Source organism: Dama dama, chromosome 13 (assembly GCF_033118175.1).
Source record: "Dama dama isolate Ldn47 chromosome 13, ASM3311817v1, whole genome shotgun sequence".
In the NCBI taxonomy this organism is placed as follows: domain Eukaryota; kingdom Metazoa; phylum Chordata; class Mammalia; order Artiodactyla; family Cervidae; genus Dama; species Dama dama.
In genome coordinates, this window is record NC_083693.1 from 76,174,165 (window position 1) to 76,311,888 (window position 137,724).

Consider the following 137,724-nt stretch of genomic DNA (forward strand, 5'->3'; position numbering starts at 1 on the left):
GGTGGAGGGAGAGAAGGCTCTGGAAAGAGGGCAGGGCGAGAGGAGCCTGAACCTGCCCCTGAGGGAGGAGCTGCCACTCCTGTTGGGGGTTGCTACCCTCCCCCCGCCCGTGCCCCTCCCTGCAGTGGAAGGCCCCTCCTTCCTTGGGTGTGGACCTCCCAAGACCCGCTTCAGATGCAGCCACTGCCTTCCCAGAAGTTCACTCGTGTCCGACTCTTTGTGACCCCATGGACTGCAGCACGCCAGGTCTCCCTGTCCATCGCCAACTTCCGGAGTTCACTCAAACTCATGTCCATTGAATCAGTGATGCCATCCAACCATCTCATCTTCTGTCGTCCCCTTCTCCTCGCGCCTTCAATCCTTCCCAGCATCAGGGTCTCTTCAAATGAGTCAGTTCTTCGCATCAGGTGGCCAAAGTATTGAAGTTTCAGCTTCAGCATCCGTCCTTCCAATGAATATTCAGGACTGATTTCCTTTAGGATGGACTGGTTGGATCTCCTTGCAGTCTAACGGACTCTCAAGAGTCTTCTCCAACACTACAGTTCAAAAGCATCTTTGGCGCTCAGCTTACTTTATAGTCCCAACTCTTACACCCAGGCGTGACTACTGGAAAAAACCATAGCTTTGACAAGACAGACGTTTGTTGGCAAAGTAATGTCTCTGCTTTTTATTATACTGTCTAGGTTGGTCATAACTTTTTTTCCAAAAAGCAAGTATCTTAATTTCATGACTGCAGTCGCCATCTGCAGTGATTTTGGAGCCCCCAAAAATAAAGTCTCTCACTGTTTCCCCATCTATTTGCCATGAAGTTATGGGACCAGATGACATGATCTTGAAAGTGAAGTTGCCCAGTTGTGTCTGACTCTTTGCGACCCCATGGACTATAGCCCACCAGGCTCCTCCATCCATGGAATTTTCTAGGCAAGAATACTGGAGTGGGTTGCCATTTCCTTCTCCAGGGTATCTTCCCAATCCAGCGATCGAACCCGGTCTCCCGCATTTCGGGCAGATGCTTTACTATCTGAGCCACCAGGGAATCCCTGGTGGGGATGATCTTAGTTTTCTGAATGCTGAGCTTTAAGCCAATTTTTTCATTCTCTTTTCACTTTCATCAAGAGGCTCTTTAGTTCTTCTTCACTTTCTGCCATAAGGGTGGTATCATCTGCATATCTGAGGTTATTGATATTTCTTCCAGCAATCTTGATTTCAGTTTGTGCTTCATCCAGCCCAGCATTTCTCATGATGTGCTCTGCATGTAAGTTAAATAAGCAGGGTGACAATATACAGCCTTGACTGGCTCCTTTCCCAATTTGGAACCAGTCTGTTGTTCCATGTCCAGTTGTAACTATTGCTTCCTGATCTGCATACAGATTTCTCAAGAGGCAGGTCAGGTGGTCTGGTAGTCCCATCTCTTTAAGAATTTTCCAGAGTTTGTTGTGGTCCACACAGTCAAAGGCTTTGCATAGTCAATAAAGCAGAAGTAGATATTCTTCTGGAACTCTCTTGCTTTTTCAATGATCCAACGGATGTTGGCAATTTGATCTCTGGTTCCTCTGTCTTTTCTAAATCCAGCTTGAACATATGGAAGTTCATGGTCCACGTACTGTTGAAGCCTGGGTTGGAGAATTTTTAGCATTACTTGGCTAGCGTGTGAGATGAGTGCAATTGTGCAGTAGTTTGAGCATTCTTTGGCATTGCCTTTTGTTGGGATTGGAATGAAAACTGACCTTTACCACTCCTGTGGCCACTGCTGAGTTTTCCAAATTTGCTGGCGTATTGAATGCAGCACTTTCACAGAATCATCTTTTAGGATTTGAAATAGCTCAACTGTAATTCCATCACCTCCTCTAGCTTTGTTTGTAGTGATGCTTCCTAAGGCCCACTTGACTTCGCATTCCAGGATGTCTGGCTCTAGGTGAGTGACCACACCATCGTGATTATCTGGGTCGTGAAGATCTTTTATCTATAGTCCTTCTGTGTAATCTTACCACCTCTTCTTAGTATCTTCTGCTTCTGTTAGGTTTCTACCATTTCTGTCCTTTATTGATCCCATCTTTGCATGAAATGTTCCCTTGGTATCTCTAATTTTCTGGAAGAGATCGCTAGTCTTTCCCATTCTATTGTTTTCCTCTGTTTCTTTACATTGATCACTGAGGAAGGCTTTCTTATCTCTCCTTGCTATTCTTTGGAACTCTGCATTCAAATGGGTATATCTTTCCTTTTCTCCTTTGCCTTTTGCTTCTCTTCTATTCATAGCTATTTGTAAGGCCTCCTCAGACAACCATTTTGCCTTTTTGCATTTCCTTTCCTTGGGTATGGTCTTGATTGCTGCCTCCTGTACAATGTCACGAATCTCCGTCCATAGTTCTTCAGGCTCTCTGTCAGATTTAATCCCTTGAATCTATTTCTCACTTCCACTATATAATCGTAAGGGATTTGATTTAGGTCATACCTGATGGTCTAGTGGTTTTCCCTACTTTCTTCAATTTAAGTCTGAATTTGGTGATAAGGAGTTCATGGTCTGAGCCACAGTCAGCTCCCAGTCTTGTTTTTGCTGACTGTATAGAGCTTCTCCATCTTTGGCTGTGAAGAATATAATTATCTGATTTTGGTATTGACCATCTGGCGATGTCCATGTATAGAGTCTTCTCTTGTGTTGTTGGAAGAGGGTGTTTGCTATGACCAGTGCGTTCTCTTGGCAAAACTCTATTAGCCTTTGCCCTGCTTCATTTTGTACTCCAAGGCCAAATTTGCCTGTTACTCCAGGTGTTTCTTGATGGACTATTACTCAGCCATAAAAAAGAACAAAATATTGTCAATTGCAGCAATGTAGGCCTAGTGATCATCATACTAAGTGAAGTAAGCCAGACAGAGAAAGACAAATACCATATAATATCACTTATATGTGGGCTCTGAAATTTGGTACAAATACAGTTATCTACAAATGTAGAAAACAGACATGGTTATCAGGCGAGGAAGGGGGGAGGGATAACTTGGGAGACTGGGACTGACACACACACTGTTATATGTGAAATAGATAACTGGTAAGAACCTAATATATAGGACGGAGGACTCTACTCAATACTGTACCATGGTCTCTATGGGAAAAGAATCTAAAAAAGAGTGGATGTATGTACACATAGAACTGAGTCACTTTTCCGTACACCTGAAATTAGCACAACATTGTAAATCAGCTATATGCCAATAAAAATTTTAAAAAAGGAATGAAATTCTGGCACGTGCTATCACATGGAACAGCCTTGAAGACGTTCTGCTGAGTGAAAAGGCAGACAGAAGGTCCCGTGTGATATGAAATGTCCAGAATAGGTAAACGCATGGAGACAGAAAGTAGATTGGGGTTGCCGGGACTGGGGGAGCAGAGAACAGGGACAGTGTCCTTTCTGGGTGACAGAATGTTCTGGAACTAGGGAGACAACATTGCCAATGTGCTAAATGCCAGTGAAGTGCAGAGGAGAGACAGTTAATGTGGTGTGACTTTCAGTTCCGTTTTCTTAAAAAAGGAAAAATACATCAGGGGCTTCCCTGGTGGTCTAGTGGTTAAGGGTCTGCCTTCCAGCTCAGCGGGTGCGGGTTCGATCCCTGGTCTGGGAACTAAGACCCCACGTGCACGACTAGGGAGCCCGCATGCCACACTAAGAGCCCACGCAGCTACAATAATTTATTAAAAAAAAAAGAAAAACACATCAGTGAGACTGTTCAGGGGCATTCCACGCTGGCTGGAACTCCCTGGCCTCTGGTGGTGGGTCCGGACCAGGTCCCCGCAGGCTACTGGGGCCCTGGGGGCAGGAGAGGGGTCTGGAGTGAGACTGGAGACGTGTTTCTGGGGGCCTGCTGGGCGCAGGCAGCTGGGAACTAGGGCTCGGGGTACACTGGGACGTGAACACCAAGGGCAGCAGGGGGCTGGACTGAGGGGCCCAGGTGACGAGGCGCCGTCCACAGGGACCCGGAGGAGCAGGAGGAGGGGGTGCCGTGGCTCCCAGGGGAGCCTGCTGGGCCGGGCTGGGCCCCTCAGCAGCACCAGGAGCCTGGGAGGGGTTTAGGCAGGGGCGTCGGGGGATTGCCATAGCCGCCTGCTGGGGAGGGCGGGAGACCAGTGCGAGGGGCCTCGGCCGCTGTCCAGAGCGGAGTGGCCTTGGGCCCCGTGGGAGCGAGTGCCGGAGGAGGAGGGAGTGGAGGACGGAGCAGGGTGAAGGCCAGGGGATGCGGGCCACACCCTGGGAGCCCGCCCGAAAGCCCCCTGTGGGTCTGGGGGCCTCAGAGACCTGGCCTAGCCGTGCTAAGAGTGGACGTGGAGACCCACACACACGCACGCACACACACACACACGTGCACGCACACACACACTGCCGTGAGTGTGGACTGAGTGGACGTGGAGACCCCCCCACAAGCGCACGCACACACATGCACACACACACATACACGCGCGCACACACACTCTGCCGTGTCCATGCCCCAGGGCCGCTGGGACAGACCGCCGCAACCTTGGCGGCCTAAGACGGCAGGGACTGGTTATGCCGAGCCGTGAAGGCAGGCCTACCTGCGCTGAGGCGAGGGGAGGGCAGGCTGCCTCCTGGGCTCCAGGGAGAGCGGACGCTGGCCTCAGCGAGCTTCTAGAAGCCGCTGCTCTCTTGGCTCCTGGCTGGCACCTCCACCTTCTTCACAGCCAGTGACACAGCAGGCCTGTTCCCATCTGGACTCGGACCCGCCGGCTTCCCCTCAAGACGACCCTGGCTCCCTCTACACAACCCCGGCCCCCTGGTGATGACCCCGGCCGCCTCTGTAGCCCAGGACACCCCCCAGGGCCCTCCACTTAACCATGTCTTTGCCATGTGAGGTTCCACACTGGCAGGTTCTGGGAATACCGTGTGGACATGGGAGCCAGGGCAGGATCCCAGGTAGAGTGCAGCCTGCTGGGCCCCTGGCAGGACTCGGGGGGCTCCTGCTGGCCACTGCCTCGTCTTTCCCTCCAAGAGGTGGGGGCAGGGTTGTCTGCCACGACTGGGGTGGGAGGAGAGGGTGGCTGCGCACGGTCCCACGGGACCGGGGGCCCGGAGTCCCCGTGGGCTGGTGAAGGGCTTCCTGGTGGCCCCAGCCTGGGGGATGCCCCGGGCGGCGTCCAGCAGTCTGGGCAGGTGGATGGGTGGACGTCGGCTTCCTCCAGGGCTCAGCCTTTCCCAGAGCAGGTGATGGGCAGCCCAGGGGTCCAGAGGTCAGGCTGCTGGTCAGGGGGTTCCTGATGAGGGGGTTCCTCCGGCAGGGGCAGTGGGGGCTGGCGGGCCGCGGGAAGCCCGGGAGTCAGGCTGCGGGTTTCAAAGCAGGGGTGGACCTCAGGCCTGGACATGGGCAGAGCCAGAGGGGTCAGGGAGGGTCAGGGTTGGGGGCGTGGGGCTCCAGGGGCACCCACCTCCATCTCGTTCTCCTCCTAGGCAGCGCGCCCCCACCCACCAGTATCTCCCCATCAGAGGACGGGAGGACCGGCGGCCTCCCCAGAGGCCTCTGCACTCTCGCCCTGACCCTGCTCCTGCTCAGGCTCGGAGCCCCTTCCCTCCCTCTGGTCTTGTCCCTCCTGCCCTGCCTGGCCTGGGTGCCCAGGCTCCACCGTGGACTCGTGGAGCTGGGGTAGACGTGCTCAGGCACTGGCACCTTGGCCTGCAGCCCAGCCCTCCTGCTCGCCCCGACCCACCCTAAGCCCCCAGTCCCCTCTCCACGCCGTCCAGCCCCGGCCCTGCCTGCGGCCCACCGGTCCAGGTCGGATCTGGGGTCTGTGTCTCCTGCTACAGCAGCCCCACCCCTGCACCTCCAGGTGCCCAGCCCCTCCCTGGAGCCTCCCAGGGTGTGAGGAGGGGGTGCCTGCTGTCCTCCGCCCTTTCTGGGGTCGCTCAGAGCGCCCGCGGCAGCTCACGGGCAGCTGTCGTCCTCAAGGACGGCTGAGCTGGGGGCGGGTGACACAGCGCCCCTTACCACTCAGGCTCCTTTCTCTCAGGGGGACGCCGTGGGCCTGGGGAGGAGGTGGACTGCCTGGCCGGGCGGGGGTCCCTGAGGGTGGCCTGCCCCCTCTCCCTGGCATGGCCGAGGTGGCTTCCTGGCCCCCAACCCCTGTGGGATCTCCCAGGACAGAGTGGCCTGCAAGGGCAGAGTCAGACGGAGCGGAGGCAGCGGGACAGCACCTGGCCCACGGGCCAGAGTCCCTGGGAGGATCTGGAGGGCTGCAGGGGCGAGGGGAGGGCTGGGGCCTCTTGGGGGGTGGGGGGCATGTGTGCGGGCCCCCGGCTCTGACCTCACTCTGACCCCCCTCAGCGCCAGCTCCTGGATGTGCACAGGCTTGGACTTGCAGGATTCGCCCTGGGCCAGGGGCGGGACGAGGCCCAGTGTTCCCAACCCCCAGGCGCCCCGGGGTCTCGAAGGGAAACAGCGCAGCCAGGAGCCCCAGGAACGCACGCGCCCCACTGCAGCCGGGTCTGCCCGGAAGGCACGAGCCCGGGAACAATGCCCTTCGTGTGACAGACTTTCCCTCCGTGGGAGAAAATAGAGCTTGATAGAATGGCGATTTCCTGCATTTGTGCTATGCCAGAGAGTGGTTCACACAGGGACCTCCCACAAAGAGGAGCTCCTCGCCAAGTCGGCTGGGGCCCCAGCGCCCGGCAAGGGTCCACCCCCTGTCCTCCAGGCCCCTGCCCTCCTCCCAAGCCTCAGCTCCAACCCTAGCAGCTTGCTTACATGCAGAGGGGCTGGCAGCAGCAGGGCTGGGAGGGGCATGGGGGCCTTCCTGGAGGAGGGCACCTTGGACAGAGTGGGCCATGAAGACAGCTTCTCAGGGGACAGAGAGTCCAGGGCAGAGCAGATGGGTTGCCACGGTGAGGGCAGGCCGTGGGCACTGCCGTGGGTGGAGGGTAGAGGTTACAGGGAGGCGCAGCAGCAGCAGAGACTGGGCCTCCTTCCACGTTCTGAGTGAGGAGGGGGGCGGCTTGGAGGCACCCCTGGATATGGTGATGCTGAGTGCTTATGGCCCATGAGGGCCGCCACGGGCTGAAGGCCCCGGTACCTCTGTCCTGGTCAGACCCAGAGCCCAGGGGACCACTGACCTGCTGAGGCGGGCAGGCAGGATCCTGAGGGCACCCCTGGGGTCTTTCCCTTCCCTTTCCCAGAGTAGGTTTGTGGACAGGGCCTGGGAAGAGGGGGTTTGATCCGGAGCAGGGCGCCTGTGGCCAGGACGGAGTGCCAGGCCCAGGCTCACACCGCGGGGTTCTTGGACCATGTGCTGAGGACGCCATCTCCACCCACCTCTTCCCTGAGGACAAGCCACCAGCCGGCCCTCATGCCCAGTAATTCCAGTGCTGACGCACCCTCCAGGGCACACAGCCTGGTAGGCTGTCCCGACCTCCGTGTTTCAATCTTTCTCTGTCCCTGGACATAGGGACTCAAGTGAGCTACGAGCCGCCCACCACACCTCAGCCAAGGGGGGCCACCCTGTGGTCACTGGCCTCTTGGTCTCTCCTGGGGGAAGCCCTGGCTGACCACCCTCCTGCCTTCTGCGGCTTCGGCCACTCCCACACCCAAAGCCCACCACGGCCACACCTCTCCTTGGAGCTTACACCTCACCCCCCATTCAGGGCCCAGAGCACAGAGGTGGTGGGATCCACTGCCTTGCCCTGGGGACACAGGGCCCTTCTCTGCAGGTGCTTCAGACAGCATTGCAGGGCAGGGCCTCAGGGCTGAGATGAGGCTTCCCTAGGATACCCTGCCTTTTCATACTGCTCATGATGTTCTCAAGGAGAGAATACTTAAATTGCAAAAAAACTAAGACCATGGCATCCAGTCCCATCACTTCATGGCAAATAGACGGGGAAACAATGGAAACAGTGACAGACTTTATTTTCTCGGCCTGCGAAATCACTGCAGATGGTGACTACAGCCATGAAATTAAAGGATGCTTGCTCCTAGGAAGAAAGGCTATGACAAACCTAGACAGTGTGTTAAAAAGCAGAGGCATCACTTTGCCAACAAAGGTCCATACAGTCAAAGCTATGGTTTTTCCAGTAGTCCTGTGTGGGTGTGCGAGTTGGACCATAACGAAGTGCTGAAGAATTGATGCTTTCAAACTGTGCTGTTGGAGAAGACTCTTGGACTTGCAAGGAGATCAAACCAGTCCATCCTAAAGGAAGTCAACCCTGAATACTCATTGGAAGGACTGATGGTGAGGCTTCAATTCTTTTGCACCCGATTCGAAGAAGTGACTCATTGGAAAAGACCCTGATGCCGGGAAAGACTGAAGGCAGGAGGAGAAGGGGACGACAGAGGATGAGATGGTTGGATGGCATCACTGACTCAATGGACATGAGTTTGAGCCAACTCTGGGAGATGGTGAAGGACAGGGAAGCCCGGCGTGCTGCCGTCCAGGGGCCACACAGAGTCAGACACAACTGAGCGACTGGACAACAGGACATCCAGCCTCAAGGCTGGTGGGCAAGCAGCCCCACTGCTCCCCCACCCCCCAGCGCTCCTGCTGGCCTCTGAGGGGGCAGTGGCGCACCACGAGGGTGGGAAGGCCCCCCCTGCCCACTGCCCTGCTGCCCCTGCCTTCCCTGGGGCAGGCACCCTGCACGGGGTCTGGCCCCCACTCCTCGCCCCCCCAATTCTTCACAGGTGTTCCCCCCAAATCTCTTCCACATCAGCGCCCCACTTGGTCTTTCAGATGGGATCAAGTTCAGGTCGTCACCCCCTCTCCTGGACCTTGTGATGTCCAGGTGGCACGGTCCCCCTCTTGCTCTGACGGGTGCCCCAGCCGTTTGCACAAGCTCACTGCCCCTTGTGAAGCACTGGTGCCGTCCTGGTGCGTTACAGCTGAACTCAGAGCGGGTTGAGGCTGCAGAGGCCCAGCACCACGGAGATGCACCCATGGTGGAGTCTGGGTGAAAACTCTCCCCGGGGCTCCTCGGGCCTCAGGCAGTGGCGTCCAGCACTCCTAAGACTTCTGGGACCAACTGCTCATGTTAAATCCCACGATTGGAAATAACCACAGTGAGAGCCATGATGATTTTTTCTGGTTGAGTTGGACTGAGTCGGGGAGGGCTTTGCAGGGTGGAACACAGTGTGTGTGGGGTGAGGGGAATACTCAGAGGAAGGCACTGCAATTCCAGGGCTCTAGGGAGGGGAGGCAGGCCAGGGCCAGCCCAGAGAGGTCCGTCCTGTGTGGTGGGAAGGGGGCAGAGGTTGGGTAAGGACAGGGGAGCTGTGTCTACCATCACCTCCTGCAGACCTCACTCTCAGCTGTGGGTGAGCACGTGACTGAGGCCGGGGCCTGGTGAGCGGGGACGGATGAGGAGGCCTGCCGTGGCCCCAAGTGGACCGCCTGTCCAGGATGGGCAGGACTGCTTGGCGGAACCCAGTGCAGGAGCAACAGGTCTGGCCCAGGTGGGGAAGTACCGGGAGCCCCGTCTCCCTCTTCCTCCTCCAGGCCACAGTCCTGCCCAGCCTGGAGCCCCAGTGGACTGCTCCTCCTGCTGAGGCAGTGGAAGCTGAGTTCCACCCTCTGGGACTTGAGCTCTGCCTGCTGCTGTTCTTAACCTCGTGGAGCCTGTCACCCCTGACAAGGATCAGAGGAGGAGCACAGGCCTGCGAGGGGCACCCCTCTGCCCAAGGGTCGTCCTCCTCCTTCCCCGCCCTTCCCGCAGCTCTATGGGATCTGATCTCATGAGCCCAGCCCCCATCAGCCTTTCCCGGGAGTGACTGTTCTGGCTCGTCCGTTCACCCTGCAGACGGGCACACGGAGACCCAGAGGAAAGGGCTGAGCCGAGACCAGCCTTGCCCCTGGTCTGGCTCGGAGCCCCCGGCCCAGGGCCCAGGGCGGCCTCGGCGTCTGGGCCTCAGCTCGGAGCGTTTCCTGCCTCCCGCCCCAGCCCAGCCCCGCAGGAAGTGGCCGCCTCCTGAACAAAGGGGCCGGCGGACAATGGCCATTGAATTGGGCCGGGGCGCTCGCGCACGGACAGGCCACCAGCTGCCCGCGCTGATAAGACCACTCCGCGGACTCCACGGGCTCCTGGACCCCAGGTGGGGTCTCGCGGCCGGCGCGGCCCCGGCCCGCAGACGGGCGGCCAATGGGGAGCCAACCGGCGCCCCGCCCCCAGCAGGCTCCTCCCCCACTTGGCCCCGCCCCGCGAACGGACGACCAACGGGAGTCAACCCTAGGCGGCCCCGCCCCCGCAGGCTCCTCCCCCACATGGCCCCGCCCCGCGGACGGGAGGCCAATGATGAGCCAACCCGGGGCAGGCACGCCCCCAGCAAGCTCCTCCCCCGCCTGTCCCCGCCCCAGCACGCACGCCGGCTGGACCTGTCGAGGGCTGCAGAAGCCGCGCTTGGGGAAGTGTTCCCTCGGAAAGCGGAGGAAGTTAGCGCCTCCTGCGTTTCCTGCGCCTACTGGAAAAGTCGGGGAGGGCGGCCCTAGCTCTCTGCGAGGGTCACGCGCGGCTCGCTGTGCTCCGAGAGTGGAGCGGGCAGCCTGATCCTCATGCCTGCCTGGGGCAGTCCTCTCGAGGCGCCCGGACACGTGGTGAACACGGTCAGCTCTGTGTACAGAGGCTCAGCGCCGAGAGCCAGCTCCAAGAGAGAGCAGTGGGGCTGAGGTCAGGAGTCAGCCCTGAGCTGGTTCTGCAGGGCCCAGGTGACCCAGGTCATCACCCCTGGTCTGGGAGGCTCTGAATGTGGCAGGGGGTGTCCGCGTCCAGGAAGGCATCGCCTGGAACCTGCAGGGAGGACAGGACTGAGAGGGGCAAGACCTAGAGGTCTGGGAGAACCAAGACCGGCTCTTTCTTCCCGGTGGGATGACACAGCCCACTTCCGGGCCTCACATGCCCCAGGCAGGGCAGGGGTCTGGGGAGCTCAGGCCTACAGCAGCCCTGTTCTGTCTGTCCAGCCATGATGGTGGCAGTGGCTGTGGATAAGGTGACCGTTGGAGCGTTTGCATGGTGACTGCCAAGGTTCTAGGGGTGGGGCTGGGTGGGGAGAGATGGTGATGGGGGTGGTGGTGCGCCAGCAGCTTGTGGGCAGAGTCGCATGGCAGAGTGCTGGGGCTGCAGTCACTGGGGGTGGTGCTATAAGTCAGCCCACGTAGCTCCAGGTGCTTCAGTGAGGCTGCCCAGACTGCCACTCAGTGGCCTGGGGTCATGCCCTCCAAGGAGCCAGATGACCCCTGCCAACTCCTCTAGCCCTTCTTGCTCACGTGCTGTGAGCACCCCATCTCCTGACTAACCGAGGTAACTGTGGTCACTGGGCAGGTAGACACACCTGACCTTCAGGTGGACACAGCTGGACCCTCTCGTGGACTCATGCCAACCCTGGGCTACCTGCTGTGTTGTCCTCCACCCTGTGCTGGCCCTGGCTGTGTCCTGACCTGCCCACCTTCTCCACTCCACCCTTTGATCCGAAGCCTCAGAACTGTGGCCGCCCTCCGGCCAGAGGCCACGTGGGACCCGGTGCCCACCTCGATGCCCCACCGCGGTCTCCACAAGCATGGCCAGGTTCTCACGGGTCACATGGTGTTCCGGGAGCCATCCAGGCTGGGCCACAGACCCCCGGCCTGCGTGAGCAGCCGCCCGCCCAGCCTCCGCCCAGCACCAAGCCTGCTGCTCCAAATGCAGGAAGTGGGAGGCCCGGCGGCTTCTGACTCCCGCCCTTTATCAGCCCACGCCGCTTCCTGCGGCCCGCGCAGCCTGCACCCGCGGCGCCGGGACACCAGCTCATCAGTGACTCATCGAGAGCCTGCCCTGGGGACACCCGGGCCCACGCCCCCCTACTCCTGCCCTCAGCCCAGCCCACATCTGGCTGGCAGGGCCACCCACCGGCTTCTCCCCATCTTTTAGTCCGTCCCTCCCTCCCCCACCCACAACCAGAAGGGCTGAGGTGCCCCCACCTCTTTGTGCCCCCCCGTTCCCAGTGCCCGTAGCCAGTAAGGTGGGCAGCCAGGGCTGCAGGGCCACGGGGCTGAGCACAAGCTCCTGCTGTGAGCACAAGACGCTTTGTGGCTTGCCCCCTCCCACGGGCCCTGCTGTCCCCCAGCCCCCAGGAGCACCGACACCACCACCTCTGGGGGCCCCGAGCTCTCACCACCTCTGCCGGTGCAGTCACCCAGCCCCAGGCTGGCGGCCCACCTTCCTGGTCTGGGCCCCATCATGGCCTGTCCAGCTCCTCCCTCTTCTGGTCTCAGTGTGGACCCCTCCTCCTCTTCTGGACCGACCCCTACACCTCTCCCGTCCTGGGGCCTCTCAGGGGATGCCTCCACTCCACAGAACTTGTCTCTGACCTTTCCTGAGCCCCCAGACTGCACCAGCGGGAACCCAGACTCTGCCGCTCACGGGGAGACCCCTCCTCCCTCACCCCAGTGCACCCCTTGCCCAGTGCGCCTGGGGACACCCGTGTGGGTCAGGACGGGAACTGAAGTTGGGGGTGGGATGGGGCAGAGAGGGCACTGGGAGGCCCATCTTGGTCTGAACTCGCAGGCACCCACTGGGCCAGATGTAAATGCTAAAGGAACCACCAGCTGTTGGGGTGGGCCCTTCCCAAACAAGTGCAGACCCCTCCCTGGAGCCAGGTCCTTGTGGCACCGACCCCCACGTGTGCACGTGTGCACACACACACACACACCCTACAAGAGGGTCCTCGTGGCACACACCAGCCGTCCCACTCAGGCCCACCCTGTAGGGCCGCCTGCAGGCTGGCCAAGCAGACCCCCCTGCCACTTGCCACGCCTGTGGGGCTAGAAGTGGGCTCTGCTCAGGGTGTGCCCACGTGTGCACAATGCTCCTTTGCACCCTGTGGCCTGGCCCATGACCACCACGCCACCCCCCACCCCCAAGATTTACATTTCCAGGCTGGGTCAGTGACCATCGCTGGGAAAGTCTGTCTCTGCCCAGGGCCCACCTGGGGTCCACCAACTGGGGGGAGGGGTGGAGTGCCATCACAGGCTGGTGAGCTCGGCGCCCAGCCCTCAAGCCGCCTCTCCATCACTGCAGGCCCTTCTGCCTGCTCCCCAGTGAAAACCACAGGGCCCTCCCGCTCAGCCCTGCCTGGCGCCCCGTCCCCCCGCGGCCCCCTCGCCTCTGTCCCACATAGTGGCTCTGCTCATGCCCACCCCTGCTGCCACATTTGCCCGCAGCATGGGGGCCGTTCCCCCAGGAGTTGTCCCTGTCCTCACGGCCGACCACAGACCCTCAGAGCTTCGGCAAGGTCTGCTGAGTAAGTAAACCCATGAACTGATGAACGGGGACTGTTTTCCAGAGCCCTGCATGTGGCTGGAAGGAACACCTGGCAGGGGCTTGTGGGGAGGGAAAGCCAGAGGTGCAAGACCCCTGGGAGATCTGTCCGGGGTCCCTGCCCCCTGCCTTCAGGTCCTGCTGGTGTGGCCCCAACTGACCCAAGACCTCCCACCCTGGGAGCGTCCCCCCAGCTGCCGGCTCAGCTCCACAGCTGCTGAGGCTGGTGGCAGGGCCCACAGCAGTCAGGCCCCTGCCGAGCCCTGCATGGGCACTTTCCCAGGCCCCACCAAGGCGGGCACCTGGCAGACAATGTCTTTATTCACTATGACCTCCGGGTGGGGGAAGCGATTACTCAGTCTGCATGGGGTGAAGGGCCTTCCTCGCCAAGGAAAGGACGGTCCCCACGCTGTCTGGCAGGGCGGCGCTGCCTCCAGCCAGCCAGGCCTCTGGGGCTGAGCTGAGTCTGCGCGGCCTCTGCAGGTGCCCCTGTGAGGTGTGGCAGCCTGCCTGGCACCGGCCCCACTGCGGCCTTCCACTGGCCTCGCCGGGCCCACCACTCTGGCCGCTGCCCCCCCGGGACCCACGTGGGCCATGGTGTGATGGCTTCCTGAGCAGCGCTCTTCTTGCAGCGGGAGGCCAGAGCGCCTTGCCTCTGCCGCCGCCCACAGCCCCTGGGAAGGGCCTGGGCGGTCAGGGCCTGAGGCCCGCAGCCTTGGAACCCATCCCTTGGACCCCACCCCTTGCCAGCCTGGCTGGGGCCCAGGCCTCCCCAGGGACCGGTCGGCCCTCCAGGCACGTAGGCCAGGACGACGCGGGGAAGCACCAACCAGCCAGGGCAGCTGCTGCTTGCCCGCGAGCGACCCCGACTTGGAAGCCCCCACCCCCAGGAGGTAATGGCCCGTCGGGGCCCCCAGCGGGCCAGTGTGCACATGCAGAGGGCCAGCTGTCCTGTGGATGTGGCCACGGGAAACCAGGAGATTGTGGGGAGGACCCCTGGGCAGGGGCCCAGAACCCAAGGCAGTGAGGCGGGCAGCCATCCACCATGGGACGGATGGGCAGCAGCCACCCAGGAGCCCAGCGTCCCCGCCGGCCCGGCTGGTCCTGGGGCGCCCCCTGCTGCCCGGGGCTGGCCCTGCAGTGCGGCAGCGGCGGGGGCTCCCTGGAGGCGCAGGCAGCTGGGCTGAGGGTCTGGACTCAGGGGGTCCACTGGGCCCTGAGGCTGAGACGAGGGGTGGCCGGAGCCCCGGCGGTGGAGCCTGGGGTGACACGCGGGCCCACGGCCGGGCAGGTGCTGCTTTCTGTCCACACTGATCCCCACGGTCTTGCCGGGCAAGGGGGTCCTCAGCCCAGAACAGGGTGGGCGTGTGGGTGAGCCTGGGGCACCCACGCCGGTGGGGGTGCCACAGAGCGGGGATCCCGGGGGCAGAGCCGTCCTGGCCTACCAGCGACTGGATGGTGCATCAGAGAACAAAGACCCTGAACGGGGCTCGCGGCTTCAAAGGCAGCCTTTATTGTGCCGGGAGCAGCGTCCCCAGGGTCTGTGCTGGACCCCACCTGGGGCCTGGGAGGCAGAAGCTAGGCACTTGCCTGGCAGCCTGAGGGTGGCCGGGCAGAGATGGCCGTGGGGCTGGGCCCCTTGAGGCAGCGTGGGCGAATCCACCCCCTGGTGACCCCAGGCCTGAACGTCCTCGCCCTCCCGGGGCCCCCTCAGCCCAGGGGGGACAGGAGCCCCCTCCCGGTCCCAGACTTGCAGCCTCACTTGGCCAGCGCTCCAGCCTGCTGAGAAACGGATGGAGGACCGGGGTGTGGAGACAGCAAAGGGGCTTGGGGAGGGCAAGAGCTGGATGGGAGGAGGGCATCGGTCCGGGGCAGCAAGACGGGGGGCTGGCCTGCACCTCGCCCAGCGCTGGGCCGTGGAAGCAGCATTTGTGCGGCTGCCAGTTGGCAGGGCACAGTGGGCGCTCAGGCTGGGCTCTAGCAGAGGGGTATCAGGGACCCTGGTTCTCAGGGGCCCCCCTGAAGCCGCCCCTCCCTCAGAGTGACCCCCCAGCGCCTGCAGAGGCCGTGGTGGCAACAGGTAGCCACCAACTCTGCTGCCCATCTGGAAGCCTGACCCACCTGGACACAACCATGGGAGCCAGGAGGGCGTGGGGAGCCGCTGGGAGGGGGCAGGTGTGCAGGCCGGGGCCTGGGCAGGCCGGCTCGGGAGGGGGCTCCCTGCCACCTGCGCGCACCGGGGGTGTCTCGGGCCTGCCCCCCTTCTTGGGGGGCCTGAGGCAGCAAGTGGCACGACGCCGTGGCCCACACAGTCCCGCCGGGAATGGCACCCGTGGCCCAGACTCTGTGGCCCAGAGGGGCGGGAAGGGCGCGAGGTCACGGAGCGCGGCGTGGACCAGGTGCCAGCAGGCGCTGTGTCCTCTGTGGGCGGCGGGCGGCCCTGTCACGGGGGCCCTGTGAGGGTGCCCGAGGCACCATCAGGCCTTGGACCCCAGAGCTCAGCCCCGCTGGGGGTGGGCCTGGGTCTCGTCAGAGCCCAGGACCCGGCACCCTGACGGTGGCCCCAGGGCCACGGGTGGAGCGGCGTGAATGGCACCGGCGTGTCCGTGCACGCGTGTGCACCTATGGGTGTGCAGGCCGTGCAGTCCTCTCCTGGCCAGCCCTCCTCCGCCCCCCCAGGCTGCTGGGGGATGAGCTGGGAAAGCAAGACTGACAGGGAGAGCAGGACACCCTCAGGAGGGGCAGGCAGGGGGCCTGGGGAGCCCTGGCCTCCTGCTGGAGGAGGCAGCCGCTCCCGAGGCCGTGCGGGCCCTGGTGGCCAGTCGCACGCCCTGCTCGAGCGAGGCCCCATGGAGGACCCTGCTGACCTCAACCTGAGTGGGCGCAGCTGGGGACGGGGCCTCCGCACCCTGTGCCTCGCCCGGCAGCTGCCCCGCGCTTTCTCCTCCCCGGACGTGCTCAGCCCGCTCCCCCGCCCCTGGCTCAGCAGCCTCACCTCTGCAGGCCGGTCATCAGCCCCTCCTTTGTGAAGGAAGCCCTGCAGGACGGCCCCGTCTACCTCCCGGGGAAGCATCCAGCCAGACCTCTGTGTCTAGAACACGGCAGGCGCGGCCCGGCCACCCCCGCGGCCGCCAGCCCCCCGCCCCCGGAGGCTCCCAGGCTCCGGTCCAGCACAGCACCTGCTCCCCGTGCGGGGCCCAGGGCCTTCGTGTGAGGGTGGGCAGTCACCGGTTCCCCAGCTGACAACCGGGCACCTGTGGAGCCTGGAGACCCCGCACTGCCCCCAACCTCGCTCCTCCAGGGAGCCGGACAGGGCTGCAGACCACACACTCAGCAGGTTTCAGCTCAAGCAACCATCTTCCTGTTTCACCAGCCAACCTTCCACTCCAGCCTGCCTGGTGCCCTGGGGTCCCGGCCGAGGGGCACAGCGAGGGCCTTGAAATCCCCCCGTGAGCCGTGATGCCCTCTGGGGTGGACACCACGGGGCCTGCCCACCCCAGATGGGGGCTGAGCCCCCGGGGGCAGGTTGCTGTGGCTCTGCCACCGTGAGAGGTGGGTGGCCGAGGCTGGCCTGGAGGAGCGGAAGCCTCTGTGGACCCCTCGTGGGCGTCCCCCGCACAGCCATGCCCAAGGCCAGGGCAAGTGCTCTGGGCCTTCCAGTAGTGAGGCTGGCCCAGGAGGTTCCGAGTGCCGCCAAGCAGAGAGCCTCTGCCGGTCACGCCTCTGAGGACAGGGACCCAGGTGCAGCTCAGGCAGGAGGTGCCCAGACGGCTGCGCCCGCATCTGCTGAGTGGTGCTGGCCACCCCGCGGGGCCGGACGGGCTGTGGGCTCCTTGGTGCACGTCTGCGGGGCGCCCAGGCCCGGGCACAGCGGGGAGGGCCTGGCTGGGCGTCAGCTGGACACAAAGTGCTTCTCAGACGCAGTGAGGTGGCGAGGGGCGCAGGCTCCCGGCCCCCGGGGCAGAGCAGGGTCTGGACCCCGACAGGCCTCCACAAGCCTGGACACGTGGCTGGGACTCCCTGGGCCGCAGTTTCTCTCCACAGGACGCAGCAGAGCCACCGGCAAGGGTTCCTGGGGCAAGAGACCCAGCTCTGCCGAGAGACAGATACACTCCTCACGTTGCTCGCATCAGGGTCCCAACAGCGAGGCCACGAGATCGCGGGCAGCTGTGCGCAAGGGCCGCCGGGCAGCGGGGCGCCCATCTTGTCACCAAGTCTCGGTGCTCACCAGGGGCTCACCTGAGGCCGTGGGACCCTCAGGAGCCGGTGGCGGGGCCACCAGCGGACGTGCCGGACGTGAGGTCGCCTCAGTAGCCATCGTCATCGTCCCCGTCACAGCCGTAATCTGCAGAGCGCAAGGCAGTAACCACGAGGGGTGAGGCCCGCCGCCCCCCGCCGCCCTGCCGGCCCCGCCCCCACCGACGTGGCGCTGCCGAGCGCCCGCCCGCACACACCGTTGCTGCCCATCATCTGCAGGGCGCTGACGCAGGGCTCTCCGTCCTCCTCCTCCACGTCCTCCTCCTCCGCGTCCTCCTCCGCGTGGTACGACACAGGCCCGCTCTCAACCACGACGGCCGCGGGCCTGACGCGCTCGGCCTCCAGGGAGCGGGCGCTCGGGACAGAGGCCTGCAGGCGAGGCTAGGGCTAGGCAGGCACGGGCATGCTCCGGGCCACCGGGGCAGGACCACCCTGCTGCCGGACCCTGGCTCCTGGAGCCCGGCCCTGCTGCCTGGGAGGGCGCGCCCTCCGCACACCGTTCGCGCACCCTCTCTTCCCCGAGGACCCCGCGCCTGGCCCAGCCCCGCCCCCCGCCAACGCACCTCTCCAAGCGCCACCTTCTTTGCCGGCTGCGTCGACACCATCGGCCTCAACCTGGAAGAGCACACAGCGAGGTGGCCTCAGCGCGGGCCACGCCCCCGCCCAGGAGGACAAGCCCGGAGAGGCCTGCCTCTGACCGCACCCGGCCGGGTGTGGAGGCCAGGAACGCTGGTCCTGTCCCCGGGGGCCTCAAGTGCTGGCCCCTCAACCCCAGAGCATCCCACAGTTGCCTCCTGCACCCAGGCCTGGCCGCCCTCCACCCACCCTGACCCGGCGGGCTGGGCATGTCGCTGACAGGTGGGCCACCCTCTTGGCCTGCTCGCGTCCATGCAGGGCACAGTGGGGGGGGGGACTGGGACCCTCAGGCTGCAGCCGCCGTCGTCCTGCCTGCACTGCGCTGGACACACCCACAACGGACCCCGCAAGAGCCTCCAGCGGTGGACACCCAACAGCAGGGGTCTCTGGCTGGACCACGGGCAGCCTGCCCCGTCAGCAGCAGGGGCTGAGGGCTCTCACGGGGGCCCTGGCTCCCTGTGGCCCTGGCCGGCAGCCTGGAGGGGGAGGCGGCAGGTGAAGGCACAGCTGTGCGCAGGCTGAATCAGTCCCTGCTGCAGGACGGTTCTCCTGGGAAACGGGTGTGCGGGGCTGCGGCATCAGTGACCCCAGGGCAGGCAGAGCAGCCGGAGTCACGGAACCCAAGAGGTGGGAGCCAGAATCATGCTCCTTAGCACCCAAGGGCCGCCCCACGAGCAGGGCGCGTCAGCGGTGCAGAAGGAAGGCCAGAGGGACAGGTCTGTGTCTCAGGCCCTCCTCTCGACGTGCCCCACAGCCATTCACACACTGCCCCGCGGGCGGCCAGGCCTCTGAGCAGGGCCTGCGAGCACCAGGGACACTGACGGAGGAGGGGGAGGGCAGGGGTCCAGCCCCACAGAGCCCAGCACCGCCTGCCCCCCGGGAGCGCCCCTCGAGCACACCTGGGGCCAGGCGGAGCGCACGCTGACCAGTCTTGGGCCTAAAGGGAGCCCGAGGGGCGGGTGCGCAGAGCTGCCTGGACCTGTCCATGCAGGGCGGCCCACCGGCCCCAATGAGGAGGGCTCTGCGGCCGCGCTCCCGGCTTCTCCCAGCCCTGCCGGCCCCACTGTGGTCTCCTCTCCCAGGGTGGGGCAGTGCGGGGGCTTCCAGAGCCCCTGGGTGGGCAACAGGCCTGGCCCCCCGTGCCCCGTTTCTTCAGTCAGGACCGTCTCTGATGCCGCGGGCCCCGTCCAAGCCTGGAGCCCCACTCAGCTCCCCACCAGGGCGGCGGGGGCTCCAGACACCGACACTGGTTTCTGGCATGCAGGTGGTGAGTGACCCCAGCCTGTGCCCCAGGCCCACCCAGCACAGTACCTCTTGCCCACGCTGGTCGAGGGGTCTGGCCGGCTTCTCCTGGAGGGCGTCTTCCGCCGGGACAGCCTCCGGGCACTGGTCCGCTCTGTGGGCCGGGCGGCCTCCCCCTGGGAGGCTGTGTCCTCCCCGGGCGGGGGGCCATGCTCCCGGGGCGGGGGGCCATCCTCCCCGGGCGGGCCGCCCCCGCTGTCCAGGCCCCGCAGCACGCTGTAGTTGATCTTGCTGGAGATTTTCTTCTGCTCCAGCATCTTCTCGATGGCCTCCCCGGCCGTGCTGGCCTGGATCGGCTCCCGGCGCTTGCAGGACTTCTTGGGCTTGAGGGAAACACAAAAATTACGCTTCCTGTGGGCCTTGGTGCCACGAACCAGCGAGGTGCCAGTCAGGGCGTAGGGGGCACCAGCCAAACTCCTGGGAAGGAGACTCACGCCGTCAGGGCTGGCTGGGGCCTCTCACCCTCCCTGGGGACACGGGCCCCTGGGTGGCCAGCGCTGCCCTCTGCCCACGGCCCACCGAGCAGCCCCCAGCCGTCCTGCGCCTCAAGCGGGACCACCCAGGGCCGGGGCCGGCCGTCTGCGGGCGAGAGGCTGCCAGCACAGCCCGGAGGTGTGCGCTCAGGCCCCTGGGCGGGGGGGGCGCCCACCTTGTGCTCCTTGTAGATGCCCAGCTCCCTCTCCTTCGCGATTCTCGCTTCTTTCTCTGAAAGACGGAGGAGCGGGGTCAGCGAGGCCCGCGTCCCAGGCACCTGGGCGGGCACTGGGCGGGCACTCACCCTTCTGCTCCCGCAGGTACTCAGCGTTCTCCCGCATCCAGAGCTCGGCCTTCACGCGGGCTTCCGCCTCATTCAGGATGTACTAGGGCAGAACACAGGGTCACTCAGAGGGCATGCCCGGAGCTCAGCCACAGGGCTGTCCGCTTCGCGCATACCAGTCGGGAAGCGGGTCCCTGACCTGAGAGGGAACGTGTGTGGAGCCCGGGTTCACGGCCCGCCGTCCCCTGCCCTCCCCGGGCCAGCCCCGGGGCTGCACCCCCCCAAGCAGCTCGCAGGCCCCAGGCCATGGGAGCCAGGCCTGCCAGAGTGCAGGCTCAAGGGTCCCGGAGAAGGAGCTGCGCTGATGGCCACAACAGCAGCTGAAGAACTGGCAGTGGCCACAGGCCTGAGGCAACTGCTGACAAATCAGGGGAAGGGCTTCCCGCTGCCTGCGGACTGGCATTGCCAGGCAGTCTGCTCAGAGCCCACCACCACCACAGGCCTGGGACCCCCCAGGGGGAGCAGCCCCGGCCCCCGCCCCGGGAGGCCCCGCGTGCAGGCAGCGCCTACCCGGTCGATCTCGAGGTCATCGATGCCACTCAGGTCCAGCTCCCCGTCCCCACAGGCATCCTCTGGGGGGAAGCACAGGCTGGACTCAGGCTCGGCCTCCCGTGGAAAGGTGCACAGCTCACCAGGGGCTGGCTCGGGGCTCGGGGCCCCAGGCGGTGCCAGGGCGGCTCCAAGCCTCTCCCCCCACGCTGCTCCCAGGGCCTCGTGGGGGAAGCAACTCTGACCCAGAGGAGACCCTGTCCTCACGCTCCTTGCGGAGGAGCTTCTCAACAACATTCCGGGGAGGGGGTCCCAGGGAGCCTCCATGACCACGCTGAGGACCCCCCAGACGTCTGGGCTGCCACCCTCCCGCCCCCTCGGCCTGCGGGTCCCAGCCCACAGGGGGGCAGTCAGGGCGCCCTGCCCCCTCACTGCCCACAGCGGGGGCCCTGCTCTCGGCTGCAGCCAGGACGGCCTCTTGCTGCCCCCGGGCCCCGTGACAGCCCTCTGCTCAGTGCCCTGACCCAGGCGCCTTGCTCTCGGCTGCAGCCAGGACGGCCTCTTGCTGCCCCCGGGCCCCGTGACAGCCCTCTGCTCAGCGCCCTGACCCAGGCGCCCTGGCGCAGCAGCCCCGGGGGTGAAGCCTGCTCGTGCCCAGCAGGGGAGCCTGGTCTGCATCAGGGCCCCCATCCGCCTGCAGGGAACAGCGTGGGCATCGAATAGCATCCTGCTCACAGGGGCTCCTCACACAGAGGCCGAGCCCCCGGTGTCGGGGTGGAGACGAGGCCACGCTCGCGTGAGACGCGAGGGAACCGGCCCTGCCTTCCTCGTGGGGAGGGCCCCGCGGGCACCGGAGCCCAGCAAGCAGTGCCCGTCCGTCCAGTGGAGAGGCGGCTGATGCAGGGGACAGGCGGGGGTGCCAGTCTGCCCCTGTGGCCCCCTGTGATGCGTAGCTTTGGCTTCCTGCGCTGAGGGGCAGGAAGGAGATGGTGGCCACAGCCAACCACGCTGTGGGCTCGGGCCACTGCCAAGGGCCGCGAAGACACTGCCAAGTGCTGCGGGCACCCGGCTGCCAGCACAGCCCCTCCCAAACCTGCCCTCACACAAGGCTGCCCCTCAGCAGCTCCCATGGCCCAGCCGGGAAACCCCCGCCGCCCCAGCCCCTGGCACTCACTGGGCTCGCGGTTCGGGGAGGAGATGCATTCCCGGATGGAGTCCGAGATGCCCAGGCTGGCCGCCGTGGGCAGAGGCCCGAGCAGGGACTCCAGCGCAGGGGGCCTGCCGCCCTCCGCGGGGCCCCCCGCCGCCTCCGCGCCGCCAGAGACGCCGCCTCCTAACAGCTCCTGGTAGAAGTCTTTGTTCAGGTGGCTGGCCGCGGCCTCCAGCTCCTCGTCCTCGGTGTCCTCCTCTCCGAACAAGCTGGACGTGCTGTCCTCAACGGAGCCTAGGACACAGTTTCACATGCCCCCTGTTGAGCATGCAGGAGGCCGCAGCGCCCACCCGGGGAACAGCGTTTCCACACAGCTGCACACATTCCCAACAGCGGGCCTGTCCCCAGCACGCCCACACCACACACGCGCGATGCAACAGCCAACTCAGAACAGATCAGACACAAGCCTAACAGCTCCAAGTACAAACAAACGTTTCTGAGAAAAGATGGGAGATGGGAAGAAATGTTGACTCCAGCGTTGATAAGTCAGATTTCATCAAAAATGAGAACTCTACTTTGAAAGACCCTGTTTAGGAAGACAAAAAGACAAGCTGCAGACTCATCTGCAAATCACATGTTTGACAAGGACCTGCCCCTGGACTGTGTGAGCAACTCTGAAAACACAACCCCATCACAGCTGCACGAAAGTTTGGAGCAGAGACCAGCAGGGGCGTCGCGGGCGGGCACAAGCGCGTCACCCTGTCACGACAGGTGCCTGCAGCCACAGCGAGCCCGCGGGTGCATCCCCCTCCACAGCCACAGTGCAAGGGCGGACACCACACGCCCGTGGCTGCCGCGTTGGGAAGTAGCTTCTGAACCACCCGACCACGTCTCCCCGACCCAGCAATGCCACTCCCCCACATTTACCCTCGAGAAAAGGAAGCAAAGACGGACACAAATGTTCACAGTGGTTTACATGCAACAGTCCCAGACTGCACATAACCCAGGTCCTGTGACTGTGGATCACAACAAACTGTGGAAAATTCTTAAAGAGGTGGGAACATCAGACCACCTGACCTGCCTCCTGAGAAATCTGTGTGCAGGTCAGGAGGCAACAGTTAGAACTGAACATGGAACAACAGACTGGTTCAAAATAGGTGAAGGAGTACATCAAGGCTGTATATTGTCACCCTGCTTGTTCAGCTTATACGAACAGTACATCATGAGAAACGCTGGGCTGGATGAAGCACAAACTGGAATCAAGATTGCTGGGAGAAATATCAATAACCTCAGATATGCAAATGACACCACCTTTATGGCAGAAAGTGAAGAGGAACTAAAGAGCCTCTTGATGAAAGTGGAAGAGGAGAGTGAAAAAGTTGGCTTAAAACTCAACATTCGGAAAACTAAGATGGCTTCTGGTCCCATCACTCACGGCAAATAGATGGAGAAACAATGGAAACAGTGGCTGATTTTATTTTTGGGGCTCCAAAATCACTGCAGATGGTGACTGCAGCCATGAAATTCAAAGACGTTTGCTCCTTGGAAGAAAAGCTATGACCAACCTAGACAGCACATTAAAATGCAAAGACATTACTTTGCCCATAGAGGTCCGTCTAGTCAAGGCTATGGTTTTTCCAGGAGTCACGTATAGATGTGAGAGTTGGACCATAAAGAAAGCTGAGAGCCGAAGAATTGATGCTTTTGAACTGTGGTGTTGGACAAGACTCTTAAGAGTCCTTTGGACTGCAAGGAGATCCAACTTGTCCATCCTAAAGGAAATCAGTCCTGAATATTCATTGGAAGGACTGATACTGAAGCTGAAACTCCAATTTGTTGGCTACCTGTTGCAAAGAACTGACTCATTTGAAAAGACCCTGATGCTGGGAAAGATTGAGGGCAGGAGGAGAAGGGGACGACAGAGGATGAGATGGTTGGATGGCATCACCGACTCAACAGACATGAGTTTGGGTGAACTCCAGGAGTAGTTGGTGATGGACAGGGAGGCCTGGCGTGCTGCGGTCCATGGGGTCGCAAAGAGTCAGACACAACTGAGCGACTGAACTGACTGACTGATGGGCTTCCACCTGGGACCGGACACTCGGGACCCCTGCCCCAGAGGACTGACAGGGGATGGGCCTCTCAGAGCGACAGCACGGAGCGAAAAAGCCGGAGAAGAGATGACCCCTCTCACAGAGAACTCTAGACACAACCGACTTCCAGCCGCAGGAGGCAGCTACAGGCTGGCCTGGTCACCCGCCGGCCCCTGGCCTGTGACACACGCCGCTGATCCCATGCACGGCCCCCTCACGCCCTCGCGGCCCCTCGCCTGGAAGCCCGCGCTATCAGCGCTCGTGTCACCAACAGCCTGCAGGAGGGCCCGCAGAGCGAGGACACTGGCCCGCCGAGCAGTCCCAGAGCTCGGCGCCCTGCACACACGCAGCGCGGCCTCCCGCGGGATGGCCCTTCCTCACCCCGCCCCCCAGCACCAGCCTCCTCCTCCTCACCGTGGAGCGGCGGCTTCCCCAGGCGGGCCATCCCGCAGCAGTGCGGGGCCGCTCGGGGGCCGGGGGTCAGAGGAAGGAGTCCACACCAAGGAGGGCGGACCAGGAGCGAGGGTGGGGTGGGACGTGGAGACGGTCCCGTAAGCAGCGGTGGGTGTGGAGGACGCATCCCTGATGCTCCGGTCAGGAGGAGCCGTGAGAAGCTGGACCTGGAGCAGACCAGTGGTCCCTCCAGAGCACCCAGTGAGCATGCGGGCAGGGACAGCGAGCCCAGCCCCGTGGCTGGGCGGCTGCAAGCAGGTGCTGGCCCAGAAACAGAGACCTCAAGAGACCACATGAAGAAAACCCGGGGACAGCACACATGCTTCCCGAGGCCCAGGGAGCGCCTCGCAAAAGGCACGCGAGCAGACACAGGGGAGCCGGGTCCTTGTGGCGAGAGAGGTCCAGGCTGGGCCGGAGAGCAGAGCCCTGCTGTGTCCAGAGGGGGACACGGGCAGGGTGGGCGGGGAGGCAGGCGGGCAGGGCAGAGACCGCCAGGCATGCACGCAGGCTCATAGGGGACACCCGGCACCAAAAACAAGCCAGCCTCAGCCGAGACCACCTCTGCCTGTGGGAGCATCACACAGCTGACAGCGTGGACGGGGGTCACCCTGGCAGGCACGGAGCCCAGCCCTGGTGGATGGAGCCCGGGGGGCCTGTTCCCCAAGCACCACAGGCATCTCCAACCAGCGGACCTGTGGGCACAACACAGCGGCACAGAGGAGGGACAGTGCCATCAAAGCACCCCCTCAGCACGCGGGACAAGTGTGGGCCCCCCGGCACCGCGGGAGGGATGTGGCAGGCCAGAACTGAGGGCGGAAGTCGCTGGCGGAGTGCCGAGAGGTCGCAGGGCCCATGAGTCAGCGCAAGAGCTGCCTCAGTGGGAGACCGGTAACGCAGCCAGGAAAACAAGGGCGAACCACCCAAGACACGAACGGATAACACAGGAAACTGCCAGAGACAGCACCGTCGGAAGTGCCACGAGGCGCGCCGTGTTCACGTCGGGGACAGGGTGGCTTGGGGCGTCCTGAGGGCACGGAGGCCCAGGGTGGCCCCGGGCGGGCAGGAGGCTGGCAGCGGGAGGGGCTGGGCACAGGCGGACTGCGGGGTGGCTCCGGACACGGCTGGACTCACCGTCCTTCGTCAGGCTGGCGAGCGCCCCCTTGGCCTTGGGCCGGCTGTTTTCTAGCTCAATTTCAATGGCGTCCTGGTAGGTGGTTATCTCACCTGAAGCAATAAGTTAAAAGCAAAAAGTGATCATGAACTCTGTCCCTGTAAGGCCCTGCAGCCTCTGTCCAAGGAGATGGGCGTTTACCTTCCACGTCCTCCAGCTGTTTCGACAGGACTTGTTCAAGCTGCAAAGGAAGGGCACGAGCCTTTAGTGGCGGTGGGACCAGGCCGCGGGCCCGCAGGCCTCTCGGCCCCGGGCAGGGCCCCACCCCGACAGGTGGGACGCGGCTTCAGGCCAGACAGACGCTGGGCCCTGCCGGAAGGAAGCTCCCCTGAGAACCTGTGCTGGAGCACTCGGGCAGCCTAGGGAGACCCCACGAGCGGATGAGCAGACCTGGGGCCCAGGAGCGACGGTGCCCGGTGCAGTCCACCCCGGCCACCCCCACCCCGGGTTCAGCACCCCACCCGCCTCTCCCGGGGCTGTGCATGGATGCACGCCCTCGTCAGTCTTCGTAACGAAGTCACTGTCTGGGAGGAAGGATGGGGCACAGCGACGGCGGAGGCCGCGTGCAGGGCCCACCTGCTTCAGCCGCAGCTTCCTCTGGCCAGCCGTGTAGGATGGGGGGTCGCACTCCTCCTCCAAGTCAATCTTCATAAACTCGTCCACGGTCAGCTGACTGGTGGGCGTGTCCTCGAACTCCGTGAGCCTGAAGCACACGGAGGAAAGGGAATCTGGTGCCCCCGAGCAGCACAGTAACCAGCACCCAGTTAGTGAAACATCCCTCGGGGGTCGTGGGCCTGGGCCCAGCGCCCGCGCACACAGCTGTGCACACGGGGCCCAGGCCTGCCCAGCAGCCTCTCGGTCCTGCTGGACTTTGAAGGCTGGCTTCCCCGGGAGCCAAGGGCAGGCCCCTCAGGGAGATCCCGGGAAGGAGGCCCCCAGTCCCAGGCTGTCACTGCATGCAGGGCTCCTGCGTGGCAGTGAGTGAAACCATGATTAATTCTTGCCCATTTGCCACACAATCTTCAAAGTGCTTAACAGAAGACTCCATAAAGAGAACTAGAGATCAAATAAGCAAACCAAACTCCCTCTACTTTGAAAGCCGCTGTAGAATATGATCTCAGCTCAAACACAGCCATCAGGGGCTCCCGACTCGGGGTAAGCGGGCTGCACTGACCAGCATGCCCACGACTCGCTCACGCCAGGGTGAGTGGAGCTCTGGCCGGAGCTGCCACGATGACCCTGGGAACTCGCTGCCCAAGAAGCAGCTCCCCGGCCGCCCCGGGAAGGGACAGCTGCCGCCTCCGTGGATCACGCTGGCTGTGCCGGCCAGGGGATGGGCACAGCCGGTCTCAGCACCCATTCCTGACCTGCGAGTCAGGGTGACCTCACAAGCCACTGTCCCTCTCAACCCCGGGTGGAAGAAAGGGGCCGCCACACAGACAGAGGCACTGCAGAGGGGGGCTGGCGGGGACCCAGGCAGGACCAGAGCCACCCACCTCTTGCGCAGAGTGGACTCGCACACCTTGACCACGCTAATGACCTCCTTGACAGTTCTCCGGAAATCATGCATCCTGGCTGCAACCAGAAGTGCTGGGAAGAAACACAGGGAATTCAGAAAAGGGACAGTCCAGCGACACCAGGAGCATCCCTGGGCGCAGAGGGCTGCGACCCGCTGCAGGGCTCCGGGAGCCGCGGCGACGCTGACTTGCTCTCCTCCTACGGGCAGTGCTGCAGGCCCGGGACTGAGAGAACCCTAGGAGCACTGGCTGCGCTGCCAGCGATTACACGATCGTTTTAAAAACAAAGAAGGTGCTGCGTCACAGGCTCCTTTCTTAAATGCAAAAATTAAAGAGAATTTTGTGTAACCTCTCAAAGCAAGCGTTGACGCGTATGGGAACGTTGAGGAGACACGGGATGGACCCCACTGCGCTGCACACGGTGACCACGACTGGCTGGCCCTCGGAAAGGCCCAGCTCTGGGCTGGAAACTGGGGACGCAGGCTCGGCGCTGGACACGCCCCTGCGCAGCCCTGACCCTGTGGGACAGGAGGGAGAGAGAGGGCCGGCGAGGCTCCAGGTCCAAACGGGGGGGGCGGGGCTGCACCTCCAGTCAGGCCTCGGGTCAAGGCTGGGAAGCCTGGAGTCCCCTTGGCTTGAGGGTCCTGCCCGCTCCCCAAGGCCGAGGAGGCCAACAGGGAGCAGGCAGAGTCCCTGAGGGCTGGGTCAGGATCGGGCAGGGGGAGCTGGGAGGCAGCTCTGGGAGGAACCCACCCACAGCGGCCCGCCCCACTGAAGGGTGGGCACAGACTGCACTCACTCACGGCCGTGGGGCCCAGCCAGCTCAACCCCGCGCCCCCGTACCCGCCCCGCATGCCCGTACCTGCCCCGCAGAGTCCCGAGGGGCGGCGGCCCGTGTGCATCCAGTCCCTCTTCATCCTCTGCAGCAGCCTCATGGCCGTCATGGACACCTCGTGGTTCTTTTCGCCGAACTCCAGCAGGTGGGCAAAGCGTGGGATGTACAGGCAGGGGTCTGCAGAAGACACGCACCTCAGCGCGGCCCTGGGGAGACGTGCCCCTCTGCTCCCCAGCTCGGGCCTCCCTCGCCCACCCGTCTGCTGCACAAGCTCCCGGGGGCCCCTTTTCCCTGACGGGAGCCCCCCCGGACAAGCAGCCTCAGGAGCAGCTGAGGACACTGCAGCTAGCGGGCAGGACATGTGTGCCCTGCTGTGTGAGGCGGGCCAGGCGTGCGTGTGCACCGCTCAGGCTCTGGCAGCAGCACCCACGCCTGCGGGCTGCTTCGTGGGCATCTTGCGGATTACCAGTGAGGCTGAGCAAATTTTTACGCATTCGTTTTCTGCATTTACGCTTGTGGAACAGCAGCTTAGACCTCCTGCCTCCTTGTCTGGAAGTGCGTGTGCACCTCTTAAGTGAACATTTCTCTCTGGCTAAGGGAGCCAGCCTGGCTGGGCGGGACAGGAGCCACCCGCACGCGCACCGACTCCGTGCGCATCGGCACTTTCCCCGCGCAGCTCTGGGTGAGAAGCGTCAGAGTGGACGAAACCAACTGAGCAATCAACCCGGTAAGCTGTCAGGCCTGCCACAGATAATGAGGAAACCATCCGGCGTCCTGTGAGAGTCCTGGGCCGAGACCTCCTTCGGACACAACCATCAAGCAAGGCTGTGTTCCTCGGGGCGGTGCCGGAGGGCTGAGGAGTAGGCTCCAGGAGGGGCCGGGCTCCGGGAGGGAGGCCCAGCAGAGAAGAGGCTGGTCGGCTCCCCTCGCGAGACCCTGGCCCTGGCCAGCACCCAGCACCGTCCTCCTGGGCTCAGCCTGACCGCCACTCCTGGCCTCGCCGCGTCTGTGAGGGCCCTGGGGATGGCTCTGGCCCCTGGCGGCCCGCGAGATCCCACAAGGAGTTCTTCCATCCTGTCAGCCTTGGCTCGCGGAAAGGACTGGGGAAGGCTTCTGAGGCTGCAGGCTGGCCGCCCTGAAGCAGCCTGGGTCCCCCGCAGCCCACAGGATTCAGGCAGACCTGCTCTGCACCTCGAGCAGATCCCAACAGCCAACCGCACAGCCAAGCATGCAGGTGAGCAGGGGAGCCGTGGGGGAATAAGTCGGAGCCGCGCACTGCGCCTCCCGCACGCGCGCTCTCCCGCACGCTCACTTTACACCCCGGGCAGGATGGCACTGGCCCCGTGGCCCCGCAAGGAGAAAGGGAGCCAGGCCAAGGGGAAGCAGCCGTCACACGACCGTCGCTGTCCTCAACAGATCCTCAAAGCGCCCAACTTCCTCCTCCTGTCTGTCCGGTGAGGACCCTCTCCCCTGCCTGCAGGACCCTCCCACGGCCGGCTGGCCACAGCGTGGGTCCTCTGCCACTCCCGAGTACACTTGCTTCGCTGGTGAGAGAGCTGGCCGGTGTAGGCTGACAACAGGCAGCTAGGACCACTTAACAGACACCGCGGGTCCAGCACGGCAGAGTCATGGGGCCTGGGCAGTCTGGAGCTTCACCTACTTCCACTGTGGGTATGTTAGTTTGGCGTTTTGGGGGATGATTTCATTATGGGGAAAAAACACATATTTTAAAAGTATAATTGCTAACATTTGTAACTATTTTTCAATAAAACAAAACATATCAGAACTAAGGATTAAATTACATGCATATTAAAAGATCTTATCTTGATTTGAGTGCGAATTTGACACTGATTAATTCCTAAAATAGAAAACCGTAAGCCTAAAAGTACTGGTAAGAATTTCAAGACAAATATGCCAGCAGTCTGGGGTAGGTTTGAAGTGGACTGGGGCATTTAACGTCGGGAGAAGAACTAGAAGAAAACGACAAACCTCAAGTACAGATCACGTGACGGGAGTTAAGTTCCCCAGTGCTCAGTTGTGTCCGGCTCTTTGCGGCCCCATGGACTGTAGTCCACCAGGCTCCTCTGTCCATGGAATTTTCCAGGCAATAATACTGGGGTGGGTTGCCATTTCCTACTCCAGAAATTCCCTAGTGCGCTTGGACAAGAACACTAAATCCAGGATACAGTGTTCATAAGAGGCAGTTACAAGTAACACAAAAGGTTGAGATCAAAAGGCCGTTCTGGGCCCCTGAAGCAGGGTCACCAGGAGGAGAAGGGCAGCTGTGAAGGGCACAGCAACAGAGAAGCCAAGGCAAGGGAGGTGTGGGGGCCAGGGCGAACGTGTTTTGGTGGAAAGGACATGGGACAGTCACACACCTGTAACACACTCGGACTCGGGAAGCACTAAATAAAGCAAAAACTGCTAGAAACAGAAATTTCCACACTTGATGCGAGATTTTAACATAACTACAATGATGTGGGATTTTCAACACAACTCTCTCAAACTGGACAGCCTGGCTAGTGGGGGAAATACCAAATGGGAAACTGGATGCCACCACAGGTTCAATTTAACAACTGACTTTTAAAGTCAATACCCTATAAAGAGTAATCATCCTTTTCCAAAGTCTGCAGAACAGTTATAAAAACTGACCGTGTATTAAATAAACTCCCTACATCTGAGAGAACAGAAACGTCACAGGACATGTCCTTTGATCTGAAGTGGAAGAATACTAAACGCTAGCAAGAGAAAGACACACAGCTCCCTCACCTCTAAACAAATCATTAGTGAGCTGGAGAACAGCTTACTAACTGTTCCTTAGAGAATGACAGACTAGAGATCTCTTCAAGAAAATCAGAGACACCAAGGGAACATGTCACACAAAGATGGGAACAATAAAGGACAGAAATGGCAGGGACCTAATGGAAGCAGAAGATATTAAGAGGTGGCGAGAATACACAGAAGAACTATACAAAAAAGATCTTCACGACCCAGATAATCACGATGGTGTGATCACTCAGAGCCAGACATCCTGGAATGTGAAGTCAAGTGGGCCTTAGGAAGCATCACTATGAACAAAGCTAGTGAAGGTGATGTAATTCCAACTGAGTTATTTCAAATCTTAAAAGATGATGCTGTTAAAGTGCTGCACTCAATATGTCAGCAAATTTGGAAAACTCAGCAGTGGCCACAGGACTGGAAAAAGTCAGTTTTCATTCCAATCCCAAAAAAGGGCACCACTAAAGAAAGTTCAAACTACCGCACATGGTAGCGAAGTAATGCTCAAAATTCTCCAAGCTAGGCTTCAACAGCACATGAACAGAGAACTTTCAGATTTCAAGCTGGATGTAGAAAAGGCACAGGAACCAGATATCAAATTTCCGACATTCACTGGACCATAGAAAAAGCAAGAGAATTCTAGAAAAACATCTACTTCTACTTCACTAACTATACTAAAATCTTTGTGTGGATCACAAAAAACTGGAAAATTCTTAAAGAGATAGATACACCAGACCACCTTACTTGCCTCCTGCGAAACTTGTATGCAGGTCAAGAAGCAACAGTTAGAACAGGGCATGAAACAATGGACCAGTTGAAAATTGGGAAAGGAGTACATCAAGGCTATATATATTGTCACCCTGCTTATTTAACTTACATGCAGAGTACATCATAAGAAATGCCAGGCTTGATGAAGCACAAGCTGGAATTAAGATTGCTGGGAAAAATATCAATAACCTCAGATATACAGATGACACCACCCTTATGGCGGAAAGTGAAGAGGAACTAAAGAGCCTCTTGATGAAGGTGAAAGAGGAGAGTGAAAAAGCTTGCTTACAACTCAAACATATACATACGTCAAATCATTACACTGTACACCTTGAACTTATACAATGTCATATGTCAATAACATCCCAGTAAAGAAAAGAGTAAAAAAACTAGCTTAAAACTCTACATTCAAAAAACAAAGATCAGGGCATCCGGTCCCATCACATCAAGGCAAACAGATGGGGAAACAATGGAAAAACAGTGACAGACTTTACTTAGGTTCCAAAATCTCCGCAGATGGTGACTGCAGCTGTGAAATTAAAAGACGCTTACTCCTTGGAAGAAAAAAAGCTATGACAAACCTAGACAATGTATTAAAAAGCAACGACATTACTTTGCTGACAAAGGTCCAAATAGTCAAAGCTATGGTTTTTCCAGTAGTCATATAGAGATATTAGAGCTGGACAATAAAAAAGGCTGAGTGTGGAAGAACTGACACCTTCTAACTGTGATGCTGGAGAAGACTCTTGAGAGTCCCTTGGACAGCAAGGAGATCAAACCAGTCAATCCTAAAGGAAATCAATCCTGAATATTCCTTGGAAGGACTGATGCTGAAGCTCCAATACTTTGGCTACCTGATGCGAAGAGTAAGCTCATTGGAAAAGATCCTGATGCTGGGAAAGACTGAAGGCAGGAGGAGAAGGGGATACAGAGGACGAGATGTTTGGATGACATCACCGACTCAATGGCCATGAGTTTGAGCAAGCTCCGGGAGATGGTTAAAGACAGGGAAGCCTGGTGTGCTGTAGTCCATGGGGTCGCAAAGAGTCAGACACGACTGAGCAACTGAACAACAAAAAGAACCATCTTCTAGGTAACTTAATAGACTTAAGTGCTCCCGTAAAGACAAAATAATGAACTACACGTAGTTAAGTAAAAAACTAAAAATAAAGTGCCTATTATATTTAAAATAGGCAAAAAATGAATATCTAAATAGATGTTTCTCCAAAGAAGACATGAAGATGGCCAATGGGCACATGTAAAAATGCTCAACATCTCTAATTATTACAGAAATGCAAGTCAAAACTACAGGGAGATAACACCTCACACCAGTCAGAACAGCCATCATTAAGAAGTCTACAAATAAACTCTGGAGAAGATGTGGAGAGAAGAGAACCCTAATACACTGCTGCTAGAAAAGAAAGTGGATACAGCCACTATGGAGGACAGTATGGAGGCTCCTTAAAAAACTGAAAAGAGAGTTTGATCCATATGATCCTACAATCCCACTTCTGGGCACATATCCAGAAAATGTACCTCAGTGTTCATAGCAGAACTATTCACAATAGCCAAGACATGGAAGCAGCCTAGATGTCCATCGACAGATGAACAGATAAAGATGTGGTACCTATGTACAATACTACTCCTCCATAAAAAATGAGATAATACGTTTTCCACAACATGGATGGATCTGGAGATGATCATACCAAGTGAAGTAATGGCCTTGCTTATATGTGGAATATTTTTCTTACAAAAAGATACAAATGAACTTATTTACAAAAGAGAAAGAGACTCACAGACTTAGAAAACTTAAGGTTACCAAAGGGGAAGGGGTGGCAGGGAAGGGATAAATTAGAAAATTGAAATTAATACATTCATACTACCATACATATAAAAGCCAAAACCAGTGAGAACTACCACGCAGAGCACAGGGACCTGCACTCAGCACTCGTGCGTGCGTGTGTGTGTGTGCATGCTCAGTCGCCTCTGACTCTTTGCAACCCCATGGATGCAGTCCATCAGGCTCCTCTGACAATGGGATTTCCCAGGCAAGAATGCCGGAATGGGGTGCCATTTCCTGCTCTACAGGGCTTGTACCTGTAAGGGAAAAGAATCTGAAAAAGCACACAGATGCACACACGCACAAAACTGAGTCACGGGGCTGCACACCCGAGCCACACAGCGCTGCAGACGGATGATACTTTGCTCGTTAACAGTATTGAATTTAAAAGAAAGTTAATTCAAAAAACCCGAGACTTCCTTGGCGGTCTAGTTGTTAACACTACGTACTTCCAATGCAGGAGGATGCAGGGTTCAATCCCTGGTTGGGACATTAAGCTCCGTTCTGCCAACCGGTGTGGAAAAACAACGACAACAACAGACTATAGAAGTGCTGTAAAGAGGGCTAAAAAATGGGAAATAGAAACATTTCTTCTAAATAAAAAATACAGGTTTTTACCTGTATAGCAATAATAAAGTAATGAAAAAATAAATGTTACCTTCACCAGGAAAGAATTTCAGAAGATAAAATGGAAAACAGTCTGGTGCTGGTACAAAGACAGATGTACACATACTGGGTCACACAGTCTCTGATGAGGATGCCAAGGCTGCACAATGGGGACAGGGTAATGTCTTCAACAAATGGTGCTGGGAAAACCGGATACCCATGAACAACAGAAAAAAGATGGACCTCCACCTCACACATTACATACAAATCTCAGCTCCAAATAGATTAAAGACCTAACCGTAGGACATGAAACCGTCAATCTTCTAGAAGACAACAGAGGAAGAACATGATGTTGGAATGCAGATGATTTCTTGAATATGACAGCAAAAGAGAAAACAGACAATAACAGGACTGTAAAAAACTTAAGACCCTCCGTGAAGCAAAGGAAACCGTTGAGAGTGAAAAACGCAACGTACAAAATGAGAGAAAGTATCTGCAAATCATGGACTTCTCTTGTGGCTCAGAGGTCAAAGAGTCGGCCTGCAATGCAGGAGATGCGGGTTCGATCCCTGGGTCGGGAAGATCCCCTTGGGGAGGGAATGTCAGTCCGCTCCAGGGCTCTTGCCTGGAGAATCCCATGACAGAGGAGCCTGGGGCGCTGCAGTCCGTTGGGTCGCAACGAGTCGGACACGACTAAGAGAGTAAAAAGCAACAACAACAAGCCCGCAAATCTCCAGAACAGGCAGGGAACGGGCAAGTCTCAGCAATGACAAAACCACCCGATTCAGAAACTGACAAAGCAGCCAGAGAGACTTTTCTGCAGAGGCCCAGAGAGGACCCAGCACAGCTGACGGGCTGCGCAACATCACCGACCATCAGGGGCTGGAGGCCCCCGCGAGGCAGCGCCTCACAGCACGGTCAGGACGGCCGCCCGTGGGGTCGCTGCGGGGCCTCTCCCGACCCTCCCGCACCTGCCCCCGCCCAGGACCGCCCAGCGGACTGCGGGCGGCACAGGCGCCGAGGCTGACCTGGTAGGGGCACGCCCCGACTCCTGGGTCTTGCGCAGGAGCGGCCGCGCTGAGACCTGCAGGGCCGGGGCCGCACCCTCGCCCCCAACCCCGACCGCAAGGTCCAGGTGCAGCGAGCGCCCGCGCGGGGCGGAGCCGGGGAGGGGCGGGGACATGGGCACGTCGGCCGCGCGGGGCGGGGATGAAGCCTGGAAGAGGCAGGGCCACGAGCACGTCGGCCGCGCGGGGCGGGGGCCGGGGGCGGGGCCAAGGGCACGTCGGCCGCGCGGGGCGGGGGTCGGGGGCGGGGCCAAGGGCACGTCGGCCGCGCGGGGCGGGGGTCGGGGGCGGGGCCAAGGGCACGTCGGCCGCGCGGGGCGGGGGCCGGGGGCGGGGCCAAGGGCACGTCGGCCGCGCGGGGCGGGGGTCGGGGGCGGGGCCAAGGGCACGTCGGCCGCGCGGGGCGGGGGCCGGGGGCGGGGCCAAGGGCACGTCGGCCGCGCGGGGCGGGGCCGTGGCGCGACGTGACGCGCGGTGGCCGCGGCGGTGCGGGCTGGAGGCTCCGGCCGGCGGGCGGGGCGGCCCGAGGGAGCAGGGCCCGCCGCCCCGGGCAGGCCGGCACTCCGCGCGCGCGGCCGCCGCGGCCCCATGCTGCTGCCCCTGGCCTGTCTGCACGGCCGAGTGGCGCAGTGCCTCACCGCGCTCCTGGTGCTCGCAGAGCCGCCCCCGAGGCCCCGGCGCGGCGCAAGGGCGCACGGCGCGCCGCCCCCGCGCGCGGAGGCCGCCCTGCCCGCGAAGATGGCCGCGGAGCTCTACGCGCCCGCCAGCGCCGCGGCCGCGGCCGCCGCCACCGCCACGGACATCGCCAACAGCAACGCCGCCGCCGCCGCCGCCGCCGCGGGCAGGAAGGGTCGACCCAGCGCCCCGCTGCCCGCGCCGCCGCCGCCCGCGCCCGCGCCGCCGCCGCCCGACAACAACAACCCGGAGAGCCCCAACTGGCAGTCCTTCCACCCGACCCTGCGCGAGAGGTGAGCCCGGGCCCGCCCGCCCCGCCCCGCCCGCGCGGCCCGAGCCCGAGTGTCCTGTGCCTCTGCCCTTTGCAGGAACGCGCTGATGTTCAACAACGAGCTCATGGCCGACGTGCACTTCGTCGTGGGGCCCCCGGGCGCGGCCCGGAGGGTGCCTGCCCACAAGGTTGGTAGAGGCTCGGCCCTGTGCGCTCCCAAAGGCGACGGGCCGCCTCCCGAGGATGGACGGTCCTCTTCTGGGTGTGGCAGCCGCTGGGGGCAGGGAGGCCCAGGACTCAGGGCCGCGCTCTCTCTCGTTCACAGTATGTCTTGGCCGTGGGCAGCTCTGTCTTCTATGCCATGTTTTACGGGGACCTGGCGGAAGTCAAGTCAGAAATTCACATTCCCGATGTGGAACCTGCAGCTTTTCTGATCTTGTTGAAGTAAGTCTGCCTCCTGAGGGTGGGAGGATGGGGCGGTTCATTGCTGTCTGGTTCTTCCAGTCTGCCGCCTGGAGCGTCCTCAAAGTGCACAGGGACGGATGGGCCCCTCTGTCGGGCGCTGGGTGCCCGGGGTGCCCCCTGCTGCCCATGACTTGGTCCCCACCCTGCCTAGGTACATGTACAGTGACGAGATTGACCTGGAAGCCGACACGGTGCTGGCTACCCTCTACGCTGCCAAGAAGTACATTGTCCCTGCCTTAGCAAAAGCCTGTGTCAACTTTCTGGAGACAAGTCTGGAAGCCAAAAATGCCTGTGTCCTGCTGTCGCAGAGCCGACTGTTTGAGGAGCCTGAGCTGACCCAGCGCTGCTGGGAGGTCATCGACGCGCAGGCTGAGATGGCCCTGAGGTCCGAAGGCTTCTGTGAGATTGACTGGCAGACGCTAGAGATCATCGTCACGCGGGAGGCCCTCAACACCAAGGAGGCTGTGGTTTTTGAGGCAGTCCTGAGCTGGGCGGAGGCCGAGTGCAAGAGGCAGGGCCTGCCCGTCACCCCTCGCAACAAGAGGCACGTGCTGGGGCCAGCCCTCTACCTGGTCCGGATTCCAACCATGACCCTGGAGGAGTTTGCCAACGGCGCCGCGCAGTCAGACATCCTGACGCTGGAGGAGACCCACAACATCTTCCTGTGGTACACAGCAGCCAACAAGCCCCTCCTCGAGTTCCCCCTGACCAAGAGGAAGGGCCTGGCGCCCCAGAGGTGCCACCGCTTCCAGTCCTCCGCCTACCGCAGCAACCAGTGGCGCTACCGCGGGCGCTGCGACAGCATCCAGTTCGCCGTGGACAGGAGGGTCTTCGTTGCCGGGCTGGGCCTGTACGGCTCGAGCTCTGGGAAAGCAGAGTACAGTGTGAAGATCGAACTCAAGCGGCTGGGCGTGGTCCTGGCGCAGAACTTGACCAAATTTGTCTCTGACGGCTCCAGCAACACCTTCTCGGTCTGGTTTGAACACCCCGTGCAGGTGGAGCAGGACACCTTCTACACGGCCAGTGCCGTCCTGGACGGCAGCGAGCTCAGCTACTTTGGGCAGGAGGGCATGACGGAGGTGCAGTGCGGCAAGGTGACCTTCCAGTTCCAGTGCTCCTCTGACAGCACCAACGGGACCGGGGTCCAGGGCGGGCAGATCCCTGAGCTCATCTTCTACGCCTGAGGTGCCTGGGGGCCGGCCATGCTGAGGGGTGGGCCCTGTGTGTGCAGCCAGCCAGGGACTGGGAGTGCTTGGAGGCGGGGAGCGCTCTGCTCCAGTCGGGTCGCACTTGCGGCCTGTCTCCTGTGTACGGTCAGCCCGGGCCCAGGGTGTGACGTGGACGCTCCCCTCCCCAGCCAGAGCCCTGGTCTCTGAGCCGTGGCTGCTGGGCCAGCCTCACAGGCATCTCCTGTACAGTGGGGTGTGCATCTCAGGTGGAGGGCGGGTTTGGGGGTGCAAGGCAGGCCCCAGGTTCCCCCCCAGTGTCGCCTCCCACCTGCTTTGAGGGCTCTGCCCTCTCCCTTGTCCTCTTGGATTCTATTCTAAGTGGTTCTAAGCTTAAGACCGCTTCAAATCCAAAATGGGAAAAGTCACTTCAAGTAGTTCACCTATTTAAGTGGATTTTCATAATAAAGTTTTAACAAAATGAGAGCCACACACAGGTGAATGACTGCGAGTCTCACGGGCCTGACAGCCCTAACAGGTCAGCGGGCAGTCCCATGGGCCCACCTGCCCAGGGTGTGCCCTCTGCCAGCAGCCGGGCCTCCACCCAGGAGGGCTTGCTTTCTGGACTGCAGCCAGACTGCCATGAAGAGAGGCGTCGGGTCGTGTCTACCTTCCAAACTGTCACTCTCCACTCAGAGTCGTCCCATCTGGCTCCAATGTGGAGGGGGTTCTCTGCAGGGCTTGGGGCTCCAGCCCCCGAGAGCAGACCTACCACCTCAGGCTCACAGGCAGCCTGCACGGGCACGCTGTGGCCTCGGGCAGGCCCCTCGGGCCTCTGCTCCCATGCTACAAACTCCCAACCAGTTGCTTTGTCCCTGGAAAACCTCAGCTTGACCCCAGAGGGATGCGCCATGTCCCTCAGCACAAGGATATAGCCCCATCAGAGGAGGACGCCCTGACCTAGTGCATCTCTGCCCCCACCACCCTCACCCCTGGCCCCAGGGGACCATCCTGTGGCGGAGGGGGGCGGGGCAGGACTACAGCCCCTGCCCACCCTCCCTGGCTCCACATGCTGCCTCCTTAGTACAAGAAAATGTGCTTCTAGACACCCACGGGCGACGGAGCAGTCTCTCCGGCGGACGGTGAAAGCGGTTCCCATGGTGAAGCTCCCATAGAGGCCCACCCTGACGGAAAGGCCGGCTCTGTCTGCGGGGGGCCTTGCTGTCCCCAAGGCCCTTGTCACCGGGGTCCTGCTCGCACCTGCCGGGGCCTGACCGCAGCATTCTTTCACGGGAGGCGGTTTCCAGGCGCCAGTGCCCCGCTGCGGGTCCTCGTCCCGCACGCTGCCTCCCGCCCCACGGGCCCCACAGTACCTATGGCCGGTGCGTTGATGCAGAGCTCTCTTGCCAGGAGGAGGAACGTCTTGCCCAGCACGTAAACGTTCACCTGTCGTGAAGAAACACAACTCAGGACAGCCCTTGGCAGCAGGAGAGTGTGTGCTCCTCGGTCACCTTTCGGAGCGGCCCTACTGCCCCCCACAGCAGCCCGGGGCGCCCCCACCCCTCTTCCAGGTGGCTTTTTAAGACTCACTGTCTCAGTGGCAGCTGACTTTGCTGAGAAGGAAAGCTGCCTGCAGGACAGCTGGCTCAGCCGTATCCTCCAGAGCCCGAGGTGCCTGGACAGCAGGGCCCAGGCCGCCCCTCCACCCCGCTCCCCGGGGCGTCCTTGTCGCGTCCCTGCAGGCCAGCGCAGGTGTGGCGGTAGGTCTGCAGACCTGAGTGCCCTGCCTGCTCGCCCCTCGAGGGCCAAGCCCTGCCCAGGCCCACGCTGGGCGTCTCACCGTCCCAGCCTGAGGGGACAAAACCCTGTCTCTACCTGTCCACCCCAGCCCCCCACAGGATCCGGGTCTCGCGAAACGCTGGCTCTGACCCTCTGCTCTGACTCCCCAGAGGGTCCCCTGCCCCGATCAAGCCTGGCCTGTGGGCCCCTTGGCCAGCCCCCAGGAGGATGCCAGGCACAGTGACGAGGTGGCCGAGTGAGGGCCTGGCGGACCTCCCATCACAGGGCCTGCGGACAGCACTCGGGGGCGCACGGAATGGGGCACTGAGCCCCCCTTAGGAGAGGCAATGGGGGTCCCTGTGGGCACCAGTTGGGGCCAGACCCCCCTGCTCACCCCACTGGCAGCTACTCTCTGCCCTCGTCTGACCCCACCCTAAGGGCTGTAGCTCCCAGAGGGGCCTCTGGGGGGTACCCCGCCCAGGCCAGCCTCCAGCCTGCCGGTCGACCCTCTGCCAGGCCCCCCAGCACATCCCTGACGCTGCCCGCCGGTCACAGCCCCGCACCCGGTCCCGCGGCCCGGGCGGATGACACCTGAGTGCTGCAGGAGAGGGTGCCCTGGACAACTTCAAATGAAAGATCAAATTTTTTAAAAGGACATGTGTAAAACATGTGGTTACTGTCAGAGATGCTCACTGCCATTAGTATTCTTTAGAAATCATGACACTGACACTTTGAGGGTCACTTCCGAGTCTGCAGCTGGCTGTGGGTGCCCCCGGGTCCGTCTCACTATGGGGGGGAGGGACAAGGGACCTCCTCCCAGGATCCTCGGCATAACAGCTGCCCCCGGCTCCTGCCAGCAGCCGTCAGCTGTGAGCTCAGCGCGGGAGGTGCTCACCTGGGCACGTGTGAGAGTGAGGATGGACTGAGTCCTGAGCCTTCCCGCACTTCCGCTAGGCGGATGGCCCTGGGCAGTGGGAGCCCTCTGGGCAGGACCTCCCTCGACATGTGTGCACGACACCCACAGTCAAGTAGACATCTGTCCTGTGCGTGCTGAGCCTGTCCCGGCCTCACGCCCTGGAAGGGCCGGGCTCATGACTGCCAGGTCACCGCCCACCCTCCTGGTGCCCAGGCTGGGTTCTGCCTAGGACAAAGGGCCCGAGGCCCGCCCACCCCCTGAGCTGTGTGAACTGTCTGTGTGGGTGCAGCCTGCACACACGGGGTCCTGCTGACCCTGACCTAGCCCCAGGGGAGGGGAGGTCTGCTCCGTCACCTCTCCACCCCAGCCCTGACTGTGTCCCGCTCCCCGAGGTGTGAAGCAGGAAGCACCAGAACACCTCCCTCCACCTTCCAAGCGGCGCCCAAGTACTTCTGGAATGCTGTTCTGAGGAATCGCCAGGAAGGAAACCCGCACGTGGACTTGCCCTGACCAAACACAGTATGTGGAGAACTGGATTTTCATGATCCCAGGGATTCTTTCCAGGGTGACCCCAGAAGGTTTCAGCAGGGCTGCTGAGAGATGCTGTTTATACAAGGCAGTCTCTGAGGTCAGTGCAGGTCTGTCTACCCACCGTGGGGTTGCTGAAGGCCCAGCCCTGGGCCAGCTTCCTTTGGGAGGGGGGATTCCTAGGCACTTTGCTTGCACCCTCACAATGGTCACATCTGCTTTCCCTGACATGGCGTGACGTTAGTTTTCTTTCCAAATCCTCAGTAGAGAGCCCACCAGCACCGAGCCCAAGCTCACCCAGAGCCATAACCAGGGCATGTGCAGACCACAGTGGCCCCGCCCTGGAGATGGCCCCTCCCCATGAGCGTCCCATCCACACTGGTGTCCCTCTTGGTGGTCTTACTATTACCATCAGTCATTTGGAAATGAGAGGAACCCAGAAAGCAAGTTTCTCTAAATAGGCTGCAAGTATTAATATAAGCTGTTACACTGTTTAAATGTATGCACATGGGTCCATTTTGGTCTTTGAAGAACCTCCCTTGCCTTGGACGAAGGTCAGCTGGGCCTCCTGTGGCTCTACAGCCAGCCCCTGGGACACGGCCAGCACCCTGTGTCCAGTGTCACCCTACCCCTTCTGTCCACCAGTTTCCAAACCGAGACCCAGGCCCTCCCTATCCTTCGCCTGTGGACCCTCCCAGCCGGGGTGGGCGGGGTCTGAGCAGGGCAGGGGGGGGGGGGGAGGGGTGCGTCTACCTGGAGCAGGTCGCTGAGGTCGAGGAGCATGTCTGCACGGGAGTCAAGGAGCAACGACCAGGCCCACAGGCGCCGGCCACCGGACGGTCTCCGGGAGGCAGACCCTGGCTGTAGATCTAAGCTCCGGGATCGCGATCCAGAGGCGGCCACGTCGCGGGGAGGGGGAATGGGGGGAGCAGTGAGTCTCCACCACGCAGGGGGCGGGGCTGGGGGCGGGGCTACAACATGGACCTCGAGCACAGCCGCCTGTGCGGGCCAGCCCCTGCATCTGCAAGGGCCCTGCCCAGCCTGGCCCACGAGCACAGGCACCCACTGCGCGCCCGCTGGGCACCAGGCAGGGGGGAAGACACACACACACACACATGGGACCCCTGGGTGGCTGGCAGGCACTGCCACAGTCCTGGTCTCCAGGGGACAGCTGGGGGTACTCTGGCATAGGCCCTGTCCTCATTCTCAGTAGATGAGTAAGGAGTAATCAGAATACGTCCTGAGTGAGTCAAAACCTAGCCAGCCACACACAGAGAACTATATATAAAACATGGGCCTCTGAGAAAAGCAGCTTGTCAAATGAAGTGAAGTTAGTATTACTCATGCTGAGGCTTTGAGAAGTAACTGAGAAAGGATCCGGTGACACTGAACCAGAGCCTGGACCGGGCATCCAGAGGGAAAGAGGGAAGGAAGCCCCGAAGCCACAGCCTCATTCCAGCAGGCGGCGCGCTCTGACATGACCGCCAAGGTCCTTGAATAAAAGGCACCTTGTTTCCCAGCCTCTGAAGACGGGCCCTTCATCAGGGAGTGCAGTGAGACAGAGGAGACTGCAGAGCAGACCAACACTAGTGAGAACTTAGAAAACAAGTGAAATCACAAGTGAAAGGAAGGCCACAGTGAATACATGAGCAGGAATCAGTGACCACAGAAAAAGCTAACACAGCCAAGAGACCAGGTGCTGTCAGGCTCCAACAACATCACACCGAGGGACGGACAGCGGGGGCCTGAAGTCGCCAACGGCTGGGGCACTGGGCGGGTGGGGGGGTCTTCAGGGGAGGGGAGGCTACATGCCTCCACCACGGGGGGCAAATGGCCTCTCTCACTGGTCACGCCCAGGAGTGTGGCCACCAAGAGTCAGCCCTCAGGGCGGCTGTGGACTTCGGCTAACAGAAACGACCAACGTGTGTCTGCCGAACAGAGCTCTCTGTGCAAACCGGTGACAGAGAAGCTCTGCGTGGGGTGGAGAACGTGGCGGTCAGCACAACTTCGTAGACCCAACGCTGCTCTTAAAATGAAGTCTATTTTTGAAATGATACGGATAAAGTGAATGTCCCAAAAATGGGCAAAAAAGGTTTGAACAGGTGTGTCACAAAGAGAAGCAAAGAGCCCCCACAAGACTCAGAGTGGCCCCCACACCGACGGCGGGGACAGCGGCTCTGCAGGAGGGCCTTCCGGCTCTCAGGACAGCCAGCGGTTGAGCCCACGCCGACCACGCCCACACCCCAAGGAGGGTGAAGTCACAGAACTTCGAGTACAAGAGCAAAGACGGGAAGCAGCAGGGACCACCACACACTCCAGAGATGGGCCTAGAGGAGACACACACACCTGCTTCCCAGGCAGGGCATTCCGGAACAAGTGAAATGAACCCGTGGGGGCCCTGGGGAGCATGGGTGCCTCGGGGTGGGCTGCTGGCGCTGCCCTGCTCCCTGGAGGAGGAGCTGGTCACACAGACCTGTGCGCTCATCAGAACTCGTCCGAGGGCACGATTGAGACTGTGCATTTCATTTCATGCCGGTTTTGCCTTAAAAGGAAAGAAGAACCACAAACAAATGCTGGGATCTAGTCAGGTAATAATCCACCTGCTGAGGGCTTGGGGGCAGCAGGCAGATGTCTGCACCGTCCTTTGAAAAATGCCAGGAGGACAGGCTGAGGGACCAGCGGGCGGGAGCAGGGGAGTGCAGACAAGGTGTGTGTGCAAGGAGTGTTCAGGGCTTACCACTGTATCATCAACCCTCTCACCTTTCCGATGTGTTTGAGAGTTTTCATGATAAAATGATAGGGGTGGGGGGAATGTGTGTATTTTAAAAAGGAAACTGGGATTCAACTTTTAACCAAGTTAAAATGAAACGGCATTTGCGGTCCTTGAACAGCATCGCCATCAGCACTAAAGGGCAGAAAAGGATGACTGCCCAGCACCCACCCAGCCCCCAGGGCCCCGCCCCGGCCACCACGGGGGCTCTGCTCAGCGAGCCCGACCCCCGGCAGCCGGCCGGCGGGCAGTTACTCACAAGCCAGCGCTCAGCTCTGCTGAGAGCGGCAGCTCACGGCCACGCCCCGCCAAGGACAGAGGCCGCCGGACCCCGCACCCTGGCGTCCTGCCGCATCAGTTCTACCTGGCGGTGACGCCCGGCCCTGCGGGAAGTCCAGAAGTCGCTCGGGAGAGTGCAGCAGGGGCCAGCGGCGCCCAGACAGCAGCTGGCAGTGGGGAAGCGGGAAGCAGCAGTCTGCTTTGGCAACTTCACCTCCAGCCACAATGAGAAGGAGAGCAACTGTGCTGTGGAGAGCAGGTCTGAGAGCCAGATGAAGTGCAAGCCGCTCTTGGAAGTCACAGGGTAACCACCAGGAGCTGCACCCGAGGGCAGGAGCCTAGAAATCTGGGAAGGCCAGGGGCCTGCCGGCGGCTCCAGCTCCAGCTCCAGCTCAGGGCACCAGCCGCCCCGAGGGCAGGAGGCCAAGGCCCAGGCCGCATCCTGGAGCTCACACAGCCTCACAGGACTTCCAAGACAGCCAGCCTCGAGGGACCCGACTGTCAAGAAGTGGGCCCAATGCCACGCACACAGCCCCCACCCCCAGCCTGGTCAGCTCCTGCTCCGCATGGGCACGAGGGCGCACAGGCTCCACGCCGCGGCCAGCAGCAGTCAGCTCCCAGGGGCGAGAGCGGGCGGAGACCCCCGTGATGGCCCCAGCAGGTCCTGCCCAGGTCCTGCACCAAGCACCCCGAGACGCACAGCAAGGCCCAGACAGGCGGCCCTGGCTCTCTGCCCGCCAGAGCAGACGACAGCCCTTCTGGGTGAGAAATACCCACAGCTGCCACAAGTTTTCAAATCCTTCCAGCAACTCTATAAAAACTTATTTTCCTGGTGACTCTCATGGTACAGAATCCACCTGCAATGCAAGAGACCTGCATTTGATCCCTGGGTTGGGAAGATCCCCTGGACAAGGGAATGGCTACCCACTCCAGTATTCTTGCCTGGAAAATGCCGTGGACAGAGGAGCCTGGTGGGCTACAGTCCACGGGGTCACAAAGAGTCAGACACGACTTAGCAACTAACACACACAAAAGCATAACAGACAGAAGCAGACCTCCAAAACCAAAAGAAAACTCAGACAACGAAATCAGATTCCTCAATGATCCCACTGTTAGAGTTACATTAAAGACTTTCATATAACTCCAGAGATGGAAGATCTTACCAAAGAATTGGAATCTAATAAAAAACAATCAATGAAGTTAGGAAGTTAGTAGATTGGTTTAACATCCAGTGACATGCAGCAAATGAAAGGATGAAAGAACTCAAGATATATCATGTGACAATATTCAGAGAGAGGAAAAGAAAAAGAAAAACATGGAAAATACAAAACACAACCTGAGATGTGAGGAAAGGGTTTAATGTGCAAGTAACTGGAGTCCTTGCTCCTTGGAAGAAAAGCTATGACAAACCTAGACAGCATATTAAAAAGCAGAGACATCACTTTGCCAACAAGGTCTGTATGGTCAAAGCTATGGTTTTTCCAGTAGTCATGTATGGATGTGAGAGTTGGACTGTAAAGAAGGCTGAGCACTGTACAATTGATGCTTTCAAACTGTGCAACTGTGGAGAAGATTCTTGAGAGTCTCTTGGACTGCAAGGAGATCAAACCAGTCAATCCTAGAGGAAATCAGTCCTGAATATTCATTGGAAGCATATCAGATACTGAAGCTGAAGCTCCAATACGTTGGCCACATGATGCAAAGACAACTCATTGGAAAAGACCCTGATCCTGGGAAAGACTGAAGGCGGGAGGAGAAAAGGACAACAGAGGATGAGATGGTTGGATGGCATCACTGACTCAATGGATATGAGTTTGAGCAAGCTCCGGGAGATGGTGATGGACAGGGAGGCCTGGCCTGCCGTAACCCACGGGGTCACAAAGAGTCGGACACGACTGAGTGACTGAACAACCACTGGAGTCCTAGAAAGGGAACAGGGTGAGAATGGGGGAGAATCTGTGCTGAAAAAGATACCTCCCAAGATTCTCACCAAACAGACAAAAGTCACAAATTCCTAAGGCTGGACAAGTACCAAAAAAAACTATATCTAAGTACACCAGAGTCAAACCCTGAAGCAAAGACAAAAGTGGCAGTGATACGAGATGATACCCATCAGACACCGACAGGAGGCTGCGGAGCCCACCCACTGCCCTTTCTACTAATGGTGAATCTACTAATGGTAAAGCCATTGCCCCTGGCTTTACCGCGCATGGGCAAGGGGACCTGAGTCCGCTTCTGTAACAGACAATTACATGCTGCTTGTAACCGACATACCTTAAAGATAGCAAGGAATGAATTTTAAAATATGGGAAAAGACAGACTATGCACATCCTCAGCAAAAGAAAGCGGGTTTAGTTATACCAACACCCAATACAGCAGAGCTTAAGGGGAGAAGTGGTGATAAAGATGGACATTTCATAATGCGCAGCGTCATTCCCACCAGGAAGATACAGGCTCCTGAATCTGTATCCTCTAAACACAGCATCAGAATACAATGGGGAACCAACGGGATAAAAGGAAGTCAGTCAGTCCTCATCTGTAGTAGGAGTTTCAAACTCTTCCTTTAGAACAAGGGGACAGAAAAACCAGCAAGGCTGATTTGAACACGACTAACCAACTTGACCCAATGGACATTTATAGACCGCTCCACCCAACAGGTGCAGAAGCCCATTCCTTTGAAGTGCCCGTGGCACGGCCACCAAAATAGACGGAGCGCTGAGCAGGAAGTCAGGTCTCAGACCCGGGGAGAGGGGACTCATCAGTGTCCGTCGTGTGACCGCACGGGGACCACACGAACCTGATGATACAGAGAGCACCAGGAAACTCGCAGCTGTTTCCAAAGCAAGTGGTGCACTTGTAAGTATGGCTTAATGTCTAACTAAAGAAGTGAAAGTGGAAATTAGAAAATATTTTGCACTGATCACAAAACACATCAAAACAGTGCGATGCTACTAAAACCTGCCTAGAGAGAATTCACAATCTTAAATGCTTATAGCAGGAAAAACAGAAAAATGAAAATCAAGGACCTAAGGAAGCTGGAAAACAGCAAATTAAATCCAAAGAAATTGCAAGGAAAGAAATAATAAGCAGAAATCAATGAAATATAAAGTAAACGTACACTACAGATAAACAAAGCCCAAGGGTGGTTCTTCAGAGAAGACTGAGGGAGCGCTGGTGAGGCTGCAGAGAGACCGGAGCCGTCCTGCACGGCTGGTTCGGACGCAACACGGTCCCGCGCCGGAAAACAGGCGGCAGCGCCTCACAAGCTAAGCACAGCTCCTGCGGTGGCTGACAGGGCCCGTCTGCGGGAAAAGTCAGCAGGCAAAGGAGAGCGACGGGACGCGGGACGCTGCTTGCCAAGGCCGAGTGCTTTCTGAGGCAACCACGACGCTCTAACACTGACCGTGACGGCTGCGTGAGTGTGGCCGTACACAACCTCCCGCGTGAATTTCACCTCAACAAAGCCACTACCGAGAGGAAGACTAATAAAACTGGCGAGCCCCTAGCAACACGGACCACAGAGGAAAATGGCAAAATCACAAATGCAAGGTGTGACACAGGGGCTGTTGCTACAAGCGCCGCAGACAGAGGGAAATGGGGTGTCAAGGGCGGCCTGATTCCTGTACATCTCAAAGCACAACCAAGCAAAGCCGGAAGGGAACCAAGATCCCAAACGCCGCAAGGTACGGCCGAAAAGTAAAAAACCACTGTAATTCACCTCAGTGCAGATCAAGGGAAAAAACCACAGCACTTGATGCCCATACCGATAAATACGTTGACGAGCCGACACCCTTCACAATAAGAACGCTCGGTGACCAGGAAAAAGGAGATGCCCCAACCTGTTATCTGATAAAGGCTCACAGAGGCATCGGCAGAAAGCCCAGAGCAGGCGTCTGAGGCAAAGCGCTGGAAGCGTCTCCAGAGGCGGGGATGCCCCCTCACACCTTACACCACCACGGGGCACGGAGGCGGGCCTCAGATGGCAGAGGGCCACGCAGATCACGTCAGAAGGGACCAGCGAAGACGCGCAGACACGGCTGCATACACGGAGAAACCAAGGGCCCCACTTCAGCGAGCGAGACTCGCCACTGACTCCTGTGTTGTCAACATGCCTCTGTCCTTCTGTACTCCGGGAGGGCAAGACACCGTCCACCTCAGCTCAACACACAAATGCGAGGAATAAATCTAACCAGCGAAGTGAGGACCTCCTCATCAAGAACGACAGAGATCAGAGAGCGCCCGCAGGAAACAAGGGACACTCATCGCCTGGAAGAGTCGGCGTTGTCAGCGAGTGCCAGCACTACCCCAAGTGATTCACAAACCCCAACTGGAATCCAGAAGTTGTTTTCTTTTCCTTCTTCCCCACAGAAATGTACGATCTGATTCAAAAACGTATACAGAGAAACAGCACGGCCAGACACCTCCAAGGTCTCGCGCTGCAGGCTCTGAGACGGGCTGTAAACCTGCCATGGAAAGCAGTCTGGTCTTGGCACCGACGGACCCACACAAGGGGTCCGAGATGGCAGTGAGAGACCCCACCTGAGCTGGAAATGCTGCCACTGTGTGCGCGGAGGGCCGGCCTGCGGCAGACGGTGCTGTCACTGGACCCCCAGGGAGAACAGCCAACGCTGACCCTCTCCTCACAGCAGACAGGCGGACCACAGGTCCTCAACTCCAGCAGGAAACGTTAAACCAAGAGCTTCCAGAAGGGAGCACTTCCAAGACTGCGGCAAAGCTCTCTTCAACGGAACACAAACCATTAATCAATAAGAAGAGGATGGATGGATGGGACGTCATTGGAATCAAGAAGTCTGTCCATAAAAGATGAAGCCCAGGGAGCTCCCTGTGAGCTCAGCGGTCAGGACTCCACGCACTCACTGCCACGGCCCGGGGTCAGCCCCTGCTCAGAGAACTGAATAGACGCTGCCAAGAGGCAGAAAGCAGCCAGGAAGGGAGGCTCTTTTCCAGCAGACACCCAGCCCAGGGCGTGCCTGCTGGACCCCAGGGAGCGGCCCCACTCGGCATCATCAGACATGGGCAGGCAGGACATGCTGAGTGGCAGGTCTGAGTCCCGAGGTCCCTGGGCGGCGAGCACTGGGCCGTGCCCTCCTCTAAGCCTGCTCAACTTGCAGCTCCGCATGCAGCGTGCCTCCTGACAAAACGCTCACCAGCCACTCAGGCCCTGTCTTGACCACCGTCTCCCCGTGTGACGCCATGATGACAGACACGTGTCACTGTGTGTCTGCCCGAATCCACAGGGCGTGTGGCAGCAAGCGTGAGCCTGGTGGAGAGCGCGCGGTGGGGGGAGGCAGTGAGCTGTCAGTGGGCTCAGCACGGGGGACGAGCAGCCACTTTGCTGGGACCGTCCACACCAGGCGGGCCGTGTGCGTGTGTGGACGGGGGGTTGGCAAGTGTACGCACTCTCCTCTCAGTTTTGCTGCTGCCCTAAAAATCCAGTTATTTAAAATCTTTTAAATTCTTTGGTTGTCCTTGGGGAGGCAAGTGGTTGAGGGGCAGGGGGCAGGCAGAAGGAAGCAGGCAGTGGTGGGCTGGGGAGAACCGGGTCTTCACGGGACTGTCCTCCGAGACAGAGGATCCCGGGGAGCCTGGGGAGGGGCAGAGGCTCAGCATGGAAGCACCCCACCCCAGGTCTACAGATTGGAAGCCCCCTGAGCAAGACCTGGGGTCGGAAGCCTGGGGGAGAAGGTCTAAAGGCCGAGAGGGCACATGCCACACAGCAGGGGGTGCGGGGTCAGCAGCCTCGGGACTGGGGGCACTGGGCTCCCCTGCTCACACACAGGCCTGCTGGCCACTCAGCTGGAGCCCAGTAAACACCAAGGACCACACGTCTCCCGAGGATGCGCGTCACCAAAGATGTGCTAGCGTAGGACACAGCTGCGGAGGACACTGGCCGGGTTACCTGGGCCGGGGACAGGGTGTCTGCTTACAGCCTGGGCAGGAAAGTGAGTAAAGTCGCTCAGTCACATCTGACTCTTTGCGACCCCACGGACTATACTACATGACCTTCTCTAGGCCAGAATACTAGAGTGGGTAGCCTATCCCTTCTCCAGGGCATCTTCCCGACCCAGGACTCGAACTGAAGTCTCCTGCATTGCAGGCGGATTCTTTACCAGCTGAGCCACCAGGAAAGCCCCTTAGAGCCTGGAAGTTTCTGCCAAACACGCCCACCCAAGGACACACAGTCTAGAAAGCAGGTCAGAGACAGGGAGTGGGGGGACGTGTGGAGGGCAGTCTGGGGCGAGGAGAGGAAAGGAAAGGAAAGCCCTCAAATACGCTCTAGAGGCTTGAAATTCACCAGGAAGACGAGGAAGCAGTACCACGCAGATGCAGAGTGAGCCGGCGGTGGGGGGGGAGGCCGCAGGGACGTCTGGGCGTCTGGACACTGGCCAGAGGACAGGGCTGGGAGCGCCAGCCACACCTGTGCCCTCCGGCCACCCCCAAAACGGCCCTCCAAGGGGACCGGGGGCAGGCAGAGGGGCTGAAGCGCTGCCCCCATACTGACGCCCACCCCCCCCAGTCTCACCACACACTGCAGCCTGGCGCGTGTGTAGCGCTGAGGTTAACAGCTCAAGGCCAAGGGTGGGGCCAAAAATGCACGTGTGCAAGGTTCTCGGTCTGTTTGCAGAGCTGCCAACCATCACCACGATCAAAGATATCTTCATCGTCTCAAAAAGAGCCCCTCCCCACCCTCCGTCAGCACCCCTGGGCCCCCTCCCCAGCCTCGGTCAGCACCCCCAGGCTCTGGCAGCTGCGCTCAGCTCTTTGTTAAGAGCTGGTTGGCCTGTCTGCAAGTTTTGGGTTCAGGGCCCCCCATGGCGTGGGCTCTGGTGGGGCTCCTCCGCTGGGCAGCGCTCCCAGGTGCCCGGGCCTCTGGTCCATCCTCTGCGGGCCTGCCAGTCTCCGCTCCTGGCCAGGGCGGTGGGCAGTGGTGGGCAGGAGGTGGGCGGCCGGGGTGCTCGCGCTCCCCCGCTCCCACGACCCCGGGGACCGGGATCCCCCTCCTCCCTCAGCAGCGCCTGCTCCGCCCCCCACCCCCTACTCCGCCCCCCGACCCGGGAGGAGGGCTGGGTGCGCTCAGCAGGCGGGCCGCGGGGCTGGCGGCGTGCTGGTGACCTTGGCCGGAGCTCCGCTGCGCCACCTCGTGGGCCGCCAGCTGCTGAGCGTCATCCTTTCAAGCAACAAGGGCTCTTTCATGCCGAAGTGATAAATCCCCAAGATTCAAAGACATTGTAAGGAGAAGCTCTGATACTGAGGGTCGCCGCCCACGCACAGTCTCCAGGGCCCCTCGAGCACCCCCGGCCTAGGGCAGAGGCCACAGTCCGGCCACCTGCCGGTGGGAAAGGCCTGTGGTGACCACAGGAAAGGAAAGAGCGTGTGAGGAGGGGCAGAGAGGCCTCCGCTCCTACAGACACGTGGGGGACACGCGGGGGACACACGGGGGATGCTGTGCCCCAGGAAGGGTGCAGGGGACACACCGCTGCCCCAACTCCCACCAGGAAAGCAGAGACGCAGGCCTGGCTGGAGATGGACTCTCCCAAAGCAAAAGGTAAGTGAATGGACAACAGGAAAGAAGAGACTGGAAGACAGGTCAGCGGGCCAGCAGAGTGAGCAGAGAGGACACAGGGAGAGGCCCGCGGGGCTCCAGAGCCCAGAGGCCCAGGCGGGTGGAAGGGCCGCCGGGCAGCGCACGCGGGCCTCTGAGCCTGGAGACGCGGGGGTGCCACAGCCCGAGCATTCGCAGCTGTCCACACACGGGGCCGAGAAGCAAGGCCCAGACTCAGGGCGCGCCCCTGCTCCACAGGATGCACTCGTGTCCAAATCCCGGGGAGACCGGCGTGCCCCCGGAATCCTGCCAGGCTGTCCCCAACGTGCAGAAGAAAGACCACGGGCGGTCGGATGCTCACGGCACCCGCTCTCAGAAGCCGTGGGAGGACATGGGGCCAGCAGTACGCTCTGCATGGGGGGTGAGGGGCCCGGCGGGAGGGAAAGGAGACAGGAGACTGGGGGAGTGCGTGGGCACAGAGCCCCAGAGGCCGTCCTCATGGAGGCGTGCTGGGCAGGCCCGCGCCCACGCCGAGCCCACCGTCCAGGCTCAGGGAGGCCGCACACCATCCCCTCCGAGAAGCCACGGGGCTGGGCGGGGTGAGCCCAGCAGGCCCGCGCAGCCGCCCGCCGGGCCCGGCACTGGCCTGGCCACAGCGGCCCAGCGCCGGGGACACCGCAGAGCCCTAGGGCGGCGGGCCGACGGCACCCAGCGGCCCCACCCGCAGCCTGTGCGCCTCACCCCCCTCCAGACGGTTAATGCACAGGCGTCCCAGCAAACACAGGCGCTGGGGACGGGGAAGCCGCGCGCAGAGGGCAGCCCAGCAAAGGATACGCGGGGTCCCCTCCGTGCGGCACACGAGGTACAGGCAGGCGGCGACCACGTGCGCCATCCTCCGGCCCCGAGTCAGGTGCTTGCTCACGGCCATCTTGAAGAAGTTGAACGCGGTGTCCAGGCAGTGCTGGTTCAGCTGCAGCTGGTTCCCCAGGTGGTGGATCTGACGCCTCCCTAGGGCACAACACAACACGTTACCGCGGTCCCAGCGGGCGAGCCGGCCACTCGCTAACACTGTCAGCGTTGCGCGACTGCCTCGGCAGCTTAAGGTGGAGAGTCAAGGTTTACTCTTTCTTTTCATTTTTGCAAAATGTTCAGTTTTCTCAGGGGTTCCAGTAAAATCGTATGCGTGAACATGGGGTGCGAGTTCCCCCCAGTGTTACATGCCCCGAGGGGTCCTCCGCCAGGGTGGAGTGGGTCAGGGCAGCCCGGGGCGCAGAGGCCTTCCCAAGGCCCCACGCTCAGTGAGTTTGGGAAGGGCTCTGGGTAAGCCGGCTGTCTGGCGTTTGCTGAATGCTAAACACAGGCCCCAAGTCCACACACTCCACTGCAAGGGCCCCTCCCGTGGCTGAGCACCCAGGCCCGGCTGCCCGCACCCACCCAGCCTTCCCCACAGGCACACCCAGGCTTCCGCCCGTGCCCACCCAGCCTTCCCCACAGGCACACCCAGGCTTCCGCCCGTGCCCACCCAGCCTTCCCCACAGGCCCACCCAGCCTTCCCCACAGGCACACCCAGCCTTCCGCCCGCGCCCACCCAGCCTTCCGCATGGGCCCCAAGCCAGCCTCTGGCCAGTCTGGTGTGCACAGGGCGGCCACAACCAAGTCTGCAGGCACACCTCTGCCCGGAGCACGGCCGTCCCGGGAGCCACAGGAGCAGGCCGCAGGGGCACTGGGGGGAGGCGGACATGCCCTGAGCGACCGGCGAGCCTCACAGGAGCCAGGAGCCGGGGTGCCCGCGGCCTGCAGAGCTGGACCGCCCCGGCGCCCCACGCCTCTGCCCGCGGCCCAGCGCTGCCACCACCCCTGCTGCCTCGGCACGAAGGGCAAACAGGTCCCAGCACAGACTCCAGTTCTGCCCAGCGAACTCCCGCCCCTGGGCCTGCTCTCCTCTGGCGAAGACCACTCTACACTGGGCCAGGGGCCTGCACTTCCCCCACAAAGAGCTAGGAGCCGATTCCGCTGCCCCTGTGCCAAGGGCCGTGGGCTCAGACTGACCCCTGGCCAAAGGGGGGCACCCAGGGAGCTAGCGCCCAGGGGAACAGGCGTGCAGGCTGGCACCTGGCAGCCAGCCTGCCCTGTGAGTGCCCTGCCCCCTCAACCTCCAGGGGAGCCTGCCTGGAGCCACGCGGCTCCGAGGCCTCTGCTCAGGCTGAACTGATGCAGGATCACGGTCACGGCCCCAGAGCCCAGGCCAGGGCACAGCCAACATCCTGACCGTCTGCAGAGTCAGGAGGGCAGGTCGCGGCTCCCCGTCATACGGCGTGCACCCAGGATGTCAGGTGGATAAGCACGGTCCACCCTGCCGCGCAGCCAGCCTCGGGCAGACATAGCGGCTGATGAGACCGCTCGGGCTGCAGTCTCGCTCCCCACCAACTCCTGGGTGTGCGCGGGGGCACCAGTAACTCGGGGAGAGGAAGGTCCTTTCCAGAGGGCACTCACAGAGCCCGGGACCCAGCTCAGCCCCACACACCATGGGCCAGGGTCCCCCAGCAGTTGGGGGGGCAGCACTTAAAATTATTGCAGCAAGTTATCTTATCACATCTTCATTGCTCTGTAATTCACATACTGTAAAGTTTGCCCACTTAAATTGTCCCATGGAGTGGTTAGTATATTCACAAGAGTTGTGCGACCATTGCCACTTTGGTTCATTCCATCACCCCAGAAAGAAGCCCTATAGCCATGAGAAGTTGCTCCCAGCCCCCCAAGTGAGTTTCTAATTCACGCACATTGGGCAAGCACAATTGGCACTCTGAACAAATCATATGACACAGGTGTGTTTACAATCTTTAAAAGCAGTTATTAATAAATGCAAACTTATGCAAAACAGACTCCCAATTAACCAAGCACAGATTACTCTCCTAAGAATAATAAATGAATGCAAGAAGTCAACTCACTAGCACATAGATGTCTTCAAATTTTTTACATTTTGTGAAACTAAGGCCTGCCTCTCCCTTCAAGACGGTACCTGAACAGCATCCTCCCAGAACCACGGAGACAGCGGAAAGCACAAAGATGAACACGAGGACAGGCAGGCAGCCGGGAGCATGTGGAAGGAGGGTCTAACCCGGCGGCTTAAGAAGCGAAGCCGTGATGCCACAGGGCTCAGCCCAGAAGCCTCCTCTCGCCCAGAGGACCCTCACAGTGCCAGCCAGGCCTGTGCAGCGCCCACATCAGGGTGCACAAACATGTCACACCCGTCCCATGTGGCAACACACGAGAAACCACGCCTGTGATCAGATCCAGGGGCACAATGGGTGCCCTGGGTGGGCTACAGGTGTAAACAGGTCAGTTTAAGACCCACATGCGTATAAACATGAACCAACAACTGAGAATCACCCAGCCTGTGTAGAAAACACCAGCGTGGAGAGAGGAAGCAGCACCAGGCTCCACCGGCAGGTGGCCAAGAGAAGGCGCGTCCCACGCTCCATTGTCACCGCAAAGTGCTGGGAAGACGTCAACAGAGAAAAGTATGAATAGGCTGCAATCAAAAGGACACAGTCCTCGAAAAATTAAAAATGTGATCACTGAGCATTTCATAAAAACTCAGAAATAACCAAACCACAGAGTGGGCACAAGTGAAGATTTAAAAAGAGAGCTAGGAGCTGGGGGAAGGGCCGCCCCCAGAGGGAGGCCTGTGGCTGGCCAGACAGGCAGACGTTCGGGCACGAAGGATCACCCAGATGAGAGGGCCTGTGATTAGGACAGACGACACCACAGAAAGAGCTAACAGTCCCACCAAGCATGCAAATGGGCTGGGGAGCCTCGGAGAGCGGGCTGGAGCCCAGCAGGGGCGCCTCCCGCACGCACCACCCGCACGCGCCCCCCACACGTGCCACCTGCACGCGCCCCCCGCACGCTCGCTTTACACTCCGGGCAGGAAGGCGCTGGCCCCGCGATGAGGAAGGGAGCCTGGCCAAGGGGAAGAAGCCGCCACCCGACCCTCGCTGTCCTCAACGGACCCTCAAAGTGCCCAACTTCCTCCTCCTGGCTTTCCCGTGAGGCCCCTCTCCCCTGCCCGCAGGACCCGCCCACGGCCGGCCGGCCACAGCGTGAGTGTCCTCTGCCACTCCCGAGTACTCTTGCTTTGCTGATGAGACAGCTGGCTGGTTTAATTGAAGAGTGACAACAGCATGGACTTAATGCCATAGATTCAAATCATACCAAATAAAACTTGACGGAACCGACAGGAAAGGGACAGTACTGCCTGACGGAATTCCAGAGAGGAGAGTCATGCTGATACACAAGTTGGGTTTAGAAAAGGCAGAAGAACCAGAGATCAAACTGCCAACATCTGCTGGTTCATAGAAAAAGCAAGGGAGCTCCAGAAAAACATCTGCTTCTGCTTCACTGACTATGCTAAAGCCTTTGTGTGGATCACAACACACTGTGGAAAATTCTTAAAGAGATGGGAATACCAGACCACCTTACCTGCCTCCTGAGAAACCTGTAGGCAAGTCAAGAAGCAAAGTTAGAGCCAGACACTGAACAATGGACTGGTTCAAAATTGAGAAAGGAGTCTGTCAAGGCTGCATATTGTCACCTGCTTATTTAACTTATATACAGAGCACATCATGGGAAATGCCAGGCTGGATGACTCACAGGCTGGAATCAAGATTGCCAGGAGAAATATTAACAACCTCAGATATGCAGATGATACCACTCTAAATGTCAAAAAGTGAAGCAGAACTAAAGAGCCTCTTCATGAAAGTGAAAGAAGAAAGTGAAAAAGCTGGCTTATAACTCAATATTTTAAAAACTAAGATCATGGCATCCAGTCCCATCACTTCATGGCAAATATAAGGTGAAATAGTGGAACAGCGGCAGATTTTATTTTCTTGAGCTCCAAAATCACTGTGGACGGTGACTGCACCCATGAAATTACAACACCTGCTCCTTGGAAGGAAAGCTACGACAAACCTAGACAACGTATTAAAAGGCAGAGATATATCACTTTGCTGACAAAGATCTGTATAGTCAAAGCTATGGTTTTTCCAGTAGTCACGTACAGAAATAACAATTGGACCGTAAAGAAGACTAAGCACCAAAGAATTGATGCTTTCAAATTGTGGTTCTAGAGAAGATTCTTGAGAGTCCCTTGGACTGCAAGGAGATCAAACCAGTCAATCCTAAAGGAAATCAGTCCAGAATATTCATTAGAAGGACTGATGCTGAAGCTGAAGCTCCAATACTGTGGCCACTTGATGCAAAGAACCGACTCACTGGAAAAGACCCTGATTCTGGGAAAGACTGAGGGCAGGAGAAGGGGATGGCAGAGGATGAGAAGGGATGGCTAGACAGAATCACTGACTCAATGGACATGAGTTTGAGTGAGCTCCGGGAGTTGGTGATGGACAGGGAGGCCTGGCGTGCTGCAATTCATGGGGTTGCAAAGAGTCGGACACGACTGAGCGACTGAACTGAACAAACTTGAAAACAGGGCAAGCACAGATCAAACACATACAGTAGATTCACAAAAACCAAACAGAGAACACAAGCATAAAGCAAAAGGAAATCATCAAACCACAAAAAGAAGAAGGAAGAGAAGGAAAAGAGAATTCATTGGAAAACAAGGTTTAAAATGGCAATGATTACGTGAAGCTAAATTGCATCAGTCGTGTCTGACTCTTTGCAACCCTATGTACTGTAGCCCGCCAGGCTCCTCTGTCCATGGGATTCTCCAGGCAAGAACACTAGAGTGGGATGCCATGTCCTTCTCCAGGGGATCTTGCCGACCCAGGGATTGAACTTGTGTGTTTTATGTCTCCTGTATTAATTAGTAAATGGGTTCTTTACCACCAGCACCACCTGGGAAGCCCTAATGTACCAATAATCACCCTAAATGTCAATGGTCTGAATGCTGCAATGAGAAGACGCAGAGTGGCAGACTGGATCAAAACACAAGAGCGGACAGTGTGCTGCCTACAAGAGACCCACCTCTGGGCAAAGGACATGTGTGGATTCAAAGTGAGGGGGTGGAAAAAGCCATTTCATGCAAAAAGAAGTGACCAGCAAGCGGGAATAACAATATTCATATCAGACAAACAGACTTTAAAACATAGGCCATAAAGAAAGATAAAGGACACAACATAATGAAAAAAATTCCCTGGTAGCTCAATCAGGAAAGAGTCTGCCTGCAGTGCAGGAGACCCAGGTTCAATCCCTGGGTCAGGAAGATCCCCTGGAGGAGGAAATGGCAACCCACTCCAGTATTCTTGCTTGGAAAATCCCATGGACAAAGGAGCCTGGCGGGCTACAGTCCATGGGGTCAAGAGTCAGACACGACTGAGCAACTAAACCACCACCACATAATGATAAAAGGATCACTGCAAGAGGATTTTACATTCATCAAAATACAGGAGCACCCAGATACATAAAACAAATACTAACAGATGTGACGGAGCAATTGATGGGAGCACAACAATAGGAGGCTTTAGCACTCCACTGACACCTGTGGGCCCACCTTCCAGAGAGTCAGTGAGGTAACAGAGATGCTAAACAATGCCACAGAGCAGTGAGACTTAATCGGTATGTTCATGGCGTTATATCCAAAAAAAAACCCAGAATACACATTCTTTTCAAGCACACGAGGAACATTCTCTCAGACTAACCACACACTAGGGCACAAAACCAGCCTCAGCAAATGTAAGAATACAGGGGTTATTTCAGGCGTCTCCTCTGACTGCAGGGGCATGGAACTAGAGATCAACCACAAGAAAGGAAACGGGAAAACACAACTACATGGAGACTAAACAACATGCCACAAACACGCTGAGACAAGTGACAGCTCTGAGCACAAACATGCAAAGCCCACTTGTGTGGTCACCAGGTCATGCCCGACTCTTTGTGACCTCACGGCCAGTGGCCTGCCAAGCTCCTATGTCCGTGGGATTTCCTCGGTAAGAATACTGGAGTGAGTTGCCATTTCATTCTCCAGGGGACCTTCCTGATCCAGGGATCAAACACAAAATCTATGGGAAGCAGCAAAAGCAACTCTTAGAGGGAAGTTCATAGGGATGTAGGCCTTCATTAAAAAACAAGAAAAATCCCGAGTAAACAACCTAACTTACTACCTAAAACAGAAAAAGAACTAATAAAACCTGAAGGAAGAAGGAAGGAAATAAATAAGATAGACATTTTTTAAAAACAGAAAAAAAAAATCAATAAAACCAGGAGATGATTCTTGGTTTGAAAGAGTAAACAAAATTGGCAAACTCTTGGCTAGGCTCACCAAGAAGAAAAGAGAACCCAAATAAATGAAATAAGAAATGAAAAAGGAGAACTCTCACCTGATACTGCAGAAATACAAAAAAAAGAAGAGAATACTATGTACAATTATATGCCAACCAATCTGACAACCTAGAATAAATGAACAACTTTCTAGAAACACATAGCCCAACAAAACTGAATCAAGAAGAAATAGATGATTTGAACAGACTCGATCAAGTGAAGTGAAACAAAATCTGTAAAAAACAAACAAACAAAAAAACCTCCCTACAAACAGAAGTCCAGGACCAGATGGCTTCACAGGCGAATCTACCAAACATACAAAAAAGAACTTACTATACTGATTTGTCTCAAACTCATCCAAAAGATTGCAGAGCAGGGAACACTCCCAAAGACATTCTATGAAGCCAGCATCACCCTAATACCAAAATCAGACAAAGACATCACCAAAAAAGAAAATCACAGGCCAATATCTTTGATGACTATAGATGCAAAAATTCTCAACAAAATATTAGCAAACCAAATTCAACAACACAGATAAAAAGATCATACAACACAACCAAGTGGGATTCATCCCAGTTTCACAAGGATGGCTCAACATTTGCAAATCCATCGATGTAATAAACCACATTAACAAAAGAAAAAGTCAAAAACCACATGATCATCTCAGTAGAGGCAGAAAAAACATTTGACAAAATTCAATATTCATTCATGATAAAAAATTGTTACCAAAGGGGGAATAGTGGGAACATATCACAACATAATAAAGGCCATTTATTAAAACCCACAGCCTATATAATACTCAATGGTGAAAAGCTAAGAGCCTTCCTACTAAAATCTAGAACAAGACAAGGATGCCTACTCTCACCACGTCTATTCATCATAGTATTGGAAGTTTTATCCACAACAATCAGACAAGAAAAAGAAGTATAAGGTATTCAAATTGGAAGGTAAAAGGTAAAACTGTCACTATATGCAGATGACATGATACCATATATGTCAATAGAAAACCCTAAGGACTCCACACAAAAACTACTAGATCTAATAAATGAATTTAGTAAAGTAGCAGGATACAATATTAACATTCAAATTATCAGTTGCATTTCTTTACACTAACAATGAAATATCAGAAAGGGAATGTAAAAAAAAACCAATATCTTTTAAAATAGCACCAAATATATATACCTAGGAATAAACCTGGCCAACGAGGTGAAAGACTTATATGTTGAGAATTATAAAACATTAATAAAGTAAATTAAAGATGATTCAAAGAAATGGGAAGATAGCGCATGCTTTTGAATTGGAAGAATATTGTTAAAATGGCAACATCCAAAGCAATCTGCAGATTCAATGCAATCCCTATGAAAATACCCATGACATTTTTCACAGAACTAGAACAAAGAATACAAAATTTTATAAGGAATCATGAAAGACCCAGAGTTGCCAAAGCGATCCTGAGGGGGGTGAACAATGCAGGAGGCATAGCTCTCTCACCAGACTTCAGACAATAAGACGGAGCTGCAGTGATTGAAACGGCGTGTGCTGCTACCAAAACAGACACGCGGAGCAGTGAGACAGAGTAGAGGGCCCAGAAGCAAACCCACACACCTACGGGCAATTAGTCTTCATCTAAGGAGGCAGGGATATAAAACGGGGAAAAGACAGTCTCTTCTGCAAGTGGTGCTGGGAAAGCTGGACAGTCTCATGTAAATCAGTGACATTAGAACACACCCTCACATCATGCGAAAAAACAAAATCTTACCTATGTTCTCTTAGGTCAGTCTCCTAAGGCAATAGGAATAAAAATACACAAATGGGACCTAATCAAATTCAAAAGCTTTTGCACAGCAAAGGAAACCATTAAAAAAAAAAAAAAAAGACAACCTACAGAATGGGAGAATACATTGAGTCACACGGCCATCCAGCAGAGATTAGCACAACATACTTCAACAAAGAAAGAATAAAACTGAAAAATGCAAACCTCAACCTCTACTTCATACCATACATAAAAAATTGACTTGAGGCAGATCACAAACTTAAATGCAAAATATACAACAGTAAAGCTCCTAAATGAAAACAAGAAGAGTATCTTCAGACCTTAGGATAGACTAGAATTAAGATCTTTTTAAATTTTATAATTATGTATTTGGCTGCGTCCAATCTTAGTTGCAGCATGTGGGATCTTAGTTCTGTGACGAAGGATCGGAACCCAGGTCCCCGGCATTGGGAGCCCGGAGACTTAGCCACTGGACCATTGGAGGAGTCTCAAGAATTAAGGTCTTAGGTCACAAAAACCCCTAACTATAAAAACGGATATATTGCAACTCTGTTAAAATTAAGAAATTTCTGTTCATCAGAAGACATTAAGAAAGTGAAAAGACAAGCCATCTACTGGGAGAAAGATTCAAAATATGTATATGCATCAGAAGACTTGAACTCCAAATTTATAAGGAAGTTTACAAATCAGTAAGAAAAAGATGACTCAGTTAAAAGAAACAAAACAAACAAACTTGTACAAAAGATGCAATAAACAGGCGGCTCAGAGAGGACCCAGCAAAAGCAGCCGCTCTACCTGCTCAGCAGGCGGCAGACCAAGGTCCTGGGCGCGGTGCACCCCGGAAGGCCCATGAGAGCACGGGACCTGCCCCGTGCAGATGGTCACTGCGGACCAACACGCACGCCAGAAGCCCGGACCCCGCCTGCCGTGCGGTCCCAGCGACGAGCGCGTCGCAGCGCCATCCACACGGCCGCACGCGGAGGCAGACACAGGCACGTGCCCAGGGGAGATCCTGCAAGCAGCAGACACACCGCGGATACACACACAGAGGACGTTTCCTGTGTGATTCCAATTGTCTGAAGCAGAAAAACAAGCCAAATTAATCGACAGGAGGGCGCTTTCTGGGGCACAAGAAACACACTGGACCATGCTCTGTGCTGAGACCTCAAGTCACACACACTAATCCAGGAGCTCACTTAAGGCTGGCACAGGGATGCATTTTACATGCATCACGCCAAGAAAAACAGACAAACAGAACACAATAAAACTTCCCCTGAGAAATGTCTCCCTGTGAAAGGGCTCATCGGGTCAGTAACAAAAGCTCCAGCCTAGAGGCATTTCAGAATCCACAGAGAGACAGACAACCCAAAGGTCCAAATTAAGCAACCAAGAGTGAGACGGTGACTCAGATGGGACCGCATCCCCACGCTGGCCACCCAGCACACCTTGGCCCACCCTCCATGGGCACCCACCCCAGCCCTCCCAGGCTCCCAGGAGGGAAGACGGGGGTGCAAGGCTTCTCTCCTGCTGAGCTGCACTCAACCGGGACCTCAGCATGTTTCCTGCAAAACCAGAGGCAAGCCCACGAGATGGACCGCAGGCACCAGCCTCCAGGGGTGGGGGCAGGAGGCGGAGACCCCGAGTGAGCGGGACCAGGAGAGGGATCTGGGGCACCAGCCTCCGGGGTGGAGGGGAGCCGCCAGACGGAGAGGGGGGACCAACCCCCAGGAGGACGGTGGAGGGGAGCCGCCAGACGGAGAGGGGGGACCAACCCCCAGGAGGACGGTGGAGGGGAGCCGCCAGACGGAGAGAGGGGACCAACCCCCAGGAGGACGGTGGAGGGGAGCTGCCAGAAGGAGAGGGGGGACCAACACCCAGGAGGACGGTGGAGGGGAGCCGCCAGACGGAGAGGGGGGACCAACCCCCAGGAGGACGGTGGAGGGGAGCCGCCAGACGGAGAGGGGGGACCAACCCCCAGGAAGACGGTGGAGGGGAGCCGCCAGAAGGAGAGGGGGGGACCAACCCCCAGGAGGGCCGTTGGGGGAGCTGCCAGAAGGAGAGAGGGGGAACCAACCCCCAGGAGGACGGTGGAGGGGAGCCGACAGACGGAGAGGGGGGGACCAACCCCCAGGAGGGCCGTTGGGGGAGCTGCCAGAAGGAGAGAGGGGGAACCAACCCCCAGGAGGACGGTGGAGGGGAGCTTCCAGACGGAGAGAGGGGGGGACCAACCCCCAGGAGGACGGTGGAGGGGAGCCGCCAGACGGAGAGAGGGGGGACCAACCCCCAGGAGGACGGTGGAGGGGAGCCGCCAGACGGAGAGGGGGGGACCAACCCCCAGGAGGAGGGTGGAGGGGAGCCGCCAGACGGAGAGAGGGGGGACCAACACCCAGGAGGGCCGTGGGGGGGACCAACCCCCAGGAGGACGGTGGAGGGGAGCCGCCAGAAGGAGAGGGGGGAACCAACCCCCAGGAGGACGGTGGAGGGGAGCCGCCAGACGGAGAGAGGGGGAACCAACCCCCAGGAGGACGGTGGAGGGGAGCCGCCAGACGGAGGGGGGGGGGACCAACCCCCAGGAGGATGGTGGAGGGGAGCCGCCAGAAGGAGAGGGGGACCAACCCCCAGGAGGGCCGTGGGGGGGAGCCGCCAGAAGGAGAGGGGGGGACCAACCCCCAGGAGGACGGTGGAGGGGAGCCGCCAGGAGGAGAGGGGGCGACCAACCCCCAGGAGGAGGGTGGAGGGGAGCCGCCAGAAGGAGAGGGGGGACCAACCCCCAGGAGGGCCGTGGGGGGGAGCCGCCAGAAGGAGAGGGGGGGACCAACCCCCAGGAGGGCCGTGGGGGGGAGCCGCCAGAAGGAGAGGGGAGGACCAACCCCCAGGAGGACGGTGGAGGGGAGCTGCCAGAAGGAGAGGGGGGGACCAACCCCCAGGAGGGCCGTGGGGGGGAGCTGCCAGAAGGAGAGGGGAGGACCAACCCCCAGGAGGACGGTGGAGGGGAGCTGCCAGAAGGAGAGGGGGGGACCAACCCCCAGGAGGGCCGTGGGGGGGAGCTGCCAGAAGGAGAGGGGGGGACCAACCCCCAGGAGGACGGTGGCGGGGAGCCACCAGAAGGAGAGGGGGGAAACAACACCCAGGAGGGCCGTGGAGGGGAGCTGCCTGACCCTGGGCCCAGAGGAGGTGCCCGACAGATGGAGAAGGAGACACACGATTAAGTCGGCAGAGAGCCGTAATCGCTGGTCGCAAAGATGAACACAGAACATGAAATAAGAGAAAAGCTACCGGATGGCAGGGGGCTTCCTGCGGCACAAGTAGCACGCTCCACCCCGTCGGCCTGCAGGCCTGCGGTCACACACGCGGCCCCGGCTCATCAGAAACACGCCAACGGATCTCTGGGAAACACAGAATCCACCTTTATCTCTCCTCCAAAAGCGACAGAAAATGACAGTAAGGACATACAATCCGCATAAACTCACCAGGACAAAGAAAGAAGCACAGACAATCTCCGGGGACAGGCAAGGCCGGCACACAGCGGGCGCATGGAGGGTAAGGGCAGCGTGGGGCCGCCAGGAAGAAGCCGGTTTGGACAAGAGCAGCAGAGTCAGAGCTGGAGCTCACGGCCACCCTCGGCCCCCACAGCCCCGTCCAGCAGGGACAGGATGCGGGCGCCGGAGGGGAGGCGGGCCCCTCCCCGGGCGCCGGGTGCGGACCAGGGCTGACGACCCGGGGAAGGGGTGAGGGCGACCACCGAGCCGGCTCGCCCGGCCTCAGACCACGCTGACCCCGTTCCTAGACGCCCGCAAGCTCCACTTTGCCTTCTTAAACTAAGCCGTGTTTAAAATTAGACGGGGTATTTCTCTGCACCGCTGGTTTACCGTTTTACTTCCATGAATACGTCTGCATGAACTACCTTTAGTACTACTAGTACGAAACTAGCATTTTAGTAGTACTAAAAAGGCTACTCTTTACAACTGATTTGGGTCCCATGGACAACCTGTTTTGGGCTTTTGGAAACAGACCCATTCTCTACTGGGAATAAAGTTCTTCACATGCAGACCATCTTAAAGGTGGGCGCAGAGAAAAAGAAAGATTACAGCACCACCTAGAGGACAGCAGGCGGGCCCGGGCCGGGGGTGGGGCCCGAGCGCTGCTCCTGGTGGGGGTGAGGACGGAGCACGGCTGCCAGCAGGAAGCATTCTGCTCTGTGAGCACTAGGGAGCTCCCTAAAGACATAGCGGTCAAGACTCCAGGCTTCCAACACCGTGCGTGCTAACTCAGGCCAACTCTTTGTGACCCCACAGACTGTAGCCCGCCAGGCTCCTCTGTCCATGGGATCCTCCAGGCAAGGATACTAGAGTGGGTTGCCATGCCCTCCTCCAGGGGATCTTCCCAACCCAGAGCTCAAACCCATATCTCATGTCTCCTGAATCGGCAGGCAGGTTCTTTACCACTAGCACCACCTGGGAAGTCCTCCAACACCATGGTTCGGGTTCAATTCCTGGTCAGAGGACTAAGATCCTTCAAGCCACGTGATGTAGCCTAAACAAATAAATAAATTTGTGTGCCCTAAATCTGTATACACATAGTCTATACAGTCAAAACAAAAGACCAACAAAACTATGGGTAGAAAGGGACAAATCCACAGCCATCATGGAGACTTTAACACACTCCTGCAGCGACAGGCAGACGAGCAGAGCCAGGATCACTGAGCCCTGGGAGGAAGTCTGACCCCAGTGACGTGCACACAACACCCCACCTCTTGCAGAAACATGTTCTTTTCATGTGTCCAAACTGATTGTAACTGACCAGACAGATGTTGGGCCGTGAAGTCAAATCATTCAGAAGACTGAAATCCTGCAGAATATTGTCTCTAAACACAGAAGAATCAAGCTGGATATAAGAAAAGAGCCAACAACACTAACAATCCACAGGGTCAAAGGGAAAAGCTCACTGGGACACCTAACACATTCTGATGCGGGTCATAAGTAGAAGCCCACCACCTGCCCTCTCAGTAGTCAACAACACCGTCGTCAAGCCCGGCTGGACTGGGGAGCGGCTGGCCGCCCCCATCCACAGCGGCGGTGGGCAGCCAGGCGGGTCCTCGAGAGCCACGGAGGAGACCAGGCTGCAGGGAAGGATGCACCACCTCACCCAGCGTGCAGGTGAGGGCTGCGAAGCCTGGCAACTCATCCCATTGGGAGGCACTCGGGTGCCAGCATGTCCCTGAGAGGGTGCTCAGAGAGGCCTGAGGCGCCCCGCAGGCGTGCCCTGCCTCCGTGACCGCAGCCAACATCGTGCCCCGCCGTGAAAGCACAGTGCGCCCCCCGAAATCAGCAACGAGACGCCTGGACACGGTGCGGTGCTGGAGCTTCCAGCAGTGCTGTCAGGGAAGGAAGTTAAAAGGTGCCTATGCTAGTCAAGCAAGGCTATATCTATTTTCAGATGTCATGATCTCATATATAGAAGATTCTCAGGAATCCATTAAAAAACTATTAAATGGGATTTTCAAGGGTTGTAGGATACAAGATTAGTATACAAATATCTATCATATTTCTATACACTGGCAACAAACAATCAAAAAATGAAATAAAGCAATTTCATTTACAATAGCATCAAAAAGATGAAATGTTTAAAATAAATTAGCAAAGATGTAAAACTTATACTCTGAAAACCACAAAAATTGTTTGAACAAGTTAAGGAAGACCTAAACCAATGGAAAGGCACTCTGAACCAGGGGTGAGGAGACTCCGCCTGGTTAACAGAGCAACACTCCCAGACTCATCTCCAGAGGCCGCTGGTCCCTGTCCCCAGACTCATCTTCAGACCCCGCTGGTCCCCATCCCCAGACTCATCTCCAGAGGCCACTGGTCCCTGTCCCTGGACTCATCAACTTGTCTGTAAATTCAAGGGACTCAGAATAGGCAACAAAACAGTGTTAAAAATGAAGAACAAATTGGGAGGAGTCAAACTTCCTGATTTCAAAACATGCTACTAAGATGCAACAAGCAAAACAGTGTGATACCAGCAAAAGGACAGACATAAGCCTGTGGGAGGAGGTGAGAACCCAAACCCCTCACAGTCGCCGCCTCTGGACAAGGGCGCCATGAATGAGTAGCCTCTGCAGCCGTGGCGCTGGGAAAATGGGTACTCACGTGCAAAAGCGTGCAGGTGGGCACTCACCTGAACACCAGATGCAAACACTAACTCAAAGTGACCAAAGCCTCAGTCTTAGAGCTAAAATCATAAAACTCAGACGGAAACACCAGCTTTATAAACCTCTGCTATTTGGACTGACTCAGGCAATCTTTTACTAACGACACAGACGCACAGGCAACACAGGTAAATAGGCCATACCTCTTCAAAACTAGAACCCTTTGTGCTTCACAGTTCACCGTCAACCCACAGAACGGGTGAACATTTTTTGCAAATCATAGAACCGATGACAGACTTACGCATAAAATACATAAAGAACTTTCACCACTTAAGAAGAAGACAACCCAACTAAAACCAGGCCAGGGTCAGGACAGACATCTCTCCCATCTGTTGCAGGCTGGCTCTGTCAGAAAACGCAATGGAAGGAGTCACTCTGCGGGTCACACTGCTGTCTCCACGTCACTTCTGTGCTCGCTGAGACTGACCGGTGTCAGAAGGCGCGGGCCCACTGGGTCCCGAGGGTGCATGGAGCAGCCCTGCAGCGACTGCAGCAAGCCCAGGGTGCCCAGCAGGGGCCGGACGGCTGGGACGGGGCCCCCGCGGACAGTTCCTCCCGGCAGACGTGCAGGTCACTGCAGGCCGCCCACGCTCGCCCTTCACCCCGCACCCCATCCTGCCCGGGAACCCACGCGCCCCTGCAGCCCCCTGGAGGGAAATACCGTTCTGCAGGGTCTGTGCTCGTGACTCCTTTCCCAGGTTCACATGGAAGCCGCCGCCCAGGGTTGGGGTTTTGCCAGCACCTAGAAACACAGATCAGACGGATAAGCCGAAGTTGGCAGAGATCCGTGTCAACAGCGCGTTTCGTCGCACCTGGTGTTTCTGGAGCAAGAACTCAGAGGGGTCAGCACGCAGACCAGGAGTCTGCAGTGAGTGACCCCCACCCCACCGCCTCCTCTGCCCTGCCCTGGAGCCCAGAGGAGACCGTCACACAGCACCCGCCTCCCCAGGCTGCAGCGCAGGCCCGGCCCCTCACTCGGCTCTGCAGCCCTGGGCCAGCCCCTCCCGCGGTTACCACGGCCGTCTCCAGGGGAGGGGGCTGCGGGCTCCTGGAGCGGGGGGCCTGGTCCATGGGGCCTCTCAGCCGGCGGTCTGCAGGAGGCACCCGCGCGTGTACCCCGGTGTGCACTGCGCTCTCTCCCCGGCCCCCCACCCGCAGCGGTGATCTAAGGACCCTGCTCCAGAGCGTGGCCGCGGCTGCACCCACGAGCACTCTGGCTTGAATCTCCCACCCACTCCAAGCCACCCCAGGAGGTCTCACATACTCTGCTCCGCAGGGCTTCAGTGTTGGACTTCTGCCCTGACAGCCTCCTCTGGAGACAGCCAGGTGGACATCCGATGGTTCACCAGACCTAACAAACCCCAGCCCTGAAGCGTGATCCTCAAATGAGCCCCAGTCCAGGCGCCGGAGCACAGCGGTGGGGCGGGAGGAGCTGCCCGGCCAGAGGCCAGCCTGTCTGTCACAAAGCACAGACCACAGGCCAGACGCTTCTCAAGTCGGGGGGGCCACGACCGCACACCAGGCCACAGGGCCTGCGGGAGGACCAAGGGGAGGCTCAGGTGACAGGGAGCGGAGAAGCCACATCTCTGAAATCTGAGCGCAGGCCCCCGAGGAAAACACATGGCCCGGGTCCTGGGCCGGCAGGCTCCTCTCGGTCATCCATGGGCGGCCACAAACGCAGACAGGAGGGGAGCAAGCTGGCCTTCGGCGGATCTGTGACTGCACCCAAACCCCAAACCAAGACTAATAAGATGCTTTAAAGAGCATCTGTGATCTTCTAGACATAGGAACCACTAAAGAAGTCACCTGCCTGGGACCGCCACATTGTGACCTGTGTGCAGCGTCCCAGTGCTGCCCAACTTTCATTTCAGAAGAAGGAAAAAAAAAATCACCATATTAACTGAAATGAGCCTGTGTCTTAAAGAAACTATTACAAGAATTCTGCATTAGAAGATGGGCAGCAAAGCAGTCTAAACCCACTGAAGCCCCGGATTCCAGGAGCACAGACTCTGCAGGCCTCCCTCCCAGCCACCTCCCCCTTGCCTGCCTGGACAGATGGGGGCGACCAGGAGGGACTGCACAGAGGTGCTGCCAGGTCAGCGTGGAGGCGGTTTGGGTGAGTGTTCAATGCCCCACAAGGCCTGAAGACCGCCCCGCCCCGCCCCTCCCCTCCCCGCCCCGCCCCTCCGGCTCTCCCCCCGACTCCCTCTCCAGCAGGCTGTCCCCCCGTCTCTCCAATGCCCCCAGCACCCGCCCTGGCACTGCCCAGCCGCGTCTGCTCAGGGAGCTGGCTCCTGACTCACTCGCCCCAGGCGCACTCACACCCCCTCGCACACACTCACACCCTCGCACACGCATACACTCGCACACACACCACTGGTGCTCTCCAAGGTGCCTGTGAATAGCCTCAGTCCCCGACGTGCTGAGCAGACACAGGGACTGAGTTCTGGCAAGGAAGGAGCCTCCCTGGGCCCGGCCAGCAGGGGAGGGGAGGGGCGGGGCGCATAACCTGCTTGCCAAGTGGATGCAGGTTCTTTCATCCGACAGACACCAGCCCCCGGGGACGTGGTTACAGTAGACACACAAGGAGAGCAGTGGTGGAAGGGACGAAAAGTGCTTATTCAGCAAATCTCAGACCACTCACACCGTGGGCTGGGCTCTCCTAAAGCATGGAGGAAAGTTTGAGCTTCACCTCTGGCCAAAACCAGCGGGGCATGCTGTGCTACTCCTTCAGAGGCCCATCACACTGTTTCCTCTGCTTCTAAAAACATCTGATATTTTCTATAACAAGATCCTGTAATAAACAAGATACAACCAGCTAAAACTATCAAGTAGAAGGTGCAGTTTCCATCACCCCAGGTGGGCCAAGACCCCCCCCCCCCCCCCCCCCCCCGCTCCGCCGTGTAGACAGCATGGGTGTGGCCAGAAACTGCACCCAGGGCTCCTGGCCCCTGGGGTTGGGGTCTGCAAAAGCAAGAAGGTCCAAGACCGACCCTTGCGACTCCACAGAGGCGGAGGGGAGACTGGGGGCCCTGCTCAGCCACTCTGAACATGGAGGACAAGTGGAAACACCAACGCCCCAAGAGCACACAGAAAAGCGGCAGGCTGCACCGTCCTCCAGTTCACTTACAGACCCGTCCAACACAGATAGGCCAAGCGCTTCCGAGGCCTGTCCTCACTATTCAAAGGGAGTGGTCCCTGTCGCTGCTGTGAAACTCCTCTTAATGGGGGACGACCGCACGAGGTCCAGCTGGGCAATTCCAGGACAGAAGGGAAATCCAGTGGCCCTTCAGCCTGAGCTCGGACGTGGGGATAACTCTTCTAAAGCACCCGAAAGGTCCTGGGAAGTCCGCACTGAGCCAGGGCGTGGGCTTGTGGATGGACACAGACCTCGGACATTGGTGAAGAAACAGCTAACCGGGGCAGCTGCCTAAACGTCTTTCAACCAGACTCAGAACTACCGAAGAGCTTCTCGTCACAGTTGCAGTCTGATTGTAGAAGCCACCCAGCACGGAGCACGCCAGGTGACCCAGCAGCATGGGACATTTTAGGAACAAGGTCCTCTCACCCAGGTGCCTCCAGGACAGAACTCAGCCACCTCCTGGGAGCAGGTCCCTTCCGGATAGAAAGGATAGAAACAGGGAAGCAGAACCTTCAAAACTCCAGGACCAGTGCTTGACTGGGACATGGGGCGGCTGTGCCTGAGAGAGCCCCCAGGGGCCACACGCCAGGCAGGGGGCGGGAGGGCCGTCTGCCCCTCAGGGCCCAGGGAGCCCCACCCACGCCAGGGCCTCCTCCCGGCATCGCCACGGCCAGCACCTCACTCCTCCAAAGTGCGAGAACACGGGCACCCACAGGCACCATGGCTTCGGGGACAAACTGCAGCGGTTAAGAGCTGTGGTTATGGAACCCCCGGGAGGCACGCCCCAGAAGAGTGCAGGACCGAGGAAGCTGGAGGCAGGGTTGCATGGTGGCGGTGTCTGCGTCCAGGCCGCATCCTTAGGGAGCAGCGGCCTGGCTCCCAGGGGGCCCACGGGGGCTCTGGGCACCGTCAGGCAGGGAGCCCGGGGGAGAGGCCTTCAGCACCGAGGGCGGCACAGTATGCTGATGGGCCTGTGCCGGAAGCCCTCCCCTGCCCTGAGCCCCACAGCACACAGGCGCCCTCCCCAGGACCCAGAGACCTGGCTGCCCAGCTCCAGCCATCGCCTTGGCATCCTGCTCCTCACATCCATCCCTCCCTTGGCCACGCCCACCCCTCCCCAGCTGCCCATCACCTAGAAGACAGCCCGAAGTCCCCAGCACTGCCCTTGCAGCCATCACTCCGGACACTGCACACACACGTCGCTGCTCCTCAACATCTCCGGCCATGTGCCGTGCAGAAAACAAGAGGAAAAAGCAACAAAACCCAAAACTGCTTCTTTGAAAAGATCAGTAAAATTGACAAAACTCCCAGCAAGAGAAACAAAGTGAAAAAGAGAGAAGACACAAAACACCAATATCTGAAAGGAGGAGACACCACTACAGACCCTGCGGACATCAAAAGAATAAGGGAACAGCACCAACAACACTACGGTCATAAAGGCAGCAACAGAGATCAAATGGACCAAGTCCTGGAAACCACAAACTCACCCAAGATGAAAAAGATAATCTAAAAGTAAGTAAAACCTGTAACTGTTAAAGAAAGTCAACCTGTAATTAAAAACTTCTGAAAAAGAAGCCTCCAGGCCCAGAGACCTACACTGATGGATTCCACCAAACGGTCAACGGAGAAGTAATGCTAATTCTACACAGTCACTTCCAGAAAACAGAAGAGAAGGGAACATTTCCCAACTCATTCCATGAGGCACATTACCTTGGTATCAAAACCAGACAAAGACATTACAAGAAAACTGCACACTAATTTTTCACATGAACATAAACATAAATATCCCCAACAAAATATTAAGAAATCTAATCCAGCAACACCTACAAAGCATACGACCCCATGCTCAGGTGGGTCTACCCCAGGAAGGCACAGCACGTTCAATGTTCAAAAACCAGCCACATTGAAACACCAAAGGAGGAAAACTAAACTTGTCATCCAGGGACTTCACTCATGGCCCAGTGGCCAAGACTCTCAATGGAGGGGACCCAGGTTCAGTGTCCGGTCAGGAAACGAGATCCTGCATGCTACGACTAAAGACCCCGCGTGCCGCAGTGAAGACTGAAGACCCTGTGGGCCACAGCTGGAACCTGGTGCAGCCAAACAGACGAATAAAGAAAAAACATTAAAAAAAAAAAAAACACTTCACCATCCACTTATGATAAAAACTTAACAGCAAACAAGGATTAGAAAGAGAACGCCCTCAATGTTATTGATAGAGAACAGGTATCACAAACCTACAGCCAACATCACGCTGGGTGGGAGAAGACTTAATGCTCCCCACTGAGACTGGGAAGAGGCAGGCATGTCTGCTCAAAAGCAAGAAGAAGAATCATGTCTATTTACAAACAACAGGATTATCTGCATCAAGAATCCCGAGGAACCTATTTTTGTAAAAACCCCTAGAACTAGTAAGTTTAGCGAGGTCACAGGACACAGGGCAATGAAAGAAATCAACCGTATTTCTATGTTCTAGCACTGAACAATTGAAAACCGAATTTTTGAAAAATACTATATACAGAAGCTCTATTTGGATTTTAGGAAAACATCTAAAACATGTACAGGAGCTATATGCTGAAAACTATGACAAATGACGAAAGAACAAAGAAAACCAAATGAATGGAGAGACCTATCTTCGCTCAGAGATTGGAAGACACAATGTAGTAAAAAGGTGAAAGTGAAAGTCACTCAGTTGTGTCCAACTCTTTGCAAGCCCGTGGACTATACAGGCCACGGAGTTCTCTAGGCCAGAATACTGGAGTGGGTAGCCTTTCCCTTCTCCAGGGGATCTTCCCAACCCACGGATTGAATCCCACTTTGCAGGCGGATTCTTTACCAGTTTAGCCACAAGGGAAGCCCAAAAATGTCAAAGCTCCCCAAATTTATTGAGAGATTTAATACAATTCCAATCAAAATCCCAGTTGGATTTTTTTTTTTGTAAATATGCACAAACATTCTAAAATAGAATGAAAAGGGAAAGGAACTACATACTATAACTAAAGCAATTCTGAAAAGGAAAACCAAAGCTGGAGGAATCACGATGTCTGATTTCAAGACTTATGATAAATGTACAAGAGGGAACGTGCTGTAGACAGACTGACACTCACCAATGGAATAGGACAGGAAGCCCAGAAGCACACCCACACAAACAACCCATGACATGCTCCAAAGGAGCAAAGGCAATTCAAGAGAGGGCAGTCTTTCAACAAATGGTGCTGAGGGAGCTCCCTGGTGGCCTAGTGGCTGGGATTCTGGGCTTTCACTGCCAAGGCCCAGGTTCAATGCCTGGTCAGGTGGGGCATGGCCAAAAAGAGAAACAACACAGTGCTGAAGCAACCGGACATCTCCTGCAAAGAACAAACCTCAACCTACACACCATACCTTATATGAAACTTAAACTCAAAATGGTCCTAAGTCTAAATATAAAACATTAAAAAAATAAAACTTAGGAGAACAGTGTGTCTCCGGCTTAGGAAATTTCTTAGAATGACAGAAAAAGTACAGTCTGGAAGAGAAGGGGATGACAGAGGATGAGATGGTTGGATGGCATCACCGACTCAATGGACATGAGTTTGAGCAAACTCTGGGAGAGAGTGAAGACAGGGAGACCTGGAGTGCTGCCATCCACGGGGCCCCAAAGAGCAGAACACGACTTAGCAACTAAACAACAACAATAAAAAAAAAAAAAAAAAAAAATCAATAAAAGGACTGCAACTAATTTTAAAGCTTTTATCAAAATTTTAAACTTCTGCAAATCACCTGTTTAGCAAAGGACTTGCAACTACAATATTTAAAGAACGCTCAAAACTCAACCTGTGTAAAAACAGTAAGAAAACCACCTGCCTAAAAACTATGCACAAAACTCCGGGAACAGACATTTCGGCAAGCGGGATTAAAAGCTGTTTAACATCACTGTGTCCTAGGGGAAAGCACTAGCAAGGACAGGAGGCACCACAGCACTGGGAACACACGGAAAATACAGGTAAAGGTGCAGGCAACATCAAGTCCCGGGTAGGCAGCATTTGAGAATGCAAAACGGCGCTGCACACTGGGAAGCCAGTCTGCTGGCTTGTTACTCCGTTAAACACACAGCTACCATCCGGTCCTGGAGTGACCCGCGTCCGCGGCAGGAGCCACCCGCCAAGTTCCCGCAGCTCTCTGGATCGCCGCGGACTCGCTGTGGGCCAGGAAGGGGCCCCACTGCGCGAAGGGCCCCGGGCGCGTCTCCGGGGTCCCGAGCTGAGGGACGGAAGCGGGTCCCCAAGGGTGGCTCCGGGCCCCGGAGAACCAGCCGCGGGCGCCGGTGGCGGGGGCAGGGAGCTCCGTCCTCAACAGCGCGGCGACTGAGTCCCGAGGCGCGGAGACCCCTGCCCCGGAGCCGCGGAGCTAAGCCGACCACCGCGGGGTGGGGGCGGGCTGACGTCCTCGACCCCCGACAACCGGCCCCAAGGGGCCAGGCGACTGCGGGGAGACCACGACTGGGGCCCGGGTCGCACTCCGTCACCGAGCCGCTGCCGCCCGCCCCCCGGCACGCCACCCCCCGGCCCCCGGCCCCCCGGGACGCACCGTCCAGGGACACGAACTGGCCCACGGCCGACGAGCCGCCGCCGCTGTTCTCCACGAACTGCACCTCGGACACGATGATGTTGTCCTCGAGCACTGAGCCGCAGCCGGTGCACACGGCATCGCCGCGCGCCGCGTCCAGCTCGATGTCGGTGCCGCCGCACCCGCGGCACACGCGGCCCGTCATGCCGGCGGCTCCGGGGGCCCGGCCCGCGCTCCAGGCCGCCCGCCGCCGCCGCCGCCGCCGCGCCGCTCAGACTCTCGCGAGGCCGCCGCCGCCGCCGCGCCCGCCGATTCGCAGCGGCAGATTCGCCGCGCGCGCAGCGGGACGGCCGCGGGCTCCTGGGCCGAGGACTCGAACCTGCCGCTACCCGCGGGGAACGCAGCCACCGGGCCCGGGCCTCGGACCCACAGGCCGCAACGGCGGGCGGCAGGCTGGAGGGGGGCGGGGCGGGGCCCGGAGCGGGGCGGGGCCAGGACTCGTGGGCGGGGCCTGAGCCGCGCCGGGCGCGGTGGGCGGGGCCTGGCAGGCTGGCGGGCGAATCCCGGGCCTTGGGCGTGGCTCACGGTGCGCGGAGCCTGGGAAGGGGCGCTCAGGACTGGTCGGCTCAGGTCGAGGGTGGAGACCCGGCGGCGGGCCGCCCGCCCGGCTCGGCGCCTATAGGCTCGGCCTCCGCCTGTGGGTGCCCGGGTCCCCGCGTGCCTACAGGCCCGGCCTCCGCCTACCGGCGTCCCCGCGCTCCGCGCCCGCGCGCCCTGCCGGCCGGCCCTACCTCGTAACAGTCGCCCGCGCCGCCCGTGCTAACCCACGGCAGGCAAGTTTCTGTTGTTACTGAGCCTTGGCCGTTGGGTCCCCGGAAATGGGCCTGAAAAGAAATGCACAAGACCGTATTTTCTCTTCCTCTCAGCCGCGTGACCTGATCTCAGCTCCCCAACCAGGGATTGAACCCGGCCTGCCGCAGCGAAAGTCCAGAGCCTTAACCACTAAGCCAGCAGGGAACTTCAAAGACCACGGTTCTTGAAAAACTTAAATCTTGACTATAAGACCATGAGAGCGCTAACGAAATCCGAAAATGCCCTGTTCCCACTTGAAAGCAATGTTGTAAATACTTAAACTCTTCATGAGTCAGTGTGTAAATTCGATTTAATCCCAGCCATAATGTCAACAGGATTTTCACCTAACTCAATAAGCTGATCCTAAAGTCATCTGAATGACATACTCCACAAGAACAGTCAAAATTCTAAAAAAAAAAAAAAAAAAGGAGAAGAAAATTCTGAAAGAAAGAAAGCTCAAGGAGAGGGAAATTCCCCTTCTGTATATGAAAATATTATATCCAGTTATATCCATTAAGCCACATGGTATTTGTACAGGGACAATGGACAAACGGACTAAAACCTAGAGTACAGACACAAACCCAACAGGAATGTGGAAATTTAGGGGTATCGAACCATTGTGGAGAAGACAGACCGTTCAGTGGTGTTGGCATTCCCGTTGACAGCAGGGGAAGGGTGAATTGAACCCCAACCTCACGCTGTTCTGAAAGTAAATGCCAAGTGCCACTGAATGATGGGAGTAGGAACAGACCCCCCACCATCTGGTACAGGAGGGCTGAGCAAACTCCAGGAGATGGTGAAGGGCAGAGAAGCCACACAGCAGTCCACGGGGTCGCCAAGGGTCGCCAAGATGCAAAGTCACAAGGTGCAAGATGTAAGACGCAAGGTTGCCAAGATGCCACTGGGTGACAGAGTACAGTGGGTACTCAGTCTTGGGGGTCTCAGTCTTGGGGGAGGGTGGTCTGAGCCTGCCCTGCTCATCAGCATCTCGCCCTCCAGGGCATCCTCACCACAGGGCATGGTGGCCTAGCCAGTTAAGCTTGATAACAGGCGGGACAGCTAGTCTTTTGTTGGGAAGAGCAGAGTTTCTGTCTCCCATCTCACGCTGAGGCAACAGAGGTTGCTGCCGTGACAAGACTTGTCTTCGTGCACATGTACTTGTTCCTCAGGGAGGACCCCAGAGTAATTTCTACCCTCAACAGACTTCACATGGGCACCTTGATCCCCAAACTTGTCCTGTGAAATTACTGCCTCATGGTCCAATATTCTACTGGCCAGATTTCAGTATGTTAGTCATCAATTGTTCCCTAACAAATAACCACAAAAGTCAGCAGCTTAAAATGACAATCCTTTATCATTTCACAATTTCTGTGGGTCTGGGGTCTGGGAGGGTCTTCACAGGACGGTTCTGGCCCAGGGTCTCCAGAGGCTGCTGTCACAGTTTTGGCCAGGGCTTGTCCTCTGAAGACTGGGCTGGACTGGGGAGGGGTGTCTGCCTCCAAGCTCCCTCACGAGACCCTTGGTGGGGCCTGGGCCTCCCCCAGGGGCCCTGCAGTGTCCTCACCAGGGGGCAGGTGGCTTCCCCATGGCCAGGGGCCGGGAACCGCAGGACAGAAGCTGTGAGGTTTTGATGACTGACCCACTGTTACTGCACCAGCTCCACCTGGGCTTCAAGCCCACATCCTAGCGGGGAAGACTTGGGACATCTTTAAAAGCACACCCAGCTGGGCCCCTGCCCCTCCCTGACATGCGCACTGGGCCCAGAGGTCCAGGCTGGCCCCAAACTCCAAGCTTGCTGCAGGCTTCTGAGGGAGGGCGCCGGCACGGGGACCCCGAGGGAGCCGGAGAGAGAGAGACCTGGGGTCCGGGGCGCTGAGAGCACCTCCCGCCCCTCACAGCAGAGAAGAGGGTCCCAGGACAGAGAGCCAGGCCAGCCCCAGAGCAGCAGCTGCACAGGACGCTGGACGCTGGACGGCTGTCTCCCTCCTGCACCTGTCACTGGGTAGAGAGGGGAGAGGCTGCCCAGGGAACGGGGTGGGGCCCCCCGCCCAGCTGGGCCCGGAGTCAGAGCAGAGGTCTCCCAGCCCCTACCCAGAGCCAGGCTGGACTGGCCCCTCCCTCCCGCAGCCGAGGCCATGGGTGCAGATGTATTCTGGGGGTTGGGGGTAGAGGGGACGGGGGCTGAAGAGACACCTGCCTTCCTGCAGGGAGTCCCGGGGGGCAGTAGGCTTCTCTCCTCCCCATTCAGTGGGCAGAGGGGCAGGGGTCGTCCCTGGACCTCACGAGGGGAGATAGGGGGGCCTGGAGGAGGGAGTCCGCCCCTCCCCCTGGCTGGAGGCCTGCCCAGTTGCAGGGCTCCACGTGTCGTGTGTGGACCCCGGAGGTGGGGACCGGGGCGGGGCTTGATGAGTGTCCTGGAGCGTGAGGCACTCGAGGGACCCTGCGGCTTGGCCACTGCCCTGCGTCAGGGACACAAATAGGAGCAGCCTGGCGGCTGGGGAAGGGACAGGGCCTGCAGGAGGGGCTGCTCACACCCAGGGCACAGTTTGCAGCCATCAGTCACTGCCCTGCAGCATTTTCAGGGCACATTCCATGTGTGGTCTTCTCTGCTTGCATCATTTCTGTTGAAAAATTCTGAGTTGTTTGTATTTTGTTGCACTTCAAAGGCAAGGCACAATTTTTTTCCTGAATGCTTGTAAAATTTTTAAATCTCTTTCTATGATTCCAGTTACACCCGTGTTGGGTTTTTACTGTGTCCTCTATGCCTGTGTGTTTTTATACTTGTTTTCCTCTCCCTGTTCCCATCTGGGTATTTTCTACTTACATAATTTCCATTTCACTAATCCTCTCTTCTGCTGTGTGTAATCTGCTTTCAAAACCATCTATTCAGTTGTTCACAGGTCTTATTCTATGTATTTTTACCTGTTTTTTCCCCCTTCTTGTTTCCAACTGAGTATTTTCTACTTACATCATTTCCATTTCACTAATCCTCTCTTCTACTGTGTATGATCTGCTTTTAAAACCATCTATTCTGTTATTCATTTCAGCTATTCTATATTTCAGTTCTAGAATTTCCAAATGATTCTTTTACTTCAGATTTCAGTTCTCTGATGAAATTCTCCATTTTTTCCCATTGATTTTCTCAAACATATTAATCAGATTTTAAGATTCAGTCTAATCATTCCAATATTGCTGACCTATGAATTTACATCTGTGATTTGTCTTGGCTTGTGTGAAACTGTTTTCTGGCGTACCTGGTAATTTTGGAATAAATGATGATTACTATGAAGAAACACTGTGAGGTTCTGGGAGATGCTTTTTTGTTATTTAGAGAGATTTTCCTTCTGTCAGTCACACAGGTGGGGGCCCGTACTTGATAGAATTCCAAGCTTTAAAACTCCAGGCTTTGCAGGGCTCTCTGGCTTCCTGCTTCTCGGGCCCCTTCCGGCAAAGGCAGTTGTTTCACTGCATCATCTCACCACACCGCACCGAAAGGAATCTCGGGTGTTTGACAGCAGCTGGACCGGGGACAGTTTGCTGCCGGGCTTGCACCTGGACAGACATCTCCTCCACCAACAAAACACAAAGTAACTGTAAGGGACTGAAAATAACCGTGCCGGCACAGTTAAGCCAAATCAGGGAAAAGAAGATAGAAAAAGACCAAAGCCCCACTGCTACTTCTGAAGAGCCAGCAGCAAAAGCATGGTGTCAGGAACAAAGACAGGGTACTGTACACACCCACTGCATGGGCGCACGCTCAGCCGCTCAGTCGTGTCCGCCTCTTTGCAACCCCAAGGACTATAGCCCACCAGGCTCCTCTGTCCATGGGATTCTCCAGGCAGGAACACGAGCGGGTTGCCACGCCCTCCTCCAGGGGAACTTCCTGACCCAAGAATCGAACCTGTGTCTCCTGCAGCCCCTGCACTGCAGGCAGATTCCTAACCTCTGAGTCACCGGGGAAGCCCCAAGCTCCCTGACCAGGGATCCAATCCAAACCCAGGCCCACCCCAGTGAGAGCGCCAAGTCCTAAACTCCGGACCCCCAGGGAATTCCCCCAGCTTCTAATTAAACACATGTATTAGGGTTGACTGAAACCCTCTCCAGAGACCTGGGAGGCAGGCACTAACTCTCTCTCTCAGTCTCCCTCCAGGTAGCCTGTATCTCCCGGAATGGAGCTTGTGCACACATTCCTGGCCTGAATTTCTTGTCTGGCCTCTAATAATTTCTATTGATTAAGGAGGCCAAGAGCCCGGGTGGGTCACACCCGGGTCACACTTCCCCATGAGCGGCAGTCAGCACAGGTGGGCGGGCCGGGCTGGGCACCAGGCTTTCGTCACCTCACCAGAAAATCACCAGCTCCGTGCCTGTGGGCAGGGTCTCCAAGTTTCAACCTCGTCTGCATAACAGAGGCGATGGGGCCTCCATCCCAGCACCACAGCGGCAGGCAGGGACGATTGCAGACCCACCCCCCACCCGGTCGCTGCCTGTCCCGCCCACCCTCATCAGGTCCACTGGGGGTGGGGACAATCCATTGTCCGCCACAGAAGCCACGGGCCAGCACCCACATGTCCCACCTCCTGGGTTCCGCCCCACCCCCCACCACAGGCAGAAGGGGGTCCCTGGTGCAGCAGGTCAGCTGATTAGCGGTCACCTGCCTGCCCTGGATCTCTCTGGTCCCTCCGGGGATGGGGTGGACAGCAGCCTGAAGCCTTTCGACAGCTCCTTCCGGGCCTGAGCACTGCGGCACGCTGGTCAGCTCCTGAGCTGCAAGCGCCTGGGATGGCCTCAGATGCGGTGAGCATCAGCGGGAGCAGGAGCGAGGCTGGTGCTGCTGCCTTTGGGGACAGAGCCTTTCCAGGTCCCCGTCTGCTCCACCGTCGGCAGGACCTTCATGTGGGACGTGCCAAGGGGCCAGGGAGTGGAACGGCCAGCAGCTCAGCAAACTGGGAGTCACCCAGCCTCACCAGGGAAAGCAGTCAATACGACGTAATTCCTCCCCTGGTCTGGAGGGACTGGACTCAGCAAACAAAGAGTCAATATGACGTGATTCCTCCCCTGGTCTGGAGGGACTGGACTCGGCAAACAAAGAGTCTAAGAGCACCCGGGCTGCTGCACGCTTCAGCCTGGAGGCTGTCTTCGGCCAAGTTGTTGCCTCCCCTGAGCACCCCGAGGCCCCACTGAAGGCCTGGTCAGGTGTCTCACCCAGGGGCCAGAGCGTCCGAGAGAGAAGCGCCTGGCCCCCTGCCCAGGCTGCCCTGTGTAGCCCCCTGGGTGTCCGCAAGTCTCGAAGCCTCGGTTGACCCCCATGACCCCAGTATGTGTCTCAAGGAGGTGAGGGCCTGGGGAGGGGACCGTTGTCCCGGGTAAGAGCAGTCAACATGCAGCATGACGAGAATAGCTGGACCTTCTCTTTTTTTTTTTAGATGAACCTGTTTTTCCAAACCCCTAGTCTACTGCAAACCTTAGTATTATGTACACACACATAATCTTCCCCGAAGGGGAAGACGCCAGCTAGTTATGATTATAGAAAAGCCCAACATGGCCAAAAAAATCAAATAAATAAGTAGAATTTTAAAAAATAAAAGAATAAAACGACCCCTTCATGGCCTGTCGGGGTCTCTCACTGGCTTGCAGTGCCTGGAATTTTGTGGGCATCCAGACGCTCTCCTGTTTTTCCTCTGCGTTTGTTTTGCTTTCTGTCCTGCATCTCCCCTTCAGGAGTTTTGCCCTTTCTCCCGGGAGACCTTTGGTTTCCAAGCCTGAGCTGGTGTTCCCTCCTCTCTTCCCATCCACCCCAAACCCGAGGGGTCACCAGGCCACTCTGGTCATCCTCCTGCGGCTCTCAGTGGCCAGCCAGCACCCCCCCTCTCCTCCCCGGGCAGCAGCAGCGCCCTCCTGATGCCCCTAGATGTCCCTCCGCCACGTCCACGCCACTGACACCAATCTTAGAAAAACGCTGTGTCCCTCAGGCGTCTTTTTGCTCAAAACTGCACAAAGCCCGGCATTTGGGGCCTACCTCCACCGCCCCAACTTTATTTCTTCTGCTTGAAAAATAATATTGCTTTTCAGTACCAAAATCATGTTTACTAATTGTGAAACATTATAAAAACAGAAACAAAATGCTAAGGAAACCCAAAAGTCATTCCCATGTTAATGCAGACAGCACTGAGGTTGGGGTGGATTTGTGGGCGCGGCCACCGCTGCGTCCCACCCTGTGTGAATTATCTGGGAATGTCTGCTGTTGGCTTCTGTATTAGGGCCTTGCATGTACTTTCCTTTTCCAACATTTAACTGTTTTTTTGTTTTTTTTTTTAATTTTTGGTTGTGCTGGGTCTTCACTGCTGGGCACAGGCTTTCTCCACTTGCAGAGAGCAGGGACTTCTCCCTGTCGCGGTGCGCTGACTTCTCGTTGCGGCGGCCCTTGTTACAGAGCACCGGGTCCAGGACGCACAGGCTTCAGCAGTTGTGGCACACAGACTTAACTGCCCTATAGCATGTGGAGTCTTCCGGGACCAGGAGTCAAATCTGCGTCCCCTGCACTGACCGGCGGATTCCTACCCACTGGACCGCCAGGGAAGTCCCGCCAACATGAGTCTTGTACTGGCTTATTGTGACACAGTTTGCATCGTGGGAACACAGGGAACTATCAAACTTTAACTACAGAGGTGCCCCTTATTCTCAGGGCCCAGAACAACCCCTGGTAAGCGGGGGACGGCTCCTCGGCATTATCCTGACCCCAGGTGAGCTGTCTTTTCAGCTACACAACCTGGTTTTTCCAAGCATCGCGCTTTCCCCATGCTGCTCTAGATGCACAATCACCCGTTTCACTGGAGCCTTTATGTTCCACGGGCGGCAAATGCGGTTTAAACCACAGACGCTGCCATTATTTTCCTTTATTTTCTTTGCACAATTAATACATATTCACCATAAAGAAAATATGAGATAAAGAGAAGCAAAAAAGCAAAGCTCAATCAACTGAATTGTCTACAAAGAGATAATTTCTTAACACTTTGATTCACTTCTAAGCTTCCATGTTTTCCTTGTACACTGAGAGGTCTTTTACATGTATAATCACTTGCATGTAAATATATATTTGACATGTACGTGCATCTACACACGTTTTGTTAACCAAGTAGGGTCGTATCATGCAGTCTCTTTTAAGCCATGTTTTAACTGACCATTTCACACAGCTGTATGTTCAGGGGTTAGCTGCGCGGTGGCTGGCCTGACCTCGCCTGGCCCTGCCACCCTGGACTTGACTCCAGGCTTCACTCGCAGAAGCCCCAGTGGTCAGGTGCCCAGCATTCAGACCCCCACAGGTAAGAGGTGATCCAGGAACCACTCACCTAGGTGGCCGCAAGGCAGTGCCACTCGCAGCGTCCCGGGCTCCTGCTCCCTCCCCAGGGGTTCCCCCCAGAGCTGGCCTGTTGCAGCCCCTCTGGGGCAGGGCACCCACTTGCTGCCAACACCAACACAGGGTCCTAAGGTCCGCTCCTTTAACTCTCAGCGCAGAGCAGGCGTCTCTGAACGGGAACTTCAATTCCAGGGATGCTAGCCAACCCGCTCCCATCTTCTGGAACACCTTCTCTGTCTGCATGGCGATTTGTAGGTGTAGGTGGCGATTATGTACCCAGGGTACCACCCTGGGCCTGCCCTATACATGACAGATGTTCTTCTCCCGTTTGCCTTTTGACTTTGCTGACCGCGGAATTTTGGCTTTGGGGACAGTGCACATCTCCAGGTCCACAAACAAGCACTGCCCAGCTACCCGCAAGCGACTTCCTCCAGAGTCTCTCTGCTCAGAGAGTCCCCTCGAGTCTAGAGCTTGCTCTGCTGTATTCAGTGCTTTTTACTTTGTTGTCCATCTGGGTTTCATGTTGACATTATATATATATGTACGTTTATTTATTTATTTGGCTGCAGCAGATCTTAGTTGCATCTTCACTGTGGTATAGGAGCTCTTAGTCACCATGTGTGAGATCTAGTTCCCTGACCAGGGATCGAACCACTGCACTGGAGCGTGGTGACTTAGCTACTGGCCCACCAGGGAAGTCCCCACATTGGCGTTTTGCACACCTGATGGTCTAGCAGACAGCCTTGAGAAGAGCCATCCTCCCGCCTGCTCTGGGCTACCAGTTGCCTCTTGGACCCTTGCCATGACAGGTGTGGCTCTAGTCACGGCCATCACACGAGACCCCAAAATACTGGCTAGGACAGCACCCCTCCTCCTAAGCCTGCTAGTTGTGGTGCCCTCCTCTCCTGTGCCTTCTGGGCAGCAGCCCCGAGGTTTACACCCGCCCCTGCGGCTGACCCACGACAGGGCGGGGCAGCCACTGTAGTCACCCCGACTCCCGAGTGAGAAGACCCAGGATGGCGTCTCAGGTATGAGCTCGTGTTTGTTCTTCCAGTTGAAGTTTAGTGTCAGTTTTTTAACCTCTGTAGCAGTCAGAGGTCTCTAGAGCCACTGACGAGGGGCCTGTGCACCCCCAGGGAGGTTTACTATGAGGCCTTGGTGCCTGTGATGACGGAGGCTGAGAAGTCCCACGAGCTGCTGTTTGCAGCCTGGGGACCCAGGAAGCAGGTGGTGTGAGTCACCCCAAGTCTTGGGGCCTGAGGACCCGGGGACAGGAGATGGGATGACGCCAGCTTAACGCTGAGGCAGGTGCAGAAGGGCAGATCCTGCCTTCCTCCACCTTCTGTTCTATCCAGACCCTCAGTGGATGGATGAGCCCACCTGCATGGGGTGGGGGGCGTGGGGGCACCCACCCTGGGGAGACCCACCCACACGGGCGGGCACCTGTGTTACTGAGACCACCCATTCCACTGCTGAGCTCACCAGAAACCCCCTCACACAGACCCAGAAACTGCTTAACCTGGGCATCTGTGGCCAGTCGGGTGGACACAAAATTACCTGTAGGTCCCCACAGTGACCTTCTGGGGCCTGTCCGTTTGTGGGGAGCACTTGATGAGCCCCTCCCAAAGAAGACTCCTCCCGGCATCGTGGTCCACCACGCAGATATGCCTTTAGAGCAGCAGGCCCTAACCTTTCAGGCACCAGGGACCGATTTTGTGGGAAGCAATTTTTCCACAGACCAGGACGGGCAGGGATGGTTTCGGGATGACTCAGGTGCATCATGCACTTATCAGGCACTTTATTTCTAATCTAATGCTGCCGCTGATCTGACAGGAGGTACCAGTCCTCGGCCTGGAGGTCCACAACCGAGCCGCATGCTCTGAGTTTCTGCTGGAAGGCAGGGAAACGGGGTCTCTTCTCTGGGGGGTCCCATGTCCAGCCACAGACTGAGAGCTCTATCCTTCTGGAAGAGGAAAGGAGAGCTTCACGTTGTTTTATTGTTTGCTGTTTCTGGGGATGAACAACAAACACCTTTACATCCTACAGCCTGTGACAGTCTCAGTTCTGCAGAGTTACAGCACTTTCCCTGGTTCTTCTCTCACATTTTCTCAGGATATAACCAAATTCTATTAGTAATGACAGCATAACTTCTTCCTCCCTTCCTCTAAAACATGAGCTCTTATGAACGTCTTAAGGACTAATCTGACCACTTTAATGGGTTGCCACTAATGCTTTCCCACATACATGATGTTGGTCTAAACCCCCACCCTAAATGGATACCTATGTAAACAGGTTGTACTATATCCAAATCACAGAATGCTTATGCATGCTTAGTTGCCCAGTTGTGTCTGACTCTTTGCAACCCCATGGGTGTAGCCTGCCAGGGTCCTCCGTCCATTGGATTTTCCAGGCAAGAATACTGGACTGGATTGCCATTCCCTTCTCCAGGGAATCTTCCCAACCCAGGGATCAAACCCAGGTCTCCTGCATTGCATCTATAACCATCTGTCCTGATGGTTAGATAGCATCACAGACTCAATGAACATGAGTTATATACGCAAACTCTGGGAGATGGTGAAGGACAGGAAAGCCTGGCAGGCTGCAGTTCTTGGGGTCGCAAAGAGTCAGACACGACTGAGCGACTGAAAAATAACAACTCAGGGGATAGATGCTGGGCGCCACCCTGGCTCACAAAGCTCAGCGGGGTGGATATCTTGTGTCTGAACCTCTACCCCTATGTTGAATACCAACGGCTGGAGGGCCAGGGCTGCCCTCGAGCTGAGTCCACTGCCCCTGCGGCTCTTGGGCCAGGTAGGGGCCGTCCCACCTGCCTGGAGCCCCTCAGACAGGCCTCCCCTTCAGCGTTCCCAGCACTGGCCCTGCGGGGTGAGGTCGCACCTCCCTGGCCATCCTGTCCTCTGCCCAGCCTGCTGTGCAGTTTCCATCCTATCCCAGTGATGGTGCCTCAGCCGTACCACGACTTCCACCCACAGGCCTGGATGGGACACAGGTCACGTCAAGGGGGTTCTGCCCGGAGCTTGGGCCGGCCAGGGTCTTGCTCCTCCGTAAGCGGCTTCCCAGCACCGCCCCTGGGAGAGGAGATGCCGCCAAGTTGCGGATTGGAGCAGGAGGGAGCCGTCCAGCTGAGCAGGTGCCTGGGTCCTGAAGGAAGCGCTGGCCGCTCACCTGACCGGCTGGAGCCGCTCCGAAGACCACTAGGCTGAGGAGCACGGCCGCCTCCTCCGAGTCCGTGCTCCCGGGTTTGCGGCGCTCCAGTCGCGGGAAGACGCGCCGCGCAGCTCCCGCGGGAGAGGAATGCCGCAGGGTCCGCACCCGGAGGGGAGCTTCTTGCCGGCAGGGGCCGCGAGGCCTCCCACGCCTGGGGCGATTTCTTTTAACTCAGAGTGAACTGACGGAGCAGTTTCCAAGAGCCAGCGGCCCAGAGGGCCCCCCAAAAAAGCGAGAGCCGGGGCTGGCCGGCGCAGGGCCCCCCAGCGGGTGGGATCGCAGGAAGGCGGCTGCCAGCTGCTACGTGGTCCTGTCTTCCTGCGTCGGGGCTTCCAGCCTGCGGGCGTCCTAGCGCGCACTTTGGAAAGCCGAGGCCTTAAGGCGTTTGAAACCCTCGGCAGGCAGGTGGTGCACTGTCAAGGTCTCAGCACAGGGGTTCAGGATGCCCCCCTGGGACCTCAATGCTCTGGACAACCCATCCTCTAGCTGCCTCCCGAGCAATGCCACCCCAGTTGTCCAGAGAGGTTCCTCTTTAGCCAAGTTCCTGTTTTACAAAAACAGCCATCGGAAAGGAGAGTGGTGCTCACAACATTAGTGTGTGTGTCAGGGGTGGGGCGTGTGGCAGGCTGCGCCATCCAGAGGGGCGTCCTCCCAGCCTTTGGGGCACTCACCCTGCAGCACACAGTCTAGTCATTTCGGACACAGGGAATGGCCACACGTGGGACAGGTTCTGACGAGGAAGTGACTGACCCCAAAGTGAGGCGTCCACTTCACCGCACCACCACCACCTCCGTTGTGGTGTGCATATGATCCCACCCCCGTTTATAAACAGAAAATGTAAACAGAGCCACAGACGGAGCACACAGCGCCCTCCTAGTCTCTGCCTCCCTACCTCGCAGGAGGAGTTAAGCACTTCCCTGTCACGGTTATCAGGGCAGCTCTGGACCAGACCGTGTGAAGCCACACCCTGGCTCCTCCCACCAGGGACTGCATAGCCACGTGTGCCTCAGTGTCTCCATCTGTAAAATGGGGATGGGACAGAGCTGTTCGGTCCGTGAAGGGCTCACAGTGGTGCCCAGTACAGACGCAGGGCACAGCTGGTCTTGAGCCCCCTCATCTCTGGCTTAGTCACCCCAAAGTTCCTCACTTGACCCCCAGATATAGTCCTCTCCTGGGTGAGATGTCAGTGCACGCAGACACAAAGTGTCAGGTGGCCCCTTCATCTCAGGCCACTGCACCTCTCGCTGCCTGGCACCATCGCAGGCTGAACACTCAGGTCAGCAGGCCCCCGTCCTCACAGGGGGCTGCTAGGCGGTCTCTGGATGTCCCCTCCCCCACCTCGGAGGTATGAGACGCGCAGGCACTCTGCCTGGCAGGAGCTTCTATGTAAGACAATACCCAGTCAGCTGGCCAGGGACAGAGGGCCCCGCGTGGCTTTCAGCTGCACCCCACCAAAGGCGCAGGAACATGCGGGGAACACAGGTTCTCTTGTTCTCTCCGAAGTGCCACCCCAGCTTTAAGCAGCCACAGCTGTTTGCAGCTCCAGAGAGGGAGTCAGAGCTGGAGGCGAGCTCTTACAAAGAGGGGGGAGCCAGCGTGGGGCCTGCTGCAGGAGAAAGAGCTGACAGGGGCGCTGGAGGGTAAACCCCAAGGGCGAGTCCGTTTGCTGGGGCTGGGCTTGTTTTCAATAGACAACGAGACACAGACAGGAGCAGGGAGGAAAGCAGCTGTGCTTACTGTGGCTACAAAGAAGCAGAAGAGATGCCAGAACAGCTTTTCCTAAATCTCAGCAGCAGGATCTGGTGACTGACCAGAACCGGGGCCAAGAGGAGGGGGGAGGGGACCCCTCCTTGGGCCCCCAAAACAAGATGCTGTTTTCCAGGACCTTTCCTGACCTCTGCTGCCCCGTTGGCCCAGTGGGCAGCTCTGGTCACTGCCTCCTTGTCTGGGTTCCCGAGTTCACTGGGAGCCCCACACCAAGGGCCGCCTCTGCTCCCAGACATTTGTTCTCCAGTGTCATCCTAAAAACCGCAGAGAGGGCACTGCCGGATAATAAGGAGGCTGAGGCAGAAAGAGGACACTCCAGAAGGGATCTGTGGAGGAGCACACCAAGCCCCTGAGCGCCCCAGTGCGCCCGCGGGCAGGAGCTCGGGGTGGGGGAGGGCTATGCGGCTGGCCCCGCAACCCCGGTCCCCCTGCTCCACGTCCCGCCCAGGCGATCTTTTGCTGGGGGAGTCGGGGCGGGGGTGGGGGGAGGGCGCACGGGGACGCCGGGGGCGCAAGGCGGGTTCGCGGGGTGGGCGAGCCTCCGGAGGACTCCAGGGCCGCGGGGGCCTGAAGGGTGGTCCAGGCAGTCGGGGCCGAGGACACGGGGCACGGCAGGGGAAGGGGGGCGTCAGGGGACCCGGGGATCGCGTGGGAGCGGGCAGACTCGGGGATGCGTAGCACTGGGGGTCGGGGACTCGCGGAGGCCGGGGCGGTGGCTGCGGGGCTCAGGGTCGCTGGCGGACCCTGGAGTCTCTCCGGCCCCTCCCGGCGGCTCCTGGGGGGCGGGGCGCGGCGCTCTGGGCGGGGCCTGTGCGCAGGCGCGGGGGCGCGCTCCCGAAGGCCGCGGGCGGGGGCGCCTCCTGGGTAGCCGGCGGGAGGGGGCGCGCGAACCTCACTTCCGGTGAGCCCTCCGCGCGACATGATTGGGCACGAGTCGGCGAGCGCGCGCCCGCCCAGCCAATGGGCGACGGCGGCGCGGCTGGGGGCGGGCGCGCGCGGCGGGCGCGCGCGCGGGCGGGGCGGGGCGGGGCGGCCGCAGCCTGGTCGCCGCCCGCGGGCCTGTCCGTCGCCCGCCCGGCCGGCCCCGCCGCCCGGCAGCCATGTGACCGCGCCGCCGCCCTCCGCGCGCCCGGCCCGCCCGCCCGCCCGCCGCGCGTCCGCGGCCCGGCCGCAGCCCAGGCCGCCGAGTGAGCGGCGGGGGCCGGCGCCATGGCCGAGCGGGGCCGCTTGGGCCTGGCCGGCGCGCCCGCCGCGCTCAACACGCCGGTGCCCATGAACCTGTTCGCCACCTGGGAGGTGGATGGCTCCAGCCCCAGCTGCGTGCCCAGGTACGCCGCCCGCCCGCCGCTTTGTTCCCGCGCGCACCTGCCGGCTCCGGGGACCGGCCCCCGGGGACCTCGCGCCCGGGTCCCCTCCCGGGCCTGCACCCCCGCCCGGCCTCCCGGGACCTGCACACCGGGCCCCCCCCCGCCCCGGGCCGTGCACCGGGACCGTCCACCCTGGGGTCCCCGCTTGAGACCGACCACCCCGGGACCCCCACTGGGGGCCTGCCCCGGGGGCGGTCCGCTCCGGGATCCCCACCCCCGGCCGTGGCCTTGGCGCCCCACGTCGGGTGCGCGCCTTCTCAGCGCGCGAGCCCAGACTCGTGGATGGTCCCTGAGGTCTTGGTCCAGTGCAGCCGAGGAAGCGGCGCCGGCTCTCACAGGCCCCGCGATCCGCGGGACTCTCGCGGGCGCTCACCTGGCTCGTGCCCGTCCGGCATCCTTGCACCTGCCTACCGGTGCGGTGCCGGTGGAGTTGACTTAGGGTGTGGTGTCTCTTCTCTCCAACGGGTACCATAGATTTCCTTTTGCGTCCGACCACACTGTCACGCCTGGGTGGCCTGGGAGTCACTCTCGGGGCACGCAGTGTCCAGAGGACACATATCTGGGAACAGAGCTGTACTGCTTCATCCTTCACCCTTCTGAGGGTCTGACCCTACTCCTCTGTCCTGCTGGCAGGAGTGTCCGCCCTTTCTCCGTTTGCACTGTGCTTTGTAATTTGGGGACTTCCCTGGACATAAACACTGCTCCTTGCATCATGCAATCGCCAGAGACGCTGCCCCCTTCACTTGGTGTAGCTCCCGGTCCCCAGCCGTACAGCTGGACGCGGCTCACCCATGGGGCAGGGCTGTGGCCAGCCCCTGCTTCTCCTGCCAGCTGGAAGCTCTGTGGGCTTTTTCCCAATCAGTGGTCCTTCCTGAGGAAGCTCCCAGGCTGAGGGCAAAGAGAGACAAGAATCATGCCGGGGCCTGGTTCTGCAGTGGACACCAGGCCATGAGGGCTGCGGGCGGGCAGCCAGGAAGAGCTCTCCCTGGGGAGCCCTCCGAGTGGGACCAGAGGACGTGGCCGTGTGTGCGGAGGGGGCTCTGCCGCCGCGCTGTCAACAGGTGTGCAGGGCAGGTGCTGGGCACGCAGAGGTGCCAGCGTGCCCTCCCAAGCGTGGGGCCCGCAGCTCCGGGTGTGGCTGTGCCCAGTGGAAGGCTGGGTGCTCCCTCTGTGGGCCTCTGGGAGGGTGGGGTGTTCTCAGGATGTCTGCCTGCTTGCCTCCGCTCTGGGAGGTCTCACCTGCCCAGGCCTGGTCTCCGCCCTTCTCTCTCCCATCTTGGCATTGGGCCCAGTGTTGGGTCATGCTGGACCCCCCCCCCCCCCCACCGTGCTCCTTCTCTCTGCTACCCCGTCATCGTCAGCAAAACCACCCCCCCCCCACGACCTCTTGCCCTCCCTGGGGGCACAGATGCCCTGCTCCTGGCGAGTACATACACCCTCCCTCCCCCCAGAGCTAGGAGTGCAGCCTGCCTTTTCTGCACCTTTCAGCAGACTCCTGGGGCTCTGAAAAGACCACTGAGGTCTTACCCAGAGGGAGGTGGGGAAGGCGGTTGGGGTCCGGGGCGTGGAGCTGGTCTAGAACGCCCACCCTGCTGTGTGTGTGCGGGAAGGGGCGGGAGCTAGGCAGCGCCCCGGCTTGGGGTTCCACAGCTTTGCCCGGGGTGGGGTGGGGAGCAGGGCAGGCAGGTTGTTCTGTGGGCCTGGGGCCCAGCAGCCATGGGGTGGGCAGGCACAGAGCACCCCAGCCTGTCCCAGGGCGGCCCTCCCCACGGTGCTGCTGGCCCCGCTGCTCCCTGCGCAGGCTGTCCCCCCCTGCCTGTTTGGAGACTGGGTGCAGAGGCACCGCTCTGTCCGTGTGCTCGGCGCACGCTCCCGGCTCTGACCGCTGGAGCTGCCGGTGTGGGTGCCCGCTGGGCCCCGTGAGGCAGCGGTGTGTCTTTGCTCTGTCTGGGCACTGTGGCCGGCCCCCGGTTTGGACTAGTGACGAAGCCACCCCGGGCCTTCTTGCACTGGCAGTAGCGTTTTAGGGGGGCGTGTGCTCAGTGTTACTACCAGGAGGCTTCCCGAAGCGGCTGTGCCAGCTCACCCCCACTGGCGTCCCCACTGCTCTGCACTCTTGCCAACACTGCCTGACTTTTAATCACTGCCAATCTGGTGGGTGTGAAATGGTATTGTGGTTTTAATTTGAATTTCTCTGATTACCGATGTAGGCCACTTGTACTTCCCCGTCAGCGAAATTCTTGTTCATCTCTCTTGCCAGTTTTTTACTCTTGTTTTATCCCCTGACCTGAGCCTCAGTGGGTTTGTAAGGGCCAGTAATTCCTTTCCAGCGCTGTGCTGAAACCACCCTCTCCTCTGCAAGGCTGTGATGCCACCCAAGGTGCACCTGGTGTTGACCTTGGTCTTGTCCTGTGGTCTGTCCTCCCCGGGGCTGTCGGGAGAGCTCTCTGTTCTCCCTGGGAGCTGGTGCCAGGCCTGCGGGGCTCTGACAGAGGCAGGTTCGGTTTCCTGGATTTCCTTGAGGGAACAGACCGCACCCCCTTCAGTGACCCCCAGTCCTGGCGTCCCGCTGTTCCCGCCCCCTGCGGGGATCCCCTGAGCAGCCTCCTGCCGCACCCCCCCACCCCGGTCGACCCGCTTCAGTGGGGTCTGGGGCACTTTGAACCCTTGCACTTGCCCCCTGATTTTCCGTCCTGTTGAGGTTTGTGAATTGACGTTACAGGGTCAGACATCTCTCTGCGAGTTTCCTGAACCCGCAGGTTCCCGTGCACCCTCCTGTGGCGCCTTCTGCCTGGCTCACCCTTCAGAAGGGGCTGCAGCTGGAGCGTGAGCTTTGGCGTCCGTGTGCTGGGTCCGCTGCAGCCCGCGGCAGGGCGAGTGCTGGTTGCCCGGGCCGTGGCCGCCCTGTGGGCCACGCACCCCAGCGTCGCCCACCAGGCGTTCTGTGCAGATCCTGTGTTCCCCCATCATTTCAACTCCAGCCACTTTGGAGGCTGTGCTGGGGTTTCTCCGCGGGGGCTTGCCGGGCGCTTGTAGTGCGCGGGTGCTGGGTGTGATCAAGCTCTGAGAGCCGGATGTTGTCCTGCTCCTTTCCCTGCCGATGTGGCTCTTCCAGCATTAAACTTTCCTCTCCCTCTTGGAAACATAGCAGCGTGCCGGCCTGGAGGTGCCCTGGTCCCCTTCCCGCAGGTAGGTAGATGGGATCAGACTTTGCTCAGGCCTTCGCGTCTCTGTCTGGGGTCTGTAATCTGCTCATCTGCTGCCCTTATCTGGTTCTGATGCGGAGATACCTGCAGAGTGAGCTGCCCCACCGCGCCTCTGTGTGAAGCGGGAGCTGTTTGTTCCCTGAACGTCCAGGCGATGGTGAAATCGCTGGTCAGGGGACCTGACTCCAGGTTGCTCTGGGGCAGGGGTAACTGCTGACTCGACTACTTTAATGATTCCCTGCCTTTCAGTTAGCTTTAGAAATACATTTTTCTGTGAATTTGTCCATTTTCTTTTGATTTTCAAGTTTATTGACAAAAAGTTGTTCTTAATATTCTTTTTCTAAAAAATACCTGCGGGACCTGTAGAGCTGTCCCCTTCTGGTTCCTTCAGTTGACCGTGTGAGTGGGCATCCACACGCTGATCTATCTCACCAAGGGTTCATCGGTTTTTTTTAAATGAATATTCACACCTTCCTTTCCGTCTATGCTCTTTATTTTTGTTACGTGTACGTGTTTTGATCTCTTAAGATACATACATAGCTCCTTCTTTTTCCTCCTTTCCTTGCGTGTTTGGTTTTTTAATTGCTCGTGAATTTATTTGCCTTTGGCTGCGCTGGGCCCTCGTTGCCGTGCCGGTTTCCCTAGTTGGGGTGTGCGGGGCTCCTCTGCACCGCGGCGCGTGGGCTCCTCTCTGCAGTGGCCTCTCCTGGTGCCAAGCACGGGCTCAGTAGCTGAGGTGCTCAGGCTTAGTTGCCCCACAGCATGTGACATCTTCCCAGACCAGAGATCAGACCTGTGTCCCCTGCATTGGTAGGTGGATTCTTAACCAGATAACCAGGGAAGTCCCTCTTGTAAGATTTTAAACCTGCGAAATAAGTAATGTTTTGGCTGCATTTTACAAGCTTTTATGCGTAGAGTTGTTGAGTTTAAAATCTTTTTTAAAAATTTCCATTTTCCTTTCTTTAGCATGGTGGGATATTTCAAAGTTTCTTCACATCCAAACGTTTTTCTGTTAGTTATTTTTCCATTGTTGAATTCATTTCTTCTTTTTTCATTGTTTCTAAATGAGTTGCATTGTGGTCGCAGAGGGTGGTCAGTATGACACTGGGCCCTTAGGATGTTTTAGGACTTGCTCTGGGGCTCTGTTTGAAGCCAGTGTTCATGTGTGTTCTGCTTGTCCTGAAAAGGGCTGTGTGTTTGGCACTTGATGGTACCGTGTTTGATACCTGTCCCTTTGGATCATGCTTGGCTTATAGCGTCTTCAGGCTTGTTACCTTTCCTGTCTACTTGGCAAGCACGTAAGAGTCTCCGAGCCTGGAGGGTTTGGCTGTTTACCTGGAGCTCTGTCCTCAGGTCACACCCCTGCGGAGTCACAGGCCCTGAGTGCTAGGGGCTGACTCTGCACCCAGCGGAGCTTTTCCTCAGCTGTCTGTTGGATATATTTGCCTGCTATATCTTTTCCTACCTTTTTTCTTTAAACTTTCCTGTGTCCTCAAAACGCTGGCTGTGTGTTTTTTATTTGGCACACAACTGAGCGACTTCACTTTCACTTTTTACTTTCATGCATGGAGAAGGAAATGGCAACCCACTCCAGTGTTCTTGCCTGGAGAATCCCAGGGATGGGGGAGCCTGGTGGGCTGCCATCTATGGGGTCGCGCAGAGTCGGACACGACTGAAGCGACTTAGCAGCAGCAGCAGCAGCAGCAGATTTCATTTTCATTTAATCTGACAGTCTTTATTTTTTAACCAGGACATTCAGTCCATTGTTATTTGTCTAAATTTCTGATAGTTGGGTTCATGTCTACCACTTTATTTTTGTCCTTATTATCCTTTTTTTTCCCTAAGTTTCTCTTTTTCGTTGTACCTTATCACGCATTGGTTTTTTTTTCTTATTCCATTTCTTATTATTTTGAAACTTGTCACTATTTCTCTTTCTTTCGTGGTTACCATATTAGTTTAAAACTTGTCACTATTTCTGTTTCTTTCGTGGTTACCATGTAAATTGCATGCTTGCTGTTGCATGTCAGAGCTAACTGTAAATTCTTTTCCTGAACAACAGAGGGACCTTAGACCACATTATTCTGACGCGTCACTTTCATGTTTATGTGCTTTTGTTTAGAGTATTTTAACATGCTTTTTAAGCCCATATGAGATTATTGTTATTACTTTCTGTTGTTAATACTTGATTAATCTCAAAACTCACCACTTTTTAAATTCTTTTTGCATCTCAGAAGTGTGAAGTGAAAGTCGCTCAGTCGTGTCTGACTCTTTGCAACCTCATGAACTGTACAGTCCATGGGATTCTCCAGGCCAGAATATTGGAGTGGGTAGCCTTTCCCTTCTCCAGTGGATCTTCCCAACCCAGGAATAGAACTGGGGTCTCCTGCATTATAGGCTAATTCTTTACCAGGGAATCTCCATTTTTCCTCCTCCTCAGTCTGAAAATGCATCTTTAGGATTTTCTTTAGTGAGGATCTGCAGATAACTCATCGTTCTTTCAGTGCATCTGAGATGTTTACCGTTGTCCCAGAGGGTGTCCTGCCGGTTGTGGGGTCCCGGGCAGCGTCTCCCCAACGTGGCTCTCAGTTCGGCTCTTGTGAGGTCAGTGTCAGTCGGGTGTGACTGGCTCGAAGGTCTGTCCTTTCTCCCCGGTGGCTCTGCGGTCACCTCTGTGGTGTCCAGGGGGGCATTTCTCTTGTGTGCCTGAGTTGGGGTCACTGGGCTCTGGGCTCTGGGCGGGTGGTTCTCACAAGCCCCGGGAAGTCCTCAGGCACTCTCCTCTTCCTGGCTCTTTCCTTGCCTCTGGACCTGCTGGACATGCGGTTGCCCTTTCCTGTGGCATCACAGACTGGCCGCCGGGCAGGCTCTGCTCCTCCCTGTTTCAGCGGCCAGTCCTCAGCCCTCCTCCCTGAGGAAATGCGTCCGTGCCAAACCGCACCCCAGCCTGCAGGAGGGCCTGCGAGTGGGTGGGATGGGCCGTCCTGGCCGCGGGCAGAGCCGTGATGGAGCGGCGCTGGGCAGGTGCCCGTGGCTGAGCACCAGGCCGTGTTGAGCTCCGGGGAGGCCGTGGAGCTGTTTGGCGGGCATGGGTTTAGCTGGAGGCTGAGGGGGATTGGATGTGGGTGGGGCGGGGAGGGCGGGTCGGGGTTGAGAGTGGGCTGGGCTTTTGGGGCTCTCGAGGTGAGAGGCGCACTGAGAGAGGGGCTGGGGCGTCTGACCTCGGCCGTCTAGGCCTGCGGACCAGGGTCTCGGGGCAGGCCTGGCCCCTTGCTGCAGTCACCACCTTTCCTGCCCCCACGATGGCAGCGCCAGGCCCGGGGGCACACCTGGGCGGTGGGCTGCTCCCCCAGCAGGTAGCAAAGTGGGCTCAGTGCCGTGATGTGCTGCCTTCGAGGGTGAGTGTGGAAGGAGGCAGGTGCTTGGGGCAGATGGCGTCTCCTGTGATGCTCCATGACGGGCAGTCAGCTGCATGGACCCCGCTCATGGGCACACCACCCTTCCTATCTTCCCAGGATCCGGGCACCAACCCCGGCTCCCCCTCCCCCCAGCGCCCCGCCCCAGGAGGTGGGTGAGGGGACCTCGGTGTGGGTGGATGGGGCCAGGGGACTGCCCCAGAGAGCAGTCTGGAGAATTGGGGTCTTTGCACGTGGAGGCTCCGGATCGGGTCTTGGGGATCCCTCAGGAGCCTGAGCGTCACTTGCTGTGGCCAGAGTGACCCGTGACCACTGAGGTAGGGGTGCTCGGGCAGGTGGGCGGTGGGATGGGACCCTCTGAGGCCATGTCCTGGCACCGCTGCCCTGCAGACCCTACCTGCCCGGCGTGGCCCCTGCGGGCACGGCCTGGGCCTGTCAGACATTCCAGTCCAGCCCCTGGGCTTCCGGCCTCGGTGGGAATTGGCTCGCAGTTGTTCCTGCCGGTGCTGGGTATTTTGGGCTCCAGGATACGAAGGGCGGTGAGTGCGTGAGCCTCCGACTCCTCCCAGCGCCTGTGCCTGGTGCGCGACAGTGGCTGAGAGCGGCCCCAGAATAGCGCAGGCGTCTTTGGAAGCTGAGTCCCATTCTGCCCCGGGGGGGCATCTTGGACGTGGCCTTGGCCCGGGTGCTTTGAGGAGGGCCGGGACGCATCGCGAGGACCTCCCTGCCCGCGGAACAGGGTTTCTAGTGAAGCGCTGTGTACTCCACATGCCCCCGCCCACTGCTGTGCCCACGGGTGAGAGGTGTGTGTCCTCCAGGAGCCCCTCAGTGCGGTGGGCACGCAGCAGCCACTCTGCTGGCCTGGTCTTTCTCCCCCTTGGAGGTCAAGGCCGCGGTCCAGGGTCTCCTGGATGGTCAGGCTGGCTTGGGTCATGGCGGCAGCTGGAACTGCACGGTGATGGGGACACTGCGCTGGGCGTGTCTGCCCTTCTTCCTGTCGGGCCCGCGGCAGGTGGCTGGTCCCCGCTGCCCCACCCGCCTTCCGTCCTCTCCCCGGCCAGGCCACGATGCCCCCCTGCTGCGGGGCCGCCCAGCACCGTTCTCGGGAGGGGCGCGCCTGGTGGCCTGTGCCTCTGTCCCACTTGCGGGGCGTGGGGAGGTGGCGCGGGGACTGGGACAGGCGAGGGCTACAGGAGGGGCTCCGGTCTCCAGCATCTCCAGCAGCGAGGGCCCCAGTGGCCGGCACAGGGTGGGGCTCCCGGGAGCCTTGTGAGGAGCCTGGCCTGGCCTCTTCTGCTTGGGCAGACGTGCCGGTCTCTCTCAGCCGAGCAGCCGAACATGTCCGGTCTCATCCCGGTTCTGTTCCCAGCATCCGCGGGGTGACCCCCCCCCCCCAGCACGGGCGCCCTGTGTGTGCATGAGGCCTGAGCAGGGCCGTGTGGGCTTGGGCGTCGCCGCCTCCGAAGGCAGAGCGCTGTAGGCGGGCGGCCCCTCGGGGGCACCGCCCTTTGCCCAGATGTGGCCTTGACCTCCGGTGGCCTGGGTTCCGGCTGCCTCTGCCCCGAGCCACCTGAACAGGCCGCGTGCTGCCTCCTGTTGGCACTGGGCTCCTTTGTCCCCTCCTGCGTTGTCCATGGGGCACATGTCCCCATCCGGACATGGTGACGCCCCCATGGGGAGGCCCTTGGTGAGGAGCTGTGGACCCACAGCAGCTGGCTTCTTGGGCCCCGTCCCTTCCCGGAGCCTTGCTGCCCAGCCCTGCAGCTGCCCTCGAGGCGATGGTGCCGTCTTCTGTTGGGCGGTGACCAGTCTGGACCTTTCTGCCTTTGCGTGGAGAGGCATGGGAAGCGCTTTTCCGTCACAGTTTGCATTCCAGGGCCTCAACTTGGGCTCCAGACGTTCTTCCCCGTCTGGTTGCGACATGAGTTAAGGGCTGTCACGCTTTGGCGGGTTAGTGGAGAACCACAGTCACCACCCTGAACGGTGTGCCCTCCCGCTGGCCCGGCTCTGGTGGGAGACGAGCTGTGTGTGGAGCGCGTTTACAAATGCTGTGGTTGTCCACGTGGTGCCGGAGCGTGCACCAGCCGGCCCCCAGAGGAGTGAGGGTGGGGTGGGCTCATCTGGCAGCTGGTGGGGGCTCCACTCCCAATGAGCCCACCGGAGGCTTCCCAGAGGTGGGGCTCGGGAAAGGCCGAGGGTCCGGCAGGAGGGCATCTGGGCCCACTACTGCCGGCCGAGGCCTGCCTGGGGCGGGGGTGTCACAGAAGGCTTCAGGAGTCTGTTGGTGAGTGACGGGGTTAGGGGTGCCGCGCCTGCGGGGCCGTGCTGGGGTCACCACAGCCGCAGGGTCGTGCCGGCTTCGGGGCGACTGTGACGGTCATTCCAGGCGTCTCGGGCCGAGTCCGGGTGAGTGGGAGCTCCAGGAGGGGCCTGAGGAGGGCACACGGGCTGACAACGGGTCCAGGGCGGGTTCTGAGCAGAGGTGCAGGCGTGGCGCCTCCTGGGGCCGGGCGGTGCGGGGCGCTCGTGGGCATCTGCAGGGCCCTGGGCTCACCACGTAGGAGTCGCTCCAGCTCAGGTCATGGCGGGGACAGGTCACCCCTGCCTGCCTCTGACTTACCGTTGGCCGCTGGGCGGGTCCCACAGCGCCCCTCCTCTCCCGCTGGTCCCTCCCGAACAAGTGAGGACCTTACAGTGTGGAACCCTGCCCCCACACCCTGGTCCCAGAACCCCCCTCACAAGGGATTGGCCTCCACACGCCAACCCCACCTCCCCCGCCCAGGTGACTCTGCTCTGGCCCCGGCCCGGGGACGGAGGACCCTGGGGCTCTGTCCGCAGCTGCTGGCTGCTCTGACCTGTTTGTGATAAGCCGCCTGCCAGGGGCTCCCCCGCGGGTGGTGTGTGCGCTCTGGTTGCTGGGAAGTGCCTTTCCTGAGTCTGGCTGTTGGGAGTTGCTGTCACGGTGTAGCTTCCTCCTCCTTGGGACCTGGTGTCTGCCTAGCTCCTGTCGGAGGAACTCTTGTCTGAGGGCCACTTGGACGCCCTGCTTCCTTCCCTGCCTCCAGTCCCCTTCCTGGACAGGGCCACGCCCCACGGTGTCCAGTCCGGCCCTGACTGTGAGGGCCAGGTGGGCACCCCCAGTGCCCAGGGGTGCCCCTGAATGGATGCCCTGGGGGAGGTGTCTCAGCAGGAGCCTTGGGGCACAGGCGGGAGGAGGTGTGGGTAGAGGAGCCCTGGGCGTGGGTTCCAGGCTCAGCGTCCTGCTGGACCACAGCCCTGTGGCACCCCCCGCCCCCGCCCCCACCAAGCTGGGGCCATGACTCCTGAGTGAGTTCAGTCCTGGGCACACCTGTCTGCTTGGGGCTGAGGGGAAGTCCTCCCAGGAGGCTCATGCCCCGTGTCCACCATCAGCTCAGCGAAGCATCCCAACGTGCGGCTTGGACCCCAGGCTCCTAGTTCTCAGGCTCTGGGGCTTGGACCCCAGGCCCCTAGTTCTCAGGCTCTGGGGCTTGGACCCCAGGCTCCTAGTTCTCAGGCTCTGGGGCTTGGACCCCAGGCCCCTAGTTCTCAGGCTCTGGGGCTTGGACCCCAGGCCCCTAGTTCTCAGGCTCTGGGGCTTGGACCCCAGGCCCCTAGTTCTCAGGCTCTGGGGCTGGAGGCCCGAGGCCACGGCGCCCGCAGGTTGGTTCAATGTGTCTCTCTGTTGTGTCCTCACAGGGGGGGCTCGAGGGAGCCCCCTGCGGTTCGTCTACAAGGGCGCTGACCCCCTTCACCAGGGCCCCACCCTCCGCCGTCATCATCCTCAGAAGTCCCTCCTCCTGACAGCGTCATGAAGCGTCACGTGGATTTGGGGGGAACCAGAGTCTGCAGCCCCGCTGGGCCCCACTGTCCTGGCGGCACCTGGAGCTGCTGGGCAGGGGCCCGCAGCCGTGTGTGCTGGGAGGGGCTGGGTGTGCCCCCAGTCTGGACCCCTGCCTGTCGGGTGTGAGGACCAGCTGCTGTGAGACGTTAGAGAGGCCTGGGCCCCCACCCTGCCCTCTGGCTCCCAGACCCCTTCTCATCTGACCTGGAGCCCCCTGACCACTCCAGACAGCCACGCCCCACAGCCAGCAGGGCAAGGTCTCCCCTCCTGGGAGCCGGCCTGATGTGGGGGGTGAGGGGCGGGCTGCCCTGAGGTGGGGGGCGGGGCCTGAGGCGGCGGGGGCGGGGCCTGAGGCGGGGGGCAGGGCCTGAGGCGGCGGGGCGGGGCCTGGGGCGGGGCCTGAGGCGGGGGGCAGGGCCTGGGGCGGGGCCTGAGGCGGCGGGGCGGGGCCTGGGGCGGGGCCTGAGGCGGGGTGGGGGGCGGGGAACCCTGAGGCGGCGCCCCTGGTGGCTGCTTGTCTACACGCGCGGCAATCCTCGTGGGGGCGGAGCCTGTCTCCGAGGACGTGCTGCCTGGACTCGGGGCCCCCACAGCCGGCTGTGGCTACTCGCTGGGTGGCCTGGGACGAGCCTGGACAGCGGGGAAGCCCAGGGCCGTCGCTCTGAGCCCTGGGGAAGCCGGGCGCTGAAGGGGCTGGGATGCCGCCTGCCCTCACCGCCCGGGGGACGTCCGGCCCGGTACTGGACTGACAGGGTCCGAGCAGGAGGCTGGAGGCGGCCGTGGGCCTCAGCCCGTGCAGGCAGCGCTCCCGGCCCGCTGGGCTCGCCGTCCCCACGTGAGTCGCCTGGTGCGGCTTCGTGCCTGGAGGGGGGCCGCCTGCGCTGCTGCTCCGGCCCTGAGGTGCCTGAGGCGCCCGGCCGCCCCGCGCCCCACGTCCCTTGCTGATTGTGCTGTCCCGCGAAGTAACGCCGCCCGCCTGCAGGGACGCGCTGGGCGCGGGCTCTTCCTAACAGGCCCCTCTGCCCTCAGGCCCGGGACGGCGTGGGGTCCCCTCAGGCGGTGGGTGGGGGAGGCCCCCACGCCCGGGGCCTCTGGTCATCACGGCCCCAGGAGGGGTCCCGATGGCCTTGTTGCTCGCTGGGCGCAGGCCCCGTGCTGAGACGTCGCTCTGGTGTCTGCCCAGCCGCTCGGGTGCCTCCCTGCTGTGGACATGGGTGCTCTCTCTGGGCGGCTGGGCCCATGTGGCCTCTGCGCGGCAGCCATGCCTGTCTGGGCCATCCCGCCATGGCCGGCTCCTCCTGTGCGGGGCTCCTCTGACTTTACGCCCACCGCCTGGTGTCCCAGCCCCTGTGGGGGCAGCCTGTGCTGTGGCAGGAAGTGGAGCTCACGGTGGCCCCTGCCAGGGCCCCGGCCTTGGTGCCAGGGCGCCCGCCTGCCCTTCACTTCCTGCAGGGCCATCCCAGCCCCACGGCGGCCAGCAGGGAAGTGGAGAAGGCACCTCTGACCTTCTCTCCTGATTAGCAGGAAGCAGCCGCATCCTCAGGCCTGGACACCAGAGACTGCTGAGCTGGGCCGGCTGGAGCAGGCGACCGGCGCTCGGGTGCGGAGGGAGCCGGGACTGCCTGAGCCTCCCAGCCCGGCCCCGCCCCAGACTGTCCTGAAAGCGAGTGCCTGGGGGCACCCACGCTGCCTCAGAGCTGTGTGTGCCTGCAGCCTGAGTCCCCAGGGTGCTGCCTGTGGGCCTGCCCCGCCCTACCCTGTCCTGCCCCCAGGCTGGCCAGTCCCTGGGACTCAGGCCGGGCCTGGGGTTGCCAGCTGCCGCAGGGCCCCAGCCCCCACTGGGGCGGACAGCAACCACACAGAGAGGCTCAGCCCCTGGGGACAAAAGGCCGCCTAGTTTTCCCTCCCACCTACGCAGAATCAGTCCATTTGGGGCCACAGAGGTAGCCCCCCAGGTGGCCGCGGTTTGATGGCTGTGTTCTGGGTGCCTGGAGGAAGCGGGAGAGGCCGAGTCCTCCTGGGAGGCCAGCCTGGCACCAGCATTTCTTGGAAGCCTAGGAAGCACTGTTCTTGTCCTTCGTGGGCTGCACGCTGTGGGGGCTGGACTCACCAGCCCGGGAGACCCGTGTGGTCTGCCCTGCGCCAAAGCCGAGCGCTGCTGGCGTGACACGGTGGGGCAGCCTTTCAGAGGCTGAGTGCAGGGGCCAGTGGCGAAGAATCCACCTTCCAGGGCACAAGTCACAGGTTTGATCCCTGTTCAGAGAACTAAAGTCCTACAGGCCATGGGGCGTGAGAAGACTCCTGAGTGTCTCGTGGACAGCAGGATCAAACCAGTCCATCCTAGAGGAAATGAACCCTGAATGTTCATCGGAAGGACTGATGGTTAAGCTCTAATACTTTGGCCACCTGATGCAAAGAGCTGACTCATTGTAAAAAACCCTGATGGTGGGAAAGATTGAAGGCAGGAGGAGAAGGGGGCAACAGAGGATGAGATGGTTGGATGGCATCACCGACTTAATGGACATGGGTTTGAGGAAACTCTGGGAGATGATGAAGGACAAGGAAGCCTGGTGTGCTGCAGTCCATGGGGTCACAAGTCAGACCCGAGTGAGTGACTGAACAGCAGAATGCCACAGGACAACTCAGCCTGCCCTCTGCAACTGCGGAGTGCACACACTGCAGTGAAGACCCAGCGCAGCCAAAAGCTGAAAAATAAAAAGGCCTGATGCAGCGTCCCCATGTGGTCAGCAGATCCCTCTTTGAGAGGAGGAACTGGGCTGGAGCCACGCTTGTACACACGTGTTTGTGGCGACTGCCCAGACTGCCAAGTGTAGTCCTGACACCTGCCGGGTGGGTGAACGCAGGGCACGCTGCCCGGCAGAGGAGCTGGCCCCCAAGGCCACGTGTGTGATCCCTTGTACAGAGCATCAGACCAGGCACGGCCACCAGGAGAGACCTGCCGCCACTGTGCGGTCAGGGTGGTGGGGATGGGCAGCGACCCTGGACTGGTGTAGTGAAGCGGTCCTGGAATTAGAGGCGATGATTGCTTAGCACCGGGAGCGTGCTGCGTGCCGCTGGCTTGTGCCCCTGGACATGGTTAGGCTGGCCGATTGCACATCATATGTGTTTGACTGCAGCAGAGGGAGTGTAATGAGGGTGCTGGGACGGTTCTGCACCCTAGGAGACCAGTCAGGCAGGCGGACAGGGTGCCGGGCTCGGGTGTGGGGCGGGTGCCTTGGGAGACAGCCCCCTGCTAGTGGGCAGCGCCCCCTGACTTAGCGTCCTGGTGCCCCAGCTTGTTCTCCACCAGGTTGCCCCCAAATCCCGCTGGGAGGGGTCCCTGGTGGCTGGTGGGGGGTGTCTGCTGAGCTCTCGTCATTTTCTATGGAGCTCCAGCTTTTCTGCCTGAACACAGGGGCAGCGGGCAGGGTGGCGAGCGTGGGCCCAGCCGGCCCTGGAGGCAGGGTGCTGCAGGCGGGGGCCCTGCCCCTTGGAGCCGCCTGGGCTCCGTCGCCCATCTCTGTGGGCCGATTGTCCCCCGGCGGCTCCTCTGTGGGTGCCTTTGTGCCGGGACATCAGCCCTTTGTCCGCCATCGGCACTGCACCGCATCTCGTGGCCGTGTCTTTCTTTGTCTGCTTGCGGTAACATCCGCGTTTCTGATCTCAGGAAGGATTTGAGTCCTGAGGAGCAGGGCCGCCCCTGGGTTGAGTGCCTGCCCCTGTCCTCCAGGGACCTGGGTGCACCTGGCGTTTTCCTCGGCCTGGGCCCGGTGTGTCTCCTGTGGAAATCGGCAGGCAGAACGGCCCCCAGCCCAGCTGTCCCACGTTGGGGTGAATGTCCTGAGGGATTGAAAGCAGCGTGTTCTTGAGTGTGCCCTCCCTGGGTTCCTTGCAGCACAGGTCACAGGAGCTGAGAGCTGACGGCCGCCCAGGCTGCGTTGCTGCGTGAAGGGATGAGCAAAGACGCCAAGTGCACACGGGGACAGTGACCCGGCCATGCGCCCGGTCCACGTGGGGGCACTGGCCAGGTCCACGTGGGGACCGCGACCCGGCCACGCACCCAGTCCACGCGGGGACCCTGACCCGCCCACGTGCCCGGTCCACGCGGGGACCCTGGCCCGGCCACACGCTTGGTCCACGTGGGGGCACTGACCCGGCCACGCGCTTGGTCCACATGCAGTGACCCAGCCACGTGCTTGGGCCACGCGCTCAATCAGACTTCTTCTGAACACAACCGTAGCAGTTACACCATCTGAGGGTGAGGAAACATTAAAAGCAGACGCCTGGGGGCTCACCAGCATGGATCCTTGCCGCTGCCCGGCTGGACTCCCAGTGGGGACCCCGGGCAGGGCTCAGGCACGTCTCCCCAGGGCCCTGCTCAGGGTGGAAGCAGCCTCCAGACCCCCAGGCCTGCCGAGCCCCCCGGAAGAGTTTCCTTGCTCCGCCCCTCGCCCTCCTGGGCCCGTGGACCCTGCGGAGCTCCGCCTAGACCCTGCCCTGCCATGTTCCCCTCCGCCGAATGCAGCTCAGGCTCGGGGAACTTGGTCTAGGGGAGGTGCCGACCCTGCTCTCTGGGCATGTCCGTGCCCCTGGGCGGCTGGGCCGCAGGCCCGTGTCTGCTTGGCGCCCACACGCAGGACGTGGGGCAGCCGGTCTTCTAGGGAGAACTGCTTTGTGCCCTGCAGAGTGCCCACTGCCCCGGCACTCAGAGCCCAGGCTCCGAACACGCTGCTTTCAATCCCTGGGACTGGGCTGGGACTCTGCGCTGTGACTGGGCACGGGTGCTGGCCAGATTTGGGGGGCCTCGGGGGACCCTCAGCATCCTCCCTGCTGCGGGTGACTTGGAGAGGGCTGGACAGACTGGCCTCCCCTTGCCCCTGGGGAGGGTTAACCGCTCCTGTTCTTGTCCGTCCACCCTGACCCTGACCCGGAGCTCAGTGACCCCCTCCTCCAGGCCCAGGCCCAGCACCGTGTGTCCCAGGTCCCACGTGAGTCCTCCTCGAGTCGGCTCCAGAGAGGATGTGCCTGACCCTCCCCAGCCCCTTTCTCTTCTCTCCCTCCACTCCCCCTCCACCGGCACCTCCCTCTTCCTCCGGACTCTGTCCAGCGCCCAGGCAGGCCCTTGTCCTGGGCACGGGCAGCTCCCTCCGGCAGAGTAGCCCGGCGAGGGCCGGCCCCGGGAGGCCTGCCTGCCCTCCAGCTGGGTGGGCACCAAGCAGGAGCCCCATTCTGTGAGGACGCCCTCCGCGGGGCCCGCTGACCTGAGGGCACATGGAAACCTGAGCCCCAAGTGTTGCCTGGAGAGACAGAGACCCCCAGGGTCAGGGGCTCAGCAGTGCCTCCTGCGACCCATCTGGCGGCAGGCGGTGCTCTGAGGGGGTCGCACGGCCTTCAGCCCAGCTGGAGCCCAGCCCGTCCAGGTGTCCTGGGCTGTGGGCGGCGCTGCGGCTCTGCCGACTCTCCAGCACGCGTTGCCAGTGCCCAGAGACGTGTGTCGTGCCCTGGGCCCCTCCATGCTGGCGGTGGCCCCGCAGGCTCAGCTTTGCCTGCACAGCCGGAAGTAAAGACCCTGGGCTTGGAGTGTGTGCCGGGGGCCCTTTCATGCGCATCATGGGCATCCCCTTCTCGTGGGCAGAGGTGTCTTCCACACCTGTCTTTGAGGTGGTCCCTGCTGGCTCAGACGGTAAAGAATCCACCTGCAATGCCAGATACCTGGGTTCGCTCCCTGGGTTGGGATGATCCCCTGGAGGAGGGCATGACAACCCACTCCAGTGTTCTTGCCTGGAGAATCCCCATGGACGGAGGACCTTGGCGGGCTACAGTTCATGGGGTCAGAATGAGTCAGACACGACTGAGGAACTGAGCACCCCAGACATAGCAGCTCCCCCAACACCAAGCAAAGCCTGGCAGCTGGACAGCCTAATGAGATGCCGCAGGAAGGGGCGAGTGTGCTGTCCATCAACCAGCTGAGTCCACCAAACACAGAAAGGTGGAGCAGAAACAGTTTTTCTGTGCGTCCACACTCGGACAGAAGAAGGGGCAGTCCTTCTTGGGACCCTCTGGATGAGGAGGGGCCGGGGCCAGACGGGCCAGGGAGGGGCCTGGGGGTGGGTAGCCTCGGAGCACCTCTGTGGTGGGGGCTGGGCGGGTGTTGGGGACCGCCCTTGCTGGGGGTTGGGGGACCCTGGCATGGCAGCGCGGCCGCCCCGTGCAGAGGATGGCGGATGGCCCTGTGCTGTCAAAACCTGAGTTGGTGTCATGTGTGGGTTTGACTCTGAACACTGAGATGCCTCATTTTAAATGCAGGTGTTAGGGAGTGAGAGACCAAGCCTTCTGCCATGGGAGCACCCAGCTCAAGTCATATAAAGATCAGGGCAAAGTTTAGGATGAAAACAGAGGAATGGAGGTCACAAGGACCAAAACTTAATGAAATAAAAACAATATTAAATATTAACAAAAGCCGGAAGTCGACTGCTTGGAGAGACTAATAATATAGCAAACTGGCAAAAGTAATGAAAAGCGAAAGCACACACATAAACGATTCTGGAATGAAATGATGTAGGTAAAGTTGAAGAACACTGTAAGCATTGTCAGTAAATACGAAAAGTTAGTAGGAGTTTTTTCTAGAAAGAATATGAATTACTTAGTAACTGGCTTAGTAAAATAGAAAAAGTGTAGAGACCAGTTATATTAAAATCCCTTTTCTTCTCCAGAGAGCACCAGATTGTTTTATTTGTAAATTTTACCAGGTCTTCCAAGAATTAAGTCCTATCTCCTATGAAGTGTTCCAGAGATTGAAAATATGTTTTTAAAAAAGGTGACACTGTCCATTTTATGAGGGCAGTAGAATCATGGACACTCCCAGGGGAAGCACAAGAGTAGGGAGACCTCATGGACATAGATGTGAAAACCCTAAAGAAAATGACAGGAAAAAAAAATCCCTACAAAATAAAAAAAGGCAAAAGTACCTTGTGAAATAGAAATTATCTCAGGAGTGTGTGAATGATTTATTTAACCTTAGAGTACTAGTTATTTTTATCACACTCAGAGTGAAGAGAAAATTCATATGCTATATCCAGGAAAAACATTTGATGTAATTTAAGAGACATTATTAGGGATATGGGCTTCCCAGGTGCACTAGTGGTAAAGAATCCACCTGCCAATGCAGGAGACACGAGACCCAGGTTCGATCCCTGGATCGGGAAGATCTCCTGGAGGAGGAAAGAGCAACCCACTCCAGTATTTTGGCCTGGAGAATCCCATGGACAGAGGAGCCTGGCAGGCTCACATCAGTCCATGGGGTTGCAAAGAGGCAGTCACGAAAGAGCAGGCGTGCGCACACACATTAGGAATATGCAAATAGATAGGAATTTCAATTGCTACAGTCTTCCCTGGTGGCTCAGATGGTAGAGAATCTGCCTGCAAGGCAGGAGACCCGGGTTCGATCGCTGAGTTGGGAAGAGCCCCTGGAGAAGGGAATGGCAACCCACAATATTCTTGCCTAGAGAATTCCATGGACTAAGGGGCCTGGTGGGCTATATAATATAGTCCATGGGGTCACAAAGAGTCAGACAGGACTGAGTGACTAACACTTGTTATGGATTAGATACTAAAAACCTGCAGGCCTGCACTAATTCTAATATATTAGCCTACGTTTGGCTGTTGATTAATCCATGCACCCACATTAAAATGTATAATTCAGTCCTGTACTTGCACCAGCTGTATTTCAAGTGGTAACCACTGACTACCACATTAAACATTGCAGTTATAGAACATTTCCATCACTGCAGAAAGATAACTGAACTTCACCGCTGTACACTCACCTTCTTCTTTTTTTTTTTTTTTCCACTCACCTTCTTAAACACTAGAAATATCTCTAAAACCAAGAAGAAAGGTAACTATTACCCTTGAGGTACTGGACAATGCAGCATGACATGAAAAGCAGATTGGATTGAGTTGAAAGAAACAAAATTGCCATTTGCAATGGCATCGTTGTTCAAATGGACAATATAAGAGCCTGTAGAAGGTGTTTGAACCAGTGACAGTTCTGGAAGGTGGACTGATACAAGATCAACACACAGAATCAACAGTGTTGAAACATCTGCATTGTGTTTCCCCTGGGAGTTTCCTTGATTCTATTCCCTTCATAAAATGGACAGTGTCACCTTTTTTAAAAACATCTTCTCAATCTCTGGAACACTTCACATGAGATAGGACTTAATTCTTGAAGACCTGGTAAAATTTACAAACATTTGAAAAGAAGAAAAACAGTGTTAATCATAAAAGCAGCTAGTAGCTTATCCATGAATAAGTTGGACAAAGGGCATTCCCAGCTTTCACCAGAGAAAGGGCTGACCACTTGCTCAAGGACATAAAGCACCTGAGTAAGGAGGTACCAAGGCTCTGTGATGACCTGAAGTTATCAGTTCCCCCCAAATGTAATTCGGTTTTGTAAAATTCCATGAAGGAATTGAATTTGGCAAGTTACGAAGTTTACGTGAAGCGGACAAGCAACTTTCAAGAAAAAGGAAGTGTGTTTGTGTTTAGGAAGTGTCTTGCTTAGCAGATACGTGTTTAAGTAAGCTATGCTCATTAAAACAATATGCAGTTGGCAGAAATATAGACAGATGGCTCCTGGGACACAGAGAAAGACACAGAAACACACGCATCTTCAGAGACAGCCTTTACTCCATAAGGAAGGGGTTTGCTCTTGCAGAACTGGTTGGGGGATAGGTGGGCATCCATAGAGAAAATAATAAAGTCAGGTCCCTACCTCACACCATACACAGAACAGGTCCACGTAGATTAATGACTTCAGTGAAAAGTAAAAAAAAAAAAACTTTGGGAGGAGCAGTGTGAAATTGAAGAATATAGTATCCAAGAAACAAGTCATAAGACATTTAAATGAACATTTCCTAGAAACCCACTCGAATGATGGCCTCCAGCTAGGAGATGATGGGCATGATGGCCCGCAAGCCCGTGATTGCACCTGGAATAAATGAGGCACAGTGAGAAGATGCCAGTGCAGTAGGAAAATGGGCAAGATTGTGGAGTCACTCACGGCAACAGACACCCGCGAAGCTGTGCCGCCTCCCTGGGAGCCCCTAGATCTGGAGCTTCTGTCCATCCAGGGAGTGGTCAGTGTTCGAGTCTGAGCTGTGTCCCCCCCAGCCCACCCCAGTTCACACATCAATTTCCTCACTCTCCCAGGACGTCAGGAGGTGACTGTCTTTGGGGACAGGCCTTCCAGGAGATCTTTGGGTTGAGATGAAGCCCTGGGGGCAGGTCCCACCCCACTTGTAAGGACCAGTGCCATTAAAACGAGGAGGTCTGGACATACAGAGATACCGGGGATGGGGGGTGTTTAGGTGAGACGCCTCAAGACGAGGCGTGATGGGGCAGCCGAGGAGAGCAGCCTCAATGGTCCTCCTCTTATGACCAGAGAGCAGTCCTGCGTGCACCTGGACCCCCGGTCTCCAGGACCGTGGGAAGCAGATGTGTCTGAGCTGCCCGAGGACCCAGACCACCCCCCACTCCCACCCTGGGCTTCCAGGAGGGCACGTTGACCCCACAACTTGGGAGACTGGTTTGATGCAGCCCCCCAGGTTCCGAGTGCCCAGAGCGGACCTGGCAGCCCGTCAGGCTGAAGGTGCCGTGTGGCAGGTGAAGGCACGGCCAGGGTGGGTGGCGTCTGCTCACTGCAGCAGCCCGAACGGCCATCACGGGGGTGGGGGGTCAAGACACCGTGTGCCCCTGCAGCGAGCAAGTCCACAACAGGCGCGGGAGGTGCCCGCGAGTCACGTGAGCACGGCTCTCGAGAGTTGAGGAGGGAGGTCAAGATGCAAGGGCACACGCGGGGCAGTCAGTGTGGCTGGAGAAACGTGACCGGGGGCCGCCTCGTCCGTGCAGATGGCGTGAGACTGGGACCTGCCGGGCAGGGCACAGCTGACGTTTCTGATGGAGTCGGAGGGCAGAGCCACCCGCGCCAGGCTGACGGCTGGTCCAGAGCTGGCGGCCCCTCTGCCGTCCTTGGCATGTGGTTGCCTCGGTCCTGCCTGGGTCCTAGCGGGAGACAGCGAGCAAGGGGCCTGCCACCCGGAACGGGATCCCTTGACCCCACTGCTCCGGGGCCTGGCCCACCCGCCCAAGGCAGGACCGAGGTCTCTGGCCAGGAGGCCTGCACCCAGCTGACGTGGGGGGGTGGTCTGTTATCAAGGGGACAGCTGGCAGCCTCCTGGAAGGAGACTCTTCCTCCAGGTGATGGGTGGGAGAGCACGCTGGGTTTCCGTGGTTATGGGCGCCTTATTAATACTTCTCTCAGAGGAGGTCTGCAGCCACTGTGGAGAACGTTGGTTCGTCTTCGGCGGTGTGGGTTTTGTGGCATCACTCTGTAGTTTTACAATGATTTAGAAGACGGACCAGAACGTTGCTTCCCTGGGCCAGGTGTGGAGCTTGGCTCTGTACACACAGGCAGAGGAAAGGGAACTCCAGCTGTGAGCAAGGCCCCCCTCACGTGGAAGGACCGGGTTTTCACGTTTTACGGCAGCAGTTCCCAACCTCCAGGATCTCATGCCTGGCGATGCGAGATGGAGCTGATGTAATCATAGAAAGTGCACGATGAATGCAGTGCGCTTGAATCAGCCTGAAACCATCCCCCACCCCAGTCTGTGAAAAAAAATGGTCTTCCAGGAAACCAGTGCCAGGTGCCAAGAAGATTGGGGACTGCTGTTTACAGGGACTTTGTGTGAGACCTGCTGGGCTCCCTTTTGGGTCCTTATTGAATGTGTTGTTTACAATGCAGAGTGCTTTACGGAATAACGGTCCTCGGTAGTGGTGAGTCACTGTTTGTGGGGATTTTTCAGTGTGTTTGTTCATGATTTCCTTGAGGGCCAAGCCTTATGCAATAAATCTTGTCCTGGGCTGCCTGTAATCCGGCCCTCAGGCCTGTCTCTCAGAGCCGACCTCGGATAAAAAAGCAAGTAGCATTTGTTCTGTTGGTCTGACTCCATCTCGCTGCAGGTGATCCTTTTGATTCTTTTAACGTTGTTTGCACGGATCACTTCCGCTTGAACGTGCCTTAGAACACACGTGTGCGCATACATACATACGCACGCACGCGCGCACACACATGTGCTCACACACACATACGCGCACACGCAGAATCCCAAATGCTGCAGGTGTCACAGGCATCTGGGAGCCTCATAGGAAGTGAGGCCGTCCCAGGTTGAGACGGGCTCCCTGCAGACCACGGTGCTCGAGCCCCGCAAGCCGTTTCTGTGAGGCAGAGATGTCCTCGTGGGTGCCCGGCTCTGCTTTCTGGAGGGTCACCTTCACGCTGTGGCCTCTGAACATGGGATTCACCCCCTCCCCAGTCACACAAGGCATGAGGGATGTCGGCTTCTAGAAACAGGAGTTACGAAAGCCCTGAAAGGAAGCGATTGAGACCCTGAGACCGCGCCCCCCCCCTCACCCCCAGATAAGGGCTAGGAAGTATTTTTTAATGATTAATTTATTGAAAGCAGGATCCAAATAAGGTGCTTGGTTTGCAACTGGACACTATATCCTTTAGGTCTTCTGGGTTTTTCTAACTCTTGAAAAGTTACTTTAAAAAAACATACCTGCAGTATAATTTAACCTATGTCTCCTTTTCTGTCTAAACTCTGACTCCTGTCACCGTTTTGGGCAGGTCAGAACAGCCAAACCGAACCTCGGGGTGCCCCTACTCCCCTCTTTGCCCTGCACCCTCCGCCTGCCTCCCATGGGAGGCACACACGTGGGCAGATGCAGGGCGGAACCTCTGCGCTCCGCCGCCTCCCGCTTCCCTCCCGCACCGTGTGCGTGTGTGAGCGTGTGCGTGTGCATGCGTGTGTGTGTGCTTCCCTGCACTCGAGTGCCCTTGGCGGTGCCTGGTCTCCGGTTCCCCAGGGGTACTCCCCAGTGTGGCTGGCCCAGTGGCTTTGAGGGATGTCTCGGTTTCCAGTTTGGGGTGGTGGTGAACTCAGCTGCTGTGAATGTTCGTGTCCGAGTCTGTGGGTGGACTGGACTCCCAGCAGTGGGGTTGGGGGCCCTGGGGTCGGTGCCTCCAGGCCCTCCGCCCGCTGGCTCACGGCCCGCCTCTCCGCCGACTCCCCAGCTGCGGGCCTTTGGGTCTTGTTTTCCTGCTGTCACTGGTGTGCGTGTCTCTCTCTGGCTTTAATTTGCATTTCCCTGATAAGTAATCGGGGCTTCCTGGGTGGCGCAGGAGTAAAGAATCCACTTGACACGCAGGAGATGCAAGTTCAACCCCTGGGTTGGGAAGATCCCTTGGAGAAGGAAATGGCAACCCACTCCATTCTTTACAACTGCCAAGTATTCTTGCCTGGAGAATCCCACAGACAGAGGAAGCTGGACGGCTATAGTCCACGGGGTTGCAGAAGAGTCATACACAACTTAGCGACTAAACAGCAACAACGAATAAGGTATTCTCACAATAAGGTATTCTCATGTGCTTGTTTATTGGCCACATGTCTTTTTTAGTGAAGAGCCTGTTAAAATCTTTTGCCTGTTTTTACTGGACTATTTTCGTGTTATTGAGATTTGAGAACTCTTTATATATTTCAGATAAAACCCTTTGTCGAATATGTGATTTGCAAGTGTTTTGTCCTGCTCTTAGCTTGTCTTCTTGTCCCCTTCAGAGGCTTTTTCACAGAGCAGAGCTTTACAGGTTGATGCCGTCCTGTTTATCAGACTCCTGTCGCTCCACACGCCTGCCCTTGGCCAGCAGCACATGGACTTGATGGCTGCTGGTTTATAGCAAGTCTCCATGTCAGGGAGTGAGGGGTGCCCAACTACGCTGTTTTCCTTTTTCAAAGTTACTGTATTTTCCATTGAAGTACAGTTGACTTGCATTATCGTCTTAGTTTTAGCATAGCAATTCAATAGTTTCACAGATTAAACTCCATTTAAAGTTGTTTTAAGATCTCGGCTCTGTTCCCCGCTGTACAATACATCTTTGTAACTTGTCTATTTCACGCGTGGTGGTTTGTACCTCTTAGTCCCCTCACCTGTCTAACCCCTCCCCCTTCTGTCTCCCCACTGGTAACCACTGGTTTGTTCTATCTGAATCTGTTTCTGTTCTATTATATGCGTTCATTTATGTTATTTTTCAGATTTCACATATAAGTGACATATGGAGTATTTTGTTTTTCTCTGTCTGACTTATTTCTAGGTCCACCCATGTAAATGGCAGAATTTCATTCTTTTTTATGGCCTGGTAATGTTTCATTTTATATATATAGACACATATACACCAGGTCTTCTTTATCCATTCATCTGCTGATGACCACCTACGTTGCTTTCATGCCTTGGCAATTGTCAAGAATGCGGCTATGAAAATTGGGATACATGTATCTTTTCAAACTAGTAGTTTCGTCTCTAACCAATATACGCCTGGGAGTGGGTTTGATGGCTCATATGATAGCTCTGTTTTTGGTTTTTTGAGGAACCTGCATTCCATTTTCCTTGGTGATTTCAGGAGCTTTCATTCCCCCGACCAGTGCAGGCGGGCTCCCTTTCTCCACGTTCTCTCTAGCGTTTCTGATCTGTAGACTTTCTGACGGTGGCCATTCAGACGGCTGTAGGCGATGCCTCATCCTGGTTTAGACTCGCGTTTCCCTGATGGTTGGGGCTGTTGAGTCTCCTCATGTGGCTGTTGTCCATCTGGATGTCTTCTTTGGAGAAATGTCTATTCAGGTCTTCTGCTCATTTTTTAATCAGATTAGTTGTTTTTGCAATATTGAGTTGTCTGAGCTGTTCACATATTTTGGAAATTAAGCCCTTCTTGGTTGAATCACTTGTAAATATTTTCTCCCATTCCATAGGTTGTCCTTCGCTTTGTCAGTGGTTTCCTTTGCTGTGCAAAACCATTTAAGTTTAATTAGGCCCCATTTGTTTGTTTCTGCTTTTCTTTTTCCAGATTATTTCGATTGTTTTAGTTCCTTCACCTTTCCATATACATTTAAAAGTCACTTAATTAATAATTATAAAAAAGCCTCACTGGAATTTCTTTGGAATTGCACCTGGATCCAAATCTTAGATCTAGTTTGGGGAGAATTAATGTCCGTAGCCTGGCAGCGGTTGTGACAGCAGTCGGCAGTTCCTAGCATGCAGATCCTGCGTTTATTTTATTACATTTAGGTATTTCTTTTTTTTTTCCCGTAAATGCAAGATTTTTTTACACATTGACTTCAGTTGTCATTGCTCACATATAGAACTGTGGCTGCCTTTTGTGCGTTGAACTGGTGTCCGTTCAATCTTGCTAAGCTCAGTAGTTCTTGGAGCTGTTTGCACATTCTCCTACATTCCTGGGGACATTCTGCATAATGGTCTTGTTGTCGGCAATAAGAAGAGCTTTATTCTGTCCCTTCCTGTGCCTCTGCCTGTTGTTTCCTCTGCCTTTGTGCCCTGGGCAGGCCTTCAGTGCTGTACCAAATTGCAGCGGTGCAAGGATGTGGCTTGGCCTTGCTCCCGACCTCAGGGGAGAATATTCCATCTCTCACGTCCAGCGTGACATTTGCTGGGGGCCTGTGGACATGCTCTTTGTCGGGTGGGGGGAGTTCCTGTCCATTCCTGGGTCACAGATTTAGCTCAGTCATGTCCAGCTCTTTGCGACCCCATGGACTGCAGCACGCCAGGCTTCCCTGTCCATCACCGACTCCTGGAGCTTGCTCAAACTCATGTCCATCGAGTTGGTGATGCCATCCAAGCATCTCATCCTCTGTCGTCCCCTTCTCCTCCCGCCTTCAGTCATTCCCAGCATCAGGGTCTTTTCCAGTGAGTCAGTTCTTCACGTCAGGTCACCAAAGTATTGGAGCTTCAGCTTCAGCATCAGTCCTTCCAATGAACACCCAGGACTGATCTCCCTTGGGATGGACTGGTTGGATCTCCTTGCAGTCCAGGGACTCTCAAGAGTCTTCTCCAACACCACAGTTCAAAAGCATCAATTCTTCAGCGCTCAGCTTTCTTTATAGTCCAACTCTCACATCCATACATGACCACTGGAAAGACCATAGCTTTGACTAGACGGACCTTTGTTGGCAAAATAATATCTCTGCTTTTTAATATGCTGTCTAGGTTGGTCATAGCTTTTCTTCCAAGGAGCAAGCATCTTTTAATTTCATGGCTGCAGTCACCATCTGCAGTGATTTTGAGGCCCCCCAAAATAAAGTCTGGCACTGTTTCAACTGTTTCCCCATCTATTTGCCATGAAGTGATGGGACTGGATGCCATGATCTTAGTTTTCTGAATGTTGAGCTTCAAGCCAACTTTTTCACTCTCCTCTTTCACTTTCATCAAGAGGCTCTTTAGTTCCTCTTCACTTTCTGCCATAAGGGTGGTGTCATCTGCATATCTGAGGTTATTGATACTTTTCTCGGCAGTCTTGATTCCAGATTGTGCTTCATCCAGCCTGGCATTTCGCACAATGTACTCTGCATATAAGTTAAATAAGCAGGGTGAAAATATACAGCCTTGACGTACTCCTTTCCTGATTTGGAACCAGTCTGTTGTTCCATGTCCAGTTCTAACTGTTGCTTCCTGACCTGCATACAGATTTCTCAGGAGGCAGGTCAGGTGGTCTGGTATTCCCATCTCTTGAAGAATTTTCCAGAGTTTGTTGTGATCCACACAAATGATTTGGCGTAGTCAATAAAGCAGAAGTAGATATTTTTCTGGAACTCTCTTGCTTTTTCTGTGATCCAGCAGATGTTGGCAATTTGATCTCTGGTTCCTCTGTCTTTTCTAAATCCAACTTGGACATCTGTAAGTTCATGGTTCACGTACTGTTGAAGCCTGGCTTGGAGGAGTTTTGAGCATTACTTTGCTAGCGAGTGAGATGAGTGCAATTTTGTGGTAGTTTGAACATTCTTTGGCATTGCCTTTCTTTGGGATTGGAATGAAAACTGAGCTTTTCCAGTTCTGTGGCCACTGCTGAGTTTTTCAAATTTTCTGGCATATTGAATGCAACACTTTCACAGCATCAGCTTTTAGGGTTTGAAATAGCTAAACTGGAATCCCATCACCTCCACTAGCTTTGTTCGTAGTGATGCTTTCTAAGGCCCAGTTGACTTCGCAGTCCAGGATGTCTGGCTCTAGGTGAGTGATCACACCATCGTGATTATCTGGGTCATGAAGATTTTTTTTTTTTTTTATGAAGATCTTTTTTGTATAGTACTTCTGTGTATTCTTGCCACCTCTTCTTAATATCTTCTGCTTCTATTAGGTCTACACCATTTCTGTCCTTTATTGTGCCCATCTTTGCATGAAATGTTCCCTTGGTAGCTCTAATTTTCTGGAAGAGTTCTCTAGTCTTTGCTATTCTCTTGTTTTCCTCTGTTTCTTTGCACTAATCACTGAGGAAGGCTTTCTTATCTCTCCTTGCTATTCTTTGGAACTCTGCGTTCAAATGGGTATATCTTTTGTTTTCTCCTTTGCATTTAGCCTCTCTTCTTTTCACAGCTATTTGTAAGGCCTCCTCAGACAACTGTTTTGCCTTTTTGCATTTCTTTTTCTTGAGGATGGTCTTGATCACTGCCTTTTGTACAATGTCATGAACCTCCATCCATAGTTCTTCAGGCACTCTGTGTGTCAGATCTAATTCCTTGAATCTGTTAATCAGTGTGATTTTGGTATCGACCATCTGGTGATGTTCATGTGCAGAGTCTTCTCTTGCGTTGTTGGAAGAGGATGTTTGCTATGACCTGTGCGTTCTCTTGGCAAAACTGTTCGCCTTTGCCCTGCTTCATTCTGTACTCCAAGGCCAAATTCTCCTATTATTCCAGGTATCTCTTGACTAGCTACTTTTGCATTCCAGTCCCCTATAATGAAAAGGACATCTTTTTTGAGTGTTAGTTCCGGAGGTCTTGTAGGTCTTCATAGAACTGTTCAACTTCAGCTTCTTCAGCATTACTGGTTGGGGCATAGACTTGGATTACTGTGATATTGAATGGTTTGCCTTGGAAATGAACAGAGATCATTCTGTCATTTTTGAGACTGCATCCAAGTGCTGCATTTCAGACTCTTTTGTTGACTCTTTTGTTGAATGAGGGCTACACCATTTCTTCTAAGGGATTCTTGCCCACAGTAGTAGGTATAATGGTCATTTGAATGAAATTCACCAATTCCAGTCCATTTTAGTTCACTGATTCATAAAGTGTCGATCTTCACTCTTGCCATCTCCTGTTTTTTGTTTTTTTTTTTTGCCATCTCCTGTTTGACCACTTCCAATTTACCTTAATTCATGGATCTAACATTCCAGGTTCCATTGCAGTGTTGCTCTTTCCAGCATCGGAATTTACTTCCATCACCAGTCACATCCACAACTGGGTGTTGTTTTTGCTTTGGCTCCGTCTCTTCATTCTCTCTGGAGTTATTTCTCCATTCTTCTCCAGTAGCATATTGGGCACCTGCTGACCTGGGGCCTTCATCTTTCAGTGTCCTATCTTTCTGCCTTTTCATACTGTTCATGGGGTTCCCAAGGCAAGAATACTGAAGTGGTTTGCCATTCCCTTCCCCCGTGGACCATATTTTGTCAGAACTCTCCACCATGACCCATCGGTCTTGGGTGGCCCTACATGGCATGGCTCATAGTTAGACAAGGCTGTGGTCCATGTGATCAGTTTGATTAGTTTTCTGTGATTGTGGTTTTCATTCTTTCTGCCCTTTGATGGATAAGGATAAGAGGCTTATGGACTCTTTGTCACCCCATGGACTGTACAGTCCATGAAATTCTCCAGGCCAGAATACTGGGGTGGGTAGCCTTTCCCTTCTCCAGGGGATCTTCCCAACCCAGGGATCAAACCCAGGTCTCCTGCATTGCAGGTGGATTCTTTACCAGCTGAGCCACAAGGGAAGCTCTTCCTGGTTCACACAGAGTTTTTAATCATAAAAACATATTGAATTTTATCAGAAGTTTTTCTGAATCAGTTGAGGTCTTCTGGTTTTCGTATTTAGTCTGTTGACATGTATTACATTGATTTCAAATATTGAACCAAACTTGCAAACCAACCTCCTTTGGTTATGGCATATTATTCATTATTCCTTTAATATATGTCTGACTTCAACTTGCTAATACTTTGTTGAAGATGTTTACATGAAGGAATGCTGGTCTGTAGTTCCCCTTTTTATACTGTTTTTGCTTGTTGCTGGTGCTGGTACCAGGGTATTTACTAACCACATAAAATGAGTTGAGAAATATTCTGTTCTGTTTTCTGGAAGAGATTTTGTAGGGTTGGTGTTATTGGAGTTTTCTTTCTCACACGTTTTTAGTCGTTAATTCAGCTTCTTTCTATGATCTGTTCTATGATGATGATGGTGACTCTTGCCTGCACTGGCCGTCCGTGGCTGCACTGAGCTTCTCTAGCCTGGAGCTCAGGCCTCTCCCCGGGCGGCCCCCCTTGTTGCAGAGCGCGGGCTCCGGGCCTGGGGGCTCAGGAACTGCTGCTCGCGAGCTTCGTCACGCAGTGGCATGTGGATGTTCCCCGCAGCAGAGACCGAACCCGTGGTCCCTAAATCAGCAGGTGAATTCCTATCCCCCGAGCCGCCCGGAAAGTCCTCAGTTTCTTTAGTAGATCAGGCTGTTGTTCATCCTGCTGAGTTTGGGCAGATCGCAGCTGTCAGGGAGTTGATACTTACAGTCTCGGTTCTCAGATTTTGTGTTCATCAGGTTACCTGTAGGATCCCTCATCATGCTCTTCCACATCCGTGAGCTCCAGAGTGATGTGTCTTCTGATACGGGCCAGTTTTGCCCTCTCTCTCTTTTTCTTTTGTGTTCTAGAGTTTTTAATCAAGTCTATTGCTCTTTCCAAAGAACCAGATTTGGGTTTTATTTTTCTCTAATTGTGTCTTTGTTTTCAGCTTCATTGTTCTGCTTTTATTCTCCTTAATTCCTGCCTTCTCACTTTGGGCTTAATTTGCTCTTTTCCTGGTGTCTTAAGGCAAAGCTTAGATTGTGCACTGGAGAGTGTCTTTCTTCCCCACTGTAAGCATTTGATGCTGTGAATCCTCCTCTCAGCACCACTTCCGCTGCATCCCACAATTCTCGACAGTGTCCTTCCAGCTTTCTCTGTGCTGCTGGTGATTTAGCTGAGTGTGGTCGAGTTTCCCAAGTAGCTGATGTTTTCCAGTCGTCTTCCCATCTCTGATTTCTAGCTAGCTCCATTCTTGTCCGAGAACATAGAGTATGTGACTCCTGTTCTTTAGCGTGTGTGTGGAGCATTGCTTCATTGCCCAGGATGTGGTCCGTCCTGGTGAACATGAACTCCTTTCACGTGTCTCCTTCTCTAGCTTTCGCCCTGGCCCCGCAGAGTCAGAGCAGCCCCTGTGGGTGGAGGGGCTGGGCTGGGGGCTGTGAGGGGGGCCCTGCCTTGGGAGGGGTCCTGCTGGAGACCCTGCTGGGGTCTCACTGCAGAGAGTCAGGGACCGTTGGGGCGCACTGGGTCTCCATGCTGGAGTGGAGAGTTGGAGCATCTCCTGCCTGGGAGAGGCCTTGTGTCTGTCTCCTGGCACCTGTGGACCGGGTGGAGGGCGGATGCATCTCCGTGCAGATGAGATGGGGCAGGCGGACCCTACAGAGGAGAGGGTGGGGCCCCAGCTGAACCCTGAGGGCAGGGTCCCTGGGATCCTGCAGCTGGGAGTGGTTCCCTGGGCGCTCTCCGGTCTGTGTCTTTGCCGGCTCTCTGCCCTGCCCGTCTGTGGACCCTCTGCAGGGGGGGCTTGGTCCAACAGCCTCGGCAGCCTGGCTGGGCCTGGGTGGGGGCCCCGGCAGACGCAAGGCCCGTCTCCACAAGTCACCAGGGTGCTGGGGTCGGAAAGCCACGGTCCACGGAGGCCCGGGCTCCGCAGGGTGGGGCGCGGGGGCGTCGGAGCCCACGGCCGCCGCTGAGCCTGTCTGTGCCCTCACAGGTTGTGCAGCCTGACCTTGAAGAAGCTGGTGGTCTTCAAGGAGCTGGAGAAGGAGCTCATCTCCGTGGTGATCGCGGTCAAGATGCAGGTGAGGGTTCCCCCTGGCGCCACCCTGGGGCCCTGCGGGTGTGCGTGCTGCGGGGGGACAAGAGAGGGCCCTCCCCTGTGCAGAGCCCCCCCCAGCCCCCTGCTCGGTGAAGGGCGGCCCGCGCAGACCTTTGCTGCGGGCCAAAGACCTGCTCCCTCCTCCTGAGCCCCTCCCCCTGAGCCCTACCCCAGACCAAATGCGCTGTGCTCCCAGGCCCTAGTGCCCAGCGTCCCTCGAGCCTCAGAGGCTCCCCTTCTGCCTTTGAGCAAGCGTCGTGTCTCGAGGGGCCGGGACCCCAGCCCTCAGTGCCCCCTGCGCCCGGCTGCCCTGGAGGAGGGGTCCTGTTAGCCCCGTGGGGGCCCTGGCCCTCTGGGGGTCTGGGTCCCGCGTCCACTCGTGGGGCGGCTCTCGGCCTTTTGCCGACCCTGCGGCGGGGGCCCTGCCGGGCCCACCACTGCGGTCCGTCCTGCCCCCCAGCGTGGCTCACGGGTGCCCATGGGCGGCCCCTTGAAGGGGGCACGTCCCTGGTGGGGCCTGTCCTCTGAGGACCCCATTGGTCAGCCCCGCAGGGCGGAGTCGGGCCTCACCCCCCCCCCCCCCCCCGGCTGCTGGTGCCCCATTTGCAGCCGTCCTGAGCGCTCTGACCCTGAGGGTCTGGAAGGCTTCCCAACGGGACCTCCGGGAGCAGCTCGGGGGCTCGGGGCCGGGCTGCCCTCTGGACCAGAGGTCAGCGTGGAGCCCAGGGCCTGTAGAGAAGAGCCTGTGTCCGAGGAAAGGCCCCTGGTCCCGAGGGGCAGCGGCACTCCCAGCTCACGGGGCGATGCCCACGCAGAAATTGGCCCTGCCAGCTCGCGGGCGGCCCGCTCTGCTCGGGGCCCCCTGGCCCGGGAACCTCTCTGGGTCAGAGCAAGGGGTGGACCCTCCCTGGCCCCCAGTACCCATGCCGTTGACCTCTGACAGAACCGACCCCCAGCTGGGGCCCCGTCCCTCCAGCTGCCCTTCCCCAAGGTCCCGCCTGGACCCCGTCCCTACGGAGCATTCGGCCTCTGACGAGTCCAGGCCCCCTCGCAGCCACCCCGCCTGTCCTGTCAGTTCACCTCGGCGCCCGCTCCACCAGCCTGCCCCCCACGTGGCCTCCTCCCCGGCTTGTCCTTGGGCCTCCAGTCCACTCCCGGCTCCTCCACCGCCCGCAGGCCGTCAGAGCAGATGAGCTGGCCCCCTGACTGACCACTGTGGTCGCTGCCGCCCCTACCCGCATCCTTGCTGGGACCCCCATTCACCTGGCACAGGCCTGTCCATTCAGGGCCTGACCCAGACGGGCTCAGGGGTGCAGGGAACTTGGGGCTATGGTTGTGATGGGCACAGGGGCAAGGCCGGGAATGGGGAGCGCCAGGCTGCGGGGGTGTCCGCCCTCTGAGCGTGTGGGGGTCCGGCAGAGCAGCCGCGGGCAGAGCGGCCCCGGCCCCCACGTGCGTATAGAGGGCACTGTCCTCCTCGCGGGCTCGCCGCGGTGCCCTCACCCCTGTGGCTCCGTCAGCGTCTTCTCCGGGACCTGCACCTGCTCCCGCCCTCACCCGTCTCTGCACCCCTCATCCCGGTTGCATGTTGGGGAGCCCCCGTCTGCCGCGGGGTGACCTCTACTGGCCCGCCCGGCCCTGTGAGCCTGGCTCCTTGCGGTGCTCCCCGGACGTGGGGCTGAGTTGGTCCCGCTGTGTCTGCGTCCTGCGCTCAGCGGAGCCAGTTCTGAGGCTGTCTGTGTTGGGACAGCTGTTTTTAAGATGATGCTATGGTGAACATCTTTAATCCATTTGGAACTTCTTGTGGGCCAAGGTTTGAGGTCGGGACTGGGTGTTCTCTGTGGACCATCTGTCCACGTATCATGGCCATTTAGTGAGTAACTTTTCCTGTCAGGGGCCTCCCTTGTGGCTCAGCTGGTAAAGAATCCGCCTGCAATGCGGGAGACCTGGGTTCGATCCCTGGGTCGGGAAGATCCCCTGGAGAAGGAATAGGCTACCCATGCCAGTATTCTGGCCTGGAGAATCCCACGGACTGTACAGCCGCAAAGAGTCGGACACGACTAGTCAGTCGTGACTACTCTCCCCTTCACTTTTCCTGCCAGCCCCCAGCTCCTTAGCGGGTTGCGCACCGGGTCTGTCTTTACTTCCGTCCCCGTGTTCTCCGGGTCTGGTTCAGGGCTGGTGCTGCCCTCCCTGTCCTGCGGCCGTGCTGCCGGGCTTCAGTCACTGACCGCCTCACCCATTCTGCTATGGGCGGGGGCCGGGGGGGGGGGGACCCGTCATCGTCCTGCCTTCCCGGGGACACGTGGCCTCTCGCGTGTCTGCTCATCCACCTTCATCTTCGTCCCATGAGTGCAGGGAACTTGGCCGTGAGCCATCTCAGTCTCCTTTCTCAGGCGCTGGGACAAACCTCTAGAGGAGGCTGTCCAGTGGCTCAGTCGTGTCCATCTCTTTGTGACCCGATGGGCTGCAGCACACCAGGCTTCCCTGTCCCTCACTATCTTCCAGAGCTCCCTCAAACTCACATCCGTTGAGTCGGTGATGCCATCCAACCACCTCATCCTCTGGCGTCCCCTTCTCCTCCTGCCCTCAGTCTTTCCCAGCATCAGGGTCTTTTCTAATGAGTCAGCTCTTCAAATCAGGCGGCCAAAGTGCTGGAGCTTCAGCATCCGTCCTTCCAATGAATATTCAGGGTTGACTCCCTTCAGGATGGACTGGTTGGATCTCCTTGATGTCCAAGGGGCTCTCCAGAGTCTTCTCCAGCACCACAGTTGGAAGCAGGTCAAAGGATGCGGGCTGTCTTGAGGCTCCGGATAGCCCCCGCGCCGCGGTGCCTGTGGGACTCAGGCCCAGGCCGCCGCCTCCCCGCTGCGGCGCTCCAGCTGACGGTCTGAAGGGCCCTGCCTCGCCGGGGTTCGCGTCTCGCTGCCCCTTCTGAGGCCCACTGCCTTGCTCTGTGCCAGGGCTCCAAGCGGATCCTGCGCTCCCACGAGATCGTGCTGCCCCCTAGCGGACAAGTGGAGACCGACCTGGCGCTGACCTTCTCCCTGCAGGTGGGCCCCAACCCCGCGCGCGCGCGCACGGACGGCCCGTCTCCCACGGGGCGGGCTCTCCAGGGTTAGAAACGTGGCTGGGGTGTTAGGTCGAGTCTTTCCTCACCTTCCCACGATGAAGAGAGGGTGGTGAGGCCAACACTCAGGTGCTCGGGTTCGGTCGTCTCATCCGTGTTTAGAAGAGATGCGTGTTGGGGAGGGGCAGAAAGCAACTCGACATTTCAGACAAAAGGAGAGGAAGCGGGAAGGGGCCGCGGAAAGCCAGTGCTGTAAGTTCAAAGCCCTCGGGTGTTCTGGGCTGCACTGCTGGTGGGCTTTAAACCGGGACCCCCCCACCATGTGTGAAACTGGGGGCTCCCGGGGGGGTGGGCAGACCAGCACCCCCCAGGCTCCTCCTCCCCCCACTTCTCTTTGCATAATTAACACCCAAGTTGTTTCATTCATCCCATGGAGTTCTGGCTGAGCACACCTGCTGTATTAGCGTCAGTGCCTCCAAACCCCAGAAACCCCTGTTGCTGTGAGCGTGTAAGATGGGACTGTGCTGCAGCCGGTCTGCAAGACCCCTGCCAGCTTCTCCCCAGACCGCCTGTGAGACCCCTGCCACCGTCCCCCCCGCCTCCGCCCCCCAGACCATCCGCAAGAGCCCTGCTAGCCTCTCCCCTCACCCCCCCGCCCCCTAGGCTGCCTCACTGCCCGAGCCCCACAGCAGCTTCTGGGTTTTGTGTTGACTTTTCTTTTGGAGGGGGATAGTGAGGAGAATCAGGTTCTATTGTTTTATTTATTTATTTGGCCACGCCGAGTGGCTTCTGGGATCTCAGCTCCCCAGCCAGGGACTGAACATAGGCTCTTGGCAGTGAGAGCCAACCGCTGGACCACCGGGGAATGCCCCAGGAATCAGGTCTGTTGAGTGTAATTTCCAAGCGTGCAGTTCACTGTTTTCAAGTCTGTGGCTCCTTGGGTGTGGACGCTCTTGGGGTGTCGCCCCCACCGCAGCCCGCTTTCAAAGTAGGTTGTTAGGCGTGACCCTCGAGGAAACGTGCACGTTTGCTCTGAGTGCGCCAGCGTGGACAGCCACCGCGGGCCCGGGAGTGGGCGTGGCCGCTTGGATCCAGGGTGCTGGGCGGACACGGCGCCCTGGATCACCAGGCAGGTGCCCCACTGAGCAGTTACCGTAGACGCACGGGCCCCTCCCAACGGCCTGACTGCACGGCACACGTCTGCCACCAGTGGCCCTTCCTGGTGACCGAGGCCCGCAGTGACCAGCGGGCAGGGAGCCCCCAGGCTCAGGCGTGTGATCCGTGGGTGTCGAGGGGCATGACCATCTGTGTCACTGTAGCCCCCCCTCCTCCTCAGTACCCCCACTTCCTGAAAAGAGAAGGCAACAAGCTTCAGATCATGCTGCAGCGAAGAAAGAGGTACAAGAACCGAACTATCCTGGGCTACAAGACGCTGGCCGCCGGCTCCATCAACATGGCCGAGGTGAGGGCGGCGGCCAGACAGTCTCCTGTGCCTCCTGGTGGGTGGGGCGGGGCGGGGGGGTCGTCCCTGCAGGCACCCAACCCTCACTGCCTGCCTGAACCTCCTGCCCAGCGGGAAGCAGGCTGCCCGGGTGGGTGGTGGGCCAGGGCGCTGCCAGCCCCCTTTGTTAACACGGCTTTTTTAGTGATGGTGATAGGAGGAAGTGCTGCTTTTCTCAAAAGCCTCAATTTCTTACTTGACTAAAGAGTTGGCTGCTCCAGCTGAGTCCCCCAAATTAGAAAAGAATCTGGTCCCTAAAACTCCAGCATCTAGCTGTATTTGATCAGATGACCCCAAACACAGCTTCTAAAACATGGAGGCATTTGTTCACTGGCTTGTTCTGACGAGGCCCATCCAGGCGAACTGCTTGGGCACCTGGGATCCTAGTGGAGCACAGGCGGGCCTGGGGGGCTCTGCTGCTCAGAGAGAGGTCTGCTTGATTCTCTCATGATCAGAGCGGCCCCAGGGCTTCCCCGTCCTATTGGGTGATACCCAGGGGGTGTCCGCTCTGTGGCACCAGGGCCCCAGGCCCGCTCGGGGGGCCCATCCTCCGTGGCCCCCCAGGGCCTGGTCCCTGGCGTTGCATCCTGAGGCTCAGGCCCTGTCTGGGCTGGCCCCTGGGGCTTCACACACTGCCCACTGCCACGGCGCCCCTCCTTGACGGCCTGAAATGCTCGGGAGCTGGGCCTGGCGCTGACCTCCCCGCTTGATGTAGCAGGCCCCCTCGCGGCCCGGCCACTGGCTCTGTGTCCTCTTGTCCTCCTGCCCCTGTGCGCCCCCTGCCCTCCCCATGCTTGCCCGGCTGACCATGGCCCCTCTGGTCACTGCCGAGAGGAAGGCCCAGCCGACCCCCGCATGTGCCCCCCAGCGTGGGCCAGCAGGGTCTTCAGAGCCGCACCCCCGCAGGTGTTGCAGCAGCCGGCGGAGGGCGGACAGGTCCTGAGCCTCTGCAGCAACATCAAGGAGGCCACGGTCAAGGTGGCCGAGATCTGGATCTTCTCGCTATCCAGCCAGCCCATTGACCACGAGGACAGTGCCATGCAGGCCGGCCCCAAGGCCAAGTCCACCGGTGAGTGCTGCCTCGGGCCGCCTCTCTTCCGGGGACGCCGCCTCCCGGCTATGCGCCTGCGGGCGTGAGGAGCTGGGGAGGGGACACAAGGGTCTGCAAGCGGCCCTCTGGGTGGTGGGCGTCCCAGCCCCGCCTGCACACCGGGACCCAGCCACTGAGCGAGTCGCGGGAAGCCATGGTGCCTTCTCGGATCTGACACCGTCCTGGGCTGTCTCTTCCGGCACAGCTGGGGTCACTGTCTCCCCTGAGGTGGGGGTGGGCAGACAGGGACCAGTCCAGCCAAAGATCCAGGACCCTGTGGTGGGCAGGAAGGGCCAGACCACGGTGGGGGGACACGTGGGGGTGAGCCCTGTGAGGGGCAGGAAGACGACTGGGGGGACACCTGGGGGCCATGTCCGCGCGGCCCCTGCACAGAGGGGGGACCCGTGGGGGCCGTGTCCACGCGGCCCCTGCACAGAGGGGCCAGACACCGGGGGTCCGAGTCTCAGGGTGCCCCCCTCTGTGTGCCCGCTCTGCAGAGAACTACTCGGAGGAGGAGTACGAGAGCTTCTCCTCTGAGCAGGAGGCCAGCGATGATGCCGTGCAGGGGCAGGTAGGGCTGAGGGGTGACGAGGTGCAGGGGCATGTAGGGCTGAGGGGTGACGGGGGGGAGCAGGGGGCAGCTAGGGGGCTGAGGGGGTAATGGGGAGAGTTACCAGTTACGGGGGGCAGGGGGGGGTCAGGGGAGAGTAACCAGTGGGTGCTCCAGGCAGTAAGGGTTGGGGTTGGGTAGCCGGGGCCACTGGAGCCGCGTGGGACCCCTGAAGGGACATGAGGACCCCCCAGAGCCACCAGCACAGGGTATCCTGGGGCCTGGACGCTGCGAGCATGCGCTCTGACGCCCAGAGTCCGTGTGGGGAGGGTCCCCGGGCCCCACATGGGGCTCAGGCGCGGCGTGTCTCTGCAGGATTTGGACGAGGACGACTTTGATGTGGGGAAGCCCAAGAAGCAGCGGCGATCGATAGTAAGAACGCCGTCCATGACCAGGGTCGGTGGAGACTGGTTTTACTAACCTGGGGAAGCGGGGGGCGGGGGTCTGGGGCGGGCAGGGTGTGGGGCGGCCCGTCCGATCGCATGCTGCCCCGGAAGCCCGGCTCTGTGGCTTCTCCTGAGGTCCAGCCTCTTCCCTGCAAATGGCGTGAAGGTGGGTGGCCCTACGCCATGGCCTCGCCTTGGGAGGAGGGCCCCCATGGTATCAGCGGGCCAACCCCAGGCTGCGGGCCACAGGCCCGGAGGCAGCGGGCAAGGCCAGTCCCTGAGCAGAGCCCAGCCGGCTGCCTGCTGCTTGGCCTGGACACGCCCAGTGTGAGGCCGGCCCCTGTCTGCTCTGGGCAGGCGGGCCCAGGGCTCGGAAGGGCTGCTGGGCCCTCCTCCAGGAGGGAGGTCCAGGCAGAGCATCCACCCTGGTGCCCGGCTGCCCCGCGTGCCGGGCCACAGCCCCAGGCCAGGCCAGCGTAGAGGGCGGCCCGGGAAGCCTCAGAGCTGACCCCTTGCCCCAGAGCCCACCACCCTCGGCCAGGCCAGGAGGCCACGGGCTGGTTCCCGAGTACTGAGTGAGCCAGCTGTCTGGACCGCAGTGCGTCCAGAAGTGCTGGGACAGCGTCCGTGTGAGCCTTGGGCCCAGGGCCCGACGCCCAGCTTCTGTGGAGAGAGCCGGGGCTCCTCCTGTCTGGTCGGTGCCAGAGCTGAGCCTTGTGGCCACGGCTCCGCTGGGAGCAGATGGGCCCCCGCACCCTGGCCGCCACCGCGGTCCAAGGAGGCAGGGTGGGGCCTCACGCTTGGAGGCTTCTGGAAGAGCCGTAGATTCCCCTCCGTCCCCGCGTTTGGCCCCCGACCACCAGCCCGTCTGTGGGCCGTTTCCAAGTCTGAGCACAAGTGTGGTTTCACGCTTTGAAAACGCCTGCCGCTGCTGAAGTGCGGGCGGCTGGAGGTCACGGGTCTCGGCTGTCTGAGCCGCCCCGCCCGCTGCCGTGCCGCCGTCGCTGAGGAGCAGCCCCGTGCACTCTGACCGCGCCCCACTTGTCTTGCAGCAGCAAAACTTCAAGCAGAAAGTGGTGGCCCTGCTGCGGAGGTTTAAAGTCTCCGACGAGGTGAGGGGGCGGCCCCGGCAGCGGGGGCCCTGGTGGGAGGAGGGCCTGGAGCCCAGCTCTGGGCGGGTCTCCGGCAGCGCTCTTTGTCCAGGAGTGTGGACCGTGGGGCCCACCCCCAGGGCCGCTCGGGGGGCGGGCAGAGGCTCAGGCAATGCCCACCGAGCTTCCTGAACGATAGATCGCTGGATAGACCTGGAATAAAGCGGGATGTTGTCTTTCGGGGGCGGGGGGGGGTGACCACGGGCTTTTGTGTCTCGCAGTGTTTTTTTTTAAGTCAGCTTTATTTTTCAGGGCAGTTTTAGGTTCACAGCAAAACCGAGCAGAGTTTCCATGTACCCTGTCACCACACACACGGCCTCCCCGACTATCAAACCGTGTGCTGTAAAATTTCTTCTTTTTGCTTTCTTTTAATTTCCAAATGATGAGTTTGTAGAACTTTGATAACCAGAAGAAAAATGCCTGGTTTTTCTTAAATGTGATCAGAGGACAGTTCGTCCCCAGGCTCTGGACCCACCCAGGGCGTGTGGCATGCAAGTGTCTGAGCCCCAAGGCCTTGTCACCACGTGGGCCCCAACAGTGAGCGGTTGCTGCTAAGCCGTGAATGATGCCGGGATTCTTGGCCTCCGGAGGACAGGAATTCAATGCAGGGCCAGTGTCGAGGCTTGATGGCTCAAAGCTTTTGTGTGATAAAGATTTATTAAAGTATGAAAGAGAGAGAGACAGCTTCTGACACAGACATCGGAAGGGGTCAGAAAGAGGGCCCCCCTGCTGCTGCTGCTAAGTCGCTTCAGTCGTGTCTGACTCTGTGCGACCCCATAGATGGCAGCCCACCAGGCTCCCCTGTCCCTGGGAGTCTCCAGGCAAGAACACTGGAATGGGTTGCCATTTCCTTCTCCAATGCATGAAAGTGAAGCTGCTCAGTCGTGTCCGACTCTTAGCGACCCCATGGACTGCAGCCCAGCAGGCTCCTCCGTCCATGGGGTTCTCCAGGCAAGAGGACTGGAGTGGGTTGCCATTGCCTTCTCCGGCCCCCGTGCTAGTCTTTAGGAATAAGTTACATGCCTGTCAGGAGGCTGTTAATTAGAGAAATAAAATCTCTCAAAACTCAGAGACTGTTACCAGGCCCCTCATCCACAACATGCATTCTGAGATAACATTGGCACAAGGCGAGTCATCCCAGGCTGTGAAATGATTGACGTGGATCTTGAAGAAAAGCAGGTTTCCAAGCAAATACATGGTCTGGTTAACAGAGCTTAAGAGAACATTTGCGTGGGTAAAAACATGCTGGTTTGTCAAGACTGTTCTGAGTCTTAGGTGGAACCGACTTGAAGAAAGACAGAACCTAGAGTAAATACACAGTTCGTTAACACAGCTTAAGAAAAACGTTTCCATAAGAAAAACACATTAGTTCGCTCAAGGTTTGAGAAAAGTTCAGGTGGAACCAGGTGTCGTCATGGCAACACAGAATTTTAAAAGAAACCTTTTAAATTTGTATAGAGGAGGGGGAAAAAATCTGACGCTGTAGTTTTTTCCTCTTGCCGCTTGAGAGAGATAAAAAATGTCTGACACTTGCAGCCTGTTTCCCCCGTGTGGAGACCCCTAGCCTTCCTGCCTGTCACCCTCCCAACGGCACGTGTGAGCACGCGCGTGTGATGTGAGCGTGCTGCCTGGAAGCGGCGGCCATGTGTCCGCACGTGAGGCGGGCGCCGTCCCCTTGTGGCGGCTCCTCACGTGAGCCGCTCAGAGCCAGGCCACTCAGCCGTGGTCCTCCCCACACTGGCCTCCAGGTTCACACGACTCCTTAGCAGACCTCCAGCTACCCTTCTGCAGAAACTAACCACCTAGTGCTGAAACTTACACATAAATGCAAGGGACCCAGAATCAACAAGGCCGTCAGTGAGGAAGAGCAGACATGGAGGACTCACACTGTCTTCAGAACTTGGCAAAAGCCGCCGTCCTCAGCAGATCAGTGAAATGAGGTTAAGTCGTTCTGTTAACGGTCAGCTGATTTCCAAGCAGACCATTCAATGGGGGGAAAAGAGCCTTCTCAGCACCTAGTGCTGGAACAGTGGGTTGTCTGGGCACAGAAGAGTCCCCTCCTCACAGTGCACACAAAAATTAACTCCAGGTGAGTCAAAGACCTAGCTATGTGGGCTAAAACTTACAGAGCTCTTAGAAGAAAACAGGAGTGCTTGTGAGCTTGGATCAGGCAGTGGTTTTTCAGATATGACACCAAAAGCATGAGCAAACAAAGATGAAACAGGTAAGCTGGACTCCATCAAAATTTAAAGCGCTGTGCTCCAAACAGTACCATCAAGAAGGTGAAACAACAGCTCACAGGATAAAATGTTTTGCAAATAATATATCTGGTAAGAGACCTGTAATCCAGAGCATATAAAGAACACTTACGACTCAGAACAACACAATGAAAAAACTGTCCGCTTTAAAAAGTGGGCAAAGGATCTGACGAGAAACTCCTCCAAAGAAGAAATACAAACAAGTCAGTAAGCACATGAAGAGATGCTTGGCATCGCTATTCATCAGGAGTGCAGATCAGTAGATGCCTCTTGGTGGCCGCTGGGCTGGCCGTCCCCAGGGACACGGAAGATAGGTGTTGATGGGGATGTGTGACCATCTGAGCCCTCACGTGCTGGAGGGGACACCCGTAGTGGGACCACTTTGCAAAAGAGGCTGAACGGGTTAGACACCCTTGCCAGGCATGCAGCAGTGCCCCGTGTTGCCCCGTGAGGAGGAGACCTGTCCACACAGGCCAATGGTGTTACGGGAGCTTCCCTGTAGCCACAGATCCTGGGAGCACGCTGTGACCCATCTTGAAGACCCACTAGCAAGGAGGAGCCAGCTGTGGGCACGTGTGCATGCGTGCACGCACACACACTCACTGACACTCACACGCTGTTGTGCTGAGGGGAGACTGCATGCCAAGTGACTCCAGGGCGTGTGCCCTCCTGGGAAGGCCCAGTGCACGGGCCTGGGAGACTGTCGGGGCGGGGACGCCCGGGGAGGGGAGCTTCTGTTGTCGGAGCGCTGCCGGATGCTCTCAAGGCTGTGCTGGAGGTGCAGGCTTCCCAGGCTGGGGAGGAGAGCTGAGCCAAGCGCCCACGTGACCGGAAGCCTCGGCGGGACGCCCAGGGCCCGCAGGGACCAGCTGGAGGAAGGGTGCCGGGTGGCCGAGCAGTCTCCTCCCGTCTGTCCCGCAGCCTCACACCTCTGGCCTCACGTAGGTCCTGGACTCGGAGCAGGACCCTGCAGACCACGTCCCCGAGGTCGAGGAAGACCTGGACCTTCTGTACGACACGCTGGACGTGGAGAACCCCAGCGACAGTGGCCCTGACATGGAGGACGACGACAGCGTCCTCAGCACCCCCAAGCCGAAGCTCAGGTGGGTGTGGCCAGCATCCCGGACGCGGGCACAGCCGCCGGCCTTCAGAGCCAGCAGTCGGCAGGGGCAAGCCGCGAGGAGGCCCATTGGGTGGTCGTCGGGGCCGGAAGGCCGTCTGGGGTGTGGGCTCTGGGGAGGGGTGGACAGGAGGCACTGACTCCGAGGGGGCCCTGGGTCTGCGGGCCTTCAGGGGTGGGGCGTGGCGAAGGGGGAGTCCGGTCTGGAGTCAGCTGGGGTCAGCCCCTCAGGAGGCCGTGTCCAGGAGGGGGGGGCGGGTGGGGTGTGGACCCCGGGGGGACCAGTGGGCGCCCCGGGGCTGTCCATCCTGCGGGGAGGCGGGGGGCTGCGGCCTGGCCTGGGGCTGGGGGAGCGTGCAGGTCTGAGTCCAGGAGCCCACGTCAGAGACAGGAGGATCTGTGGCCTGGCTGATCTTTAGGCGTTCAAGAACACAAATCAGAACCCGGGGAGCACCCAGGAGGGGGCCGGCATGTTGTCACCTGCCCCCCGCAGCCTTGCAAACCTCTCACGGAGAGACGCCCTCAGGGCGGGACCGCCCCTCAGAGTGGGACCCCCCATGGCAGACCCCCCCCACGGCACGACCCCCCCATGGTGGGACCCCCCCCTCAGGGTGGGACCGCCCCCCCTCAGAGTGGGACCCCCCCCCAGGGCAGACCCCCCCCACGGCGGGACACCCCCAGGGCAGACTCCCCCCCACAGGAGATTGCCCCCCATGGCAGCCTCCCCCACGGTGGGACACCCCCCACGGCGGGACCCCCCCTGGGCAGATACCCCCCCAACAGCAGATTTCCCCCCCATGGTGGGGACCCTCTCTGGGGCAGACACCCCCAAACACAGCAGATTGCCCCCCCCACAGTGTGACCCCCCCAGAGCAGACTCCCCCCACGGCGGGACCCCCCCCCCATGGCAGATGCCCCTCACAGCAGATTGGCCCCCCATGGCAGCACCGCCGCCGCCCCCGCCCACGGCGGAGTCCTGACCAGCGAGTGACTGCTGACTTGGCCCCCAGTCTCCTCCCCCTGGAGGGGCGGCTGCAGGCTCAGGTCAGGGGGCCCACTTCCCTTCTTTCTGCCCACGACCCCTCCACTTTCAAGGCCAGCACGGTGGGCCCCCGACCCCTCTCTGCCTTCGGGGGGGGGCAGGTCTGCTTCTGACAGCTGATGCCTGTCTGGCCCGCGCTGTCCCCACTGGAAGCCGTGCCGCAGGGCGCGCCCCCGGCCCCCCGTCCCAGTCCTGGGCAGGGGTGTGGCATCTCGGGCCTCATCCCGCCGCCTCGCACTGCGGCCCAGCATGCGGTTCCACGCCCGTGGGGCTTCGTCACCAGACGCTGAGGGGTCCCGCCCCTCGTCCCCTTGTCAACTTGACCTTCGGTTCCTGCAGTCTGGCCCAGGCCGCCAGGTGTCGGGTGCCCCGGGCCAGCCCCCAGGGGGTGGGGGCTTCGGGGCACAGGTCTGCTGGGCGGCTCTCAGGCCCGTGGTGTCCTCGCCTGTGCTGTGGCCCTCGAGGGTGGGGCCTGCTCTGCGCTCGACCCTGCCGGGCCCCGTGGGGGTGTGCCAGACGACAACGCGCTCTCTGTCCCCACCTCCCAGGCCGTACTTCGAAGGCCTGTCCCACTCCAGCTCACAGACAGAGATCGGGAGCATCCATAGCGCCCGCAGCCAGAGGGAGCCTCCCAGCCCGGTGAGCACCCCTGCTGGGGTCCTCAGGCGGGCGGTGGGCACCCTGATCCTCCCGTCTGAGTCACTGGAGGCTCTGACAAGCCCAGGGCTCAGTGCCTCCTGGTTTCTGGTGTGGTCTGAGTACCCTGCCCAGTGACTGTCGTGGGGTGGCCCTGAGCCCACGGTCCAGGAAACGCTCGCTGGCCAGTCTCCCCAGGCTGCCTCCCACCCCAGAAGCCCATGCCCAGGGGTGAGCCAGCCTGGGCACCATTGCCGGACACCTCCTGATTCCCTCCCGTCTCATCCACACAGGCTGACGTGCCCGAGAAGACGCGGGTCCTCGGAGGCAAGCAGCCCAGTGACAGCGTGTCCGATTCAGTGGCCCATGTAAGGAGGCGTGGGGCCACCTTCACAGAGCCCTTCACATGTTGCCTTTCGGGGTCAGACCCGTGACCAGGAGGTCCTCTTGTTCCCACCATCCAGAACCTGTGCACAGAAACACGATGAGGGTCCCCTGGACTCTCCCCACCCCAGGGGGCAGTCAGGGTCCTCCTGGACTCACTGCACCCCAAGCGGGTAGCTGGGGCCGTTAGACTCTCCCCACCCCAGGGGGGGCAATCAGGGCCTCTGGATTCACCCCACCCCAGGGGGACAGTCAGGGTCCCCCTGGACTCACCCCACCCCCAGGGGATGGTCAGGGCCCCCTGGACTCTTCCCCACCCCAGGGGGGACAGCTAGGGCCCCTGGATTCACCCCACCCCAGGGGGACAGTCAGGGTCCCCCTGGACTCACCCCACCCCTAGGGGATGATCAGGGCCCCCTGGACTCTCCCCACCCCAGGGGGGGCAGCTAGGGCCCCTGGATTCACCCCACCCCAGGGGGACAGTCAGTGTCCCCCTGGACTCACCCCACCCCAGGCGGGGCAGTTAGGGTCACCCTGGATTCACCCTAACCCCAAGGGGCAGTCAGGGTCCCCCTGGATTCACCCTGCTCCAGGATATGGTCAGGATCCCCCCGCTTCCTGTCAGGCACAGACCATCACGGCTGCTTCCTGCTGTTCTCGTGCGGGTTCTCAAGGAATGACGGGGCAGGGTGGGGGTGGTGCGGGTCTCCCCACAGACCGGGAGCCCTGTGGTTGGAGGTGGAGGTCAGCTGGCTTCCTAGGGCAGCATGTGGCCATGTCCACATGCAGGGAGTCACCAGCCCAGGAGAGGCCTGAGCGCCCTCACCCAAACCAAGGCTCCTCGGGCACGGGAGCACAGTGCCGGAGGAGACCCTGTGGGTGCGCGTTCCCCACGGCTCCATCCTTTGCCCGCAGAGCACGCCCACCCCCGGGGAGCAGCCAGCACCGCCTGAGGAAAGCCCTGAGGTGGAGACCTCTGCCCTGGACCTGTTCACCGAGAAGCTGCCACCCAGCGGGCGGATCACCAAGACTGAGTCCCTGGTCATCCCCTCCACCAGGTGACTGGCCGCCCCAGGGAGGCCACGGCTCAGGCAGTGCCCCCGTGGCCGGTGTGGAGCACATGTGGGCGCCTCGTGGGGGGGGGGGTCTGTCTGGCTGGATGAGCATCACTCGGGGGGCCCACCTGGGACCCTTACTCACCCTCATCTGCAGCTGGCCCTTTGCTGCAAAGGGCAGGGAAGGCCTGCCATCCCCATCTCCTTTCCTGGACCCGGGGGTGCTGTCCGGGCTGGGGCAGGCTTGTGTTCGGTGCCCGTGATTCCATGGCGCCTGGTGCCAGAGTGGGCGGGGCGTGCCTGCTGGGCGCGGGTCATGCAGCTCAGCAGAGCGGCCCTCACACAGCGCGCAGTCCATCGCCGGGCCTCTGCAGGGCTGGGGGCAGCTGGCCGGGGTCCTGTGAATGTGGGAGCAGCCTTGAACGGCAGGGCCGGGCGCCCTCCTGGCAGGGGACGAGCCCTCTGGGTCCCCCACGCGCCCTCTCGCCGCCCCCCACGGTCAGACCCCAGCTGCGCCTCACCTTCCCGAGCACCAGCCCCAGCGCTCTGAGCTGTCTGCGTGGTCCCCCCGCCCAGGTCAGCCCCGGGCCCACCACTGCCGCAGGGCCTCAGACCCCACCCCGCGGCTCATCGTACCCCCGGAGGGCCCCCTCCGCCCTCTCCCAGCGTCCAGGTCCCGCGTGGTGGACACTCAACGCGTTGCTCCCCGATTTTCATCCTCGGTCAGCCCTCACTGCCTCTCTGTGCACGTCGCCTCCCAGAAACGAGACGGGAGGCCACGTGCACACGGCCTCTGGGACCGGACCTCCCGGCCCAGGCCGCACACCGTGGGAGCCAGCAGACAGGCGTGTCAGCTGCTGGGCTCCGTGAGGCCTTCGCTTTGCATTTCTGGGACAGGAGTCTTCCAGGAGCGGGGCTCTGGTGCTGGCACTACCCGGCGGGGGGGCCACAGGGGCCTGTGACAGGCCTGGGAGGGGCACCTTGAGCTCCAGGACGCGGGCACAGCCTGCGCCAGGCTCACCGGGGGAGGGGCTGGGGTCTCCGTCCTCGTGGCCTGTGGCCCAGCTGCACGACCGCCCCCACCGCAGCCGCCTCACCGCAGAGCGGCCGGGCCCCCAGGGCAGTGAGTGCCCGCGGCTGCCCCACAGGTCCGAGGGGAAGCAGGCGGGCCGTCGGGGCCGGAGCACGTCCCTGAAGGAGCGGCAGCCGGCGCGCCCGCAGAACGAGCGGGCCAACAGCCTGGACAACGAGCGCTGCCCCGACACACGGAGCCAGCTGCAGGTGCCTGTGGGCAGGCGGGCGCGGGGGCTCCCAGACTCCAGGGCCTCTGTCCACGCGGAGGATGCGTGCCGCCGTGCACCAGGGGTTGGGCTTTCCCGCCTGCTTCCCGTGGCTGCTGGGGGTCAGCTGGGCCGGCGAAGGGCTGGGGACAGCTCGCCGTCAGGGCAGCTGCAGACGAGCCCGGCCTCTCCAGATCCCCAGGAAGACTGTGTACGACCAGTTAAACCACATCCTCATCTCCGACGACCAGCTCCCGGAAAACATCATTCTCGTGAACACCTCGGACTGGCAGGGACAGGTGGGGAGGGGCCGGGCGGCCCGGGCAGGGTGGGGTGGGGAGGGGGCGATGTGTCCTCTCTGGGGCCCTGGCCAGCCCTACCCGCTGTGGACGCGAGCGGGGCGCATGGATGAGGTTCACCCCCGCCCCCCAGTTCCTCTCAGACGTGCTGCAGCGGCACACGCTCCCCGTCGTCTGCACCTGCTCCGCGGCCGACGTCCAGGCGGCCTTCAGCACCATCGTGTCTCGGATTCAGAGATAGTGAGTCTCAGGCGTGGGGGGCTCTGCTCCGCAGCGGCTCGGCGTGGGGTGGGGGGCCGCTGTCGGCGCGGCGGGCGCGAGGGGCCGGGGCTCGGGCGGGCCGCCCTCCTGAGGCTCTGCCCCTCCCCGCCCGCAGCTGCAACTGCAACTCGCAGCCGCCGCCGCCCGTGAAGATCGCGGTGGCGGGCGCGCAGCACTACCTGAGCGCCGTGCTGCGCCTCTTCGTGGAGCAGCTGTCGCACAAGACCCCGGACTGGCTGGGCTACATGCGCTTCCTCGTGATCCCGCTGGGTGAGGGCCCGCCCTGGGGCCGACCCCGGGGGCGCCGGGCCAACCGGGGCCCCCCGTCAGTAGGGCCAGGCGGGGCCTTGCTGATTTGTTAACCTTTAAAAATCCTCAAAACCAAACCCCCGGGTTTGGCTTGCCTGAATTGGCGCACACAAGTCTGTCAGCGCTGGAAGGGGCGGAGTCCTCAGGGAGACCCCCGTCCCCAGGGCGAGGCGGGGGTGCTGAGAAGCGGGGCCGCGGGCGGGGCCGCGCCTGACGCCTCCCCTCGGCCCCCAGGCTCCCACCCCGTGGCCCGGTACCTGGGCTCCGTGGACTACAGGTACAACAACTTCTTCCAGGACCTGGCTTGGAGAGACCTGTTCAACAAGCTGGAGGCTCAGAGCGCTGGTGAGGCCCGGGCGTGTCCTGCGACCCCCCGCCCCGCCCCTGCCCTCCCCTCCCTCGCCCCTGTCCCTCGCGCCCCGCCCCCCCCCCCGCCTTGCCGCCCACGCCCTCCCGGAGCCCCTTCCAACGGCCTGTCTGCCCTCCCGCCCGCGCCCGCCCCGCGCCCCTGCCCCTCGCGCCCCCGCCCGGCCGCCCGCGCCCGCCCCGCACCCCTGCCCCTCGCGCACCCGCCTTGCCGCCCGAGCCCGCCCCGCGCCCCTGCCCCTCGCGCCCCCGCCCGGCCGCCCGCGCCCGCCCCGCGCCCCTGCCCGGCCGCCCGCGCCCGCCCCGCGCCCCTGCCCCTCGCGCCCCCGCCCGGCCGCCCGCGCCCCTGCCCCTCGCGCCCCCGCCCGGCCGCCCGCGGCCGCCCAGCCATCACACCTCCTTTTGAAAGTCAGTTTGCTGTGCTCTGAGACACACTTATATGTATTGGGCGTGAGCCCGGCCAGGTAGCTGGGGTCAGCGGGCGTGGTCAGTGGGGTCTGGGCCAGGATGTTTCTCAGCTAGTGAACCGCAAAGCTCTTTGGTGACCGGCCCGGGGAGGGCTTTTCAGGATTCGGCGAGGCCTCACTGCCCTCCCCAGGACCCCGTGAGGGCGGCGGCCAGAGGAGCCCCTCAGCCGTGCCCAGCCTGGCTGCCCAGCCCCTGGGTGCTGGGGTACGCCATGCCCACGGACCCCTCCTGGTCTTCTCCTGCAGTGCAGGACACGCCGGACATCGTGTCGAGAATCACCCAGTACATTTCGGGGGCCAACTGCGCCCACCAGCTGCCCATCGCAGAGGCCATGCTGACCTACAAGCAGAAGAGGTACCTCCGCGGGCCCAGGCAGGCGTGGGGTGGAGACCGCTGTACCTCTGCGGTCTTGGCCAGGCGGCCTGCATCCTCACTGTCCCAGCTCCTTGGGTCACTCACAGGCCCACGGGATGGAAAGAGACCTGGGATGAGGGAAGCCCCTAGTTGTCCTGACCACTGTACCCTTTTCTGACACAAATCAGAGTTAGGATTAGCTGGTCGATTTTTCTTTCTCTTTGAACGCCCTGGGATCTCCTGTAATTGGAGTCACAAGAGCAGTGGTCCCGATGCTGGCCCAGCAGCACCCTGGGGTGCCTCCTCCAACAGCCAGTCTCCAGTGGGAGACCCGGTCCTCACCTGCCCAGTGCAGGATGGTGGTTAGGGGCTGGGCTGATGCCCGCTTGCATGGGGTGGGGCCTTGTGCGATCTGAGGGGGTCGAGCGGTCTCCTTGCCCAGCCATGAACAGAGGCGCAGTCGGGGGGTTGCAGGAAGAGGCAGACCGCCACAGGTCTGAGAAGCTCAGCTGCCTGCCCCGGGCTCCGGCCCCTGCTCGGTGAGGGACCCCCGGCAGGTGACTCACCGCCTCTGAGCGGCTAACAGCG

The 137,724-nt window shown here is 58.8% G+C and overlaps 4 protein-coding genes across 8 annotated transcripts in view; 3 read left to right on the plus strand and 1 right to left on the minus strand.

The window, feature by feature from the left end:
- The first annotated feature begins 11,342 nt into the window (after positions 1 to 11,342).
- On the plus strand, positions 11,343 to 14,292 carry LOC133068070 (basic proline-rich protein-like). Its single transcript, XM_061159137.1, has 6 exons — positions 11,343 to 11,841; positions 11,951 to 12,016; positions 12,073 to 12,459; positions 13,169 to 13,239; positions 13,401 to 13,603; positions 13,749 to 14,292. Exons 1-6 carry the CDS (start codon positions 11,343 to 11,345, stop codon positions 14,290 to 14,292), a joined length of 1,770 nt encoding a protein of 589 aa, XP_061015120.1.
- A 463-nt stretch (positions 14,293 to 14,755) lies between these two features.
- BRF1 (BRF1 RNA polymerase III transcription initiation factor subunit) lies at positions 14,756 to 74,645 on the minus strand. Of its 3 annotated transcripts, XM_061159558.1 has the most exons (18): positions 74,426 to 74,645; positions 67,379 to 67,459; positions 52,292 to 52,465; positions 41,598 to 41,629; positions 38,995 to 39,067; positions 28,013 to 28,162; positions 27,130 to 27,223; positions 26,210 to 26,336; positions 25,775 to 25,814; positions 25,594 to 25,686; positions 21,941 to 22,210; positions 20,788 to 20,849; positions 20,239 to 20,320; positions 20,110 to 20,165; positions 19,470 to 19,783; positions 18,086 to 18,137; positions 17,720 to 17,891; positions 14,756 to 17,610 (listed from the first exon to the last, which is right to left on the minus strand). In XM_061159558.1, the coding sequence occupies exons 1-18, from the start codon at positions 74,607 to 74,609 to the stop codon at positions 17,573 to 17,575; spliced, it is 2,094 nt and encodes a 697-aa protein (XP_061015541.1). In that variant the 5' UTR covers positions 74,610 to 74,645; the 3' UTR covers positions 14,756 to 17,572. The 3 variants fall into 3 exon arrangements, with proteins under 3 accessions (XP_061015541.1, XP_061015542.1, XP_061015544.1); XM_061159559.1 differs by lacking the exon at positions 67,379 to 67,459; XM_061159561.1 differs by lacking the exons at positions 38,995 to 39,067; positions 41,598 to 41,629; positions 52,292 to 52,465; positions 67,379 to 67,459; positions 74,426 to 74,645 and adding an exon at positions 35,006 to 35,130.
- BTBD6 (BTB domain containing 6) lies at positions 35,618 to 38,105 on the plus strand. Its single transcript, XM_061159562.1, has 4 exons — positions 35,618 to 36,012; positions 36,088 to 36,178; positions 36,316 to 36,434; positions 36,607 to 38,105. Exons 1-4 carry the CDS (start codon positions 35,633 to 35,635, stop codon positions 37,637 to 37,639), a joined length of 1,623 nt encoding a protein of 540 aa, XP_061015545.1. The 5' UTR covers positions 35,618 to 35,632; the 3' UTR covers positions 37,640 to 38,105.
- A 14,151-nt stretch (positions 74,646 to 88,796) lies between the features above and the next one.
- Positions 88,797 to 137,724, plus strand: part of PACS2 (phosphofurin acidic cluster sorting protein 2) — a 59,128-nt gene continuing 10,200 nt past the window's right edge. For 2 of the 3 annotated variants that reach the window (XM_061159563.1, XM_061159565.1), the window contains exons 1-18: positions 88,797 to 88,933; positions 119,392 to 119,479; positions 122,460 to 122,549; positions 123,903 to 124,028; positions 124,974 to 125,136; positions 125,655 to 125,728; positions 126,083 to 126,163; positions 127,206 to 127,265; positions 130,508 to 130,665; positions 132,273 to 132,363; positions 132,654 to 132,728; positions 133,660 to 133,802; positions 134,948 to 135,080; positions 135,274 to 135,378; positions 135,512 to 135,618; positions 135,755 to 135,909; positions 136,183 to 136,293; positions 137,028 to 137,136. In XM_061159563.1, coding sequence (XP_061015546.1) covers positions 88,815 to 88,933; positions 119,392 to 119,479; positions 122,460 to 122,549; positions 123,903 to 124,028; positions 124,974 to 125,136; positions 125,655 to 125,728; positions 126,083 to 126,163; positions 127,206 to 127,265; positions 130,508 to 130,665; positions 132,273 to 132,363; positions 132,654 to 132,728; positions 133,660 to 133,802; positions 134,948 to 135,080; positions 135,274 to 135,378; positions 135,512 to 135,618; positions 135,755 to 135,909; positions 136,183 to 136,293; positions 137,028 to 137,136 — 1,988 coding nt within the window. In that variant the 5' untranslated portion in view covers positions 88,797 to 88,814. The remainder of the gene's footprint in view (positions 88,934 to 119,391; positions 119,480 to 122,459; positions 122,550 to 123,902; positions 124,029 to 124,973; positions 125,137 to 125,654; positions 125,729 to 126,082; positions 126,164 to 127,205; positions 127,266 to 130,507; positions 130,666 to 132,272; positions 132,364 to 132,653; positions 132,729 to 133,659; positions 133,803 to 134,947; positions 135,081 to 135,273; positions 135,379 to 135,511; positions 135,619 to 135,754; positions 135,910 to 136,182; positions 136,294 to 137,027; positions 137,137 to 137,724) is intronic. The other variant, XM_061159564.1, reaches the window with a different exon arrangement.

What these genes read in the sequence shown, in the direction of transcription:
- LOC133068070 (XM_061159137.1), top strand. Translation starts at nt 11,343, where the DNA reads ATGCCAACCCTGGGCTACCTGCTGTGTTGTCCTCCACCCTGTGCTGGC. An exon ending in GACGGGAACTGAAGTTGGGG is followed by an intron (nt 12,460 to 13,168) that starts GTGGGATGGGGC and finishes ATTTGCCCGCAG; the next exon opens with CATGGGGGCCGTTCCCCCAG. An exon ending in TTATTCACTATGACCTCCGG is followed by an intron (nt 13,604 to 13,748) that starts GTGGGGGAAGCG and finishes CGGCCTCTGCAG; the next exon opens with GTGCCCCTGTGAGGTGTGGC.
- BTBD6 (XM_061159562.1), top strand. Translation starts at nt 35,633, where the DNA reads ATGCTGCTGCCCCTGGCCTGTCTGCACGGCCGAGTGGCGCAGTGCCTC. An exon ending in GGAGGGTGCCTGCCCACAAG is followed by an intron (nt 36,179 to 36,315) that starts GTTGGTAGAGGC and finishes TCTCGTTCACAG; the next exon opens with TATGTCTTGGCCGTGGGCAG. An exon ending in GCTTTTCTGATCTTGTTGAA is followed by an intron (nt 36,435 to 36,606) that starts GTAAGTCTGCCT and finishes CACCCTGCCTAG; the next exon opens with GTACATGTACAGTGACGAGA.
- BRF1 (XM_061159558.1), bottom strand. Translation starts at nt 74,609, where the DNA reads ATGACGGGCCGCGTGTGCCGCGGGTGCGGCGGCACCGACATCGAGCTG. An exon ending in CTCGGGACTCTGCGGGGCAG is followed by an intron (nt 27,224 to 28,012) that starts GTACGGGCATGC and finishes GTTTCTTCCCAG; the next exon opens with CACTTCTGGTTGCAGCCAGG. An exon ending in GGAAGCTGCGGCTGAAGCAG is followed by an intron (nt 25,815 to 26,209) that starts GTGGGCCCTGCA and finishes CTTCCTTTGCAG; the next exon opens with CTTGAACAAGTCCTGTCGAA.